The sequence below is a fragment of the Pogona vitticeps genome, chromosome 8 (genome assembly GCF_051106095.1).
Source record: "Pogona vitticeps strain Pit_001003342236 chromosome 8, PviZW2.1, whole genome shotgun sequence".
Taxonomy (NCBI): Eukaryota; Metazoa; Chordata; class Lepidosauria; order Squamata; family Agamidae; genus Pogona; species Pogona vitticeps.
The window spans coordinates 4,331,971-4,452,291 of record NC_135790.1 but is presented as its reverse complement, the minus strand read 5'-3'; the positions used below and the strand labels follow the sequence as shown (position 1 = coordinate 4,452,291).

At 42.3% G+C, this 120,321-nt stretch overlaps 2 protein-coding genes across 10 annotated transcripts; one reads left to right on the top strand and one right to left on the bottom strand.

The window, feature by feature from the left end:
• Positions 1-219: 219 nt before the first annotated feature.
• Positions 220-73,508, bottom strand: NSD3 (nuclear receptor binding SET domain protein 3). 4 transcript variants are annotated; one of them, XM_072978918.2, is made up of 24 exons: positions 73,371-73,508; positions 57,053-57,774; positions 52,943-53,014; positions 51,453-51,609; positions 50,003-50,154; positions 48,746-49,258; positions 41,367-41,490; positions 38,027-38,127; positions 35,550-35,595; positions 34,056-34,186; positions 32,978-33,106; positions 31,653-31,779; positions 30,710-30,907; positions 27,826-27,999; positions 20,616-20,765; positions 16,843-16,999; positions 14,842-15,044; positions 14,030-14,142; positions 13,322-13,591; positions 11,741-11,857; positions 9,633-9,774; positions 7,493-7,599; positions 6,728-6,932; positions 220-4,856 (listed from the first exon to the last, which is right to left on the bottom strand). In XM_072978918.2, exons 2-24 carry the CDS (start codon positions 57,728-57,730, stop codon positions 4,615-4,617), a joined length of 4,308 nt encoding a protein of 1,435 aa, XP_072835019.1. In that variant the 5' UTR covers positions 57,731-57,774; positions 73,371-73,508; the 3' UTR covers positions 220-4,614. The 4 variants fall into 4 exon arrangements, with proteins under 4 accessions (XP_072835019.1, XP_078235785.1, XP_078235784.1 ...); XM_078379659.1 differs by having other exon boundaries at positions 20,616-20,639; XM_078379658.1 differs by lacking the exon at positions 73,371-73,508 and adding an exon at positions 69,591-70,195.
• A 415-nt stretch (positions 73,509-73,923) lies between these two features.
• LETM2 (leucine zipper and EF-hand containing transmembrane protein 2) lies at positions 73,924-98,895 on the top strand. 6 transcript variants are annotated; one of them, XM_072978920.2, is made up of 11 exons: positions 73,924-73,947; positions 85,240-85,315; positions 86,077-86,524; positions 89,885-90,028; positions 90,612-90,749; positions 92,285-92,488; positions 94,016-94,135; positions 95,368-95,478; positions 96,178-96,255; positions 96,535-96,609; positions 98,477-98,895. In XM_072978920.2, exons 2-11 carry the CDS (start codon positions 85,269-85,271, stop codon positions 98,525-98,527), a joined length of 1,416 nt encoding a protein of 471 aa, XP_072835021.2. In that variant the 5' UTR covers positions 73,924-73,947; positions 85,240-85,268; the 3' UTR covers positions 98,528-98,895. The 6 variants fall into 6 exon arrangements, with proteins under 6 accessions (XP_072835021.2, XP_020635949.3, XP_020635945.3 ...); XM_020780290.3 differs by lacking the exon at positions 73,924-73,947 and adding an exon at positions 82,361-82,500; XM_020780286.3 differs by lacking the exon at positions 73,924-73,947 and adding an exon at positions 82,515-82,631.
• Positions 98,896-120,321: the final 21,426 nt, after the last annotated feature.

Here is a 120,321-nt window from a genome sequence, read left to right as displayed (position 1 = left end):
ACCTGTATATGTCAGAGGAGTCCAAGCGCAAAGACAAGTGATGCACCCACTCCTTGCCTTTTACTTTTTGTTAAAAAGTGTTAAAAGTCTCGTTTCTCACTCTACATTTTATCTGCAGAGATGCACAGCTGCGAACTGCTGAAATGCCATGTTATCAAGTGTGTGCGTGTCCCAAATGCATTGGGAAAAATATCAGATAGTACATAAAAAACACTTAAAAAAAAAAACATTTGCTATTAGTGTGCAAGAGGCCAGAGATTCAAGTCTCTGATTTTTTAAAAATTAAACAGCCTGGAGTCATGCCCATTCTGGAAACAAATGGGTGAAAAAGCAGTGCAAGATGGCAATTTAAGTGGCCAGATTCGCCCAACGAACAAAAAGATAAAAATTATCGCTCTTACTCCATTCCCTAAAACATGATCCAAGACATGTTAATTATTATTACGAGTAATGCTGCTGTTCCTACACCAGAACTGTTTCTTGATTGTCCACTGCTTGTGTGTGCTGTGAACACCATAATGTTTGATGGGGAAGTTACAGATCTAGAAATATGTAACTCAAACACAGACGGACAAACCCATATGTGTTTCCACAGACACACATTCTCTTATACAGGACAATATTCATCATGATATGACCTGGCTGACATCCAGGGAGCATAGCTGCAGCATCACGACTTTTATTATACTCTCTGAAGAGAAATGCACATGATTTCAGTTTGCACAGTACCTTTTCATGCGCTTGCAGAAAAGCAGTATTGCTTATGGAAGTGCATCTTTGCCATTGAAACTACAGTGGGAGAAGCCACCCTGAATTCTGGTGAATGGAAAGACGAAAAAATGCAGCCTCAAGACTTCCGTACTCTACAGATAACAACCCTGGGCGGAAAACATTTTCTGTTCTTATATCTTAATGGCTAAGGTAAGAAGAACAAAGAAGTGCATGATTCTAGTACGGAAATCAGCAAATATTCCACTTTTCAGGTAACACGCATACTCCATCCATGGAGTAAAGCAAGCCTTAACCAGTTCTACATAGAGCTCAGACCAGCATTTAGGCATCCAGGCTACCACAGCATCCACGTCTACTCAGATGTAAGTCCCACTGACTACATGTTTCACTTTAAAATAATTGCCTTCAGGCTCAACATAATTCATTCCCAATTAAAGAGGGCACAGATTTGCAGCCACAGGGAAAGATATTCCTATTGTAAATACATTCAGGATTGGAAGCATGATGTTCTTGAGAACTGTACTAGCTGCTTGAAGACAATCTGATGGATTAATCTTACATGTAGTTAGAAATAAGTGGGAGAGGCGAAGGGGGGCATTTTCCAGGTAAAGCTGCAACACCAACAGGCATGAAGGGTGGGTTGTCTTTCAGGAATGTCTTACAAGAAGGCCAGTCTTAGGACATAATGCTCTTCAGTCAACTAAACCCCACCTCCAGTAAGGAGTGTTCTTTCAATCACTCATTTTAAAAGAAACAAGTTCATGATAAATAGTTAGAATTGGGAGCAAGGGGATAGAGAAAAACTAAGAATAATAGATACCAGTCTTGATCACAGTAAGAAACTCTTTACTCCATGATTAGTATTTCTGTAACACTATTAAAATGTTATATGTAGCAGCAGCTTTTCTTTTTTTTCTAACAACAACAACAAAAAGATCTACTGGCTTTCCAGTAGCAATTTTTGAAATAATAAAAAAAAAAAAACAAGTGCTGGACATTAAAATTAAGAATAATGAATTAAAGTGTAAAAACACTCACGATCAGTCCATCTAAGATCTGAAACATTTCTACCTAATGGATATTCTTCTTGTAAAGAATATTTTCTTCTCTTCTTAGCACATTTCTGTAAGGGTGACATTGTAGTGGAGTGCCTATGAATATATTCTTACAAAACTGCTCTTAAAGTGACTTGCAAGCCACAAGAATGGTGCTAGGTACAACTCCAGTATTGGCTCAGGGTGATGATGACAGCTAGATAGCTCGGGGGTTGAGGTCCCTGGCTGCAGAGCCAGCGGCTGGGAGTTCAATTCCCCACTGGGCCTCCTTGACAGAAGCTGGACTCAATGATCGATAGGGTCCTTTCCAGTTCTGAGATTATTACACGCTTCTCAACTACATGAAAAGCCTGGAGTTGAAAGCTGTGTGTGATAGCTGAGATGTGCAGGCAAAGGTGGGGAGGGACGGAGGCAGGGGGAGGAAGATGCAAGTGAAGAGCTAAAATTGGGTGGCATATGAGATCGTCCCCACCTTGGATGCTATAATGCCTGTAGCCTGTCTACAGCCATTTAGGTGCTGCATTTCAACCCCTTCCTGTAATTTTATTGGCATCTTTTGCTGACCCCAGTGAAAAGACTGGCTCTCAGAAGGCACTGTCAGGAAAATGACCTGTGCATTCCCATCATTGCCAAGTGACAGAAGAGGATGGAGAAGACAGCATGGCAGAGTGTGTTTATGTGCCGTCCTTGCCCCATTCCACGCCCACCAGCTTTACAAAGAGGGCAAGAACAGTTCTATAAACGCTGTGGTGAAAATACTAGGCTTTTAGACTGGGGCAAAATCCTCTCCCCTCTGCTATTCTGCCACTACTACCATTTTTAAAAGGAAGAGAAGGAGATAGAAGGAATAAGGAAATATTGCCAGAAAATACATTCAGAAACTAAACTCTTAACTTTTAATACACATTTTTAAAATGTAGTGTTTATTTTTCCTTTAGTGTAATGAATGATTGGCATCTTCCTGTTGTGCCCTGCTATCATTCAACTGGCCCACAAAAGACTTCAGGAACATGCATCGTGATCACAAGGTATTCTGTGGGCTAAAAAGAAAAACGAGAGAGAGAGACTACAAGCTGACCCAGAAGCTAAAAAGATTTCTCATGTGCTTGAAAGAAATGTAGTGTGTTAAAATTATTTTTAAGCCTGTACAAAAGAAGTAAACAGAAGCTGTATTTTGTTTTCCCTTAGATTACAGGCATTTTAAAAGCAAGATAAAATACCTACTCAAAAAAACCTGATTGAGGAACACAAGAAACCTGCCAACTGTCCATTTTCTGAAGATAAATGCTGTCACAGGAATTCATTATTTTGACACTGCAAGGAAAAGGAAGTTTAGAGAACCCCTCCAGGAGAAAATAATACGTTAAAATAGTTATTTCAGTGCTGTACTGTCACTCTGTAAAGAACAACGAACAAACACAAGGGTTTCTGGACCACCTAGACACATTATGCTTTTCTAGACTGACTGATCTTCCTCCGTGGAGAGACTTCATTTGACCAATCACCTACCGAAACAGTTACAAAGCCCCAGAAAGAAGATCCAAATCGTACAGCATCTTCAACTCTCTAGTTCTTATTTATTTATTTATTAGATTTGTATCCCGCCCATCTAGACGACGTCTACTCTGGAAAACCCAAGGGGCCAGATTACAACTCCTGATGCACTTGATCCACAGAAGAAAGAGCACATGGGACTCAAGATGAGGGGCAGAGTAAAAGTGGAGAAGGTAACAAAGCGCTGACTTTGATCCCCAGGGGGTGGCAAATACTTGCAATGGGCAAGAAAAGCAGATTTCCCACTTCTTTGCCCCAAAATTCATTAACAGTAGAAAAGTGACATATGCATAATTAAACGGTGTGCTGAGCAAAACATATGATATTCCCCAGGCTGCTTACAGCTTTTCACACTAAAAATGGCAGATTATTATGGACACAGCCCATCATAAGCATCTCCTGCCCAAGCTTTTTCGAAACAAAGGTGGGATTTCAAACACCATATGTAAGTTCTTGCCCTCTGTATGGTGCTTTTTTTTTTGGAAGTTGTTCCAAGCGTCATGTCAAACCGAACACACTTTAAAAACAACTGGATTCCTTGTCGTTCACTGCGGGAGAACCTCTGGTATCATGATCAAGATTCACTCTCTGGAAAGTTAACTGACATACAGCATCTTCTCGTCTCAAAATTTTCTTCCATGGTGAACTTACTGGAATGAAGTCGTCTCACTGTCAGCTGCCACAATAAGCTTGTTATTCATTTCTTCCACAGATTTCTCTGAAAGGCGACTGGTATGAAGAGTAGCTTTTCTTAACAGTTCTAAACCTAGACAAGGATTTTTTGGGGGGCAGGGGGGCGGAAATACAGATACATACAGCGATAGATACCAGGGCGGTGTTGCTACTCCTTTTAGACACATTGACTGCAATAGGACCAGAAAAAAAATCCTCTAAAGTCCATTAAAAATTAAATAAATAAATATTTTGTTATGTTTGGTTTCTACACTCAAAGAACGTACTTAAAACATGATGTCTTTTTTCCCCCTCTCCCCCCTCGACGTCAGATAGATTTTCCTCTTCAAACAGCAACCACAGAAAGTTGCCGAGACACTTTCTTCCTGTTCTCCGAGAACCTAAGAAGACACCCGAGGGCCAACGGAGGCTGGCGCGCCGTGCCCGTACCAGCCGCCTCGAGATCTAGATGGTCCCGGTTTGAGTTCCACGGAGGCAGTTCCAAAGACAAAGGTCCCATGGCACTTGATCCAAATTCACAATGATTTGCCGCTCAAAGAGTTTGTTTTTTTTTTGTTTTGGCTGGGAAGGGAAGATGAGTTCACTCTTTCGACTCCTCCTCGGGGTTCTGCTGCTCCAGTCGGCGTTTGATCTTGCACCAGTACTCGGGCGCCACGGGGGCTTTGGGGTTGTGTTCAGAGCAGCAAGGGCGCCCTTCCAAGGCGGAGGCTACGAGGGCTCCTTTTTCATGATCCTTGCAGTACGAATGAGGGCAGAACTCGCAGAAGGATGTCGCTGGGCTGCCACAGATGTCACACTGGTGCCACGGACATTCCCATTTCCCTGAAGAGACAGAAAAGATCCATTACTTTAGGGTGTCCAGAGCGTCAAGAGGAGGAGGATCTGGAACTTGGAAGATCCACACAGAATGACACAACTGCACGGAGCCATGCTAAACATCTCATCAAACAACAAGGAATCCTGCCACTGGGCTGCTGAGGCACCCTTAGTCATTGGCCATGGTGGGCTTGTGCCCCACACTCCTCACACTTGAGGTATTCTGACTCCATTGATCCTTTTCTCCTTGGCATAAAGACATGGTTGGCTACTAGTCCAAACCAGGAAATGATGGTTTTGCCCTTCAAAACCAGGATTTCAAACTACAGTTTGAAGCTACTTTAAGATTCTGGTTCAGAAATCAAGAGTGAAGCAAAGTTTGATGGTTTAAAGGCAAGGGAAAGCAACCTAGACTCCCACTTAATGGCTTGTTGTTATGAATCTGGATATACTAAACAGGACATAAATTATCTGAATCATGCTGTAAAGGGAGGAAGGAGATGGGAAAACAGATAGGGCGATGGTTCTTTCTCATACAGTCCAACGACAGCGCTGGCCCTAATCTTAATCTCCTGATATGACTAAACTCAAGAACTGTCTTAAATGTATCTCTAGCACATGCAGAGAAAGTAAGACACAATGAATTGTACTCCTAAGTTCTCAGAAAAGGTGAACTGAAACAATTGGGTCTGGTGATGATCTTTACTCCATGTTTGATGAGAATGGCCAAAACGAGCAAAGATCCTCACCAGAAAAAAACCCAAAAAACCCCAAATAGTTATCTAAGGTCCTGTCATAAACTCAGATTTCACAGATTATGGTAGGAGAATAGGAGGCAATTTGTTTGGGTGAATAAATGGAACCCACCCCCTCCCCTTCCTTAGTTCATTCCAAAACCAAATCAAGCTGCAGAGTTGGTGCACTGTAATGTTTAAAGGACTGGACAGGGAGAGCTGGCTTCTAGTTAATCGTGACACTCACAGGGTGGCCTTGTGCCGCTCTCTTTCATCCTGACTCGCCTCATAGGACTGCTATGAGGAGAAAGTGATTGCATGCGGGAGGGAAGCAATGCACAGCACCTTGAGCTCACTGGAAGAAAGACGGGACATAAAAGTTAACTAACAAATAAATATTAGTGAAGTGCGAGCTGGTATGAGGATACTGGAAGGCAAAGAAAAAGAGGGGACCAAATATTCTTTCTATCCTGTCTGAAATGGGAGTTGGAATAATGTGACTGCGAGAATGGAGCTGAAGAGATAAATAAGCTAACTTCAGTCTGGGCCCCAAAATAAGAGCATCATTAGATAGCCCCGGCAATGTGACTCAGGCATTAACTCAAAACAGTTGCTAAGCAGAAGAAACATACGGGAATTGTGTGGGAATTATGCTCATCATGTCATTAATTTCAAGAAAAACAATGTTTTTCAAGTGGAGGTGAGTCACACATTTCATGGCAAACTCGACTCAAAGATTTCAGGCTGTGTGAAAGGTTTCACAGACATCCCCTCACCCACTCACCACGTACGATGTTTGTGCAGTTCTAACAACATGGTTATATCCTTCGGTGCTATGCGACACCTCCCCAAATGCACAATGCCAGGCGCTGCTGTCCTCAAACAGGGTCAAGTTTGGACATCATAGCTAGAGCTTTTAGCATGAAACTAGAGGTCTGGGGAGGAACATGTGGCGCCCAGCGCGAAGTCACTGCCTCCTGCCATTAGTAGAAGCACTTTGTTCTGGTTTGTAAAGTACCATCCCCTTTAGAAAAATTGCATGGCGAAGGCTGTTCTATGGCCGGCGAATACAGAGACAAAGTTGCCCCACCACGGTTCAGCCTGCCAAGAACACAGTGCAAAGGAGCGTCGTCAGGCACCTACCGAAGGGTGGCTGGGTCAAGTTAAGGCAGAGGAGGTGGTACGCTTTGGGACAGTCTTTTTTGTCACACATGACCAGTTCACCCCCGTCCCCACACTGGAAGCAGTTGTCCTCATGCATTTGCTTCTGCTCTGTTTTTATCTTCCGTTTCTTCTGCTTCAATTTTGCGTTTCTGGCCTTCTCTTCATTTGCCGTCGCACACGCCGTCTGGCCGTGGGAAGGAGAAGTCACAGCAAGACAAGGTTAGAGAGATTCGACTCAGGAAAAGGAAAGACAATACCCACTGCAGCCCTTCTGCTGTTTCTAAGACAGGAGCAGGGAAAATGTGGCTCCCCCAACATTGTTGGGCTCCAGTTTCCATCGTTCCTCATCACTAGCCAGGCTGACTAGGTCTGATGGAAACGGTAGTCCAACAAAGTCTCAAAGGCCACCTCTTTCTACCTGTTCGAAAGGTTGAAGCACTTCCTTCCTTTGTATCAGAGCACTGCACAATTTAAAATTACTGATGTGTATGAAACAGGGGAAGGACAGGCATCTGAAAATGCAGGTATCGTAATGTAACAAAGGGAAAGACGTAATAGCAAATGACTCAGACAAACCTCTATGTTTGGCCCTATAGAAATATGTGGGAAAGTTAGAAGATGAAAGAAGGTGAGATGGCCCTGTTTTTCCCAACCAGTAAACCCAAGGACTATTTAGTCAGGTGCAACATCATATTTATTTACTGATTTTTGCCCCCAAACGCTTTCTCATCTGGAACAACTAACCTTTGGCCGCACTCCGAGAAACCCACTGCAGTTATCTGCTCCACAGTGGCATTCTGTCCTCCCGTTTCCCAGGCAGTCCAAATTGTAGTTAAACGTTAACTCCATCCCTAGAAATCCAAGAGAAATCGTTTACACATCAGATGCTTGGGAAATAACACTGGCATGTTTGGTTCTTTTACTTGGAAAATGTAGGTGGTGCCAACTTAGGTAAAAACTTAAAACAGGCTTGTCTGTTAGGTTCTTTTTAACTGCACAAACACATAGACATGGACAGAAAAAAATTGGCTGGCTGTATTTTTTTTAAAAATTCAACTCTCAGATCCAATGTTATTCTCGGGAAACTGTATCTAATAAAAATAAAAAGAGAAAGGGGGCCCCCAGGAAGGGAGAAGGGTACGGTGTCAGACTTTCTATCTGCAGCCAAACCTGTCTCAATCCACAAACTCTCTCCTTTCATACAGGTCTGCAAACATCCCCAAATGTTTTTACAGAGACTGCATTATCAGCACACGTGCTCAAAGGTTGTGAGGGCAATTAGTTCTTCTGATCACAAAGTGTTTACAAATATGACTGCCTCCATCAAGATCAGGACTCTTCATCAAAAGACATGCAAATGTCATTCTTTTTCTTCTTTTTTAAAGAACTGTGCGCCCATTATTAATTGCAAGGAAAAAAGCAAGCCACGATGAGCGCCTATTGCGTATGCATGTTATTAAGGGAAAAAAAAGAATAATGGTTTTCGAAATGCTAAAACTACTACAATTTTCCTACTCCCGCTGTAGGGAAAGCTTAGCCAGTGAGTGTCAATTAGCTCCCTCTGGAGGAACTGCGTGGTTTTGGATCCACAGCTGCCTCCTCCCTGCCTGTGTTCAACTATTATCATCGGTGGAGAACGGGAGGGTCTCCTCAACTGTTTCCAACTCTCAGGTGAGATAGCAGCCTCTGCCACAATATCCCGCCATCATGTTTTCCCAACCTACTTCATCCATCAACACAGGAAGCCAGGATTGCTCTGCCTGTGGGAAGCTTCTGGCCAAGGCCGTTAGCTGCATTCCTGTTTCAGTGAGTGCAAACACTCCTGGCAGAGAAGCAGCAGCAACCAGCGGGTGAGGTGACCCCTCATTCTGCCTTTCTGGTTAGAGTTAGCCAGTTAGATCAAAGGGTTTCTCCGGCCAACGATTAAGTAACTAGTATCCTACCTGAATTCTCACAAGGGTTCTATGTAATTGGTTCTATGTAATCGTGCTAAATTAACAAAAAGAGTTCTCAAGGCGTTGCCTCAGGCTCCGCTAGCTGGACCTCTTCCTACTTTCTCTGAGGCTAATTGCCTTCCTATTGTTCTGTGATCACCCACATCATTAACCTTTCTTTGTTCCGTGATCACCTACATCTGTAAATCTCATAATTAGAGATGCACACCTATAACATTACCCCAGGGATAAACAACATTCCTTGTCTTTAAATGTGCATATGTACAACACAGTAGGCGCTTACTTAAAAGAACAAGCTCTGCAATTAAGCTCTACCAGCAAAATATACATGTACAGTGGTACCCCGCTAGACGACCTAGCAAAACGATGAATCCATATGACGATGAGGTTTTGTGATCGCTATAGCGATTCGTAGAACAGTGTTTCCAATGGGCGATTTTCGCTGAACGATGTTTAGGTCTGTGCCTCGGAAACCGTTTCTCGCAAGATGACGATTTTGGCACTGATCGGCGCTTCGCAAAACAGGTGTTTTCCGGACCGATGCTTCGCAGGACAGCCATTCTAACAGCTAATCAGCACTTCACAAAGTGGCTTCCCTATGGGCGATCTTTGCAAAACGACAATGATTTTTCCCCATTGGAACACATTAAACAGGTTTCAATGCATTCCAATGGGGAAACGGTTTTCGCAAGACGATGTTTTCACAAGACAGCCATTTCTATAGAATGGATTATCATTGTCATGCGGGGCACCATTGTAGCCTTAAAGACAGAGGGGCAATGCAATTATTCATGCCATTGAGAAAGAATCCAGAAGTTTATTTTAACATTACAGGCAACACAATACATGAAAAAAAAAGTTCAAAGGGGTAGGACAGCAAGGAATGCTAATAATACATGCAAAGTATAAAAAGAGAAGGGAGATTTTACCTGCAGGAATATCACACAAAGCAAAGAGCCCAACTCTGACATCGCCGTTCACTGTCCACTTCTGAGTTTCACAGTTGGGGTTACAGCTATGGTTCATGAATCGAGAGTAATTCCCCTTTGGGCCAGCATCTATTATACGGTCCTTCAATAAAATCAAAGCGTACAGAATCAATAACATATTAAATGTCTGTGTGTGAAAATAGAGTCTTGTGTTGCAACAGTTCCATCAGATATCAAGAACCCATATTTTCAGAGAGGTATCTATCTTAGGTCTGTTTCAGCCAAAGACAAAATGAACAAAAAAGTATCAAAGCACACTCAGAAACATTATTGCAAGTCTAATAACTTTATTTCAGTGTTGTGGATTAGACTGAAACAAGTTTGCTAGTCTGAAAGGTGCCATGATACTTTCAATTTTGTTTCCATTTTCTTTCAAGTTTAAACAAATCCATTTCACTTGGTTAGTTACCTGCCAAGACAACCTGGAAACAAGAGTTTAGGCAAAAATCAACTAATGGTGACTCTCTTGCCCAGGAAACTGACAGAAAACAAAGCCTTCTCTTTCTTTCAGGGGAGAAATGGCTTCCCAGCCTTGAGCCTCCAGATGTTTTTCGACTAAAACTCCCAGAAGCCTTCACTACTAACCATGCTGGCTAGGATTTCTGGGAGCTGAAGTCCAAGAACAACTGGGTTACCCCAAGGTTAGGGAACCACTGGCATATGGGCTAAAAGCACACGCCTCAAAGTTCCTCAAACAATTCTTCATCTCACTTCAGGTCAGAACCAGAACGGATCAGGATCACAAACAACCTTTTGTCATATCTTCCTATTTTATCTTGCAACAGAACATGAGGTTATCAAGCTATACCTTTTCCCCACTTTCCCATCCATGGCAGCCAAAATACTGTAGAGCAGTGGCAGGGAAAGACACAATGTGGTACATCTTCCCTGAATGACCGCCATCAGCAGCAATCATCAACAGTGGGATTGTATCCTAAAGGAAGACCTACAGCTGAGCACAGGCTTTACAAGGGTACTCTCAACAAAAAAGATCAGGGGGCAAGTTATGGAAAGGATACCTGCTAAGACTGGACAGTGGAGAGAAGAGCATCCATTTTCAACATTTGCAGACCAGTCTCCCCGAACGTATGTTAGGGACCCTCTTATAGCAATGCTGCAATTCATATCTCTGCAACCCAGTACCAAACTGAAGACCAGCCAATACTATGACAGAAGGAAAACAACCTGGCCACCAGCAGCTTCCAGTCACTGTTAGTCCCAAACTCAGCCACAAAATCCTTAAGAGTCTCAGCTTTAATTCCCACCACCCCTGCTGCATTTAGGGGATACTGCCTTGTCTTAGCAAGTAGCCATATGGATTCCAGAGATAACGTACTTATTGCACTGGAAAGGTCTGACACATATGAACCATCATGCCATATATTAGGAAAGAAAGGCACCTAAAAGAAAGGTGCGGAGAGGCTGTTCCCTATCAGTTGGATGGAACACCAAGATATAGAAGAAAATCCTGTTTTAGAACACCCATCCCATCTCCAGCTAGCAGCAACCAAGGAGTAAATGCATGGACGTTACTCGTTCAAGTTGATTTGGGACAACAGTGCACAAAAGGAATCCCTTTGTTTCTTCAAGCTGTGACTCTCTCTCTCTCTCTCTCTCTCACACACACACACACAAAGGGGATGAGGGAGAAAGCAATTCATTTTGCATTTTAATGTGACATCACCTAACTTTGCATGCTTGAACCACTGAACATACCAACACAAGAATTTTGCAGAGGAATTCCCCAATTTTTTTTTAAATGTTTTGCAATATGCATAGATGGGCAAACAGTATGCCTTGTAACACAGAAGCAGTATCTGCAGTAACGAACATAATCTGACAAACATATGTGCAGACATTTATATATTAGGAGAAATGCACATTAAAATGTGTACAGAAGTTCATGTTTTTGAAAAAAACAAACAAATCTAAGACTGGAAAAATTCTCAAAGCTAGGGAGAAACTGGAATGAGAAATTGCCGAGAAATACGAATGGACAGATCTTTCATGCACACATATGTGCATGCATAGGAGAGTGCTTCTTTTACCTTTGTAACAGTTAACATATAAAAATTAGTCACGCTGTTCTCATGAGCACGCTTGATTCGCAACCTGCATTCTTCCTCATCTATTAATTCACCAACGTATTCGTTTACAAATTCACCCTGAAAGAAATCAAAAGGGAAGTACAATTATATGTGATGACGTTACTATAAGGCCAGAAGCATCAAAGGTCAAGTCCTTGTCTTAAGACTGCCACTGTAGTGCGGCAGAAAGGAAGTCTGGTGTGAATCTGGGAGTCAAATTCTGATCTCTGCAGTGAGCTGAGCTATGGAGCTTTGGTAAGCGAATGGCAGCAGGTCACCTGAGAAGATAGCAGTATCCTTTCTGATCCAATGTGCACAAACAAACAGAAACGGTTGTGCAAGTTAACAGTGTCTCTGCATGAATCAGAAAGCAACTCTGCTATCTATGAAGTCCCATTGCACAAAGCGGCACCACAGAAATCTCTGGAGTGGCAAAAAAGCATGCACCAGCACAGTGGTTGGTTGGTTAGTTGGCTGGTTGTTTGTCTGTTTATTTATTTGCAATAAAATAATTGTTTCCAACATAATATTTATGGCCTTTTGGTTCCCCAATGCTAAGTGAATCTGGACATAACCCAAAAGAAAACAATGCTTTCTTCTTAACTTCCCACTGGATTGTGTCTCTCTACTGGTACTTCTTACTGTCATTTTTCTACATTACACATGTCAGGAGAAAGCTGCTGAACTATGTGAAAACTTTCTAGGCCTATTTTGCTTACTGTTAAAATTTTAGAACCAGCAGCCATCTCTTATAGCCAAAACAGATTTTCAAAATGTCTTCTAGTCATCTAGATCAGTGACTCCCAATCTTGGGTCCTCAGATGTTCTTAGACTAAAACTCCCAGAAGTCTTCATTAACAGCTGTGTTGGCTGAGGCTTCTAGGATCTGCAGTCCAAGAACACCTGGGTTACCAAGGTTGGGAATCACTGATCTAGATTCTTATGAACTTGGCATACATTACTTGACACTGTTTCATCTCACATCATTGATATTTCAGCATTGATTTTCAGTGTAAACATAAAATACAGTGGTGCCCTGCACAGCGACGATAATCCATTCCGTAAAAATTGGTGCTATCCGGATTCGTCGCTATGCAAAAAGAAAAAGCCCAAAGGAATGCATTAAAACCCGTTTAATGCGTTCCTATGGGCAAAAAACTCACCGTTATGTGAAAATCCTCCATACGGCCGCCATTTTCGCTGCCCGGTATGCGAGGAATGGGCGTGAAAACACAGTGGGCGGCCATTTTTTCCTGGCGGCATTAAGGAGCAGTGATCTGCCACTGAGACTCCTGTGATTTCCCTAATGCAAGCATAGATCAGCAACAACTTCTGGCCGATATTTATCCTATATTAATTATACATTATAAAACTACACATTACAGAACTTTGGACACATTGCCTGCATTGCAGAACAGGAAGTGCACAGGACATAGAAACAGGCTGTGCTCGCAGGAACTAAATGTTCACCTGCATCTCAAGGCTTATTTTGTCCATGCAAGCTAACACCAAGAGTTCGCCAGCATACATTCGAAACAGTACCTTTTTAATGTTCCGTTTTGTCCTGAGGCCCCAGCCACGGCGGTCTGTTTTAATGATTTCTGCTTCCGGATAGAGTCTTTTCGTGAAGCACTGATTCTGACACCGTTCTCCTGCAGGACATACTTGAGGATGGCACTCGTACTGCAACATGCGATTTAGACACTCTGACTCCAGACCGCAAGGGTTTTCGTCCGTTGGCTTACAGTTACACCGTGGGATTTCGGACAAGTCTGCCACTTGAATCTGAACCTTCCCTACTACTTTGTTGGCCTGTGGATCAGAGAGGAGAAAACAAACAAACAAACCACTCAGATAAAATCAGGATTTCTAATTGCATGGGCATACATGCACAGCACAGATCCACATATAGCCGGACATTGCTTGCTTCCTCAAGTGATAAATGGAACCTAAGCAGTTTTACGTAGGAAAGCGCTATGGCCTGTGCAAGTATGAATCTGGAAAGTGGAGGCAGATTACCCAGCTCACATGACCTTCTTTATTTTTAAAGTGGTGTGAACAGACTTTCAGACAGACCTTTATTGACACATCAAGGAAATAATCTAGCTTCCCTGTCAGGTTATTCTAATTCATCATTACTACTGGGCTTGCTCACATGGTAATGGAGAAATGGCATGTTTCCATTATAGAAAAACATCTACGTACGTACTTAGTTCATGCCATATGAAAGAACAAAGGGAATGAACTCACTTTTATGTGTTTGTAGGGAGGCGGCTTTCTTGAATTTCTCTCAATCTCAAGTGCTTCTTTGCTTTCTCTTTGTGCTTTCAGTTCCTGGAACCTTTTTGCAGCTTCTTCAAGTGCTATGGGTAGGCGGGAGGAAGCCCAAAAGGGAGAAAGGAGTTAATGTTGGCAGCTGATGAAGCAGGAAACCTGAGAATCAGCTAACACTGGTACTTTGAAACAAAATGATTTTTAACAAATACACAGTTCTTTGGAATGTTACTGAAATAAAACCAATGATAGCTGCTTTACCTACTGAATTTTTAAAAAGTATTACTTTATTAATTTGATCTAAGACTGTAACAAGTGAAAACTAGTTTTAAAGGGTAAAACTACTTCTGATTGTTGCTTTTCTATATGAATCATACATCAAAGAGGTACGAGAGATAAAATGAGATGCTGCCAACCACCCACATATTTTCCACGGGACTTTTGTACTTAAAATCGTTTCAAAAGGTTAATATGCTGGCAGATACACAGAAGCAAACTTTTAAGAATCAAATAGTTTTAAAACCTAAAAGGTTAAATGCTGCTGTACTATAATATAACATTTTCTCGTTTAATAAATGTTCTGCTGGCTTGCTACTTAGGAAACTCTTTCAAAACAGGTGCTGCCAATAGTTAAGCATGGAAAATGGAAATGTTTTTACTGGTTTTCAGTGGAAATGGAATTTCACACAAGACCCAAAGTGCTATTTCTATGCAATCAACTGGTGATGGAGACACAAAAACATGAAGCTTTTCGTCATGAAACCACTAGAAATTGTGCTCAATTTTACCTTTCTTGAAGGTCTTGTTAATATTAGTTTGCCCCTCAGCAAAGCTTTTGTCTCCTTCAACATAAGGGAATACTCTGCCCTGATGAACCCAATAGTAGTCATGTGAACCAAAGAAAAACACAGGGAAGTCCCCGATATCATGTTTGAGGCCCTGTATGTTGAGAGGAACAGACCTGGGGTTGCAGATCTCAGCTGGCCACCACCTAGAGAGAATGGGGAGAAAGGAATGAGAGGAGAATGTAAGACAGAGAACTCTGAAGTAAAGGCACGGAAGCTCTCAGCTATCAAAGCATCTCCATGCGTCTACATTTCCCTGCTGCAGGACTCTTTCAGTACAGGCAATGTCCTCAGTATGTGCTTTAAACAAACTGTACGTCAACAAACATCTTATCACTCAGAGCTAACCACCAGGTTCTAGTATTGAAACGCTCCCTTAATTTTGATAGGTTTGTGCAGGTCTCAAATGGCACAACCTAAAAGAAATAAAATATCCCCACAAAAATAAACAGAAGCCTTGCAAATAAATCAACAGAGGTGAGCAGCTTTCCCGAGGTTTTAGTAAGAATTTGGCCCATTTATATTTGCACCAACTGTGGCACTTCCATGGCCTTGGAATCAAAACAGGATGGACGCTATAGGAATTAAAAGACATGGAGAACTTTATTACGTAAACACACACAAAAAATGCAAGATCCCACCACTTTTTCTTTTCTTCGTGATGGATCATGAATTAAATGATGGTTTGGAACATTTTGCCATCATCAAATTGTAGAGAACATGTACCTCTTTTTCCTTTCTGGCTCAGTCTGAGAAAGCTATGGAGATTTTGAGAACGATAAGGGCCTGGATATGGAATAACAAGTTACGAAACAGGCAAAAGTCTTCTTCAGGAGAACTGAAGAAGAATCAAGAGGAATCAAGTTTTCAGTTTGGGAGATCCTCCTAGATTGCAGGCGACAGGTTGAAAGTATCTTTGCCAAGCAGAAGCTGGTGTATGAAGTGTACTGATTTATGGAGAAGTCTGGCCAATTGATTATATCACAAATGAATTATTGCTCTTTGCACTAAATGGGGGTTGTCCTTGAAGACGGTTCAACAATCTGTCTTGGCACAGAATACAGTAGTGGCTGCTAGACGGAACCAATTGTACAGGCAAACAGTGGCTGTAATCCTGTTGCTTGGCTATGCAAAAGGCGTAACATTCAGTTGTTCCTAGCTAGCAATTAATGAGTCCCTGCTAGGATTCTTGAGTGTGTAGGAAGCCAATCAGTATGTGCTCCTCTGAAAATCCCAGCAGTGATTTGTTAATTGCCAGATAGAATCTACCGAATGCTGTGCCTTTTTTTGCCTTCCATATGCATAAGAGAGTAACAGGATGTCAGCCACTGTCTCCTTTCTGTCAACTTCATTAGCTTAAGGTCAATTTCCAAGGTAATTCCAAATCGTGAATGGTTTGAGACCAAGGTATCTAAAGGGCCATCTTTTCCCCATATGAATCTATCCAACTTTTGGTCAGCTAGAAAAGCCTTCACATACCCTACAAAAATGTGAAGTTAGGATGAAAGGGAAAGTGAGTTCATATTCTTAGCTAACCATGGAGCCATCTCATGGAGGAATGCCTAATCTTCCCCATTTTCTATGTGCATTACCTATCTTCTGGGGTTATTTTTAAGATAAAATGGGAGAGATTCCCTTTCTATGCTTCACTGAGCATCTTTAAAGAAGGGAGTAAGAGAAATATTATTTAAAAATAAATCTGCAAAAGATTTTGTTTATTATTTTCTGTAAAGTATGGCTTGCATTCTAAATAATGGTCCACCAATGGAGTAGTGCAGTTCTGAAAAATCACCTCCTTCCTCCTATGGAAGCTTGTGGTGATCAGAAAGAGCTTTTCAATTTCTGTAAGAGCACTAAGGGTACAAATCCTCAACAACAACAACAACAACAACAACATACACAGGTACCATTGCCAACACTAATTTTTCATTGGCTTTGACTTGCCTGTAATTCCCAAGCTTGACCCAAACAATCTGTTTGTATCGCAGCTTCTTGCCAGCTTTACAGTCATTGCAGTTCCAGGAGCCATTTGGCATCTCTATGTTAAGACACTCCGGATGGAAGGAGGCAGGGCATGATTCACAGCATAACAGTTTCCCACCTTTAAATAAACAACATTGCTCACTTTATCGTTAAAGGCATCGGGTAGAATGTACGCTTCTTCATCTCCCATTTCTTTACAAAAAAAACCCCACAACCCTCTCAAAATACTTGGTATTTATCATCTCAGACAATCCAAATAACCACATTTTTAAAAGGATCCAGCCAAAGTTACAATGCTGGATTAAAACGTATGTTTTCTTTGTGCAAGACTCAATACAAAATTTCTAAGCCAAGTCATTCTGCAAACTGATTTTAAGTTTTTGGATCCAAAAGGCAATTTGGTAAATTGAATTAACTTTGCAAAAAAAATTATTTTTTTTCAAAGACAAAAGTGCTGTCGGAGCTTCCTTCTCTCAGACAGTCTTGACAGCTGCTAATATTTCAGCCCAATGACTGAAGGCCATGAAATCTGTTTTAAACCTGCATTGGCGTGACTGGATCCCTCAGCAATCAGTTAGTGCATAAAAGCAGCCTATAGGTTGATCAATTATTTTTCTGTTTCTAGAATAATACAATAGAAAAGGAGGTTCCAAAATTCCGCTAATTCTTCCCAAGGTTTCTTGCACTAGGTGGACTCAGCAGATGCAACCTTCCCAATCTCTTAAACACAGAGCAGACTACGGTAAATTGAGCTGTTCCCCTACCCACAGAAAGCATTTCAATCCTTTCCCTTCCATGTAGAGCAAATCACACTGTAGTGTTACGTCTCCACCACTGGCAGTAAAATGGTAAGCTTCAAGCCAAAATGTGCTATCAGACTTAAGAGATGAGGAGCATTACATCTGCATCGGGCACCTAAGAAAGGGATCTCACAGCTGATAAGCATGAGAATATTTGGGCAGGGGAGTTCTTGGTTGATTTTCTCTCAGATACCATATTTTTCGCTCCATAAGACGCACCTTTCCATAAGACGCACCAATTTTTTAGGAGAAGAAAACAGGAAAATATAATATGTTTTCTTCGCTCCATAAGACGCACAGACTTTCCACCCCCCCTGTTTTGTGGGCAAAAAGTGCGTCTTATGGTGCGAAAAATACGGTATGTCTAGTGCGGACAGCAAGTGCCTTAGCTGTGCTGGATGTAAAATTGTAGGCCATTTAACACCATCAAAAATCCCTCAAAATTTAAACAAGATCAAGGTTTTTTTAAAATACATATCCTAGAAATTTGATTTTTTTTTAAAAAAGGCTGTCAGAAAATCTTGTCCACCTATAGACTTCCAAAACTGTAACTACACTGATTGTAATGGGGCTTGAAAAGATTGGCTTAAATAACAACAAAACCATGACTATATTTCCTCTGCTGTGGAATGTTATAATGCCTCTAGGTTTAGATTCCCTTACCATTTTTTAAATCCCACCATGAATTCTTAAAGAACAAGCGTCACTTCAGAGGAAATACAGCCAGAGTCATTGCAGCGATGCCCAAACACAGTAAAATGCCAAAAGATGTGAAAACCAAAGCAAAAAGAAACAGAACCACAGAAAATTTTCAGTGCTAAGCAAAGCAACTTGGCTCTTGTAATGCATTAGTAAGATCTGCCAAAGCTAAGCAGAAAAGAGGGCTCAAAATAATTCTGGTTATTTCAAATCTCCTAGTAGTAGAGACTCGTCTAAATACATCAAGAGAGTAAATAATCTGCTTTAGGTAGATCAGTAGGGGTATCTTCTGCACATACTTTGAGACCTCAGAAGAGATTACAGTGATGCCTCGCAAGACGAATGCCTCGTGCAACGAAAACCTCACAAGACGAAAGTGTTTTGCGATTTTTTTTGTGACTCGCAAGACAAATGTTTCTATGGCTGTGCTTCGCAAGATAAATTTTTTCCCCAGGGCATTCCTATGGGAAATGCATTGAAATGCGTTTCCTATGGGAAAATTCGCAGGATGAAAATTTCACAATACGACATGACTCGCGGAACGAATTATTTTCGTCTTGCGATGCATCACTGTATATATTTAGTTTCTAAATTCCACAGACAACAAAGCCCAGTTTGGACAAGGTTCCAGATGTGTGCAGCCCACACACAGTTGGGGGACCAGGTCCGTTAAGTCTCACTATATATGCCATGTATATACAAGATCTACATGCATCAGATGGCAGTGAAGACAAACACAATCAGAGAGTAGGATGGGTTGGGTCCCATTGCTCACAGGTGCTATGCAGAGAGACACTAGAAATCTATCTGAACAGTTCCAAAGTGGGTGTTATTTTCTTGCTATCAGTTAAACCCAAAGACTGTTACTGTGGGTTTTCCAGCTGGCACAGTTATTGTCTCTGGCGGGTTTTAAGAACAAGGCAAGAGGGTTTTTCTGAATTTGCAGAGATTTACATTTATAACAAGCAACAGTTAACGCCACACAAACAGACGTGCCCCCAGAAGCGGCAGCTCCTGGGTTTTAATCTAATGGAGCTGGGTGACCAGATATTTTGAAAACTTTCCTTCTGAGCTACAGCTGTTCCTCGGTACCTGGATGACTAAATTTGCTCCCCTTAGATGCAGTTCCTTGGGGTACCCTTGTAAAGAGCATGGTTCAATGGAGTGGTGAGGGGCAGTTCAAAGGCATGGAGAAATACAATCAGCCATGTGGAACATGCCCATTCATGAAAACACATGTGGGGTTGTAAACGGTTGGGAAAAGACTGCTGGAGATTCACCAGTTCACCAGTCCTAAACCATCTGTCTGACTGTGGAACTATCAACATAGCACTGAAGTTCTGAAAGGCTTTATTCAATCCAATGGAGACTGAATAAGCAAAAGAACGCTGGCCTTCTTTCTATGGAGAAAGGCAGCTAAGAAAGGTGAAAGCTTCTGGACAGCCATTAGACTGACTGGAAGGCCACCGTTTGGCATTCCCAGTTTTTTTTTAAAAAAAGGTCCTTGCAATCATATAAATCATGGCACGTGCATGGTTAACATACTGGGGCAGATCCAGAGAATCCAACTCTGGCCACAAAGCAGGAGAACTGACTATATGAACCAGTCCGGAAGGGATATTCAACACTTTCAGTGTGGCTAACAGATATTATGGGCTGGCTGAATAGCTTAGTGAATTAAATATCTGTCTGCAGAGCTAGATGTTGGGTGTTCAATTCCTCCACTGGGCCTCCCAGGAGAAAGAGCCAGCCTGTGTTGCCTTGGGCAAGATACACAGTCCCGGGGTGTCCCCAGAAGAAGGGAATGGTACACAACGTCTGTATATTCTATACCTAGAAAACCCTGGAAAGGCTTACTATATGTCAGAATGGACTTGACAGAACAGAATTATTATTTATAGATATCATATACTGTGCATGCAACGCAGGCAACACAACGATACAGCAGACTGGTTAATTCTACCATGTAATTTAGGAAAGCCTATTGAATTGACTATTAGAGTACAACACAACACTCAAATGGAATTTAGTAATTATTTTAAGCCCTTTTATATAAAAAATTGCCAACATAAATACACACTCACAATAAGAAATGAGTGAAATTTACCAAGCGCAAAAAGAAGATGCTAAGTGAGCATAAAGAACTTGATTTTTTTTAAAAAAGCAAACAAAAAGAAAGGAAAGCAGAAAAAGTGTAAAGAAAATTAAAAAAGAGAAAGAAGCTATTTTGGTTACCTTTCTCACATTTCTTTTTGGAAGCTGACGAAGAAGGAGGAATCATAGGTAATTTCATCAACTCAGCACGATTTGATTCATTCAGTAGGTAGTGGGATTTATTGGCATAAGAACTGAACAAGGGGTCTGAATGATCCTGCACTATCAGCCCTATACGAAACAAACAGAAAGAAATGAGTTGCAATGAAACTACCCATGATTCCATAAGGAGAAAAATAAAATAAAACCAAACTAAAACACCTAGTATGCATATTTTTACTTATATTTTTAAGTATAAAAAGAAAAGCTGATGCGATGAAGAAAAAGAAAAAGTGAGAGGAAAAAAGGTTTCTATGTCTACTGAGAGGTGTTATGTGGAACAAGATGACATCCATGCCTAAGTGTAGGAGAGTAGATACAAGAGTAGCTTGAAAGCTTGGTTTCACCTGCACTCTAAATCTGCAGCCTTGACAAAAGGACCTGTGATTCTTTCCCTACAAACTTTCTTTTCTAGCAGCTAGCTGGTTGTAAAACCAGCCATCTATGTCTTAGCAACACAGTCTTGAAGCAACAGTACCCTAATATGTTAATATCCTCGAGAGAAATCTCAACCTGGTAAGATTGCTGGACTCTGTTGAAATCTCACTCAAAAGGACAATCAACAATATTCGACTAAGACGGTGCCATTTTTATTCGAACAGGTCCACTCCCATTCACCTCTAGATAGAATGATGATGGCTGGCTGGTTTATCAGGGTGATATCATGAAAAATACAACCAGCAGAAATAGGGTGGGAAATTATATTTTCTTGCCAGGTTGACTATTCTGTGAAATAAGATAACATGGGAAGACAGGTTTCTTGTATTCAATTTTTACTCATCTCCAGGAATTGAGAGAAAGGGCCCTCAAGTACAAAAGGGCTGTAAAGCATTAAAGTGACATTTATTTACTTATTTACCTACTTACTTATCCCGCCTATCTAGTGCCCAAGCACTACTCTGGATGTCTAACAGCAATTAAAAATGCAATTACCCAGCCCACAAAGCCATAAATAATGAGAACCAGATCAAAACAGTAACCCAAAATATAGAATAAATCTAGAGGCAATGGCTAATCAAGATCAATATCCAATTCATGGATCCATGAACAGATCAAAGGGGTACACTATTTCTGAAGGTCTCTTCCAACAATATGGTTTATACCTGTTTCCTGAAGGCCAGAAGGGAGGGAGCTTGGTGTATATCCACAGGTAACACTTTCCATAGCTTTGCAGCCACCACAGAGAAGACCCAGTTCCTAGTGGTAGTTTTACGGGCCTCTCCAGGGGTGACCAGCCACAAACAAGACATTTGGCTGGACCGGGTGGCCCATCTTGGAGAGAGATGCTCCGTCAAAGTAATGGAGTCCCAAACCATTAAGGGCTTTATAGGTTAATGCCAGCACTCTAAAGTTGGCATGAAAGCAAACAGAATTCTGGCTACTATGTAGAATAAGGATGCCAGAGAGAGTGATGGTTTAGTTTTATAAAAGGAAGGTTTTCATTACTTTCTGTATAAGGGCTGTGAATATTCTAAATATTGAATAGGAAAAGGGCAGCCTGTATAAAGTTTACTGTGAACTAACTGCTTGGCCCTTCTATCCTTCAATCAGGGCTTCTTGCTTCTACTCCCTCCCTGAAACTCTCCAAATTTAAAATTCACTAGCCGGGATCGATCGATCGATCGATCGATCGATCTATCTATCTATCTATCTATCTATCTATCTATCTATCTATCTATCTATCTATCTATCTATCTATCTATCTATCTATCTATCTATCTATCTATCTATCTATCTATCTATCTATCTATCTATCTATCTATCTATCTATCTATCTATCTATCTATCTATCTATCTATCTATCTTTCTTTCTTTCTATCTATCTTTCTTTCTTTCTTTCTTACTTACTTATTTTACTCACTCACTCACTCACTCACTCACTCACTCACTCACTCACTCATTCCATTTATACCCCGCCTATCTGGTCATTTTGACCACTCTAGGCGGCTTACAACACAAAAGAAATCTCTTATTGAATCTCAATACAAAAAAAGAGAGACTCTTATTGAGTCTTCTTATGCAATGGGGTACAATCTAAGTGATTTGATATTTTCACCACTTGGGCAAAGAGGAATCTAGCGCTTCTCTGTATACGTGTAATTTGGTAATTTTTAAAGATTATTACAATTCATATACAAGCAAGATGATGCCGTTTTATTAGGGCCATCCAGGCTTTATACCCTTCCTGAGATCAACAGGATTTTCTTGGGCTTATAGTTTCATCTCAATAATGAAAGTTTACATAAAATTCGTTTATGTAACAAATACTTGTATTCTGTATATACAGAATATTACACAGTTTATATATTATACAGTGTATACAAATGTTAATTGTAAGAACCTGAATTACATACTGGGACCCAGTATTAAGACTTTAAGGAATTAGACCTGGCAGATGAATTACCCAGAGAAAGAACAGAAAATCCATTCTAAATGTTGAAAAACGATGCAGTCTTATTTTTTGCTCCTTCCTCACAAAAATACAATATTTAACTGTGGCATGGGGGCAATACAGAAAAGTCATCACTGTGATCATTAAGTTCACTTGAGTGTATTTATGTATGTAAGCAATAATTATGTAAATAAGTGTGTGTATGCACACGCATAAGCATGTAAGAGAGTGAAAGGATGGGGAAATCTGAAAGACAGTTTTATTTTAATCACTCCATAATGGGCTTTTGCAAAGCATGCTTGCTGGACCAATCTTTTAAGATATGGGTCTCAAAGTTAGAAGCCATTCCAAGTGTTTTTGAAAGCACGGAGCTAACAATAAGAACATCTGACTTCAAATCAGTGAGACGTAATAAGAGATCATATTATTATGCTTTGCAGAACATGAACTTCACAATGAGAGTCAAGCAGTCCTCTCTGTTCATCATATTTAAAACAGAGTTGCATCTGATACTCTCACACATGGCTAGATGGCTTTCTATGATATATCTACTCAACTCTTTCCCAGTGAATGGCCTTGAGGACACCTTCAAGTCAGCTGAAACAAGCATGGCCATGAGCCACAATGGCTACATATTCCTTCAGGCTGAAGGACATGAACAGAAGGCTGCCACTGTGCCCACATCTGGCTTGTGGGCTTCCCATCTGGTTGGCTGCTCTGTTCTCAGAACGCTGTGCCTGATGGGCCTTTGGGCTTCCTTCATATGATGAAGGGGATTGCAATTCATGAAAGCCCTACGCAAAGGCTTTTGTGGATGTAATGGATATAATTTAGGCAGTATGCATTGAAACCTAGTTTCATATACAAAACAGAAGTTAGTAAGGGAAATGGATTGTGAAATCCAAACTACTGGATCCACAAGAAGAGGCATCATCCTACACCTTCTTAAGGAACAACTTTCCATTGCGGACTTACTAGAGTCGAATTACAGAAACTTTTCAGGACCAATGTACAACCTTATTTCTACTGGACTTGGGGACTTATGGTTAAAGTAAAAAAGGGCTAGGAATTTTTCTGTGAATCTGGTAACATTTAATTTTGCCTGGGGAGAAGGATGGCAAAGTTTGGCTTTGCTGCCTGGGGTATTTAAGCCTTTGAAGATGGGCTAGTCACAGAGCTATCAACATTAATATATGAAAACAGTGTATTTTAATTTTAATAGCGGGTTCGTTAAAAAGAAATGGTTTAAATTGTAAAAAGAAGACTTCAACCGAAAAGAAAGTATATTCCGTTTGTACCACAAACTGTAGTAACTAGCTGTAGTAAAATATGTCAATTTTTTTCTAGTAAAGAATTCCTAGGGAAAAATCACATTCCCTCTTCTTTTATTTTCCTTTCAAGTCTTCCATTTATTGTTACAATATGACTGCCCTTACATCTAACAGTAGGCACAAGTCTCTGAAAACCAATGGGCATCATCACTGTGGTTTCTGAAGATCATGGTTCAACAACACCGAGTGAATGAGTGAGAGAAAAATGTACCAGCATAAGCAACCACTGTCATTTTCAAAGATAACTTACATAAAGTTCTTGACAAAGACAGTTGCCAAGGAAGAGTTGTTATCTGAGTTAGACAAGCAACTAGGCACAAGGGTCCAATGCAGATTCAAGCATTAAAGGAATTAAGAACATTTGTCATGGTATGACTCCTAAAAGATACAGACATCTGTCTATATGAGGGATCTACCACCGACAGAGCAAAACTCCTCCAGCTGGTTTTTCTGTAACTCTACCCGACAACTCAACATAAGTTATCACAGATCTCCATCTACACAAGCAGATTTCAAACAGGGAGAATTCTATAAGCTCTGTTCTTCCTGCACATATAATAATGCCACAGAGTCAATTTTACCCAACCTGACAACTGTACATTTTTAGTGAAAACTCCCATGTCATTGTCTCTGGAAGAAAAGTTTTTGCAGGCTAGCCACTCCACACTGTTGTAAAAATGTTTTGAAGCTGCTTACCTTGAGCTGTGACACAGCTCTGTGGCTTCTTCCTGCATTAAAGTGAAGTGTGCCAAGCTATGAATCAAACTGCTACCTAAAATTGTGAGCCTGCATTTGGAGGGCTGTCACGCAACAGTGTTTATAACTGAAGGCCACTCTTTCTGACATTAAAAAAATTAAAGGTTTTAAGATTTTAACTGTACAGCTACACACACATTCTGCTTCTCTTAGAAGGCAGACTTTGTGAAAATTCACCTAATCCAAGACCGCACTGTTAAGCTTAATTGGTCTGCAGCCAATTACATTTTTGCACTAGTGCAAAATATTTCTTCATGCCTATATAAATCAGGGCACCTTACTTTCAATTAATTCTCCTGCACACTCCACAAATGTGCTGCTGACTGTTGGGGAGGGGTCCTCTAGGATAGTATGGCACAGCTCAAAGAGGGAGTAGAAGTGGGGGAGAATTGGAAAAAATAAAAACAAAACTGGATGCAGATGCTTCTAGGTGCATAACCTTTTTCTCCTAGCACAAAGTCACCCCAACTACAAGAAATAGTTTTGATTCTAATGTAATTAACCCGCAACTGTATAACCACAACCAAATTGAGCCACTTTCTCTATGAAGCCATCCTCCCTTTTTTTCCAGTGTGTGTGTGGGGGGACACAATTAAAAAATAAATCCTCTGAAGATTAAAAGAACTGAAACAGAAATATGTTAGATTTTGAAATACTATCATCAACCAGGGAAGAGACTCAAGGCAGCTCACACACAGTTCAAAACAAAGAGGCGTTTAACTGCTGGATGGCTCGGTGGGTTAGAGCTCTGACTGCAGAGCCAGATTTTGGGAGTTCGATTCCCCACCTGGGCATCCTTAACAGGGGTTGTACTTGATGATCCAGAGGGTCCCTTCCAGCTCGGCTGTTCTAAAATTCTAACCTAACCATTTAAGAGCTCTTGGTTGTGTACATTAGCTATCTTTAAATGATAAAAATTCAAACTTAAAAACTGGGGGGTGGGTGGGGGGAGAGCAGGTTGAACTTCTAATATGATAATGAAGTCAAAACGTTAAGTGGGAGGGAAAAGCAGCAAGAAGTGACTTAGGCTCTTAGTGCTAAAGTACACTGAAGCACTCTATACCCAGATGTCTATTTCACAGAGGCTTTAAAAGACATGGCAAACATTGATTTTTTTGATCTCCAACTTCTAGCATGTCGGCTGAGGTGCTATGGTAAATGTAGTTCAAAAAGGAACATTTCACATCTTTCAGTTTGAGACGGTCTGAAAGCACTTGAAAGGAATTGAGCCCTCCCTATGCCAAGATTTCCTTCACTGCTGAACCGTGCTGGAAATATATTGGCTTTCACACTGTTCCAAGTGCCCCTGCTTGAACGCAGCACTCGTAATACATGCTGTTTTTCTTCTGAGCCTTTAGAGGCCATTCTTTCAAAAAAAAAAACAAAAACCTTAAAGCAACAAGAACATGCCCTTAGTTTACCTCAATGACGTGTGACAGCTACACGTCCTCTCATGTATATAATATACCCCAAGATGGAAAAAAAAGGGGGGGGGATTAAATCTCTTTTCTCTTTCTCTTTAATCTAGAACACAAGTCACCAAACCTAGGTCCTCAACTGTTATGTTGGCTGAGAAATCCCAGAATCTCTAACTACTAGCCAGGCTGGTTAAAGCTTTTGGAAGCTGAAGTACACCAATATCTGTGAACCCCATTTGCTAGCCACTGATCTAAAACCTACCCATCTGCCTTTACACTCAATGATACTCAAAAGTAATATTACTGGGCCAGCTTTTACTGATGAAGCTTTCAGGAGCCAGAAAGAAGGATAAAAAAAAAATCCTGCGGTATATAAATCCATCTGGCACTACATTGCATTTATTCTTCCCTTTCAGCAGGGCAAAAACAGCTACCATGAAATAGCTTTAACATCAACACTTTACACTGGTAGCAGAACCACTGCCTGTGTCCACCAAATACAAACCAGGGACCCCAACGCCCAGCTGTTTCCACTCCTTAGCCCTGACTTCCATAAATGCTTATGGGATATCTGACTCGACCCTGCCGGTAAGCTAGATTGCACTACACAAAATCTGCATCCACACATCTGCTGTCTATGGCTAATATTCCTAAATTTATGCTGACTAAGATGAATTAACTGCCATGAACATAGTCTTCTTATTTAAACTAGCAAAATTTGAAGGTGAGGCAGAGGATACAATACTGATAAAAACTGACAAACTGAAATCTCTCTTCATGTATGTCTAATGTAAGAGGCAATTTCTCAAAATAGTTGTACATTATTTCAAACATAAACTATTAGTTGAGACTATGACAAGAAAAAAGATTGATGATAAACAAACCCACCCATCTAACTGACTGTACCCTTCTGGTTTTCATTTACATGGACTGGACAAATTCAAGGTTTGCTGAGAATGACTGAGAAAACCCCATATGTTGCCAACAGGCACTTAATAATCTGGGGTCTTAAGGATGGGCAGTGATAGATAAAGGGTAATGAGGAAACCCAGAAAATGGGACTCACTGTAGAGGTATAATCTCAAATTGTTAAGGAGGAAGCTTAATTCTCCAAGTGAATGGGGTGTGATTTGTGGTGGGTGGGTGGGTGGTTGGGGGGACAGTTTGGATTTTAAACAAAACCAAGGACTGAATACCAACAATATAAACACAGGAATACAAGAAACAGGGCTCACCTCTTGCACAAACGAAACAAAAGCCTACATTTACAGCTGATGAAGAGTGATTGCTCCTTTTGGAATGGTTACTACAGATGAGAATGTGGGATGACACAAACAAACTTCCCGCAGCAATACAGCCATCTCCCGCGTGATAGGCAATGGGGCATCTCAAACATCTCACCATGCGACCTGTTTCAATATAAAATGCACCATGTGACAGTCCATTTAGAGCACGGTTTCGATTTAGTTCAATAAATCCAGAAAAAGAACACTGCAGCTTTCCCCAAAAGCAATTTGGCTTCAGCGTCCTGAGCAGTACCATTCCTTCCCATCTCACACACATGCTGGGGATCATTCTAATGGCCACAGGGAAAGGCCCTGTCCATGCTGGAACTATTCCAGAGCACTGCAGAAGAGATCTAGAACAGGGTTCAGGTCTAGGTGCCCGCTGCTTAAGAAAGAACCTTGATCTCCTTAAAGAGAGAAGGTGAACAAGTCATACTTGCAGCCCTCATATCTTGAACAGTATGTGGGCAACCATAGAATAAGTGAGTTAAAAGGGGGCTATAAGGCCATCAAGTCCAACCCCCTGCTCAATGCAGGAAGTCAGATCAATACAGATCTGACAGAGGGTGGCCCAATTTTCTCTTGAAGGCTTCCAGCGCTGGAGGGCTCACCAATGCCTGCTGAATCTCAGGGGGCAAGAATTAGTCTGCAGTCCTGTGTCTCTCTTTTCCCATCCCTGTGACTAGTAAACCACAATCGGTTAAGAATTGTTTGTTTGTTTCATAAGGGGAAACTGATAAATTATACGTGTTTGTTTCAATTGCTTAATCTGTAAGATTCAGACTGGCTGTGTGTGTCAGAATATATATATAGCATCCCCAGAAGAAATGAATAGTAAACCGTATTTCTGAGTACTCTAAATTTAGAACACCTGAAAAGGGTCACCACGTCAGAACTGACTTAATGGCACAAAATTATTCCTAAAGGTATAGAATATGCACAGCAATGACCACAGGGCCTTTGCATTCTATTTTAGTTAGTTATTAATTTATGGTGGCCATTCTAAAACTAACCTATTGCCAAAGAACGGGCTCTTAAAGTGGAAGGCATGTTTCCAAAAAGACAGGCAGTTCCTTTTTGCTTATGTTGCGATGGGATCAAGGAAGAAGCTGTGGCCTGGCTTTTAAGATGCCTGATGCTAGTTAACGGAACTGGAAGCAAGGAAGTGTCTGCACCATTTTTGACAAAATATATCTTCCTCCTGTAGATGGAAATGAAATGTCTCTGCTCTTCTTTGCAGGTTGCCCACTGCCACCTCTGCAGGGAGGCAGAGTGGGATCAGAGGACCCATTCGCCTTTTCTTGGCCTTAACTTAATCCCAGCAAGGTTCAAAACTGTGGGCTGCTTCCTTTCCACTGAACAATAACCTTGCTTGGCCGAAGTTCTTAATGCCTGAGCCTCTTTCTCATCTCTGAGAATTCTAGCTACAGAGTCATATCCTCTACAGGAGTCCGTGCCCCCCCCCCAGATGTTGCTAGACTACAACTACATCACTGACCACTGGCCATGCCAACATGGACCGGCAGAAACTGGAGCTGAACCCTATCTGAAGGACCATCTCTTTCTTTCTCCTTTTCAACAACTGCTGTCCAAAACCAGCTCAGAATTCTCTCTGAACATTTCTAAACTCAGGGCTGCAACTATCCATACTTTTAAATGAAAGCTGGTAATTTCTGCTTCTACAGAGTGCACCAATTGTTTTTAAACACACAAGAGACACATGGCCAAGCAAAATATGACACTGCTTGGGGCTGCACATGTCTTCTTTCCCCCTTTATACAACGCAGCATCTGCTCTCGCTGAAAGCTCTTTGGGGTAGCTGAAAATAAAGTGAAAACACTCAGCTTAAGTTGCTTTACATGGCTTCTTCTGCGCAAGTCTCTAAGGACAGATGCAGCTTACTCTCCTTGGAATAATCAGGAACGGTATTCAACTCTTTCTGTGAACAGGCTTGACCATGAATTTTGCAGACATACTGAGAACCTGAGATTAGCGGAGCTTGCGCGGACCAATATAAAGACAGGCATTTTTCTCCTGTATAAAAGAATGGCACTATTCTGTAGCAACTTTCTGTTCTAACTGCTGTGGTCCAACCAAAGCAATTCAGAATAGTTTCAAACATACATTTATTGCACAATGGTCTGTATTTTCCCTGTTCCTTTCTCCCACCTTCCATGTTACGTTGCACTGCCATGATTTAAGAACCAGCTCAAAGCAGCCTGTTCATCTAAAAAGGAGTGCACCTACACTACACAAGTTCTACATAACTTCCACTACCATATATCAAGATATGGAATCCTAGAAGAGGTCATTTTGTGAGATACTCCAAATTCCCTGCTAGAGATCTTGCAGTCTGTAGTCCAGAAATGTGTGCTACAAGGCTGTAGCAGGCAGCTCCTAGGACTCCATGGGGCTGAGCCGCAGCAGTTACAGTGGTATCAAAGAGCTTTAATTCTGTATTGTAGATGTCTTGTAGCTGTCAGCTCACTGTCAGATTCTTTCAAGGCATTCCCTCCTCACAAGGCACCTTCTATTTCAGATCCCTAGTGACAACAGGCTGTTCCCAAGGTGCTGAGAAAATACAATATGTCCTTCAGGCTAATGTATCGACCATGGGGGAGCCTCATAGCTGGGTCCCTGCTTCGGCATTATTAGGGGTGCTTTGGTGTGGTCCTCTTTAACTACAGCTGGGAAGAGCCCTCCTGGCAGAGTCCCCCCGGACTCTCACGCCCTGTTTCCCGACTACAACAAGCTATCATTTCGCCATCAAGCATTTTGAACATCTCAGTGTGGGCTGTTTTAAAGTTCCAGACAACCTCTTCTCCAAACGTACCTTTGCTGGCTTTGTGAATATCCTTATCTACAGAGCAGGCGGTGCAGCTGTGTTGGGGGCAACGGAATCCTCGGGACTCAAAGACAGCCGTGGGGAACTTCCGGACACAGGCTTCGTGGTAAAATTTTCCACAGGCGCTGACCGAGCAGCGTTTCACATCTTTGCCCGGTAGCTTGCAGGAAAAGCACGTGTGCTGCCCTATTAAAAAGAAAAGGAAAGAAACACAGAAAAAGGTGAGCTTGAACTTCAAAGCCCCGCTGCAGAACAAAGGGAGGTGGGCAGGTAGCAGTTGTTCCAGGTCACTGCAGAGATGCTCAGGAAGCGCTGACAAGAGGAGAAACCCACTGTGTATTCCTGCCAGCTTCTGGAGGCGGAGGAAACTGACGGGCCATCAATGCCATTTTTTGCAAACTATTCAGCATGAAGGAAAAGGTAGGACTCAGAGGGGAAATGAGAACTCGGCAAGGTAAAGCTATAACAGAATCGGCCTGAACCATCATGTCACCTCTAGGCTGGGAAATGGAACATTTTAATGCACTTCGAGAGACAAGTGACAGAGAGAAGGGCATGGGGAAAGATGCCAATGCAGTAGGACCACCCTATCCCAAGGACCAGCATCCGCTGATTCACTTATCCGCTGCTTGAAAATACTAAATAACACCCCCATCCTAAAGTACGTATTCATATGCATTTCCAGGGGGTATTTACTAGAACCAGCCACTAGAGGGAGCCAGAAATGTAATGTATCGCATTTGATACTTCCCAGTTTTCTGGCATTCATGGGGAGCGGCCCGGGAACCGATCGCCGGCAGATCCTGCGGGCCTAATGTACTGTACATTGCTTGGTGAAGCCTTCAAGATAGGAAGACCAAGGTGATGAAGTTGCAAGCACGATCTTCCTGCAATCCAACCCTCTGAATTTCCGATAATTTGACTCATTTACCATTTTTGCACTCCAGGCAGATGAACTTCCCTTCGGGCTGTGAGCTCAGCCCTAAGCATTCTATATGGAAGACTCTGTAGCACTCGCCTTCGCAGGAAACCAGGGAGTCACCAGAGCTTTCGCAAATCTTAAAAAAGAAAATAAGGAACTTGAGAGAAGGAAGCAACTGCCGGAGAGATTTTACAGGTCAAGAATCAAAAGTCAACAGTTGGTCATTCTTCCTGATACATTTAAGGCAGAGAACAAGACCACAATCTTAGGGATTTTTAAAAAAATATAATTTGATTCACCTTTAGGATGGAGCACCAGAATACTTTCTTCTATACCATCTTAGAAAACTAATCTTTGATGGGATGTAATGATAGGTAAAGGTAAAGGTAAAGGTTCCCCTTGACAATTTTTGTCCAGTTGTGTCCGACTCTAGGGGGCGGCACTCATCCCGCTCTTCAAGCCATAGAGCCAGCGTTTGTCCGAAGACAATCTTTCCGTGGTCACATGGCCAGTGTGATTTAGACACGGAACGCTGTTACCTTCCCACCGAGATGGTCCCTATTTATCTACTTGCATTTGCATGCTTTCGAACCGCTAGGTTGGCAGGAGCTGGGACAAGTGATGGGCGCTCACTCCGTCACGTGGATTCGATCTTACGACTGCTTGGTCTTCTGACCCTGCAGCACAGGCTTCTGCGGTTTAGCCCACAGCGCCACCACGTCCCACCACGTCCCATAGTAGTAATGATACTACTACAATAATCCTACTCTCTCATGATGGAAGGATTCATGATGAAGTATTTTGATCCATGAAAGGTCACACTGAAACAAATTTGTTAGCCTCTAAAGTGCCACAGTATTTTGTCCTTCTTTTTTTCTCTTTAATTTTTTCAACATGCTGAAATACTTGGGTCACTCTGATATGCAATTGTACAATGCTTATTAATAAAACACTTATTAAGAGAGTGTGCAACTTTATATAACACACCCATCCCACGTTGCTTTGATTTTGGAATAGGAAAAAGGACCAAGAAAGTCTGTTCAAAACCATCCGGCGGGCTGTTTCAACAGGCCAACCATTCATTCATGACTCACAGAGTGTAAATCTTCCAAAAAAATGTTGACTAGCTTATTACCTCCTAACTATCAGGGGCAAACATCCATCTCTGATATACCATCTAATCTCTTTCTGCCTTACCAATTGTGACTACCAAATCATCTTCACAGCTACAGTGCTTTGATTTTCTGCAACAGCCTACTTAGATCTGGGCTTTGATCCTTGACCCACACTCCGACGGATCTGCATATTGGATATATTTAGCAGATTCCATTCACCTGACAAACAGTGTCCCTCTTACTTATCCCAGAACCTCTTCTTGATAAACTTGAGTCCACAGACTGTACATCAGAAGCGTCAGCGTCTGCTGCAGCAGAAGGGCTGTCCGACTGTTTCCCAAAGCTACCCTAAAAGAGAAAATCCGTAACCAATTTTCATATTGCTAGCTTTTAAAAAGGTCAACTACAAGCAAATATCAATACAAACACCACTGACCAGGAAAGAAACCCATGATTATACAAGGCCTATTGAATTTTCCAAGAAACCTTCTAGTTTTCATTTCAAGAAAATAAGTTCTGCTCTTTGCAGGTGTTCTTTAAAAACCACCTTTGTGCAAAAAGAGAAAAGGTCTCATAGTACACTGTGCAAAAGGGCATCAAGGAGACAGTCTGTGCTTAGAAAAGCAGATCTGCAAGCAAGGTGACTCAAAGGCGATTTAAAAAGTTGAATTCTACAACATATACATTATGCAAATATGCTAGCTGAATTCCTACTGCTTAGCACAGTAAGTCAAACTACTGAATCGGGAGATTTGGTCACTGGACTCCTTCTCAAGTCCCTTTGATTCAAATTGGTCTACTCTAGTTGTGGTTTACTAGGCTAAAGGAAGTCACAACTAGAGTCGGCCTACTTGAATCAAAGAAACTTAATAGAGGAGACGACTCATCAAATCCCCACTGATTCAATCTGCCTACTCTAGTGCGATTTACTACACTAAGTAACAAGACTTCAGCCATTCTGCAAAGTTTATTTTGTTGGCTGGGGAAGAGGGGGTGGGACAAATATTTAGACTAGGCTAGACCAGATGAGAAGAGGACAAAATAGATCACATGCTAAGGCACCGGGCTTTAGAAATGCAGAAAACTGAGATTCTTAGGAAACCGAAATTCTGCAAGAAGATGTTTTCGTATATTTTTTTTACAAGCCTTACTCTTGCTTTCAATCAATGTTCTACCTCCATTTTTCTTATTTTCCAAATACTGGAAAATCTTTGTTATTCAACAGTAATCATGTGACACTACCATTAGTTACGTGACCGCTTAAAACCTGCAGCCCATTAAAAAAAGGTTAGCTTACCTGTAGATCATTAAGTCCCCTTGAATCAGAATCAGAGGTATCTCTGTATGCTGAGCTAGTGAGGTCCACATCTGTCGATGCACGGCTTCTTTTCTTTAGGGGCTTACAAGAATCTGAAATCTCACTGGCACCTTTCAATACAACAACCTTGCATTAATCCTAGTGGTCTCTCAAGAATATTTATCACTGAAGGAAAGATGAAGGTGGAGGGGAGAGGCGTATATGCGGGAACTGGCAAAACTTCAGGCTCCGTTAAAAGCAAATCAACAATCCTGAACAAGCTGCTTCTCCCCGACCATTGCTTAGCCTCTAGAGAGGTGACCTATGGCATTTATTTCACCCACCATACCCCGCTTTCCAGAATGATAACTCTGCATGGCTGCTTACCATATTAGCCTCGAAAGGCAACTACGAAACAATTAAAAGGGAACGTTATGTTATACACTGGCAAAAATGTTTTCTGTAGGGTGTGTAAATACAGCAAGAGATGAAGCTTGGAAGTTTTGAGGGGCTTTTGTTTTTTTGTTTTTGTTTGTTTTAAATGTATGGGTCCTCATATACAAAGGGCATATCCAGAAGCATTGAGTACCAAGCATGCACATAATCAAGGACACGTGCATTTTAACATCCTTCTGTACACACACCCGAATTGCAAATTATTACAGCAGCTTGAAGAAGACCAAGGACATACTCTGCTTCAATGACTAGATGTCCGGCAGGGATAAAGGTCTCTTCCCTGCCTTTTCCAGCCCAGAGCGTAACCTGGACAGAGGACTGAGACAGAGGCTAGATTGTGAAGGGCTACTTTAAGTGTCCTTAAAGCAAGCAGAATTTCTGACGACCAAATAAGCAAGGCCACCACCTGACCTCCGAACTAAGATCTCCACAGCAGACAACCAATCGCTGAAGCCAGTCCGTAATTTCTAAAGCAGTCTGACAGGCTGTATAGAAGTTGAGTGTCTGGAAAACATTAGCTCCAAACCTTCCAAGGCACAGAGAAGCAGGGGCATCTTTCCTATCAAAAGCTAAACCCCACACAAGAAACACTCTGGCACATTTCATGAACTGCTGCTGCTGCTGGAGACTAAATGGGTTGCCCTGGTGTTTTTCCCCGGGAATACTGGAAAAGAACCTGAAATGTTTGCTGTTTAAGTCCATGTGTGTAGGAATCCTTGTTCATTCCTATTTAATTTGACTTTTTCAGTTGGCGAATAGTAGGGAAACAGGCCAGCTAGCAAATGCTTTTGTCTTTGCCGTTTGCAGGAGACTCAACAGCTTAAGACTGAAATAAAATCTTTGGATCCTAGTCCAATCTTCCCAGCAACCACACAAGCCAATAATGCAGTAGCATGATGAGAAAGAAAAGACGACGAGATGAAGGATGGTGGTGGAGGCAGAATCCTACATTGATACACATGCAGTTGCCAGATGCGAGGCTGGGAAGTCTAACAGGGACTGGCTTCATACACATTTTACACGATACAAAAGGCATACCTTTCTGCAATCCAGTCTTCACTGCTGTCTGTGGGACAGTTTCTACCTGTTTGGACAGGAAAATAAGTAGTTAATAGAGGAATTTCCTGTTCCCTAATACAAAAGAGGAAATGAAATTTCAACGCAAGCAATTAACATAGAGGGAACTCATGGTCTCAGCCTGCTCCTCCACCCCCCACCCCAGCTAAATGATTCGTTTCCACCGCTATAGACTTGATTGAGGCTGTCTTGCCTGAACCAGGTGACAAGGCAGGTCTGCGTTTACTTCGTGTCATTCCCTTTGCATATTAAGTGACGGGATGGCTTTATCTTTGGTCCAGGAAGCAGGCGAGAGATTTTAGCAGCTACGCCCTGGGCTACAGAGCAACCTCACAAATAGCTAAGGAAAAGAAAAGAGAGGGAGGACACTCAAGTTCCACGTGACACTTAACTTACTGCCCCCGTTTTTTAAAAGGCACTTCCACCCAGCAAGCGCTTGAGCTTCGGAGGCCATGGACGGTTCCTCTGTATAGAGTGCTGCAAGAGCAGGAGGGGTGCGGAGGGAGAGAATGTGCGTTGCAGGCCTCTATACAGCGGGAAACTCAACCGTTGGTGCAGTGCTCGGATAGACAAGCTGGTGACCTTGCGAAAGCACTTCGTGGCCCTCGTGATCAGTGGCTCGGATCCTACTTTGGAAGGCGGCTTCCTGTCAGAGTACACCCAAGTTGTGAATTTTGACAGTTGCAAGCAGCTCCTTTCTAAGATCTTTCCTTTTAAGCTAAAAACCGTAATTTGAAAAAAAAATTATATATATTTAAATATTTATATATTTATAAAAAGAAAATTCTCCACAGTGTGGTTACATAGGTATGTAAGAAACACGTCTCGTAGATATTTATTAAGGATTATTCTATAATTTTTTAAAAATATTTTATTTCATTATACAATGGATAAAAACATACAATAGAAGGATTTGAAGAGGTTACAATTGGTAATACAAATATAAAATCTAGACAATCACTTGTATTTTGCTACCACTCACTGCAACAGAATTAACATTGTCTCTCTCATTTGTAATTAAAATTCCAGTTATAATTTTAAAACCAAAAGGATGCAGAATCAATTTGGAAATTCACTGAAACAAAGCTTGACTGTGGGAAACAAACATGGCTGCAGAACGCTAAAATATCAGTGTGCCTTTCTGAACATACAACATACGCAAGCTTATGCATTACAGTGCATCTCTGACCATTAAGCTTTCCTGCCATGTGCTGTTCCTGAAGAAACTTAAGTACAATATACTATGTTTTCAAAATTAGCCTACATAGTATAAAGCAAGCAAGACTACTTGGGAAACGGTGACACGTGTCTCTTTGAACCATGATTAATTGAAAGTATATAGATGACTACAAATGTATCTTGAGAAGGGGAAATTTCAACAATGCCTAAAAGTTTAAAAAATATAGATAACTCTCTGTGTGTGCTACTTTCAAATATTCAATACTTAATCTTAGAAAAAAATGTTGTGCTGATGTCTATTCCTTTAACACCATCCTTCTGGAACCCAAACACATAAAGTATTGAGCAGGGGCAGCAGAGCAAAAGCTAAACATTATTTTACCAGGACAAATACTTCAGCGGAAGAGTGATGAGCATACTTTCAGCTTCCTAACAAGACATCCCGGGCAGCACACTCAAGGTTTATGAGAAGTGTCAACTCCGTTTCGAAGGAACTTAACTCTTCCAGCACAACTTGGCTCTTGAAATAACCATGCTAGGGAATGTTTATTACACAGTGTTTAGGTTTCAAAATGAATCCCTTTTACGTGTATGAAATCCACAGAATGCATGGATGGCACCACTAGGCAGCCTGCCCATTCTTCTTCACTTGCAACTGGGCCCTTCAAAAAAAAGCAACGTCTGCTTTTCTAAGATGCATGTTCAAAAGCCCCCCCCCCCCCTTGTTCATGTTGGTTCTACTCTTCCTGCTTATGGTTAACACAAAAGGCTTACTGCCTTTAAAAAGTTCGAGCTTATGAGTCAATTACGAAGAGCAACCAACGAATTCCACCTCTCTCTGTGTTGAAGAAAACAAAAAGCAAAACTAAACCTCAGTTACAAACCAGCAACTAAACCAAAGATAAGACAAGAAGGATGCCAATAGCATGTCTGGAGAAAACACTAAAACATAAAAAAAACCACTCTGCTCGTAACAGAAACAGCAAAAAGAAAAAAAAATTGGCTTCATGAGGAGGGTCATGTGTAACTGTGTTCCCGTTTATCCAAATAAGACGGATGCTGTAACGTGATCCTAGTGAACAACAAAGTTTACTGAGGGGAGGCAGATCTTGGGAGGATAATCCAAAAGCAAACCCAACGAGAAAAATGGAGGGGTGGGCGGGCAGGGAAAAATTAAAATAAAAGAAGAGGCATCAATATAAAAGCCACAACAAATATGAATACAGCATATTTTAACTCTCTACATGGAGGAAGCCAACCTGCTCCTTTTTGATCTTCTTCTTTGGCACAACTTCAGTGGATTTCTCAGACTCCGAGCGTGTTCGTATTGATCTTCTCTGTTGCTTCTTTTCTGCAGAACCTGAGGGAAGAGAACGGTTTCCATTACAGGGGTCCTTCTCTCTCTTACCCCTCAATGAGGAACAATGCTCAAGAGCAAAGTCCTTATTTCTTCAAACTGTTTGAGTGCACAGATTTTAACCCGCCAGCTGGTTTTCTGCCTGCAGGCAATACAGCTCAGCGCTTCAGGGGAAAGTTCCAAGTTCAGGAAAAGACTAGCTTTAATATGAAGATAAAGGGGAAGGCTAAAATTCAAACTATTAAGTAGGGATGGTTATTCATGTTCAAAAATCCACTTTTAAATCCATTACAAACTGACTTAAATGCCTTAAGTTACAAACTCCACCAAGAATGTAAACATGTTCCCAGATTTATTTCCATAGTGTGTCTTTAGTTTCAGGAGCATCTTATTTTCACAAAATGGATCAAAAATGGTGAGCACTCCACAGACATTTAGAGATACTGAGGCAAACAAAGCCTACTGTAGAATGATTCTACGTCAACCTGGACACCTGCCACAAAGCGAAAAAAGAAAGATTCCCAAGTGGCTTATTGTCACTGTTTAATTTCCAAAATGAAGTAACCTAGGAGTAGTTCCCAATCTTTCATATCTTACCCTAACAAGGAATCAAAGTCTCACGACAACACAAAACTCCACTTTTTTTTAAATGAACAACACTTATATCTTCACAGGCATTTGTTGTTATGTTTATAATTTATATGGTAAATTTGGTGGGGCAGGCTTGAGTGCGGAGGTGGATTAACAAATGCTTGAGCATTCTATTTATTCATCACACATCATTAATCTCGTTTGCTCTGGAGGCAAGAGAAACACTGGCTCTACAGAGGAAGTGACATGTACCTCTTAAGACCAGCCCACAACCCGTCTTTCTGTCAAAACTTGGTTGAACCGTACTGCCAATGAGCCACTGCATGGATGGAAGTGGTGTAGGCAAACAACACCGAGAAGGCTCCGCTTTGACCACCTCTCCAGCCCATAGTCGATAAGAGAGATCAAGTCAAGGGGATCGTAAGGGGGAACAAAACATCTTGGAAAAGAGCCACAGTGAATTACTGTGCAGCAGAAGAATATTTGCACACCTGCATTGTTCCCACTGACTTCAGTGAAAGTGCTGGGTCAACTCTGGTGTAAATGATTAAGACTCATTCTATCTTTCAGTATCTGTTTGTCAACTACCAGGCTAAATATCAGATGTACTTTCATCAACAAATGCTTAGGATGTGACATTAAAGATATAACCACATTTGAGTCTGAGTCGGAAGAGATTTGAGAGGGTTCTTCCATTTGTGAAAAGGTCAGCCTGTGTTTCGTTCTTCAGTCAGTCCATTGTTACAATACGGCCTATTCCCTCCTGGGTGTGCATTCAGAAACACTGAGAGTTCTCAAAGGCCAGTAGCAGCAAAATCTTAAGTTTGGCATGCATGCAGGCAAAAATTCTGTCCTCAATAAGTAACAGTTTAAAAAGCTCTCTGGAGGAGATCTCTATCCAAGAATTAGACCATACAGAGGCTGATGATCCACTATAAACAGAAGTGGATCAGCAGCTTCTGCACGGTCTTATTCCTTACGACTATTTCCAGAGCTTTCCAAATATTAAGCTACACAAAAGCTTGAAGCATTTCTAAAAATGAGAACATCTGCTCAACTTCGATTCCTGGGTCAGGATAAAGGTGGAAACATGAAACCTAACCAGCATCCTCTCTTCTAATATGATTCCACCCTCCACTCACAAATGGCATTTCAAAGCAAACACACAAAACAAGAAGATACAAATTATGCCCATTAAACTTGGAAAGAAATAAATCTGAATGAAGAAAATTGCTTTGATGTACGGTTTCACAATTATCCCTCCAAATGGTGGTGGTGGTGGGGAAACTAAAGGAGATTTCTAAAAACATATAGCTACACTGAACATTTTCAATATCCAAAATATTAATATCCTGTGACATCTGAGAAGCTGAAGAAAGGAAATTCGGTGGTATCAGAATGATACAAAAGAAAGCTGGCTATTGAGCTATAAATGGATTGTTGAACCTCAGTTCAGATCTTCATGGAATAAAGCTGCTCAGAGGTGGCTGAGATCATTTAATATCTTGTAGACCTAATATGTCATGAGAAAGCAACAGCACTTTGTTCTGCCTTATATATACCATATTTTTCGCACCATAAGACGCACTTTCCCCCCACAAAACAGGGGGGTGGGAAGTCTGTGCGTCTTATGGAGCGAAGAAAACAGATTATATTTTCCTGCTTTCTTCTCCTAAAAATTTGGTGCGTCTTATGGAAAGGTGCATCTTATGGAGCGAAAAATACGGTATATTAGCAGATTTACCATGAAACGGTCAAAAGAAGAATTCCTCAGACAGACCTACCTTGCACAACAGACATAACAGACTGGTTATGGCTTAAGCTGTGAGAGGCTTTGCTGTTTCTAATGCCATGCAATTAGCATAGGGCCACCCTTATGAAACCCGCTACCTCACATGGTTCTTGGGGAAAAGAAAGGAAAGCGAATGGGAACTCAAAACAGAGAAACAACACCTGTTGGAAGTCTCCTGAAGGTGTGATTGTCCAGTTTTGAGATGAAAATAATAATAATATTTTTTTCCCAGTGGGAGGAAACTCTGATGGTTGCTGTTATCTGTACCTGGGGATCTTTCTTGGGTGGCATGCATGGGATGAGCTGCCAAAGTCCCATCCCTGACAGATATAAATAGAATTTGAAAAGCTGCATTCCATCAATATAAGAATCTGTAGCAGTACAACTTCAAAGTGCTGCAGAGCAAGGGCCAGGGAGTACAGCATCTCCATATTTTTCCCCCAGTGAAATGCTGTCCTTCTTTCTTTCTTTATATCAGAACACTGCACAATTTAAAATTACGGACATACATAAAATATAGATGAAATTAAAACAAATTGAAATGTTAGGATCATGATCCTATTTTTGTCTAGAAGTGGGCTGGTACCTCAATAGTATTATCTTGGCCATTGGCTAGATCTTCTTTCTTGCACATGTCATGGGGCATAAATTGCATGCACATAAATACTGCATTGCTGGAATTTCTCCACAGTTCCAGAAAATTTGTCCTATAACCAAGTAGCCCATTTGACTTATTACTCCGAGAAGCATGGCCCTGTCTCACAAAATTGGCCACATTTGTGTAACATAGTGTACTTCCAAATATCACATCTGGTACCTTTTATCTGGACTGAACTCAGGAGTTGCAAACTTTACCTACTTGCCAACCCAGATGTTTCAGGAGAAGGTGACCTTTGTGAAGAGGCCCTCTCGTTTCGCTGATTTGAGACAGAAATGATTTTGTCATGCCCCTTGATGATTATTTCTGGTTTGTTTCCCAAACCCTGTTATGAGTTTAAAAAAAAGGGGGGGGGAAAGAAGATTAGATTAGGTTGTGCTACCATTTCAATGAAAACAGCACTTCAAGATACTTTTAGAGAGTTCATTTATCAGCTGAACAGATATTCGGCACTTCTCAGCCCTGCCTCTTTCAGGTACTGCCTCTGAGTGAGCACGCCCATCTGTACCCAGAAGCCTTCACCATGAGCTGTGCTGGCCAGGGTTTCTGGCCATTGCAGTCCAAGAACATCTGGGGACCCAAGTCTGAGAACCACTGATCTAGACCAGCTGTTCTCAACCTTGGGTAACCCATGTGTTCTTGGACTGCAATAACCAGAAGCCTTCACCACCCGTGGTACTGGCCAGGGTTTCTGGGAGTTGCAGTCCAAGAACATCTGGGGACCCAAGTCTGAGATCCACTGATCTTGACCAGCTGTTCTCAACCTTGGGTCACCCAAGTGTTCTTAGACTGCAACTCCCAGAAACCCTGGCCAGTACAGCTGGTGGTGAAGGCTTCTGGTCATTGCAATCCAAGAACACATGGGTGACCCAAGGTTGGGAACCAGTCTTCTAGAAGAATGGCAGGTGCAGGGAGGATGGGAGAAACAAATGTCAAAAAATGTTTCAATCCCCATACAGCAGCCAGCATGGATGTGTGTGCTAAGTCCACAGGCTAATTCATCATGGCCATGGAAGCCTGCACTGGTTACAAGAAGCTACTGACCTGCATACCATCAATGTTGAAAATACTACCTGCCAGGTATCTTTAGGGAGCCTGTCTCAACTCGCTTTAAGCAAGAAGGCTAAGCTGCTTGTCAGCATCTTGGGAGTACGAGTATGAAAGAAAGAGAAGGAAGGAGCAGAAACTAGGATGGGAAAAAGAAAAGGCGTGGAAAGAGAAGGGAGGAAAAGAAGAGAGTAAATTTTCAAGAAAGATAGAAAGCGGGGGGGATAATTTCTAAAATAAAAATGGACTTTTAAGTTTTAAATCGGATTTTTCATTTAAATTGGATTCTGTTTGATAAGAGGCTTTTGAGGAAAACTCTACCTAAAGACAGTTTTCTATTTAAGGTATGTTATAGCTGAAAGGTTTTCCGTGGTGAAATAAGGATTAATTTTTAATCATGCAGTATGAGACTGTATACGAAATGAAAAGTTTAAAATATTTTGTAAATGAATTCTATTAATTAATTCATAACGGCAAGTATGTATGCTCTCCCAGAGGTTTCTGGAAAATTATTACAGGTGACTTTTCTGTCTTTAAGAAACCATCACAGATGCTTGGTTTTGCAATTCAATTAAATAAAACAATTTAAATGGTTACTGTTAATGGTTATTTTTCTCCTTCCAACTAAGTACAGCAGAAAAATTGTTCAAATATGAACAATTAACCTATTAAACGGGAGACAGTTCACCAACAATTATTTTATAATCACCTGTTTCAAATGTTAAACAACCAATCATCAATTTTCTGATGTATCTGTAAAAAAGTTATTATTCTGAAAATAAAAAAAATTATGTCTTGTAAATATGAAGGTTTTAAGAATCGGCAAGTGTGAATCTTTATATAAAAAACCATGGTTCAAACAGAGTTTTACTAACTGGTGATTTAAATCAAACCCACCCAACTGAAAGTATGGATGGCTAGGAAGAATTGAGATTGAGAAGAGGGAGTGGCCAAGATGCCACATAATATTCCATATCCAGCATCTTCCAAACTGAGATTTCTTTTCTCTTGCCCATTCCCTGCAGTGATCTGTGGTGCCAGAAGGACAGGTTACCTACCTACAACTCTGTTTCTTTAAGTCCTCTGTGGCAGTTGCACATCTGGCATATTCTGCACCTGCGCAGCATGTCCCGGAACTTTCCAGAACAAATTAAAGGGGTTGTGGCAGGAGCCCCACCCAACGCACCCATTGCACATGCTCTCTACGCTCCCTGTAGTCCCTTAGTCCTGAATCCATAAGATTCATTAACAATTGGACATCCATGAGTGTGGAAATAGGGTTGTGTGAGTGCTACAGATGACCACTTGAAGAAACACAGTTCCAGGTAGGTCACCTGTCCTTCTTCCTCATGGTCTCCGTGGACTCACACATATGGAAGACTAGTAAGTTTACCTGGGAGGAGCGACGGATGTGGCTGGAGCACTGAAAAGAGAACAGCTAGGCCAAAACTTGTGTCCTGATGTGTTGTACCTTCTACCTTATAGTGAGTCACAAATGAAGATGGTTGCAACCACATGGCAACTCAGCATGTCAGGAAGAGGCAGAGGCACTGTAGACGTTGGGGCTGCTCTAGTGGGCTGTGCTCTGATAGTTCTAAGGACGAATAAATGGGCATGCTGGTAACAGGGTTGTATTGTGAAAGAGACTTGTTTTGACATTCTCTGCAGTCCTACCAGGTCTTTCTTGTGAGAGTCATAGCAAACCATGAGACCACTGGGTACGTTGAAATGGCACAGCACAACAAGGCAAAGGGCGGATGCTCTGCAGACATCAAACATAGACAGGGATCATTCTAACAGGGTGCATTATTGGGGGAGAAAGATGGTAATAAAATAACTTGCAAAATATGAAAAGATGAGACCACCTTGGCAGGAAGGTCACGCCCAGCCTTAGTTTGACCTTGTCTTTCTGGAACACAAGGTATGGAGAGGCTACTCTGAGGGCACACAGCTCACTACTGTCCTGAGACATTGATGTTACTGCCGGAACTGCAATGTCTGGTGGTGATGAAAGAAGTAGTGGAGGTCTAGGATGGGGTGTAAAATGCCATCTTTATCTGGCACAGTGAAATATCTTGAGTAGAAGCCCTTTGTTAGTTGGTGGAGGTCTATGCGCTTTATGGCAACTCTGCACAGGAGGGTGAAGCTCTTTACTTGAAGCGCAGTTGAAGGTCATGCTTGTCTAACTTGTCGGGGTTATGGTATGGAATTTTACTGAATAGCTGTGTTCTATGACAGTAATGACCAAGGAATCCTGTGGTGGTTGTGTGCCAGTGCTGGAGAAAGTTGGCCTCCATTCAGGTGTTCATGAATCCAGGAATGAGAGGTGTCAAGGATGTGTATCTTTGTATCTTCCTTATGTGTAGGACTGGCACGTGGAGAATTGTGAAGACTGTCTGGAGCAGCAGTTCTTAACCTTTGTTACTCGGATGTTTTTGAACTGCAACTCCCAGAAACCCCAGCCAGCACAGTTGGTGGTGAAGGCTTCTGGGAGTTGCAGTCCAAAACTCCTGAGTAACCCAAGGTTAAGAACCAGTGGTCTGGAGGATCTGAAATGCGTGTGTGTTAGTGGTCTAATACAGCCATTCTCAGTGGGAGACATATGGCCCCCTGGGGGGTGCTGGCACATTTGAAGGGGGCCACAGATTCATCTATTTGTGTTGTATCCTTGTCTGCACACAGCCAAAGGCTTTCCTTGTTTGACGGGGGGCGGCCTGGAACCTGAGAAAGCAGTGGTCAAAATAAATAAATAAATAGATAGATAAATAAATAAGGTTGAGTATTGCTGGTCCAATATACTGCTTCTTGAATTGGGTGGATGTGGAGGTCTAGGAACTGAGGCTGAGATATTTTGCCCTGGTGCAAAGTTTATCATCACGTCCAAGTTTTGTTTTTGTTGAACAAATCGTGTTTGTCAAAAGTGAAACTTTCAACAATAAACTTCACATCTGGGAGGAGTCCAGATGAAAGCAGCTAGCCAAGGCTTCCAAGAGCTATTACACTAGCTAGTGTTTTTTGACCAAGGAGTTAGCTGAGTGGGGGCTTCAGGTTTAAATAATGCACGTCATTTTGGTGGGTGACTCTCCTGCAGAGGAATTGCTGATATGCTCTCTTACATACAGTGTAGATGCCAATGCAGAGTTACAACATCACAGATAAGTGGAACCTCTTGCCAACAGCACTGAGCTTTCATCCCTTTTTATTTACCCATGGAGTGTGGTCTGTTACAGGATCTACCTCGCATCACATCCACTATTATGGAGTTTGTGTAAGGTGTTTGAATAGGAAATGTGAGTCTTTCCTTGTACGCTGCCTAGATGATATATCTTTCTGGATGTGGATGGAAATGACAATGCAATCTCCCATGATTGTCTAATTAGGTATAGTACTGAAGGCAACACTGGTGTAGTTGTTTGGGTTTATACCCTTCTGAATACAGAATCTGTGACTGGATCATCTGGTTTTTGAATACTGAGCTTAAGGGCAGAAGCCATTCTGATAAGCTGGTCAGTGAAAGAATGAACATCCTCAGTAGGAGAGGATAGGCGTATATCAGCACTGCGAGCATCTGGTGATGCTAACTCCACTGGTTCAGAGGAAGATGATGAGTTGGATTCATCACTGGAATGCGATTGAAGTAGTAGCAGTTTCCATTGCTCCAACTGTGATACAGGTAGTACAAGGTAGCCGAAACCAGGAACTAGGTCACTAACCGACTAGGGTCCCAATCCTGATCCAACTACACTTGGTCCCAAGTATCTTCACAGTAATAAGGAGAGTAGGCATGCTCATCTTTCCCTGGAGAAGTCCTGTCCCATCCATGAGAGGGGGACTGGTACTAACATCTGTGATAGCAGGGGGATTGGTGAACTTCTTGGTACAGTGGTCTTGACAGTGAGCTGGGGGAGTAAAAGGGCAATAGAGAATACCCCTGGAATGGGATTCTACAGTCTTGTTGAGGTAAGGCCACTTGATAGGTCATCTTGCGAGGACAGGTCAGCCATTTCCCCTTCAAATATCAAGGCTTGTTGTGTTGGTTGGTAGGTCAGTATCGTGAGAGCCTGATCAGAGATGGATCTCATGAAGGAATCAGTGGCATCAATATGTCAGGTCTGACATCAGGGGACACTAAAGAAAAGGGTCTCCTTTTGTCTCTTCTCTTTTTTTTATTGTATTCCTCTTCACCCTAAAGATCTCTTGGGTCCTTGTTTTGGCTTAGTCTCACTGTGCTGTATCAGAGGACGAAAAACTGAAGGCTGTAATGGCTTCAAAACCAATCCTGTTGGAACTGAGGGAAGTGATGCTATCTGAGCCTCTAATGGTTTCATTGGTCTTGTCCTTCACTGTTGGAGTGGATGGTTGTGCATGTGTTTTGGTAATTGCCATTGATTTTAAAGGCTGCCGGTTGGCCATGGTCTTGGAAAAGAAGAGGGACGTTTCCCAACGGAGTGCCTTGCAACAAGCATCACAGTATTTCTGTCCTTGGGGAGTAAACATAAGGCAATGCATACATGTTTGTGCACGATGATCCTCCCCAAGGCAAAGGAAGCATTTGAGTGTCTGTCAGTGGCCTGCAGTGGGTACATTTTTTAAACGAGGTGGAAGGTGCCATGTGACATTCAATGGGGAAAAAAACTAGCTTTTTTTAAAGGGAAGCAACAAGGGAGAAGAAGAGGAAACAAGGGAGTTACATAGAAGGGTACACAAACTGTGATCAAGACGTTAAGCTGAAGAACTTCTGAAATGTGCTGAAGGACATCAGGGAGCATCAAGAGCATGCATGATAGGTGGAGTGGATGGACCCCCCACCAAAACTTATTAATTAGCTTTGGAAGGTTCTGGAACATGCTGAGAAGGTACAGCATACCCCATATGTGTGAGTCCACAGAGACCAGGAAGTAGTATTTTAGTTTGGTCAGTTATATAGCACTTTTTCGTGTAGTGGGGAACATCATGAGGAGCTGGACTGCTTAATCTGGCAGAGACTCTAGAATCCACTAGAACTATACCACTGGACTGTGATCAGTGCATCCATAGACTGGGAAGCTGAGGAGGAGACAGAAGTATGCCCTTGCTGTTTCCACTTCACATTTCTACACGCTGTAAACGTATCTATGTATTTGTCAGAGACCACTGCATGTATGAACGTGGGATACCTTATCGGAAAGGATGTGCACATACTAGTGTGAAACAGTGGGGAGCAATAAGTATGTGTGTGGTAGAATCTGTGTGTGTCTGCTGCTTCTGGGTGCCCACTTGTATATGCACTTTATTCACACACAGTCCAAGTTTTTCTTCTTCACAACACAACAGAAATAAAAATACAAAACAAAAAATAAGAAAGAATTTAAGCCAGGCACAAAAGACCAAAACTGTCCAGCATCCTATATGCTTGTTAGAATGATTTGAGTACAGTTAAGCAGCAGGAATACTAGAGAGCCCTGGTGTATACAGAGAAATTGCATGGATGAAGAAAATCTGTCAGCTACTATCTGCAACCTGCAGTGGTATAGTCCAGACAAAGTTTTATGTTCTCACATGCCATGTTTCAAAGATAGACCAATTAAGGACTACTTGCCAGATCTGACAAGTGGGCATGTAGCCCACTATGATTTCTAGCAAAAGCCAATCAGGAACACCCTGCTCCTTTTCAAACAGAGGCAAGAAAGAGTCAGAAATGAGCGAAGACCTGTGCAAGTTTGTGGACCCTCAGTAGTTACTTAGAAAGTGAAGACACTTGTTAACCCAATAAAGTGATAGACATAGTTTGGTTTAAGATTGTGATTCAGCAGAAAATGAATGGTACTGTTACTTGATGACTTAAAGGATGGGAGGAAGGACAAAATGTGATCCTTTGGTGAGGCTGAATTCGAATTCCCAGCTTTTCTTGCCACCTCCTATGCTACCTTAGGGCTGATGGGAGCTGCAATTCAAGAATTAGAAGACTGCACTTTCCTACAGTTGCATTAAAGAAACTACTCTCAATTACCCTGGCCCTGCAAATTACTCTTTAACAAAACTAGAAAGGATAGCATTGCAAGATACTTGCCTGCCAAACAATCAGACTGCTTTCTGCCGCCGCCAATGTTTGACAGGTACTTTTAGCAGTTTCAAACACTTGAACATTTGTATGAGAGATGATGCTGATACATTTTAATCAATATGCAAAACAGGCTCTGGGGAGACGAGCCGCTAATTCTTCAGGATGCTATTCACAATCTCAGACAGTTACCACCCAGGACTTCTGAGTTCACATGACCTAAAAGTCATTTTGGAGAGTACAGGACTTTTTCAGACAATGTGAGAACAAAAGGGTCTGAAAAAAAATATTTTACACATCTTGCAAAAAAAGAAAAAAAACGCATTCTAAAACAGGCTGAACATACAGAATCACAACCCAAATTCTATACATGCATGATTGGAAAATGGTCTCACTGAACTCAGTGGGACTTACTTCTGAGCAGACAGGCTTAGCAAATCTCTTAATTCACTCTGCACGTACTGCTCTCTTATAGAAACTTATGTGTCTTTACCTTGGTAGAGTAAACAAACTGATCAATGAACTTTCCATTCCCGGCAGCATTCTGGAGCGCAAAAACTTGTTCAATTTTAACAACTGGAGACATATTACACTTCTGAAGGTCAAAGGTCCCCTGGTGCAAAGTTATTGATGCTGGTAAGGATTTTCTGGCTGCCGCCGTCTTCCATGGTATTTTCACAGGAGGCGGTTCTTCCTCCACAGTCGACTGCCTCCTCTGACTGTGCCTCCGCACCTCGGTATTGGATGGAGAGGATGCTGCCAAAACCTCACTGGCCTGTTCCGGCTGGCGGTTTGGTGATGGTTTAGATCGCCGAGTCTTTTTAGGCTCTGCCTTTGGCACAGGAGTCCTCTTGGCCTTGGACAAAGTCTCCTCAGGCTCCTTGTCTACATAGATGAAGGTGTATTGTTCTATCCTCTCTTCCCGAGACATTTTCAATGCTTTCTCGGCATGGGCAATGCCAATATCCCATTGGGCACGTTCTCTCTGCGGCCTCGGTTTGCGAATCTTAGGGATAAGCAAATAAATAGAAGGTTTGTTGCAGCTGCTTATTTCCATGTATAAAGTATGCCCACTCAATAAAAGCATTTGGCCACAATTACCCTTTTAAAGCATGCCTCTGTTCTGAACATATCAAATCAGTACAGGTCCTGAACCTCTCAGGGCTGACAGAACAGCAAGAAAGTTGTTGAGAAAACACAGAAAACATTAAAAGGAAGGATCAGCAAAAATCCAGAAGCCAACATGCACTGATGTTATGACATACAGGCTCTCTCACCAGTTGGCCCATGTCATCCTGATCCTCAAATCTCTGTTGTGCCTCATCTTACACTTACCAACAATCCCAGGTCCTTGAACAATTGCACTGTGTCTTTGGATATCATCTAGGGTTGGAGACTCCAGAACAGGATAATTAAAACCCCTGCAATCAATGCTATTGCTACTGAATTGTGCCTACACATGATGCAAGCACCTTCAGCAAGTCCAATAACATCAAGGGATCCTCACCAAATTATTTTAGGTGATACGTGGATTGTGCATGCATATTGCTTTGTTATTTCTAAATAGCTATACAGAAAAAAAAACTCCACGTATCAATACAATTAAGGGTAAATTAAACAAATGATGTTATGTAGATCATCCCAACAGGACATCAAAGCAAACTAATCAATGTAACCACTCTTGATGTTTAAACACTTACTTTCTCACCCCACGGCTAACGTGTATGGTATCATTTCCGATGGTACATACCTTCTGTTTTTCAGAGTGATTAGCTTGCTTAGCAGCCTCTGCCACCAACTGATCATATTGTTTGCGTCCTTTGTACTCTCGAACCCGCTTTTCATGTACCCATGCCCTCTCAGGCTGGTTGCTAAAGAACTGAACGTGGTATTCGCGTGCTCCTGGAATTAAAATAAATCATCCCATTAAGAAATTCATTCAATGTGAACCTCTTCCACTCTCTTGAATACACACCCAAACTATTTTCTACTTCAGCAATGAAATTCAAAATTTACCATTTTATTTTTTTTTAACTGGTGGTGCAATGCAGTGTCATGCCCTATGAAAACATGGATCTAGCCATGTGCACCCTGTTGGAAAATGGAACAGGCCATCTTGAAGTAGTGTCTGCCAATATGAGAAGGGGTAGAACCAGGACTGCAACATACTGTGGTACACTCTGCTGGACTTGTCTGATGCTTCCCTTCAGTCTCATAAAACTCCTGATATATCACTCTGCTTCTATTTTACCTAAAAAGCTGAGTTACATCTGCGAGGTTCAAGGTCAAACACTAACTATATGAAGGCTTCCAAATCATTGCAATGGGATGGTTGCAGATTTGCCCTCTGAGATTCAAGGGAAGCAAACATGATCACTTTTGCTGGGTCAAACTATATATAAACTTAAATTGCAAACTGATAGCATTCGATCACACTTTCAGTTATCTAAGCAGTGGCCAGAGAAAGGACTGAGCAAGCTTAGAAGCATAGCCAATTGGATAACAATGGTTAGCTCTACAGCCTCTCTTCCCTTCTATAACAAGATTCTAACAAAAATCACCTTTCCAAAGCTTTTCAAGGAAAAATTACATGGAGACCAACAGGCATTCCACAGTAATTTTTGGAAGACTGCTAAAGAATAAAACCAGCAATGAGTCTTTGAAAAGTACACCTTATGAAGCGGGCAAAAGTTCACAAAAGTTTGTATCACAAATAACTGATTAGACCTTTTGGTGTCAAAAGGTTATTTGATGCTTCTATTGGGAAAAAAAAACCCCAAAAAAACAAACAAAAAACCTCAACACAGTATGGAACATCTTTAGCAGGCACTATCTCTTCACATCATCTCTTCCAGGTCCAACTGGATATAATATTGACTCACCTTATGGAGTTGTAGCAAGAAAAGTAAAAACATGACAGCTTTTCTGGTGCAGTAGGAGAAAATCTGCAATACACCAAATACTGCAATATGTTTTAAGTTTGGCAGCCTCCACCCTGCAGGCCACATTTGACCCAACAGACTGAGTCATTTGGCCCACAGAGACACCTCCCTCTAGGGACACCAAGTGAACTAAGATCATGAGTCAGTGGCTTCCCAAATGGGAAAGAAAAGAAGAGAGGGAAAACGGTTCACAGCACAGCATGTCCTCAAAGAGTAGTCAGAATCTAGAAACCCCACTCAGCGGTTTGATTTCCATACCTCTTGTGTTAATTTTGGTATGAACCTCTAGCTGCGGGTCACTTGAAACCATGCAGGGCCACCAAGGGTAAGTCCCCACTTTGGACCAGACGAGATCTCCAACTTCGAACTTGCTTTCACTTGCAACTTGTGTTGGAAGAGGAGATTCCTCTTGGGCCTGTACAAGAATAATGAGACAATATGACTCGTAAATCCAGAATGAAAGTTACCCACCAGACCCTCCACACAAACCCTGCAAGCAAATACCGGCATCTTTTCAGCCCTCTTGTATTTATTTTCTGGATGTGTGGGCAGAAAAAAAAGGCATGCTACATAAAACTCAATGGAGCTTCTTTCAACCTCTTTTCTGGTACTACTGTGTTTAATCAAACAGCGAGATAATATCAGTTAAAATCTTTCATAAAGTCACTTTTAAAAGGCACTCCAATTTATGGGTCAATATTTTTTTTAAAAGATGATGTTAAGCATCATTTATTTCTGAAAGAGAACCATTCTTCCCTCTAAAAGTAGAAAGTTATGATTGAAGCTTTAATACTGCCATCAACATTCACTCGAAATAGACACACTGATGCACCTTTCTTGTACCTAGTTTTTGTTGGAGGTACCTGGGTGTGACTCTGCTAACACTGAAGAAGATGCTTGTCTTTGTACGGAGAGTCGATAGAGAAGGACTCTCTCAGGTGTCCTAGACTAACCTCCACCTGCTCTGACCTACGCTGATCTTCATCCTTGGCTGATACTCCTAGGGTTGCTGAGGTCACTTTCTTCCTTCTTGACTGTCTTTAGGAGAGAACAGAAGAGACAACTTGCCTTTGTTTTCAATAGCTAAGGTTTCTCTGCATCTTCACCGGAGTTATCCAGAATTAAGATCCAACACATTTTTTTTAAAACAACAACAAAAAAACACACAGCTCTCTTTTTTTTCTTACAACACGAACTCTGCGATTTATGTTATTTGTTTGTTTGACTGATTGATTTTTATACCGCCCACCTGACCAATGGCCACTCCGGGCGGTTCACAGACAAACCAATTTCTTTTCTAAGAGTGAAGTGTCCTTTGCTAACCATTCCAATATTCACAGGTTGAATTCACAAGTTAATTTAGTTGTTGCTTGGTGCTGCTTGCTCTGCAAACAGTTTCTACGAGGGAAGAGAATATTGAAGCTTCTCTGCACACATAACAATATGGGGGCTGCATAAGCCTTGCAAACGGCTGACATCATAATGTCTCACTGCATTCTACACTGTTCTGGATGCCTTTGACAACACTGAGAATCTGCTCAGAAGCTATTTCACGCTCGCACCAAGTAAACCTGCAGGACAGGAAAATCTTAGGCTCCTACAACCTCTCATTGTCCACGAATACCTCAAAACTTTTTCCCAATAAAGTTTAATAGTCTAGTGGTCTAACTGCTCGTTTTGAAGCAAGCCAGTTTCAACAACATGACATTTTTTGGAGACGGACCTTCAGAGTATTGATATATACTAACCGGGGTTTCATCCAATACTACTGGCTCTTCCCTTGGTTTTTCAGACAGTATGCTAAGCCTCTCATTGGGTTTCTGTGAAAGAAATAATAAGGGAACAGTAAAAAAAAGGAACAAAAGAGAACATGAAGAAACAGAGAAGAAACAAATCAGAAGAGACTGAGTATTGGATCACACAGCCAACATTGCTGTCTCAGTCTCTTTTAGAGCTCTGCTAGAATTCAGTTTGAGTCACTACATGCGTAACTGCTCAACAAGTTCACATTTACAGTACAGACATCAAAGAGCTACAGAAGGGGAGAGCAAAGGTCATTGAAAAAGGCAAGTTATAGTTTTGAGTGGTTATATGCTTACATTCACACACACCCAACATTCTTTACAAGAAATACTTCCATGCAGATTGATGTGTTATTTTGCCGGTAATATGAAACAACATAGGAGGTATTAGTGGTGTGCAGGTGAGAAGTATGATTTTAAATTCAAACTTTCCCATGACAGTTATCTTCCAAACTAAATCTTGCTGACTTCACTTAGCTTTAAATCTCCTTAGTCATCCGAATTATACAGTTCACTACAAATCGAGTTTAGTATAGCTACACATTTTCCAGCTTCCTTGGGATTAAGCAAATACAACAGATTGGATGTAAACTTCTCCACCCTTCACCCCATTAAAACCAATCTGCAAGTTATTCATGGCTAGCTTAAACCCCACTGATTTTGACCGTAAGCATGGTGGAGTCTAAACCAAGCCAATTACATGAGCCAGGGAAGCATTCCTTCAGGTAGACTGTAGTCATTGTGCATCATTATGTTTTCATTTGCAGCCAGGCTGGTCAGCTAGCCAGGAATGAGAGTAGAGATGAGAATTTTGTTATGATATTGCCACAAGTTCTCTTTCAGCCTTCACCTCTATTTGACAACAATGCAGATACCAGGGAAGAGATGAAGCACCTCAACGTCACAGACCCAGTTCAGTTCCACTTGCCAACCTTTCCAAACTCTGAGGCATCAAAATAAGATTCCTCCTTCTGGCACTATGTTCTTCTGGGTAGCTGTGCACTGAGACAATGCTTCAAGATACTCAATGAGCCCTGCTTGGAGCGAGATGAGTCACAGTTTACCTGGCTCCATGAAGTGTTAGCCAAGTCTGATTTGTTTTTCCCACACAGGGAAAGAGAGAGGGTGGGGCTCACCTTGAAAGGCCGGGTTATGGCCTGCCTCTTCCTTGCCTTCCCCAACCCTCTGCAGAGAAAGGCAAGGAGGAATGAAGGCATCTTGACAAAGGCAACAAATAGAACATAAATGTATACGCTGTGAGTAAGTAAAGAGACAATTAAGGCTAATTCAATTTAATGATACTGGAGAAGGAAAAGTATATTGCAAGCTTTTCAAAGCACATGTTTCATGCTGGATTTCTCCCATTGGAATGCTTCACAAGCTCACTTCCAAAAGGTTGTTTAATCTCATCCGTTAGGCCAGGACAGACAGTTTGCTGAAGGAACATAGTGCATACATAAACTTTTCTTCTCGCTGTTTAAAGAATCCTGCTAAGGTCAACTCAACACTGCCACCTGCCAATTTTTTTTAAAGAAGTAAAATGAGCAGAGGTATCAACAATAACAAGAGAACTGCTACTGTTATGTGCTGTGAAGGTGCTTCCCAATTATGGTGAACCTACTAGAAGTTTTAGAGTACATAAGATGGATTCAGGGTAAGATGGATTCATCACTGCCATATTCCAGAGAGCTTCCATGGCCAAGCGAGATTGGCCCTAATCCAACATTATCCCCTACACCTATTGGCTCCCAGTGATAGTTGGATTAATTGCTCAAATTCTACATAAAACAAACCAAAACCATCACTGTTAGCAGTTCTATGATTGAGGTGTAGTTTGCCTAAGGCGAGCCTATGAATGCATGGTTGGAAGGATCTGAAAAACTGGGACCTGCCAGCATTTACCAATTATCAGCCAATGCCTAATAACTTTTTAATGGATTGAATATTCCAGAGCTAGTGTTTGAGATGGTATGAAAGTGGGTTGTCCATTTAAAAAAGCAGGGAGCTAATTATCAAAAGACCCAAAGTAGCTCAAATCCAGGTACTGTATCCCATTTCTAGCTCTTTAACTGCTTACCAAGAATAAAGCAAAGAATTGCAAGGCACATTTGCAGAGGACCAGTGGAATGCTTCCAGTTCTACATGCAAATACTGAACAGAAGCATGTGGGAGTACAAAACAGAACCTGGATGGCTACGCAAGGAAATCACTGTGAAATACACTATGACTCATCATGGTCCACTGGACTGCACTCTTAACAGCAATGATGGGGAAAAAAACCAAGATCCATTTTAAGCAAACTACACAAAGTAATCAAGTTGTCAACACTGCATCTTAACAACTGCAGTGTACTTTATGCAGGGCTATTCCTGAAGAGCTTTCCTGGAGCTCCTGTTTTGCTCAAAATGAGGCAGCTGAGTAGCAAACTCATGCATAAAACTGTGATCATGTTGCTTTGATATCAAAAGACCTGTACTTTTTACCAACTGCTTCCTGAGCGCAATTTAAGATGCTGATTTTAATGTTTAAAGCCCTAAATGACTTTGGACCTGATTGTCTAAGGGACTGGCAATTTTACTGTGATCCTACCAAGATGTTAAGGTCTTCATAATATTACTTGTCGAGAGCCATTTGACAGTTTTATGCTAAAGGATTTTCTCCTGTGCAGTGGAAGGTGCAACCACTATCCACATTGCTGCTTTCAGGAAGGGTGTGAAGACACAACTTTCCAAACAAGCCTTTCACACCGAGATATGTGCTTCAGAAATGCAATGCTGACAAGAGTACAAGGATAACTCCACAAAATAAGTAAAGTATCTAGGATTTCAATCCCATGCACATTTATCAGGAAATAAGTCCCAAGAATGCAATGAAACTCTGGGTAAACATGCATCATATGCCGCATAAATTTATTTGGCTCTCTACAAAATATCTCTTTCCTTTACGTTGCCTCTTGATCTTACACAGGATCTGTTTTCATTCATCCCAGAGTGCACGATGCATAAGAATGGATTAAAGTTACAGGAAGCCAGATTTTTCTTGAATGTCAGGAAAAGATTCCTGTTTGAGCAGTACAACAACGGAACCAGTTACCTGGGGAAGTGGTGAGCACTCTCACACTGGAGGCATTCAACAGAAAATTAGATAACCATCTGTCCAATATACTTTGATTTGGATTCCTACACTGAACAAGTGGTTAGGCTTGATGGCCTTTTAGGGCCCTTCCAATTTCATTATTCTATGATTACTTTAATAATTATACTCACTGACTGCTGCACAGAAGTCAGAAATTCATATTACATGTGGCTACTCTATGCCACAAGAATATGGTTATGTATATACAGTACATTATATTTTCACAATATGCAGTGAAGCTTTGATTCATGTACTTATCATGATAACCAAGCACCACATGTTGGCTTGTCTCTCTCCTGACAAGCCAGAAAACCCAGTTTATTGTCAGTTCCCTCAAAATCCTAGCTTACTGCGACATGTTAGGACTGTCAGGGACCTTTACTCCAACTTTAAAGTGTTTTTTAAAAGAACAGAAAGATTGTGTCTTATCTCTCATCTCACCTATGGTATAAAATGATTCGCAAGAGAATGCTCCCAACTCTATTATGCTGAAGACTCAGTTTTTGGATGTCTGGTTGTTAGTAGAAAGGATCTTTTACCACTCCTCTACAGATTCCAAACTTTCTTGTCAAGAGAAAACATGACAGCTATCAATTCACTTAGCCGCAATTAACATCACTGAAAGCTACATTTGTCTCACCAACAGTACAATTTAACTCTGGCAGAACCTCAAGATTCTGACAGATCCCTTGTGATAAGCTACACACTTTACTATTAAAGCAAAATCTGGATTTCTTTGGCAATCCATGAAGATAATATTTTATTTAAAACAACAGATTCATATTAGTAGGTTCTTAATTGCTATGTCTGATTACTTTGGCAATCTGTTAGCAGGCAAACAAAGGAAAAACAAAATGAATATGAAAGTTGCCTTGTGAGATCAGTAAAAAAAAAAAAGGCTGAAATTATTGCTTCACTTACGTTTTCCTCTTCCGGCTCTAGTTTTGGGATTTTATGTGACTTGCGCTCTTCTGAATGGGAAGAGTCATGTTTACTACTCTTTTTCCTCTTCTCTTTTCTTCCTTCATGTTTTGACTTAGCATATTCGCTCGCTTGTACTTCATTTAAAAGGTCCCCACACAGAGAGGATTCAAACAATTCCCTGCCGTTCTGGATAGTTTTGGTTATTTTTAATTTGATTTCTGGTGAGCCAGTCTTCTTTGGAATCACCGTCTGAGATACTGAAGGAGGTGGAGGCTGTGGGGGAGATGGTTTCTCCAGAAGGTCATGGGGCCTTAGGTTAGAGTTCTCCATTTGATAATACTCAGGTGGGCTAAAGTTTCTGACTGTGCCAAAGCCATTGGCTGAGCCATTGGGATACTGACTATAGGACTGGTATTTGGCTTGGGGCTCATACATGCTGATTGGTGGAAATCCATTAATGAGGGGTGGAAGGTCCTCTGTGGTGGGTGTAGGATACTGAAAACCTTGCTGCAAGGCAAGGGCTGCTTCATACGGTGTCTGTCTACCATCTTCAGTGATGTCACTGCTGGCATCAAAAGCATCCTCTTGGCGGTTGTTAGCCGAGTCAATGAGTTGAGGTGGTTGCTGAATTGTGTTTCCCATGATCCCTTGCATGAAAGAGAAGGAGAAATCCATTGTTCTGCTCCAGCATCCTTAGCTTTCCCTTTTTCTCATAGGGCCTAAAAAACAAGAGTGGGGAAAGGTGAAACAATTTGTCAAAGTTGTTTGGTTAAACCAAGGCAAACACTTAGAATTGGCTTGAAAAGAATTTTGCTCTCCACTAATGAAAATGACCTTGGGCAGCCTTAACAGAGTTATTGTAGCATGTTGTTTTGTCCCATCAAGCTGGAACTGATTTCCAGTGACTGGGAATAGAGCTTTCAAAGTAAGTGAGGTACTTGAGGAGTGGTTTTACCAGTTCCACACCCACAGTGAGCTTCCATGGCTGAATGGGGATTCAAACCCTGTTCTCCAGAGTTTTACCGTGTTTTCCCCAAAATAAGACAGGGTCTTATATTAATTTTTCCTCCAAAAACCCCATTAGGGCTTATTTCAGGGGATGTTTTATTTTTTCATGCACAACCATCTACATTGATTCAAATACAGTCATGTCATGTCATTTTCTTCTGGTTGCTGCACAATGGTGGAGGGCATTTTTGGGGTACGGTTTATATTATGAGTATCCTGAAAATCATACTAGGGCTTATTTTCAGGTTAGGTCTTATTTTCGGGGAAACAGGGTAGTTTGTCACTATCTAGTACACAATACTGGGTATTCCACTGTGGCATATGTTTTAACATATTACAACCCACTTCACAATTCACAAATGAAGTACTATCTTCAACTACCATATTATATGTATCATATACTCTCTCACACTTCAGAACAGAGATGGGGGAAAAATAAACAGAAGACAATGAAATGCAAGAATATACCCTGACATTCCTAGGAGTATTACACAGCACCCCGCTTGCATTTTGGCCATGCTGTTTACATCTTTTTTTTCCTCTGTTCCTTCATGCAAATACACACAGTCCCACAATAAATGTGCTGGGGCATCACAAAACTATAGTGGCAATAGAGCCTCCCTATGAACCTTTGCTGGTACTGTACTGGGTCAAGGCACCTATTGATATGAGCTATCCAGCCATGAATTGTCTCCAGGCAGCTTTGACTGTCATCCCTTGAGATTTCTCTGTGTAAGAATATATCAAAAATGCTTTGCAGCTCAGGCAAGAGAAACTAGGTTAGTATGTACAGCTTATATTTTGCTCCCAAAACCAAGACTTCAGCATAGAGATCTGAGCGATCTCTTGCAAATCATTCAACACAATTACAGAGATGGAAGATTAAAACATAGCCCTTTCATCTTTGCATAAACAATGGAGTTGTATTAACTAGCTACTCTCGATGCAGGGGGAAGGCAGACGTCCTCTGACTGTTACTTGTACCCTATGTCCAACTGTGCCCAGGGAGACATAATATAACCAGTTTCATCCCTTTCTGTGCTTACTGGTGGGAGAAGAATATTTCCCTATCCATGACAACCTATATTATATGAATGTTGCTTTCTCTTTCTGGGAGATTAAGTTCTAATCAGGTGATCACGTCCGAAACAGTGAAGACACTGGAGTTAAGTGTACGGTTCACTCATGACCCCTCCCTGAAAAGAAACCCCCACCTGAGCATGAGTGTGTGTGTATCATGTCAAAAGACCACTAAAGGAAATTAATATTCAATATTCTCTCTGGGAGTATGAAGAGGAACATGTCATGCCCCTTTGGTGAAGACTGCAAAATTAGAGGGGTACAGAAATGTCTCTTTCTAAATAAATTGTTCCTTGTATCCAGTGGAATCCCTGTGGCATATATGGTCTTCTGTATCTCCAACCAGTCTCCAGTGCATCATAGATATTAAATCAAGCAATTAAATAACTTTTATTATTATTACAGTGTTGATTCCCAGCCAGGAAACAAAAAGCCATACAAAAAACATGGAGCCCCTGGCTCCAAATAAAAATATGTATATGTCAAATACACACATTCTATCCACTATTCCAAAGCTTACTTCCTAACTGGAATTTTAATCTAACACACTGCAGTGCCAAAATCATTCTATATTCAGTACATATTCCTAAGAATGCCTAACTATAAATGCCTGAAAGACTCTCCTGCAAATGCAATTCAACTCTCTGTCCACATGATACATAATAAGCTGCATGTTCAATCAGCTACATCTCTGACTGAAACACGTCCGCTTTAAAATCTCTTGTGTTTTATCAACGCTATTTCATCTGGTGATAAAGTGCAAAAGATTTTAAAACAGACATATTTCTAAAGTAATATTAAGAATCACACTGGTTAGTTTTTAGGGGAAAAATGATGTTGAGAATGAAAGCCTTTCTATCATTCAGCACATCAGTATAAAATATTTTACCTACTAATAAGAAAGACACTTGGGTCATAGGGCATTGAACAAATACTTCAAATAAGCTAAATAAATTTCGAAGCACTTGATACTTGAGACAGACTTCTGGTTAGAAGATAAGTTTGAAGAAGTGCATACTTCTCTAGTCGTTGTGTGTCCTGGCCATGTTTTAGACTTATGTTTTGGAGTGGGAGTTTGAAAATTCAATGTTATTGAAAATAACTTCAATTTTGTGTTCAGATCCTGATTAAAAGAAAACCTATCAGAACAGACACCTCTTAGAGCCCAATTTCTTCGATTTTAAGCCCCCAAGAATTCCTTTATACACAATTAACACTGCAGATGAAACAGAAGAGGGAAAGACTGCCTCCTCCATTTGCAGGCCTGTTCTATTACCAGAGTGAAAAGGTGATTGAGGAGGAAAATGAACCACAGCACTCAAGTAAGCAGAAGCCACAGCTGCTGACAGCTTGCTTTTCCTCTGGAAAAGCAGCCAGAGCAGAGCAGCAAATGAGGGGGAGTTGCAAGGCTACTGGTCTGACATTCCTGCTCAGGGAACAAAGAAAAGAGGGAGGGAATTTCTGATTGCAAATCTTATCCTGTCTGTGCTCCCGGAGAGCCATCCCCTGTTCAAAGACAACTGTTTCCCAGGATATTCCAGTGGCAAAGGACATGGAAAAACTACATTTTTAAGCCACACAATGCAACAGGAAACTATTTTTCTTGTACTCTCAAAAACCTGAATAGGAATCCAGATTCATTCAACTAAGAAACAATACTGGGCAAAGTGCTACATTACTAAAGTATCTACTAACTAAATCAAATCAGGCCACATTCTCTCTTCCCTTTATTTCTGCTGGTTGAGAAGTGAAACTAGTTCCAAGCCCAATGACATAAAAAATCAGGGCCTCCATGATTAGTGAGAAATGTCCAAGGATAAAGACACGATCTACTGCGCTTTAAGTTAATCACAAGGTACTGTGTAACTGCTAGTAAACAATCTAGATGTGTCACGCTATTGCACATGTACTCAGATGATGAAAGGTACCAATGCTTCCACAAGGCACAGGACTATTTTATGACTCTAAGGCTGGAAGCCTGTTGGTAGAACTGCACAGATCTTGAACTATAACGTTTCCAATCCCCTTCCCACTGTTCAGGTTGTGAGGCACTCTAGAGATCCCTTTTGACTTGGAGAAGCCTTTAGGAGCCTTGGAACAGGGGTGGAGCAAACTTTAATTTCCAAAAATCCCCAGCAGTTGAATCGGCTTTGATAATTCTCAGTTATTAAAGGCTGCTTCTCCCCTCCCCACATTCTGAGGCTCCCAAAGGAATTGGGGGGGGGGGGAGGAGAGAGAGATAGTAAATTCAAAATTAAATATCAATGTCCGTGGCTGATGTCATCACAGCCTATATGCCTCCAGAGTTACACCACAGGATTTCAGGATTTCTATAGGATAGATTTGATTTCAATCAAATTGATTTAAATCACTATTTAAATTTTAAAAATAGGATTTTTTTTTTTGACAATTCAAATAAAAATGGATTTTTTAAAAAAAAGTAAATAATGCTTTAAATCAATCTGATTTTTTTTAAAAAAACACTGATTTTTTAAACCTGATTTAAAAAAAAATATAAGTAGAAAACATTCTCAATTCTTTCACAAAGGAAGAAAAGAAACAAACATCTATTGAAATCAAAGTACTTCCTGATACAATGTATGGCTTCAAGAGGTTTTTTTAAAAAAAGACAGAAAAATCTTGTGGCAACTTTCAGACTAATCAGTTTCATCTGGCATGACCTTTTATGGGCATAGCCCACTCCTTGAGAGGCATAGAATACCATACTCAAACCACAGGTTTAAAGGCATACTGGTTGTGATTATGGAACTAGAACAGTATTAAAGGAATAAGAAAACAACTGTTATTAATACTGGCTTTAAAAAAGGAGTTAGTGGTTAGATGAGAAATCGAGTATTTATTGCACATTACCTTTTTTCCATCTCTTACATTCAGTCATGCTTTCTTTCGTTCTACCTAGGACACAACTGTGATTATTTATTTATTTAAAATATTTTCACCCTGTCTTTCTCCTTTAGAAAGGACCCAAGGCGGCTTACATCATTGAAAGGCAGTATTTAAAAAGCTAAAAATGCTACATACACAAACATTAAAATGTTTAAATATAATAGAAATAAATACCATACTAAAAATATGGACATTGATGACCATTCAGCGCAACTGTGAATAACATTCCTTCCCTAAAATCAAAAAGAAAAAGCTTTTAATAATTATCAGTGAATTATACAGCCTGGGAAAGCTGTAGAGAGATGCTGCCACCATAGATATCTTCTCCAGGCTCAACACGAAGAACCGGCAACTGAAAACTTCCACAAGCTTTTGGATTGCAACTACAGTGGTGCTTCGCTTAACGACGATAATCCGTTCCAGGAAAATCGTTGTTAAGCCAAAACATTGCAAAACGAAATTAAAAACTCCATTGAAATGTACTGAAACCCGTTCAACGCGTTCCAATGGGGTAAAAACTCACCGTCCAGCGAAGATTCTCCATACAGTGGCCATTTTCGCTGCCTGTATAGCGAGGAATCCGTCCCTAAACACAGTGGGGAGCCATTTTAAGCACCCGGTGGCCATTTTGAAACCACCGATCAGCTGTTAAAAAACATTGTTTTGCGAAGAATCGGTTCCCGAAGCAGGGAACCGATCATCGCAAAACGAAAAAACCCTATTTAGATCATTGTTTCGAAAAAGATAATCGTACAGCAAATTTGTTGTAATGCGGGGCAATCGTTAAGCAAGGCACCACTGTACCCTTATCTCTTACCACTGGCTGGGCTATAAGTGTCTGGGATATGTTGTTGCAAATATCTAGAGAGTATCAGGTTTTTTTCCAATCTTCCTCATAGGAATTCTGCAAAATCAAGCCAATGAGTTTTAATTTGAGCCATTAAAGCAACTACATTTCAACCACGGCATGGCAGTTCTGCAGGATCTTTTTTATTATTAAGAAAAGCTTTTTATTACTAAGAAATTTCGGCAAAGTGGAATACAGAAGTTTCATTTTGGCTTTTTAAGGTTAAAAAAACCCCCACAAAATGAGAGTACACTTCTGCTTTAGCTGGTTGGATAAACACTCCCACAAGAGAACAGTGCAGGCAGTTTTGTTAATATATGAGAGCATTTTAAAAATGGCATCACCAAAAGTATAGTCATTGGGGAAACCTTGAGTAATCTGGCTCTTTCCCCAGGATTTCCTGTAGCTTTCATAACACAGGCCCCAAAGCTGCTCTGCATATACGGCAAGTTTTGATGTCTCAGAGGAAGAAGGAACTCAAGAGCATCCAATTAGAACTTGCTAGTAAGGGAGACAGGCCTCAAAATACTATAAAATGATATTTATTGCTTTAAAAGCCTGATGTGTTCCAGCCTGTCAATATCTTAAGGCCTTCTTCAAGGGGATTAGTTAAAACAGTTTGCAGAAATTTCTGTCAGGAGAGGTGTCAAGACACCAATAAATTGGTTTTGAGACACCTAATACTATTTTCTGTAGGCTTGTTCTCTCTAATCCCCCTGACAAGCCAACATATATCACCCTCTTGAGATGTACCCCTCCTATACACAAGTCATTATTTCTCAACATTTCACCAATGGCCAGTGTGGCTGCAACACTTATGACACCAGAGCCAATGGTATGTGATAAAGCCACTGGATTGCATGCTCCAATGTGTCTTAAAAAGACCTACCACTCACACATGTAACCCATACTTAAAAGTAGTAGTTCAGAAGTCAGATCTAATCTAGAAAGTGCCCAAACCACCACAGAGAAAGTTTGTGTTCACATTCCTAGTAAGAGGCTGGTTTAAAAGCCATTACAGTATGACAGAAAAGTAAAGACAAGCCAACCACTGCATATGGGCAATGCATTTCAAGTTTAATTCATGTATTATACCATAGAAGAAATAAAGCCACTATTAGACAGCTGCAGCAGAGACTATTATCTTAAGTACAGATGTAAGATGCTATTGGTATATTTGGAGAGCACCTTCAAAGTAACCTTGCAAATATTTTTCTTTCTAAACACACAGGCACAGGATAAGAAGGGCCAACTAATCATGTGCTTTTAATCTGGTCTCCTCGGGAGACTAGTTTTGAACACTGCATCACGCCCTACGCGGCCTAAGAAATTAAACCCGAAGCACAGCAATGCAGGTGAAGGAGCCGGGCTATTCAGATAAGGTTCCTCTTTCTCTCAATGGCTGAAATCCTATTGCTTAGCATAGTAAGTCACAATTATTGTAGGCCCATCGCATCAACAGAACGTGCAGAGGAGTAGACTCTCCAAATCCCCACAGAGTCAATGGGCCATTCTAGTTGCAACGTTCCATGCTAAGCGGCAGTATTTCAGCTGCTGAGTTCTTTACAACAGAGTCAGGAAGCCTAGATACTGGCTGAAAAATTGATTCCTGGCCCAGACGCTGAAATAATCAATAACAGCTCTAGGTTTAGCAAGCACCATGACCCTTGATCTTCTCGTGTGTAAATGAATGGCTGCTACCCATTTATACAGAGAAGAATTAAGTACTGCCCTAAGCCAACCTTTGCCCACCATTCACCCCAATGCTTACAGACAGAAAATTCTGTGGCATGCAATGTATCTATCTGTGTGAAATACACAGCTTCTCATCACTGTCTCTCACACATACATGGCAATGTCAAGCATTTTGCTAGTTAAGCAGCACACACGCGCGCACATACACTATTAACACACCCTTTCTAGGACCCTGCAAAATGTGACTAAGTGCCATGCATGCAGCAGACCTGGCCTAGCCCTTTGAAACTGAAAAGGGTAAAGCATGAAAAGAAATAAAACACCTTCATAATTTCATAATTACAAGTTCATTTCTGCATTGGTTATATTCTTTAAAAGCACAATGAATACCTTCTTTACCTTCAGACATTCCCAGTAAGCACGGGAAGGTTGTGAATGGAATGGGTGGGGCTGCAGTGTGCATCTCCGTTTCCCTTCATGGACAAAATGTGACTTAACAGTTCAACAGGGCTTGAGTCATCCAATGAATGGGCTAGCCAACGAAACTAGTAGATGGAGTTAGGGCTACAGTACATACAGTATCTCCAGTCCTGTCCATTGTTACCATCACCACAGATGTGCAAAGGGCCAAAGGGAAGCTACTGCTCTGTAAGCACTTTCTAGTTGCAAGCTTGTCTGCTCTGAAATCCAGTTGGGATCTCAGAGCAGACAAGTTACCATTAATGCTGATCCATACTTTGGTGCTACATTACAGAGAGGAGCCTGGTGTTTGGTCAGCTATTTTCTCCTTTACCACAAAACAACTTTTGCCACCTTATCTGAAGAAAGAACCTTCAACTTACATTTGCCCTCCAAATGAGGTTTGTAAATTGGGGCTTGCAGAAATAATTTATTCTACCATGTTTCCCCGAAAATAACAGGGTCTTATATTAATTTTTGCTCTTTAAAAAAAAAGCATTTTCAGGGGATTTTTCATTTTTTTATGTATAACAATCTATGTTTATTCAAATACAGTCATGTCATCTTCTGGTTGCTACACAGTGGTGGAGAGCACTTAACGAGGGCTTCTTTTTGGGGTAGGGCTTATATTACGAGCATCCTGAAAAATCATATTATTTTCAGGCTTATTTTCAGATTAGGTCTTATTTTCAGGGAAACAGGGTAACAGCACAAAACTAGGGTCTGAAATACAGTGTGAACCAACCTACCCTGTGCTTATCTCAGTTTGCTGTTAAAAGAAAGTAACCAAAAATCCTAAGATGTCGTATTTTTTCCTGACTTATCAAGAGAATGATTAAATACAGTACAAGCAACTACCACTGTAAAGCTGAGCTATCTCTATCACTTACAGAAGCTGTCTGAAGATAAAAAGGGGGTCAGAACAAGGCTAGACAACACTGCTCCTCCAGAAATGGTTGGGACAATAATTCCCAGGACTCCGCTCCCTCCAGCTATGGTAGCTATGGTGGCTAAATCTGCTAGATGTTGCAATCCGAAGAAAGGAACTCTGGCTATTTAGTAAATTTATGAAAGAGGCAAAATTTGAACTTTAGACTTCCTGAAAATCAACTCAATGTCTTAGACATTTTGCAACAATAGCTTACTACTATTATTTTTTAAAGGTTGGGTGCTGCAAGAAATGTGCAAGTCCAACATAAATGCTATTTCGGATCCTCCATGTGTATGATTCTCTGTACCATTTGAATCTACTTTGATTTGTGCTCAACATGGTCATTACAAAAATATTACGTCAGTTAGTTGGCCACAGTTTTATCTTAAAAGATTTCAACTGGTAGGTCAAGAAACACCGCCTGGACATCCTGACTTAAGATGGGTTGTGACAGTCATACAATATCCATCCACTGCTCTGATATCCTTGGTGAGCAGAGAAGTGATTCATAAAGGCTTCTAAGAAGTAGTGAATCATTTATTTAAAGTATTTATGAATCACTATTCTCCTCATCAGGGCCCAAAAGAATGCCTTATGAAATCACAATATAGGTAGAGAAAAGAAAGAAAACTTCGAGCACAAACTAAAATAGTTTTTAAAAGCAAGCTATGACAATAAATATGGGTTTGACCACATACCAAAAGTCCAGTGAGGTCAGATTCATCCTGACTCCCTTGGGAGGGAGTTCGATAACCTGGCTGTTCCTATCTCCATAACAATGAATTGTTGTTGTTTTTAAAGTTAGAAGTGGTTCTTACAAGCTTGTTTGGGTTAAAGATCAGAAAGGCTGAAGACTACTGATGTAAAGTAATAACTGTTTCAACCTGAGCTCCTAGCAGATACTTGAGAAACTGCTTTGCAACTATGCAGAACAAGGAAGATTATACGGATTGAGATACGGATTATTTAGCATGATTCACTCAGTATATAAAAAATGCAACAAAGAGTTTTTTCTTCCCCAGTAATTAATTTCCCCCTCCTCCAGATCTACAATTTTTGTATACAGGCTGGAATTCAGCAGCAAAGTTCTCTTTCCTAAACAGCAATGTCCGCAAGCTGATCTACAGCTCAGTGGTTCCCAACCTTGGATCCCCAGACGTTCTTGGACTACAATTTCGAGAAATCCTGGCCAGCACCGGTGGTGAAGGCTTGTGGGAGTTTTGGTTCAAGAACATCTGGGGAGTCAAGGTTGGGAACCATTTCTGTAGCTCTTTGTCCTCCAGTCCCATGTTCAACTGGCTTCTCTCTCTCACTTCTCACATGATAAGGACTAAATGTAAACAAACAAACAAAAGGTTATGCGGGGGACTTTCTGCAAAGAAGGAATTCAAATCTGGAGTGGATTTCTTTGGGAGAGCAAAAAAACTACTGTATCTTCAAATATTAAATCTTGGCTTTGAAAACATTTGTGCTGTTTTTGGGATTGTCAGGGAAAGGAGAAAAACTGCAGGGGGAAAAATCCACAGGGGGTTTTGGCTTTTTGGGAAGAAGCCACCTATAGTACACTATTAACACATCTCCAGGGAGGAAGAATGGGCTGTCAGCTGCATGGAAAAGGAAAGTCATGTATTAAAGAAACATGTTGCTGTAATCTTGCTGAGTAAAAGAAACTTTTGGTTACAAATCTGCCTAAATTTATAGAGCAATCCACAGAGCCCTTATACCACAGGGAGCACCTTTTCCCCATGTGTTTCTCACCTTCCTTTGAGATCAGCAGATATAGGTGTCCTTCTCCATTTACTGATCAACAAGGACATGCAATAGAGTTTTTTCCTCTCTCTGAATTTCTTGCCTGCAACCTCTTACTGTAGTTTCCACTAGAAGGTGAAAGCATTTATATTAAAAGGGCTTTCCTGGGAATTGGACAATTGCTATTATGACTATTCTACTGTTTGTAACTTTTTTTACAATCTATTTTAACTAGATCACGTTAGCAATTATTTATCATTTCATTTTACACATCACTTTACATGTACCCTAACAGAACAGGAACTAATAAATTATTTGTAAACAACACCACAGAGCAACAACCATGGGAGGAATGAACTTTATGAAGTGATTCAATAGTAAGCACACTTAAGTGCCTCTGAAATCAGTGTTCAGAGAAGTAGTCATCGTATGTAACATTAAAGACACCCTATTCCAGAACAGGTGTGGCTTAGATAAGGTCATCAACTATATTTCCATACACACAACTCTACACTTTTCTCTCAGACACAAAGTCTTTCACTCTGCAAAACCCTTCCAAGGATCAATTCTTGTCGCAAAAAATAAAATTGTACAATTTCTATGTAATGCAATGCTTTCAGTGCACTAACTGGCTTTCAAAATACAGTAAAAGAAGCCAGTTTGCAAACTCAGTTCTGGTATTTTAAAGCTGAGGCCATTTAAGAAATATTTTGGCTGAAATCCTGTTGTACAGGTCCGTGTGCACAACAATAATGATGTCAGCAGCAGGAGCAGCAAACAGCTGCTGATTAAATGCAAACTGCTGTAACTGAAAACAATTTCAAGGTGCACACAACTCATATACAGTTCAACTGTGTTGGACCCCAACATCATGGACCCCAACATCACCAAAGTGAATCAGAAGCAATTAGCCACTGATGGTGATTGTATTGCCAACATGCATGTAGAGCTGCGCAACAGGATTTCCACTGTTGTCTTCCTCAGCTGTTGTTTCTCATTCAAAAGAATTGACATAACATGCATTTAAATTCTATGACAATTTAGATTATGCTTATCTTGAACAGCAAAGCCGTTCATCAGATTAGCTGTCAGATAATATGCCATGAGTCATTTCTAACTTTACATACAAGGAACCACTCAAATCAAGAAGGAATCCTTAAAGTGAAAAATTATAATTCCTTGAAAGCATTTTCTTACAAGGTCTGCTGCCCCAGCACTATTTGTATGTTCTTTAGGAATCTGTTATTTCCAATAAAGCCACACATTACCACTTTAAGCAGCTCTAGAACACCTTGTGTCATCCATTGATCGTCTTTTACTATGACCCACTTAAAGAAAAATAGTAACCAAAAAGAATGTCACTACCGCTTACAGCCATTACTTAATGTAAGACAGAACATGGTCAAGTGTGAAGTGTTAATGAAATACCATTGCATTTCTTTATAAAGGTACACCCTTTTAATAATAAACCATATTTTGCACCAGCCAAGGCTATTTGTTTTAAATAGATCAGAAAACAAAACTGGAAAAAAAAACAACCAAAAGCCAGAACCACCGAGAAGCTTATAAACAGGTGCATTAAAATGAAATTAAACTGCCATATCATGATAGGTTGATTTTAGAACAGAATGACACAGGATTTATCAAGACAGAGTATCCAAAAACATACAAGGATTGCGGCTTATTTCTTATTTACAAAACATCCACATTAAGCCTCAGTCACATCAGTAAAATTATGAGTAACATACTGAAAATATTAAACATATAGTCAGAATATGAAGACTGTCTCCACTGCAGACAAAAAAATGAAATTATATCTAACTAAAAATTAGTATCAAACATCGTACAAATATACGTACTTCCCACTAATACGATATCTGAGCAGTAATTTGATTCACATCTGTTTTCTGCTGTATATGAAATTCAAAGCACAGCATCTGAAAAATTCAGTGACAATATGTTGGAACACTTGGCTATTTGTATGAGAAAATGGAAAGAAAAACCACTACAAAAACCTAGGGGGAAATCCTTCCATGTATTAAATTTAAAACACAAGTCGCAAATAAGTTTCAGATAGCTGTGCACAAACAAGTGTGCCTTTTGTCAACAGCCTTGGACATGCAAATTTGTTTACTTGAAGAAAACTGTAGGAAATGGTTGCAGCTCCTTCTGCCATTTATAACAGAGGCAGCCCCTCCACCTATTTCTGCTTAATTCTTCATGAAAATGGAGAGGAAAATGTTTCTGTATAATCCGGCTGCAGATTTGTATTGAAAAGGGTTAATTTCTGCACCGCAGTCCCCTAGCAGTTCTGGCTGCAGAAAGGAAAAAGAGGGAGGGAAAGACGTCGCTTTCCCAGCTTCCTTATGACAAATTTCAGAATAGTACGATGGTAGGAAAGAGGAAAAAGGAGCTCGAGGAAGAACCAAAGCACCATTTGTTAACTGAAAACAGGGCTGCTTTCTTGGGGGCGGGAGGGGGGGGTGCTGGGAAAGAGATTTACACTGCAGTATCTGGCAGCAAAACATGGCTGCCTCTGCCCCTTTAAATCCAAATGGCCCTCCTCTTTCGCCTCCATCATATTAAACTATTATCTGGTCTCTCCATAATTATCCTTCACCCCTTAAAAAAAAAAGAAAGAGGGGGAGCGAGAGAGAGGCCTTCTCCATATGGAACCAAATAAGAGCTTTTAGAATTCTGAGTTCAAGGTCTAACAGGATATGCATGCAATTCATATATGAAGACACACATACAAAAGGCTATTTATTACCAGTCCAGGATGAGACTTGCCCAACTCCAGGATCAACACTGACACTCTGAGCCCTTCCACCCAAAATGCCAAGCAACAGCAATTTCAGGTGGTACTACACAACCCATTTAAAATCCAGCGTCCAAATCCTTACATTTAATCCATTCAGTTCTACTTTAAGGCCCTCCCTTCAGACTCTCACAACAGGTTTCTTCTTATGACTGCACTGGTTGTCACACACAGGCTACAGAGACACACCACTTTTGCCTATACATCCTTTCCTGTCATTTATTCTACTCCGCCTAAACATTCACACATAAATTCTGTTGACATCCTTTAAACCACCAATACGGAAGAATCAAATACTTCAGACCACCCAGAACGACCAAACATCTGTGCTTCCATCACCCACAGATCCCAAGCATCTGACCAAAACCTTCTTATACACTAAAAGCATTCCTTCACATCTCCGCAGCTAGTCACCCCCCTCCCAGATCACAAATCCTATTTTGCTTCAACACCCCCCCACCCACCCCCAATCTCAACACTCACATCCTCACAGACCTTCACACTCCCTGGTGCTCAATGCCCATTGCTTCTCTCATTGTTTCCCTTCCCTTTCATTTGGTTCTGATTTCTATGCTGCCTCTTTCCCTGCTGTTGTGCCCGCACCTCTTTGATGTCTGTGTCGGCCATCCGTCATCATTCCCTACCACACTCACTGATCTTGTTGGAATGGTCAGAATCTTGGATGGGGACTTCCAAGATCCGAGTTCTCTTCTCTACTGAGCCAGGAAACCTGCTAGGCAAGCCTAGGAAAGTAACACTTTCTCAGCCTAAACCACCTCACAGGGCTCCTGTGAAGTAAGGAAGAGTTCATCATCATCATAGAACTGCAAAGCTGCAAGGGACCCTATGGATCATAGAGTTCAGTTCTTGTCGAGGAAGCACAGTGCGGAATCGAACTCCCAATCTCTGCTGCCAGATACCTAAACCACTGAGCTATCTAGCAGTTCCTGTTGTGCCACCTTCAGCTCAATGGAGAAAAGAAAGGATAGAAATACAACTAAAAATTAAATATTATTGATAGGAACTAATTAACTGTAATGTGACTGTCAGCATTTGGTCTTTGAACATATACTTTGCTCTCCTACCTTTACATCCCATTTTTGCTGATATAACTGAAAAACATCTAAGCAGGCGTATTATTATAAATATAACAGTCTGCTCCCCAGAGCCCTAACCACTGCCCAGAACACATCTGTTGTCACATGATGACCCCCCAAAATCTATCTTCCTCAAACTGGCATTCTTCAAACTTGTTAAAGTAGAGACCTCATCATATACAACTGGAATGGCCAGGGGCTGTGTCAGTTGAGGATGCCGAGAGTCATTTCAGCACAAGGAAAACGAGCTAGGGCTTTGAAGAATCAATTCTCTCTACACTTCTACCTGACTGGCTCAAGACTGAGGTCCTGTCTTCAAATATCGCCTTTGCCATGAACTCAGCAGGCGGCTTTCTTCAAGCAATTCTGAGGATGGCTTCTGCAATATTAGAATAACATCAACAGATCATACTGATGATCTACTGTCATATTTGTAACTTACACATTCGAAGAGCTCAAAATACAACATATGAATGTCTTCCAATTTAAGCCTCACCTCAGCATATCCTTCATAGCAGGTTAAGCTGAGAAAAAGTATGACGGGTCCAAGGTCACACAGGAGCTTAGTGACTGAGTGGGAATCTAAATGCATGTCTCCTAGCACTCTCACTATGACACTGTATCAACTCAAAATAACCAAGGACTCCTTATTTGCAAGTACAGTACTGAGATATGCCAAAGCACCACAAATACTACTACAGCATGTTTGTAAATAACCACCAGTGCTTCTCCTCAGCAAGAATGATTTCTTTCCCAAGGACCAGAAAAGGAAACTCTGCTTTCCTAATTCTTTTTTTTTAATTTCCACATGACTCCTTACATGTGTCTGGGGGGAAATGGAGAAACAGGGACAACACATCAGTGTAGGAACAAGAGAAGCCCTTGTGCACAATACTCTATCAAACACATTTCAACAATATCACATTTTTCTCCAAAGGCTTACTACTAGGTGGATCAAGTCGTATCTGACTTTTGGCGACCTGTTTACTTTTTGGAAGGGTTTAGGGTGACAACCCGAATGAGGTTTTCAATACACATGAAATAACTACTGGGTGTGTGTGTGTGTTCTATCATTGCCACGTCCTCTTCCCGCCAGGTATCTGTGGTCCAGCAGCATTTGAACCCAGGTCTCCTAAGTCCTAGCCTCATATTTCATCTGCAACACCCAGTGGCTCTCATATAGCTCAGTGGTTTCGTTCTCTGGCTGCGGAGCCAAAGGTTGGGGGTTTGGTTCCCCACTGGGCCTCCACGGGGTCCCTTTCCAGGTCTGTAATTCTATGATGATGATGATGATGATGATGATGATGATGATATCTATGGCAGAGAGCTCTTTGCCACTGTAAGACGCCATGGGGGCCAACTTGGTAGCACTTCTAGCAATGGTTCTGAACACCCACCCGGCCACTCGGTGACACCTCTACGGCCACCCCTGAGGGTCAGAAATGGGCCCCATGGCTGCCTGCAGGAAAACGATGGAGCCGAAAAGATCGGCACAGAACTTGCCCCATTGCTTGGAGCTTGTTCTGGTTAGGATGTTTCTGGTTATTTCCTGCCACAAAAGGATCCATCCACGCCAGGGACTAGTCGCTTTGGCAGGCTGGCTGTCCAGGCTGGCCCAGCGAGGCCCCGCCCCTCCGCCGAAGCCCCGCCCTCCCTCTCTCCCTCCCTCCCTCCCCCCCGCCCTCCCTCTCCCGGGCTCCCCAACCCCCACCTTTTTACCTCACCTTCAGTCTGTTCCATTCTAACGCGCCCCGCCGCCTCCGACCGACCCCAGCAGAGACACCACACGCGGCGAAGGAGCCCCGCCAGGCCGGCCCGGGCCAGGCCAGGCTCGGCAGAAGGGGCGGGCCAGGCCCCGCGCTAGGCCGCGCTCGATCCCCGGCCTCAATTGCGGCGGCGTGCCCGCTCCTCCTCGTCCTCCTCCCGCCGCCGCCGCCGCCCCCGGACGCCGCTTCCACCACGGCCGCCGTCCCAAGCGGGCGGCCTCCGGTGCCGCAAGGCCGCGCTGTAACCGCCGAGGGCGAGGCGGGCGGGCGGCGAGTCGCGGGAGAAAGAGAGGGGGCGCTGGCGGCTCTCCTGGCCGAGTCCCCGGCTCGGCTCGGCTCGGCTCGTTCCCGCGGCCTCCGCCTCCGCCTCCGCCGTCGCCTCACGCGCACAAAGCTCCCCCACACAGGCCGCGCCGGGAAAAGCGGCCCTCATTGGCGGGCGCGGCCGCGGCGCCGAGCACCGGGGCATGCTGGGAGTCGTAGTCCCCCCAGCCGCCTGCTCTCTCCTGTGGACCAGCCAGCCGCTGAAGGCTTGGTAACGTTGGCGAGCGGGTTAGACGGGCTGTGGAAGGGGGGAAGGAGGGTCTGGGGCTTGGTTTTCCTTCCCCCTCTTCCATACCTATTTATTAAAGAGAGAGAGAGAGAATGAGAGAGAGAGAGAGAGAGAGAGAAAGGGGTAGCTACTCTGGCCAATTTGCAAAATCCCTGTTTAGAGCAATACCTATTATTATTATTATTATTATTATTATTATTATTATTATTATTATTATTATTATTATTATTATTATTATTATTATTAATTAGCAGCAGCAGCAGCAGTAGTAGTAATAGTAATAGTATTAGTATTAGTATTATTATTAGTAGTATTAGTAATAGTAATATTATTAATATGTTTGTTTAAAAAGCACCAGGCACAGTCAATCAAAATCATAAAATCATTGACTGGTACTATATAGCAGATACAATTTTTAACCAAAAACCTAAGTATCTGTTAAGTATTGGTGCAATACTAGATATGCTGTCCCTAATAATTACTGTTTTTTGTAGCTCTGATGGTGTTATTTCTGAAATCTGCAACTGCTTATAGTACTGTGTGAAACTTCTGGATATGTTTATGATGATACTATTTTGTTATTATTTTTGCAGTTATTATTTTGTAGACATTTTTTATGAATTATGCAGTTGGCTTTTGGAATTTTTTTTTTAATTGTTAGGGCTGGCTGTATCACACCACCGGCTGATCTATCGTCCTGGGGGGCAAAAAAAAAATAGCAGAACAGAACAGACTAATGCAAAAAGAAACTCCTATTTGTCCCCAGGGGAAATCTAATTTTTCATTTACATTTTGGTTTGAATTCTTGGTTGCTTACAGGATGCACAGAGGCTGGGCCTTCTTTATTCAAGTAATGCAGCTAACAGGCAAACTGTTATAGACTTGAGAGTGGAAACTAATAGTTCTTGTTGGCTTGAATTGTTTGCTTTTTAAAACTACCTCTTTGAAAGAGAGGCGATGTTGACAATAAACAGTGATGGAATAAATAATATTTTTTTACTTAAATGGCAACCTCGGATGTTCGTTATGTATGTAAGAGACTTCAGGACTGACGCCCCTCAGCACTTGAATAACAAATCGCTCTGAGGAGTGCAGCAGCTCCAGCTGCAATCCTGTGCCCATTTTACTCCAAGGGAGATCCACTGGAAGCAGACTTTGGAGCAAATATGCAAGCCTGGTCTCTCTCTGTGTGTGAACATTTCTGTGCTCTGGCATTCCTTTGAATGTAAGAATGTATTGGTAATTAGGTTGAAGTAGAGTAGAATAGAACCAATGTAGCGTCAGGGGTAGAGCGTTGGACTAGGATGCAGAAGACTTAGGTTCAAATTCCTGCTCAACTCGGAAAGCTCACTGGGATGGTGGAGGCACTGGTACATCCACTCCTTACATATCTCACATACCTTGGAAACCCTGCTTGGGTTGCCAAGTGTTGAAATCGACTTGATGGCACATGAGATAACCCAAGAGTAGAATAAAGTGGAACGACTGCATCCCAGGACTTGGGGACAAGGAAGCATATTGATGCATTGGCGTACCCTTTAAGCTATTGCACAGAGGGGCCGATAGAATTTTGGTGGGTGAAATGGGTCAGCCTATCAATGGAGTGGCTCAAGAAGAGTTTGTGCTCCAGCAGTTCCGATCAGCTTGGTGGCGCATGGGCGGGCAGTCTCTGTTACTGAGGAAGAGGTAATTGGAGGGCTATATCTGGGGTCAGACCAGAGGAAGTTCTTCCGGGCAAATAGGCTTGAAACGAAACAAAAGAATTTGGAGGAGAAGAGGAGGCAAAAGATTTAACAGTTTTCACTTTTAAAATATTGGTTTGCAGTGTGCATAATCAAGTTTATTGCAATCCGCCTGGTGCTGTGGATTTAAAAAAAGGCTTACATTTCGAAAAGTAACATTTTAAATGTGTTTTAAGCCCCACTGATTTCAGAGGGTTGCAACCTAAATCAGTATTGTTGGCGGCGAGCAGAGCTGTCATAAGTAATGCTGATCACATACCTCTTTGAAATAGTATAGAAACAAATGGCTGAACACATGAATCAGATCTTTTCCTCCTTGCGATGTGAGCTGACATTAGAAATACATGCCTCTGATAGGATACAGACAAGATAGCAAGTCAGGATTCAGATTTCTCATTTGTAGCACATCAATCTACATCATTTCAATTAAACGTGTACACACACAGGGCTGATATGTGGAAAATGCCTTTAATTATGAACAAACTGCATTTAATTACCAATGCATTGTGCAAAGACGGGGAAACAGGGAGATTCTGGAGGATTGATTAGAGCTTCTGTCTCAGGTTCTGATTTTAGATACTGGGTTTTGGCAGTCCTAGCAAGAGATTACAATACATACAATAGTTTCTAATATAATATTGGATGGAAAATACACAGGAAATCATTAGCAATTCAATCTGCTTTTGCTCACATGCAAAGTGTCTGAAGTAAATACACTTGGGAATTAAATCTCTTGCCTGGGCACTATGAAGGGGGGGGGACCTTGAAATTTATTTGCAAGCAGCAACAATGGTGGCTAAAATAAATAGCAGTGTGGATTAGGATACGTATGAAAGCAGCAATGCTTCTTTACAAGCATTATCAACTAATGAAACATGATAAAGTAGCGGAGAAAGAAGACAGCTCTGTGGAAGATTTATACAACGGAGGCTGGGTCTTCAAATTTCTATCTTATGCAATGTAGTCTCCGGCACAACCAAATAAACAGAGTGCTTGTATTATCTGAAGGTATCCATCGTGGTGTAGTGGATAAAGTGATGGACAAAGACTCTGGAAATCAGGGTTTAAATCCGTACTCAGCCATAGAAAGTCTCTGGGGGAATGCATGTGGTAAAAACACCCTTAAAATATCCCACTTACCTTGAAAGCTATAAGGGTTGCTATAAGTTGTTTCCAACTTGACGGCACACAACTAATTTGTTTTATCTGAGTTCTTGAAGAATTGGATGATCGCAAGACTCATTGAATTAAAATATAGAAACCCATCAAAAATAAAAAGGAGCTATAAAAGACTTTCTTCAGTTATCCTTTTTTAGAGACCTTCTCCCATTTATTGATATTATTGAAACATAATATGTAAGCTGGACGGGTTAAAAACACATGGTTTGACACAGACACCTTAAAGACTAACTGCTGTACTTCAATGTAAGCTTTCGTGGAATAAACCCACTTCTTCAGACATGAGGGAAAAGACAGACACTACACAGTAAGCATTTATCCAAGGCTCCAAGATAAAAGGATAGTGGTATTTGGTTTCATTTCACACCTAGTCATGGTTTAAGACTGCTGTTTGGTATTCAGTTCTTTTGAGGCTTGGTCCTGTAAACAGCAACAATGATGAAAGGAATCAAAAGGAAAAAGAACATGCGGTGATGTAGAGAATGACAGACTTTACCTTTGAGCCTTGTTCTGAAAGGGTAGGTCTGCTTCGCTGGGAAAGAAAATAATAGTATACAACACAATATCACATTGGGTAATGGCTTAAGAAACCTTGGCTAATATTTAATCTGTTGAGATGTGTGTTTATGAAATGACACATTAAATGGCTTGGGATTTCTCAACCTTCCTGTATCCTCTTTATTCACACCTCCTTGGGAGTGAGTCCCATTAAGTTTTCAGAGAAGTCTCAGACTTACTCCCAAGGAGGTATGAATAGAGTCCTGAAGTGGAGAAGCAGATCCGTGCTAGACTGATCTACATGATTTCATTTACTTCTGCCAATAGGCAACAGAAGATGGAATGAAGTTAAGACAGACCTTTGCAGCACAAACACAAGAGTGTATTGTGGTACCTAAGAAATTGTCAAATTTAATTTGGCATTACATACCATTTTTCTCAGCAGGATGCTTTTCCAACGGCAGTTTCCTTTTGCGTATTTCTAAGATACACTAGGCTTAGTTCCTTCTTAGCATTTAAAAGAGGAGACCCTGGAACATTAATAAAAAACCCCGTTATAATTGTAATGCCTGTGGTACAAAACGTACTCTCCTCCAGTTCACCTTATTATCACCATCATACTCATGACAGCGCACACAGTAGCAGTAGCAATGGCCAGCACGTGACTCACGAGATAATTTATTTATTATCATTGATTTATTTAAAATATTTTTATCCCACCTTTCTCCTTAAAAAGACCCAAGGTGGCTTACATCATTAAAAAAACCTAGTATTTAAAACTAAAAACCATAAGAACATAAATATTAAAAAAGAATTAAATGAGTATTATATTAAAATGGTAACTGTGATCAATATTAATACACTTTTAAAACAACAGAGCACACAGTCCATTTAAAATCCCTCTCAGATTACCAGACATTAAGGAAAAGTCTGCCTTAAGAGAAAGGTCTTTGCTTGCCTGCAGGAGGACAGCAAAGATGGGGCCAGTCTGGTCTCCAGAGGCAGGGAGTTCCAGGGTCTAGGAGCAGCCACAGAGAAGTCCCTCTCCCATGTCCCAACCAAGCACACCTGTGAGGGTGGCAGAATGGAGAGAACGGCCTCTCCCGATGATCATATCACCCGAGCAGTCTCATAATGGGAGATATAGTCTTTGAGGTAGATCAGACCCAGGCTATTTAGGGCTTTATAGGTTAAAATCAGCACTTTGAATTGTGCCTAGAAATGGATCAGCAGCAAGTGGAGTTGCTGTAACAGGGAGTTATATACAGTATTCCCTGTAACCAGCCCCAGTTAACAATTTTGGACCCTGTGAAGTTTCCGAACACTTTCCAGTGGCAGCCCCATGTAGAGTGTGTTACAGACGAGATATAACTAGGACATGTGTCACCGTGGCCAGATTGAATCTCTGGAGAAATGGGTGCAGCTGGTGCTCCAGTTTTAACTATCCAAAGGAACTCCAGGCCACTGCTGAAACCTGGGCATCCAGGCTCAGAGATTAATCCAGAAACACTCCCCAAGCTGCGGACCTGTGTTTTCAGAGGGAGTGTAACCCCATCCTCAACCCTGAGTGCTCACTGGAAGGACAGATCCTGAATCTGAGGCTCCAGTACTTTGTCCATCTCATGAGAAGAGAAGACTCCCTGGAAAATACCTTGATGTTAGTAAAGTGTGACGGCAAGAGGAGAAGGGGACGACAGAGGATGAGATGGTTGGACTGTGTCATCGAAGCTACCAGTATGAACTTGACACAACTCCGGGAGGCAGTGGAAGACAGGAGGGCCTGGCGTGCTCTGGTCCATGGGGTCACGAAGAGTCGGACACGACTAAACGAGACGAGGTAACCCCATCCAGCCCAGGCTACATCCCTATTCCTTGATCTGGTTTTTGACTGACAAGGAGCACCTCTGTCTTTTCTGGGTAACATTTTAGCTCATTCACCCTTATCCAGTCCATGACTGACACTGATTTAGAACCGAAACAGCTTCCTTGGATTTCGATGAAATGGAGAGATAGAGTTGGGTGTCATCCGCAGACTGGTGACAGTGAACTCCAAAACTCTGGACCACCTTTCCCAGCGGTTTCATGTCGATGTTAAATAGCATAGGGGACAAAACAGAACCCTGAGGGACCCCACAGGCCAATAGACAGGGGGTCCAACAGGAGTCCCCCAGCACCACCCTCTTGAGTTCTCCCTTCCAGGAAGGACTGGAGCCACTGTAAAACAGGGCCTCCAGGCCCCATCCCAGAGAGATGGCCCAGAGGGATACCAGGGTTAATGGTCTCAAAAGCTGCCGAGTGGTCCAGTAGAACCAACAGGGACACACTCCCCTTGTCCAGATCCCAGCGTAGGTCGCCCATCAAGGCGACCCAAGCGGTCTCTGTCCCATCACCATGACGATCACTCATTAAATGAGGACAGACACCCACATAACAATCAAAATATCTAAAAGGCTTCACTGCAAAAGAGGTGCAGTTATCCTACATCAAGTTGCACTTACAGTGTTAAGCCTTTGTTATTAGAGTCAAAGTCAAGCAGCAAAACGTTACCCTTATGTTTTCAGCAATCTCTGCCCAGTGTCAACCAAAAAAAGATTCTAGGTAGGGAATACTCTTTCTGTTCCATGAACGTCACTTATTGTTCTTGGAAAGTATGCAAAAAAAAAAAAAAAAAAAAAGGATTACAAAAGCCCCACTACTTCCAATTGCTTCCTTTTTGTCCTGACGGTTCAGGTGCTGTGAAGTGTGGGAAACCTCATGGATCAGGAACCATGGCGTCGCACATTCTTGATAAAATTCACTCTGTTTCATGCAGTTTAAACTGCTCAGGTGCTTCATAAAACACATCTAGAAGGCATCTGGGTTTAGAATGAGCCACATCAGTTTTGCTATTAGCGTCTTCTCTTTACGACTGATTTGTTAAATGCTTTATAACCCATTCATTAAAACTCTACATTTTTTCCCCAAACAGAAACCTAGCAAACTACAAACATTCAGAGCTCAAAACAGAATTTGACAGGTCATTAAAAAAAACCAAACCAACACAACCCTATATGATTACCATATTTTTCACACTATAAGACACACTTTTTTTCCACAAAACAGGGGGATGGAAAGTCTGTGTGTCTTATGGAGCAAAGAAAACATTATTTTTTCCTGTTTTCTTCTCCTAAAAATTTGGAGTGTCTTATGGAGAGGTGCATCTTATGGAGCGAAAAATACAGTACATGTATTGTCATTCTGCAGACCCTATTAATAATAATCTGGTGCTGTCAAGTCAATTCTGACTGATGGTGACTCTTTTCAGGATTTCCAGGTAGAGGAAACTCAGAAGTCGTTTGCCATTCCCATCTTCAAGGGATGCTCTGGGACTGTACAGCTTACCCAAGGCCACACAGACTGCTTCTAGCTAGCCTGGACATCATATTAAATGGAAGTATATTCTGCAAAATACTGACTGGAAAAAATCATAGAAGGAATGTATAGATATAAGTCAATGAAATTACATTTAATGTTTATGTAAGGTAAATATGTATACTTTTTAACCACAGCATTTGAACGGAGAAGCAAAACTTTAATACTACATGAGTATTAGTCTCTTAGAAATAGACTGAACAACTAGAAAGATAAAATATACCTGACCCCTTTGCCAGTATTTGAATGATGTTTCAGAAGGTTTCAATGAAATCTGATTGATATCGTTCAAATACAGTACAGTTATCTCCTGATTGTTCTACAGTAAGAAGCAAAAGCCACAAAAGTCAAAAAGCTATTGAATGCAAAGTATACAGTTTAGAACAACAGCATAATATGCAATAATACCATTATCCTTCCAGCATTGCTACCTCATGAGCAACACCCAGGATCTTATATTGGAAGCCCGATTTATGCTTTTATGGGGTGGATATTTGGTGAGATGTCCAAAACCATACTAAGTTCAACTCTTAGCTGTAACATGGAGAACGAAATCCTTCACACATCTGTTATAAAGGCACTTCCTCACTGCTACAGCTTTTCTCTTAACATACGAGGAAATGGAATTTGCAAGGCTGTTTTTAAAATGTTTAACACAAACTATGTTTAACACAGAGCCCTTTTTCACATGAAATAGGGGAAAAAAGCATAAAATTGTTTTGGATACTACCATTTTCCAGGAGGAACACACGAGACTCGCTTAAATTCAGTCTTCTATCTATACTGTACAACTATGAAAGGGCTAATTTCAAAAGTTCTGCCTGGTGTTAAATATTTTGCAGCAAAAACAACAGCACGGCCTCACACCTGACAGGTTTATTACAGATTTGCTGTATTTTTAAGCAGCATGCTTTATTATAGCGCCAGATTTTGAGGGCACACACAGTCCCTGAAGGCAGAACAGGAGCAAGAGATACATTATGCAGTATATATAGTGGGTTGAGATGCATGCAGTGAACAGGGGACGGTTTTAAATACAGCATGTTTTCAAAAGCTCTTTCCAGCATCTCGCCAGAGATTTGTGACAGGATGCAACGTCTCATCGCCCTACCAAGTGCGAGGATGATTCCTTGCAATTGCCACTGCTTAATATTTCTGCACTTAAGTTCTGTGTATCCAGGAAAGCTCAGGCTATAATAAATGTCAGAATTTTCAAGTGTGCCGCAAATTTCTGTGGCATGACAGGAGCAAGACGAAGAGTGTGCCTTTTTTGCACCAAGTCTCCTTGACAGCAATATTACTGTTACTTCCTGTTTTTCAAGTGTTTTTTCTGGATTCAGAAAAAGAGCTAAAAGAACACGAAGTTGCCGGGTCGCATCTCAGTCTACCTTAACTCTTTGGCCCGCATACAAGCCGCGCTAGAACTGCGAACGGTATCCTTTGGCTCCGCTTCCTAAGCCCCGCCCCCTGCCTTACACCCGGCTCCTATTGGCTGCGGCCCCAACAGCTCCTCCTTCCCACGCGAGGAAGGAAATAGAGAGTCTGAGGGGTTGGTGGTAGAGCAGCTCTTTTCCTCCTCCCCTGTTTCCTGGTGGCGCAGGGCCTGATGGGAACATCCGGAGCTTCAGGAAGAGACGGAAGGGGGCCCGTTGTGTTTGGGTGGGTGGGGGAGGGGAAGGGAGAGGGCCGCATCCCTGGGAACAAGGTGAGCGAAAACCACCTGGCTTTTTAAAAAGAAACTTATTGTTTTTCTCTTTTAGGTGTAAATAGCCACTTATATCTATAGAATGCAGACGTTTGTGTCGGCTAGATCTGTATAAAGGTACATCTGCACGGGTAAATAGATGCGTGTATGCAGGTTCACACGTGCACTGGTGGCGTTATGTCTGTTTCTCTCTCGCAGGGGAGCCTTCTGTGAGGTGGTTTCCGGCTTAGGACTCTGGCCTTTCAGGGGAGGGGCTGTCTGGAGTGCTAGCAAGCCAGGAGGTCGAGGGAGCTTCCCCTGTGCCAGGGGAGACGGATCGTGTGTGTGTGGAGGGGCTGATGGGTTTGCATGTCCTGCCAAGCTTCCCCTGTGCCAAGGGAGATGGATTCTGTCTCTCTGTGTGTGTGTGTGTGTGTATGTATCTATGGAATACAGACGTTTGTGTCGGCTAGATCTGTATAAAGGTACATCTGCAGGGGTAAATAGATCCGTGTATTCAGGTTCACACGTGCATTGGTGGCGTTATGTCTGCTTCTCTCTTGCAGGGGAGCCTTCTGTGAGGGGGTTTCCAGCTTAGGACTCTGGCCTTTCAGGGGAGGGGCTGCCTGGAGTGCTAGTGTTAACCCCGAAAATCGAGGCAATTCTCCGGCAGAGGGAGCTTCCCCTGTGCCAAGGGAGACTGATCATGTGTGCGCGGGTGTTTGAATGTATGTATGTATGTATGTGTGGGGCTGATGGGTTTGCGTGTCCTGCCACTTGGCCTTGGGCAGGCTACACGGCCTCAGAAGGAGGGACTGGTAAGCCGCTTCAGAGTACTTTGTACCTACCTAGAACACCTTGGCTGGATTTCCATGAGTCAGAATCGGCTCGGCGACTGAGACTTATTATTAGGCAGCCCTTGGGGGTTCTGAGGACCAGATAAAAGATTGCAGGGATCTGGTGGTGAGTCTGTATGCTGAGGTTCTGTTTGTTCCTAGACAGCAGGGCTAATGGTTAAAAGAGGTTGCGCCTATTCCTTTTAAACATTTTTTTTCTTTTGTTTTGGGACACAACCCCTCCTGAGCTTCCCCAGTCTTCCCTGCTCGGCATCCCTTAAAACCCTGTCAATCAAAGCCTCATCTGAAAGCTTGGGATAGCAGATGATTTGGGGTACAGACCATTAGCTGGTAGGCAAAGCAGCTGGTGATGTGAGAGTCTCGTTCCTAATAAGAAAATGAGCATTTGGTAATTCAACATAATTATATCACTTTCAAGTGTTCAGAGTACTTTATTTGAGCTTTATATTTGTGATTCTTATTAAAAAGGACTGTTATCTCTTCCCATAAAATATGTCACATTTGTCTCTGTTGAATTTGACTTCTGTAAACTTCCAGTTATGAAGCCTCAAAAAAAGGGCTGTGTTTGTGTGTAATTTTCTGTGCCTTTGCTAATGTTTAATTGTTTTCAAAGCTCAGTTCTTTTGCTATCTACTTAACTTATTGGGATTTTATTTCTTGTGGAAGAATATTGTTTTTGGTTTACACCACTGTATGGGCTGTTTGTTTATGTTGAGTTTCTTTTTAGATTCTAAAGGTATCTTCTGCTTGAGTCAGCAAGTCGGCTAAAATCATCATATGTTAGAGAAGTATTCTGCGGTAGGGTCGTACAAGCCTATTCTATGTAATTAGGCTTTTTCTATGTTGGAAACACACTTCTTTTTTTTTAACATGTGTTGTGAACCATCCAGACAAATTTGTGTTAATGAGTGTTACATAAAGAAAGTAAATAATAACTTAAGTAGCTTCACTGATGCAAAGCCTCTAGATTAGCTGGGCTTTAAAAAGAAGGTTATAAACATCCACAGAGGTTAGTTCATTTAACAGACATTAGTATGCATTCGAGGTTAACAGGGTCCATGACCGAATTTGAATCCCTCTGTCAGACAACGGTATTTACAGTTATCTGACTTGGTATAAAGCTGCTTCCTGTATAGATGTAACAGGTGAAGAGTGTCACCTTTGTGTCCTGCTTGTGAACCTCTCTAGGCATCTGGATGACTACTGGATAACATTATCATAGGTTGGATGTAGCAAGGTGGTCCTTAGAGAAGTGTTCAGTTCATGCATAGAAGGTCCTCCCACTCCTTGGTTACTGAATGTGATGGGGAAAAACGTCTGTTTGCAGAAATTTTCTCTGTCACAAGGAGTATCAAGAACACAGCTTCTGAGAATTATTGTGATTCCTGCTTCAGCAACATGAGCAGAAGGGCAAAGATCCTAGGATGCTTTCTTCTTCTTTTTTTTTAAACTTTCACTAATATTTTCCAGAAATCTTATACTCTTAGAATGGCAGAGCTGGAAGGGACCCTAGCAGTCATTGAGTCCAGCTTCTGTCAAGGAGGCCTAGTGGGGACTTGAACTCCCAGCCTCTGGCTATGCAGCCGGAGACCTAAGCCACTGAACTATCCACCAGGTCTGATGTTTAACATGCTAACCCGTTGTGGTGTCTGTACCTATTTTGTGACATTCCACTTACATTGTTTGTTGCTCTATTGCAGTGGTCCTCAACCTTGGGCCTCCAGATGTTCTTGGACTTCAACTCCCAGAAATCCTAGCCAGCAGAGGTGGTGGTGAAGGCTTCTGGGAGTTGTAGTCCAAGGAAATCTGGAGGCCCAAGGTTGAGGAACACTGCTCTATTGGCTTAGGTAAATCACTGTTATAGAACAGCAGTAGTCAACTGAACATTTTTCTTTGCGCTCAGCCATAGACCAAACCAGACTCCAAGAGACCATGGCCTTTTACAGCTGCAACATATTCCTTGCGGTAGCTCGGTCCAGGTAAGAAATCAATCTTAAATTTATTTCTGTGGATTATAAAATAGGGGTGGCTCAGTTGTTCAAAGGTATGAAAAGTGCCTTGTTGTTACATGTCTGGGTTATCAGAAGAAACTGCTTTTGAAAAACTAACTGGAATTTATTTTAAAAGTCTTGACATTTCAAGGTCAAGGCCCATGACCCTCACGCTGATTCACTTATCTGTGGTCTGAAAATATTAAAAGAAAAATATTTATATATTTATTAAATTTCTATCCCACCCTTTTAGACAAAGTCTACTCTGGGCGGGTTTCATTAAACATTGTAAGCTAAAACAGTTAAAAACAATTCAAAACAATAGTGATTAGTAATGCTTAGTAATGCTCAAGATGGGAAAACAGAAAATTATAATAAAAATAAAGTCAAGTATTGACAGGAGGGAAGGCCTGCCTAAAGAGCCATGCTTTTAATGAATTTCTAAAGGTGAAACTAGCACAACTGGCCGCTAGAATAAGCCAGAGACCATGCTATGTATTATTGTTGTTTAGCCATTAAGTCGTGTCCCACTCTTCATGACCCCATGAACCAGAGCACGCCAGGCCCTGTGTAGCATTCACTATTCAGGCTATGTATAGCATTCACTATTAAAATAGCATTTACTATAATCTGTGTTTTTCGGCATATTCCGGGGTCTGACTTTGAGCTCATCCCCCCACAGATACGGCGGTGGGGGGGAGACTACTGTATTTTATTCTGTGAATGACAAAGTTGGTTTTCTCTTCCAGGGGACCTCATCTGCTTGTACACTCCAGCTTCTCTCCATTTTCTCCGTCGGCTGCCTTTGTTCAGCTGGTGGATTCACATGTTAGCCGGGCACACCTGAAGGACTCTGAGGGCCAGCCGCTGTTTGGTTGCACGCATCCAGGCGCTGCGTCGCCTCACTTGCTGAGCAAGCCGACGCGAATGCTCCACTCCTCTGCTTCTTGGCACCAAGAGCTTCAGGACAAGCCTCCACCCAATGAAAGTACTGCCAAAACGGAGGGTGAGGGGACCAAGGGTCGAGGGGACCAGGCGATGGAGGTTGCCAGGAGGTCATTACGCCAGAGGGTTGTCGAGGAACTGAAGCACTACTATAATGGATTTCACTTGCTTTGGATAGACACGCAAGTTGCTGCTAGGATGGTGTGGAGGCTGTTACACGGGCAAATCCTCACTCGCAGGGAGAGACGACGGGTGAGCACTCTCTTTCCTTGTACGAGCGCTGGCACAGTAACGAGTGTCACTGAGTGGATTTTTGCTGGCAGTGGTTCCTTCCGACTGGACGGAGCAAACAACCTCTCCTTTGGGCCCCTGTGACGCCAGAAGGCCCCCACCCTCCTAAGCCCTGGGTGGCTGGTTGGTTGGTTGGTTGGTTGGTCGGTCAGCCTGCCTAATAAAGGTACAGGCAGGACTTGTGCTATGGTTGGTTGATGTGCTCTTTCCAAGTTCTTCTTCCCTAGACCAATAAGGGCACGGCATTTGCTTTGGTGGTTCAAACGGTGCTGCCCAGGACCTGTTGCCCCTTGGGAATCCAGCTACCCTGGGCGTGACTATGTTCCCATCTTCCCTCTGTTTCTAGAAAGCGATGGCCCTTGTGCAAGCTACGGGTTCCCCGCTCTGCCAGTGGCAACCTAACTTTTCGGCCAGACACGCCTGATGGATATTAATCTTATTGCTGTCTTAGAACTGCAGGGCTGGAAGGGATCATCGAGTTCAGCCCCTGTCAAGAAGGCACAGTGGAGGCATCGATCTCCCGACCGCTGGCTCTGCAGCCAGAACCCTAAGCCACTGAGTTATCCAGCAGCTTGTTATAGAAAACATGGGCTTCTGGTCCATTTGGACTTTCAAACAGTGAACAAAACAGGTTGATGCTAGGGATGGGGAAGGCACTGAGGAAGCAGAGCTGCAACTCCGAGAATATCCTCTTTTTCTATCTGCCCTCCCAAGCCCCTTAGCCAAGTGACTGTGGGCAGAGCTATGGTGCTGTTGTCTTGCCTAGCAGATGGAGCAGGATTTGCTCTTAAAAGGGAAAGCGTGGAAGAGGCCTTGCTGCCCGTTTCTATTTCAATGTGAAATCCCCAATTTCTGTCCAACACATGCATGTTGTTGTCCTCTGTGTGTCTGTGTGTGTGTGTGTGGGGGGGGGGAATGTGACATTCTTTGCACATCTTGAAAGAGAACAATAAAATTATGTAAGATTATACGGTGAGGGTATTCTCAGATGCCACGTTGAAATGGTCTGTTTTGTTGCATGTGTGTGTGGTCCAAAGCCCCTAGGCTTAATATATTCGCAAAGGCTTTCACGGCCGGGATCTGATGGTTGTTGTGGGGTTTTCGGGCTCTGTGGCCGTGTTCTGAAGGTTGTTCTTCCTGACATTTTGCCAGTCTCTGTGGCTGGCATCTTCAGAGGACAGCAAGAACTAGAATTTCTTCTAGAATTTCATCACCCATCTACAGAAAAAGACAAAAGCCTATCTCATAGCCATAAATACTCCACTCCCAAGCCAACTACACCAGAGCACAGAGTGCTGTCCTCTGAAGAGGCCGGCCACAGAGGCTGGCGAAACGTCAGGAAGAACAACCTTCAGAACACGGCCAAAGAGCCCAAAAAAACCTATAACAACCCCTAGGTTTACGTGGTTCCCCCTTTCCTTCAGCAATGTTGGTGAGAAGGAAACAGGAGGATTGTTTTTGCTTCCATATTTTAAGCTAGCTCTTGCTACTTGTTATGTTTGTATTGGAGAAGAGGGGCGGGAGGAGGCAGTTCCAAAGTTTCGGCGGACAAGATTAACAGAGCTTAGTTTATGTAACGTGGCTATGTTGGTCAATGACCATAATAAAGACTGAATGAATGTAATGTGGTGTTGTGCTGGGCCTGGAAATCGTTGCTTGTCCTTTATGCTGGACTGGTAAGGCACTAATTTTCATAACTCTCTTTGATATGATCAAGCCTAATTGCTGTTGATATTGTGATTGTTCTCACTATTCCTGTTTTATTTTTATTTTTTTTAACTTTCCACAACAAATACAAGAATACAAAATACTAATACAATCTAAAACATCATGCACCCCCATATCCACAGGACCCTTTGGAGCAATACTTTTATTACGAACCTCATTTCCAAAATTGTATTGATTGTTGCGTAGAGGCTTTCCCCTTTCCTTTCACTAATACAAATTCAATAAATCTACCCCAAATAGCATAAAAATATTTAAACTTATTTCCCCTCTTTTCATCTTAAGTTCAGTAGTCAATTTATCATTTAACACAATGTCCCATACCTCGTTATACCAATTTTCTAATTTAATATCATTTTTATCTTTCCAGAATCTAGCTATTAATATTCTAGCACTTGTCATAAAATTAGAAATCAATTCCTTTGAGCAATAATCAAATTGTATCTTATAAAAAATTGACAGCAAAGCAATTTTAGAATTAAGTTCGATATCTTTTCCAAATATACCACATATTTCCAAAAAAAATCAGTTTCCAAAATTTCTGAATCAATTTACACTCCCACCACATATGATAATACAAGCCAATTTCTTCATCACATTTCCAACAGGCCTTAGAATAGTCTGAATTTATTATGTTCAATTTCACCAGAGTCATGTACCACCTTAAACTAATTTAATTTTTTCCCTTTATTCTTACTGACATTAATCTTAAAACTCTCATCTTCCAAATTTTTATCCAATCCTCTGTTTTAATTTCTGTCTTTAAATCATGTTCCCAAATTGATTTCAAACCACCTATTTCAGTCTCTTTTTCCTCTTGTTCCAAAATTAGGTTATATATTCTACTTACTACTCTATTCCTCAAAGCATCTTTCTGCATGTCTTCATGTGATGATAGAAATTGTTCATACTTAGTACATTCTCTACATTTGCCATTAATCTTCAACCATTCATTTGTCCAGCTATCTAACTAGATATAATTATACCATGATAGTTTATTAGTTTGAAGTTTAATTATAATCTGATCCTTCAAAAGGATGTAAGGTGGCTTACATCACTAAAGGAGTATTGAAAAGCTAAAACGGTAAGTATACATGTATTTAAAAAGAAATAAAAGATGTACTATATTCAAATGGTAATTAAGATCAGTATTAAAACACGTTTAAAACAACAGAACACAACAGTCCATTTTCGGGTCTGTGGCCGTATCATAAAACTTAACCTAACAGTCCATTTAAAACCCTTCTCAGGACACCAGTTATAAAGGAACAGCCTGCCTGAAGAGAAAGGTCTTTGTCTACTTGCAGGAGGACAGCCAGGATGGGGCCAGCCTGGCCTCCAGTGGGAGGGAGTTCCAACGTCTGGGAGTAGCCACAGAGAAGGCCCTTTCCTGTGTTCTCCCAGCAAAGGCACCTTTGAAGGTGATGGGAGAGAAAGGACTCCCCTGATGATCTTAATACCTGGGCAGGCTCATGGAGGGAGATGCAGTTTTTGAAGTCGCTTGGATAGTTAGCCTTCAGAGCAACCCTTTTCTGCCAATTTCAGTGGTTTTAAGGACCATGCCATGTTTTCAATTTATGCATCTTACCTCTGCAGCTGATGAGGACATCTGCTGATCTCTTCCGGCTTGTCCCGTTTTTGATCTTCATCATTGTGCCATTCATGGAGTTCCTGTTACCTGTATTTCTGAAACTGTTTCCTGAGATGTTGCCCTCCACTTTTGAAACGGAATCTAAAAAGGTGAGTGTTTAAAACACCTTCAGATCTTGCTGCACTCACGGCTCTTCCCCTTCAGCTTTGGACACAAGTGTTACCGTTGGTCTCCCCAGTGGGAAGGGGGAGGCTGATCCAGGATGATGGTAGTGGCCAGAGGTTGTAAAATCAAGTGGGGCTGCCCTTGAAGGTAGTTTGCGAGCGACGGCAAGTGCAAAATGCACTTGGCTTCAGGAAAAAAGTAAAGACCTGGCTCTTAACTCAGGCTTTTCATGCTCCTTCCCATGTTTAATTCAATGTAATAATAATAATAAAGTCTCTAATTTTTGATGAGCTGCATTTTTATGGCTGATGGTTGGTCTGTTGCCATCATGAATCTTGTTATAAATTTAATTCAGGTTGGGGCTTGTCTGCTTTTTTGTTTAATGTTTTGGTGGTTGTTTATTATTGAATTTTGGTATGTGTTGTGGATGTTTTTATTGTAAACTGCCACTAGATGGGCAAGGTAAAAATTGAATTAAATAGATACTGTACACACATACCGTACATACAGGCTGTATGTTCTAAAGCATGCAGTAATTTCTCACTTTTACCGTTACCTGTATTAAAGGAAGAAAAACAAAGGAAGAAACTGAGTGCGAAGCTGGAATTAGCCAAATTCTTGCAGGAGACGATTGCAGAGATGGCCAGAAGAAACAAAGCCACTACAGGGGAAGCGACTCAGCAGTTCTCTTCCTATGTTGAAAAGGTACAGACATCTTAGTAATGAGTGAAACTGTAGTTTGTGTTTGTGGACATACAGAGGAGGGACAGGATCTGTTCTTGATCATCTCAGAGTGCAGGATGCATAATAATATCAGGACAAACCACTTAACTGCTAGAGCAGTACACCAACGGAGCCCATGACCTTAGGAGGTGGTGAGTGCTCCAACGCTGGAGGCCTTCAAGAGAAAATTGGGCCACCCTCTGGTTTGATTTGAATTCCTGTCTTAAGCAGGAGGGTGGACTTGATGGCCTTCTTAGACCCCTTCCAACTCCATTATTCTATGAGTACTCTGTTAAAGGTTAAATCCAATTGTATTCTTAGCTAAAGTTGACCAGTGAGATTTGCGTAACAGATTACATTTTTTAAATAGATTTTTTTTCTAGTTGGGACTAACTAGACAGAAGAAATAATTAATTTCTATTTTATTAACTGCAGCAAGATGAATAATGGCAAACAATGGGAAAGTAAAATATGATTTTCAGGTACAGTGGTGCCTCGCAAGACGAGCGCCCCGTTTAACAATGAAATCGTATTATGATGAACTTTTAGCGATTGCAAAAGTGATCGCTTTACGATGGTTTCAATGGGGGAATTTCGGTTCCCTTCTTTGGGAACCGATTCTTGCAAAACGACGATTTTTGGCCAGCTGATCAGCGGTTTCAAAATGGCCACCGGGTAAAAAAATGGCTCCCCGCTCTTTTCTGGGACGGATTCCTCGCTGCACGGGCAGCGAAAATGGCCACGCTATGGAGGATCTTCGCTGGACGGTGAGTTTCAAGCCCATAGGAACGCATTAATCGGGTTTTAATGCGTTTCTATGGGCTTTTTTATTTCGCATCCCAACGTTTTCGTTCTACTGCGATTTCACTGGAATGAATTAACGTCGTAATGCAAGGCACCACTGTATCTGATTGGTATGATGAAATTTGGAATATAGCTATTAATGATAAACTAACAGGTGATACTAAAATTTTTAAAAAAGTACTGTAAATTAGAATATTTTCAAGGACCTATGAGGAAACTCTATGAACTTTGTTATAATAAAAGTGAAAGGATATTGACCTTCATAAGAAATATTGCAATTTTGGAGGGAATAAGGGTCTCCAGAATATTTATTGGAAAACTGAAAGTATCCATACTGATCAAGATGAAAGAGCTGTGTTATGTTTTAGGTAAAGAAATCAGATTAACCCTAATTATTATGACAAAGTGTTGTTGTTTATTTGTTAATTGTTACTGGGCTTTTTAAAAGTTATGTATTGTTTTAGTTGCTTGATTTTTTTGTGTGTGTATTTGTGTAAACACGTGTGTGTGTGTGTAAATAAAACAAGAGAGCAAATGTTTCAAATGCTATTAAAAGCTCAGCAGAATGAAAGAGATGTCAGTGTGTCCATCATAGCGCAGTTGGGTGCCCAGCGACCTTGCCTAAGGGGCAGGGGGATTCATAACTGCTCTGGGATGGAGGTGGGGGAAGACAGGTGTGTTCCTGCTGCCACGAGGTCTCCTGATTTGTGCAGGTTCGGCACAGCGGCCAGAGCCCGAGCATCCAAGATATTATGCAGTTTTCCAAGCTCTTTGAAGATGAGCTTACGCTGGAACACTTGGAACGGCCACAGCTGGTCATTCTCTGCAAGTTGCTGGAACTGCAACCCATTGGCACCAATAACCTTCTCCGCTTCCAGCTTCTGATGAAGCTCCGGTCTATCAAAGCAGACGACGAGGTGAGAAAGAGCTCCTCGCTGTCACCCCTCCCCATGGTTGCAGGGACGGACGTGGTTAAATCTCCCTCTGCCCCCCCCCGACCACCTTCATCCGTCCTTCCTCTCTGCCATTTATTCCATCTGTCTTAAGAATCAGGAATGGTGTTTGAGGTTGACTGGCTTGTGTTTCACAGCCCCATCCATGAAGGTGAAGAGAAAGCCATGCCTCTGAACTTCCAAGGCCCTATGACTATGGATCTCTGTTGATCTGCACTCGAGGAGGACAGCTTGTGATCTGCCATAAGTAGTCGGACCACAGCATGTATCAGCCCCAGCCAGCATAGCGAAGGGGTATATGTCTCAGTTAAGAGAAAAAGAGGTGGGGGTAAAAATGCAAAGACACTCAAAAAATAATGTACAGGAGGTATTTTTGAAAGCATGCATTACCCAGATAAAAGTAAAGCAAAGCAAAGTGTGACGCTTATATACTTAAAGCACACTCTGGGTGGTTTACAATTTAATTATGCAGGCTACACATGGCCCCTGCAGGAGGTGGGTACTCAGTTTACTGACTTCAGAAGGATGGAAGGTTGAGTGATCAAACTCAGGGTGTGAGCAAAGTCTTGACTGCAGTACTTCTGTTTAACCGCTGCACCACAAGGCCCTTTCATAACAATGGAATAGTTAAATGCCATAGAATTTGCTTGGGTATAGCTTAATGTGACATACAGCATGCACAGCATGTAATATGGCCAAGACTCTACCCTGCTATAGCATAGGTGGTCTAGTGTGCCTTCTGAGGCCCCTGAATTGGGAAGGTAGCTGCCACCTCCTTTCAGCAGCAGGGGAAACAGCTGAACCGAAGGAAGAGCTCACAGAGTCAATCCACCGAACACAGGCTTATGGTGGAATTAGATCAGCTCAGTCACGGCATTAAGAGGCATCTCACGCAGAGAGGTTGAAAGTGAGGCAAGGATTATAAAAAGGGAAGGAGTCAGATTTTGAGAAGAGAGGTTTCTACAGTATGAAAATTTAGTTTGAGTTATTCATGTGCTCCCAGCCTAGTTACTCGGAGAGGGTTGTGCTTCACCAAGACTGATCCGGTAGGTGGTAGGCTAGATCAGGCAAATGGGTTTGCTAATGTGCCCAGCCTCAATGTCTGTGACAGTTCAAGACGTACATAAGCTTTTGCCAATCTTCTGGGTGTGCACCCCTGAAATTTGGCAGACTCAAAGAAAGGGTTCTTAATGAAATTGCTACCTTTTCACTAAGCATCAGCCTTTTAACCAATTGTTTTCACATGCACATTGTTTAAATGTCTGTATGGTTGACTTTGAATGAGCCCATCATAAAATTAAGCTCCGTTTATAATTTAAAACTACAGCTCGGAAGTATCATGTTCAAATTGCCTTTTCCTTTAAGAAATTGAGTCTGGCCGTCCACGTTTTCTGAAGGGGCTGTTCATCGCTTTCTTTTGAAGGATACCCTTTGCCCAGAGGGATGCGGGATGCATTTCTAAAAGAACGCTCACCTCTTCGCTTTTTGCAGATGATTGCCAGGGAAGGGGTCAATGGCTTGAGCGTTTCTGAGCTGCAAGGCGCCTGCCGAACAAGAGGAATGAGGTCCTTGGGCCTTACAGAGGACCAGCTCAAGGACCAGCTCAACCAGGCAAGTACGAGACCCTAGCTAAGGAGAAACAGTATGGGATGTAAACCCGTCTGCATCCATGTTCTTTGGGAGCAGCCGAACTCATAGACAGGGCAACTGCCTCGCTGGCTGTGCACGCCTCCTCTAAACTCAGAAGCAGCACGAGAGGGGATCCCACATGATAGGAAGTGAAAATGGGAGGGAACTAATCTCTTCGAGACCAGCTTGTGAAGTTTTCTTGGAAGCATCAAGTTGGCTGCAGGGAGACTGAAGAGCAGAATGACTGGATAGCTCAGTGGTTTAGATGTCTGGCTGCAGAGCCGGAGGCTGGGAGTTTGATTCCGCCCTGACAGGGGCTGGACCCGATGATCTCTTGGTTCCCTTTCCACCTCTGCAGTTCTAAGAAGAGGATGAGGATCTAGCAAAGTGCTTACTCTCTTAGATGAGGATCAGGGACACATATATCCTTCCATTTGGATTGCAACTGCTAGTATCCCTGGTCATTAGCTATTCTGTCTGGGGCTGGTGGGAGCTTCTGGGTAGCAATGCTCTGGGGGCCTCCTGCTGCCCATTCGGGCTCTACAGGCTGAATCCCAACTGGGGTAACCTTTATTTCTGTTTCAAAATGGTTTGGGGTTTTTTTTATATCTAAGCAATTGGAAAGAATAGAAGCCGTCTGCATAGGATTAGGGAGAGAATAAAAGAAAGGAATTTGGGGATAGAGTGACCCTATCCAAGTTAGTTCTGGACCCAGCCGTGGTGGGGTTGGTCCTGTCGACCATCAGCTTAGCTGTTCCCATCCAGCAGGATCCCTTCACGGTAATGCCAGTGATCTGTGAGCTAATGGGAAGTCAGAGGAGCCGAAATAGCAATAAATAAGTGCTTTGCTTAAATCTCTGCACGCCAGCACCTCCCAGTGGGCTTTGGATAGTCCCACTGCCCTGTCTGTTGGGAGCAACCAGAGAGTGAGTGGCTGTGGGCAGATCTTCCCGGTTTGCCACTTGAAGAACTTGGGCAGGATTTTTCAGGTCAGGTGGTAGAAGCAAGAACGGGGCAGGTAGTCAAGCCAAGATCCAGCCCCGGGCCGCTGTCCAAACAGTCATGTGAACGAGGAGGCTTGCTTGTCTCAGGGAGAAGGTGGCCAAAGTTCCAGCACCCTACAGAGACTGTGGACTTGGGAAATTGTCTTGTTCTATGGAGTGGTGTAAATCTGAGTTTTCACAACCTGCCCCCTCTTTTCATCTCTTTCCCAGTGGCTCGATCTGCATCTAAAGGAAAATGTTCCTCCTTCCCTGTTGTTGCTTTCTCGTGCCTTATATTTGACCGAAGTGAAGCCCAAACCAATTCCTGTGACTCCGGCCGAGGTGAGTGCAGCAGTTCCTTGAAAACAAACGCAGCGTCTCCTGGTTTCCCTGGTGAGCAATGAAGCTGGGAGTTTGCCAGTTATCATGGAGCGATTCCTAAAAGAGCAGCAGGATTACTGTTGAGAGAGGGAAGGGTGTGTGTGTGTGTCTGTGTCTCTTTCTGCTTATAAGGCAGCCTTTCCCCTTCACATGTTTGGGATTACAAATCCCATAAGCAGTAGCCAATTCCACTGTGTGTGTTTATTGCAACATCTAGCAAGCATATACAGGGTTGCAATTTTAATTGTGAGTGTGGGAAAAAGCAGGATTTGGGAATTTGCTAACTCTGTCTCTTCCCCCCTCCCCCCCCCCAAATCTAAAATCATAGCCTTGAACAAGTTAGCTGCGATGTTGGTTCAGGATTGCTAAGGATGCTTCCAGTGGCCTCCATCAGTAATGCCTCCTTAGTGTCCTTGCAGTTTTGCCACTTCTTCTGTGGCTGTTCCCAGCAACTACGAAGCCTTGTCCACGGGTCTTTCTTCCTGCCAGCGTCTTTAAGTGCACAAGCGATGCCCGCTCCTGCTTATGTGATCACATAACCATACAGGGATGCTGCAAAGCCACGTCAACATCGCTGGAAACCTTAAATTTTCCCCTAGATGACCGGAATTGGATGTAGTCGTGCTTAATAGTGACGGCGTGACGTTTTCCTTTCTTTAGCCTCTGAAGACGGAGGAAATAGACGATGAAGATCATGAGACGCTTTTGGATCCTGCTCCCATGGTGCAGGAAAGAAAGGTGAGAAGTGGTATTTAGGCGGGAGAGCACCCTCTTCAGGATAATCGTGCATGGATTTGGTGCACATCATGAGTGCCCGTTCCACAAAGGTGGAATGAGCTTCTCTCGCCTGTGAAGAGGGACCTCCTGGTAGAGACCTCAAGGCATGAGATGCTTCCTGTCTTGCAGAGCAGGTCTCCTGGGAACCAAATTATTTGGGTTCAGCTGTAGTTCTCCTCCTGAATCTTGGATAGGAGTCTAGACATTTGGTTTATTTCTGTTTTTCTTAATTGTTTGAAGAATGAAGAATTTATATTGCAGCCAACAGAGAAATTACCTGTTCCCGGAGTATCAGTCAAGCCTCCTGAAGGAGAGGTGAGTTTTAATTCTAGTAAATACTGCAACGTAAGCCCACTGATCACTCCATTCCCTATTTTAGGATATTACTGGTGGTCTGAAAAAGCAAAATGGGCTTTCATAACGTCAGCATCTTGTAACAGGTTTGTGGCACAGTCCTGTCTACTTTTACATAGCCTTTACTTCTCCAGGTAACCCGTATTTGGAGGAAATAAATTATGTTGTGTTTAGTGGGCTCTGCCCTAGGTAAGAGGAGGCTGTATGTTTTGGGGGAGATCAAAAGAATAGAGGATACCTCTTGTGTTTACTTGGGATAGAAGTTAAGGAACAAGAAGGGTACTATATCATTCTGCCCACATTTACCATGAAGGCAGAAGAAACGGTTGTCTTGCTTTGGGGCATATCACTTCAGCCATTTTTTCCCCTTTGAAACACAACTTTTTGTCTTTTGGAAATTAGAATAAAATTGCAACAAAGGACTGCTGGTGGTTTAGGTCTCTGGCTGTGGAGCCAGATGTTGGGAGTTCGATTCCCCACAGTGCCTCCTTAATAGGGGTGGGACATGATGATCCATAAGGTCCCTTTCAGCTCTTCAGTTCTAAGATGATGTTGATGAAACAAAGTCACATATTCTAAGGATGCTGGCTTGTATTCCTAAAAAACATCCTCCTGCTCAGGGAACAGCATCACTAAAGGTAGCTTAATGAGTTCCAGAAGATAGGCATAGAATGGCCAGTACAGTGGCACCAGGGCTGTAGCCTGGCTCCGAACACAGGGTGATGACCCCCTGTCTCATGCCCCCCCCCCCACAACTGCCACCTTGCACTGGGTATGTGCCTGGGGTGTAAAGGAGTAAGAAGATGGCCAGAACTGTCAGGTGATGGAAAAGAAGTATTATTAACGAATAATAGAGGAGAAGCATGTGTCTAAATGCCGCTAAAACCAGAGCACTCCCCCCCCATCACCAGAAGACAAGTGTGCATTTTCAGTCACCAGAGACTGACCCATTATAAAATCAGCAGAGCAGAGTTTTATGGCTGGCCCCATCTTTGCTCTCCTCCTGCAAGCAAGCAAAGACTGTTCTTTTCAGGCAAGATTTCCCCGAGTGACTGGCTGAGTGGGATTTTGAAATGGATCCTTATTAGAGATGGGGGTATTCGTATCCAAATATCCCTGCACAGGTGGTGATAACGAGGGTCCAGCCCCATGGGGTTGGGCGGTCCACTCACTGACCCCCTGCGGATGAAGACGGCGCGATTCTACCAATGGCTCTGCAGCGCGCAATCTGCTCACCACTCTAGGCAGGAGGACAAGTCCTTGCCGCAAGGTCGAAGCGTGGCGAGTGGATCGTGTGCTGCGGTGCCATTGGTAGAATCGCGCCATCCATGGTGGATCGGTGAGAGGGCTGTGAATGCCACCTGTGCAGGAATATTCAAATACAAATACCTCCATCTCTAATCTTTATGCTTTACTGTTTTGACTGTGTTTTTAGGATCACTTTTGTTTGTGATTTCTCAGACGGGTATTTGTTTGAACCTTTTCAGTATTCGTATACTTACTGTTTTCAGCTTTAAGTACTGTATTGTCTTTTAATAATGTAAGCTGCTTCTGGTCTTCTTTTAAGGAGCAAGGCAGGAATTTTTTTTAAAAAATAAACAGATCAATGGCTACATTTCAAAGGTGCTGCAGCACAAGAGGGATATAAAGCATCGAGTTACATGCAGTTCTCCATGGACACACTGACTTAGAAACAAGGGCCACTGGAATCACATGAGGCTTGGTTCTGTGTGCGATGTGTCTATTTCGGGGATGGGACCGTCCGCTTCATTGTTTCAGAAATGTATGTCGGTTTCTTTGGCTACTTGTATTTTTTTCTCTCTTCTAGACAAAGATGGAAGCTTCTCAGAGCAACAAAGCTAGCGCTAATGGAGTCTAGCTATTTCCATCAACAAGGACCTGGGCGCTTGAGGAATGTCTCTGCCCCTGATATGAAATTGCCGAGACTACAGCCCATTCTTGTAGACCAGCTCCTTTTCCACGCACAGTTTCCTGTCCCCTCTCTCTCTCTTCCCTTTTTGATCTGCTCTTGGTGATATTGTTCGCATCTCACCCAGGCCAAAAAAAAAAGAAGAAGCACTTTTGATATAGTGGAACCTCTTTATCTATTCTATCCTGAGTAAATTAACTTATTTTTGTAGATATGTATATAATCTTACAAACTGGAAAAGCTGTAACTTAAGCGACATGGTCGGATGCGAAGATTTGTATTTCTTAAAATTTTAGTAAAGCAGTGAATTGTTATTACTTCCGCTTTTTAACATATTTTTTTTTACAAAATCAGCTTGGGTGCAACACACTTTTCTGAGAACAGTATAGAATGTTGTGCTTGTCAGTCCATAAGGTGATGGTGTGGGTGTTTAATTGGCTTACAGTCTGATCCTAGATATATTACTTTGGAAGTAAATTCTGAATGACTGGTTTTTGGAGAAGGGTGTATTCAGTGTGGCACAATATCAGAGGAAAAATCAATCAGCAGTTAAAGTAGTATCTTTGATTCCCATTTAGTACATAAGGAGGATGGAACCCAATACAAGTTTCATTGCATTTCCTGCGGTAGTACGTACAGATCCTTATTATTCTCTCCTGACTGTTAAATTTTGTTAAAAGACAGTCCTACTCCAGTGATTTTCATTTGTGCGCTCCACAAAAGGCCAGCACCATGGCAGTGCACAGCAGTGGGGTCGAAACTGCTTTATAGTTTAATCCATCTGAAGTACAGATTCAACTAGAAATAACCGGACAAGCCCGTAGCCATTAGTTGCAACTCTGTTACCTACTTTTGTTGAGTTTTGAAAGTTGAATTTAACTTAGAGGGCTGTAAGGAAGCATTAAGAGTTTAGAAGTTCTTTACTGCTTGGGACTGTAGGATCGTTATCCTCTTATTTGGTCTGCCCAGCCTAAAGAGTGAACTAAAGCTACTAGACTCTGATTCAGCATATTTTTGCTTGCATAACTGTAGCTAAGTAATGCATAGCGTAAGGCTTGCACCTAGAGTAAAAGACACTGTCTCTCTTTTGGAGGGTAGTTAGTCATAACTTTGCTTTGTCTCTAGAAGGATGCCACCCTGGTAGATGGGAGAAAAGAATTACGGGACAAAAACACTTATCTTGTCTATTTTGAGGCTGTATCTTTTCATCCTTGTGTTTGGCTCTTTTAAAACTTACTGTAACATTTAAATCGTATTTGTTGTCCTAGGCATATGGGGCCAGTCTTGTAAATCAGACTAACCCAGTAACACATCCAATTGGCCAAGGAGACTCCAAGCTCTCATTTTGCAAAACTCGAGGTCCTGTGATAAAAGGACCATTTCCTTTGCTTAGAAACACATCTGTTTGGTGTGTTACAAATGTTAAAAATTTGTACATCACACCTGGGAAACTGGCTGAAGGGCTCTGTCTGGGCTGGACCCATCCAATTAACAGCCATGATGTGCCACTGTGTCTCCTGATTGTGTTATGTGCACCAAGGTGAGCTTTTTGGGTTAGGCACATCATGTGGCAAGCTCAGCTTGTTCCCACTTAAAAACACCTTCACACAGGCAGCTGTAAACAGAGTTTGTTCTGTATACCTTGTTGAAGCTGCCCTTAAAAAAAAAAGTCAGATCCCCCATTTGTGCCCACCTAATGCCTGGCACTCATCATTGATCACACCCTGCATGTACAAATGAGCCGTGGTGGCCCTCCAGGTGTTGCTGGACTGCAGCCACACAGGGCTGATGGGAGTTGTAGTCCAGTCACATCTGGAGGATATCCAGTTGCCTACCCCTATCTCCAGTCATTCATGGCTGCAAAACACTTTTTTTTTTACACTAGAAACTGAAAAGAGATGGCTTTTTTCAAGCCTTTCTCAGAAGCTTATGATCATTCCCGGGAAAGGGACAGGAAGGAAGGACAGCTTGGTGAAACAGTGTTTGATGTCTGTGTTAGAAGCAAATTCTCCGTAGAATTAACATCGATCACGCCTGTCTGGGCAGTCCCTAATTGCTGCAGAAATATCCACGCTTAACAGACTCTGCTTGGAAAACACTTGTCTGACAATAACAGTCATGTCAGGTATTGATCTGCCGAGGGGCCACGTTCGGCTCTGCAAGCAGGCGCAAAGATTAGTTCATGAGCAGCTGGGAGCACTGCACAACTGGTGAGCAGGGCTACCTTGATGGTGTATGCAGAAGGCAAGCTTTGTGAGATCAGACAAGGCCCATCTCCTGCTGCTGCCGCCGTCGGCCCACCCGTGCCCCTTGGAAGCCCATAAGCAGGAGATGATGGCACCAGGTTCCCTCTCCTTGTTTGGGCTGCCCAGCAACTGATCCACAGCCGCTGATGGTGGAAGAAATTTAGACCTTTGAAAATAAGGATAGCCCCATTCTTCCTGAATGTGTTCACTCCTCTGTTTAGTGGGTCCTAGATCAAATCGAGCCTGAACTCTTACGTAGCTCTGGAGGCAAAAAAGGATGAAACTTGAGAATGTTCTGCTTTCGGCCCATCTATGCTGGCACCAAGTAGCGATTCTCTAGCTGAAGGATGAGGAATCAACCAGAACATAAAACTGGAGGACCAAAGATAAGCTCAAGTTGTTTCTTGAGCTAAAGAGGACATAAGTCTTTTTTTGCCTCCCCCAAATATATGGTCAGCACGAGAGAGAGAGAGAGAGAGAGAGAGAGAGAGAGATCTAACTCCAGAAGAGTGTAAAACTTTTTTTTAGTCTTATAAAATGTTAGTTGAAGTTCTCAAATGTTTCAGTCAGTACTCAGTGACTTGTCTGTCTTGTTTCACCCAAAATGTCAGCTGTCTTATCTTGGGGGTCTGCCAGGAGGATAGTAGGAACAGGGGAAAAGGAGGAACTTTACAACTAGCCTATGAAAAGCTTACGGAGAAGTGCTTGGGTTCATACTACAAGACCACTTATCCTACTTTCAGGAGGGCGGGTGTGTGACTCTTAACAACGGTTCTGAAAACTCAGCATCCCAAGCGCACCGCTTCTATGTCCCAAGACCGAGGCGTGTGCTGCTAGCTGGGAACAATTAGAGAAGAGGCTGCGAGAGAGAAAAGGCCACGAACGGAACATCAACCCTCTGTTTTCCATCATCCTTAGCGATGGCATGCAGTTAATTCCTGCAGGGAGCAAGAAAAGCTGCTTCTGCAGTTACTTGCCCTTTTTTCTCGCCAGGGAGCAGCACAGCACAGAGTTTCTCCAAAGAGCCACAGCTGAGAACTGTGGAGGAGGAAGGGAGGGGAAAAAAGGAGAGATTTTCTTTCTCCCCTATAAGAACTGGGCATGAGAGGGGAGTCAGGGAAACCCGTCCCATTCTGAGTTAGATACCTGGGGCAAGAGAGAAATTATGGACGGGCAACCTGATCATGCTTATGTCCTTCACTTTGAGGATGAAACATCTATTTCTCCTTTGGGTCTTAACCTATTTTGTTTACTTATATCCATCCATCCATCCATCCAGTTCGTATCCCACTCCCGTTAGTGTTGGGGCATTACTCTGGGTGGGTTACAACACATGTAAATAGAAAACAAAAATAAAGATAGAAACATTAAAAGCAGCAACAGTAACCTAAAAAAAAAAACAGTTGGCACCAACTAATCATATAAACCCAGAGTGGACGGCAGAAAATAAAAGGTAGGGGGAGAAGAGGAAGGGAGGAAAGGGAAGGTGATCAGCTGGGGTCAGTGTGGGAAGCCTCCCTGAAAAGCAATGTTCTTAATGGCTTCCTGAAAGTCCACAGGGAGGGGGCTAGGTGGAGCTCCTCCAGAAGCTGCTTCCATAAATTGGGAGCCACCATGAAGAAGGCCCTGCCTCTTGTAGAGCAGAGGTCCCCAACCCCTGGTCCGTGGCCCAGTGCCGGTCCGTGGCCTGAGCCTGACCAGGCCGCGGAGACAGACCTCACCCCCACTCTCTCCACACACAGCCTGTTTGCGCCTGCGCACGTGGGCCTGCGCCCACATGATCTTCTGGGTTGGGCAGAGGACATTTTAACCTTATGCGCCACTTAAGACGGTCAGCCTCTCCTGCCTCCAAATCTTCTCCATCCTTATATTCAAAGAACTATCACCCCGGGCTCCTGATATCTGTCAGCATCAATGGTCATAAAGGTAGGAGGAGCCCTAGAAATCATCTTGTCCAACCCATTCAGGCAGCCAGTCATTAAGAGAAAGCTTGTCTGAAGAGCCTGCTTGCAGAAGGACAGCAAAGACGGGGCCAGCCTGTCTTCCAGTGGAAGGGAGTTCCAGAGACTGGGAGCAGCCACGGAGAAAGCCCGTTTCCCATGTCCCCACCAAACATATCTATGTAACTCCAGTACAGTATTAGCTTTCTCAGGTCCCATGTTGAGCAAGGGGGCGAGGATCTGCCATGCAGGAGAGAGCATGTTTGAGGTCTCATTGCTTGTCCAAGAAGCATTTCAGCAGTACTTCTGGAGTGGAAGGATTAGCCGACAGGCCCCCTCCCAGTTAATATTCAGAAGGAACTGATTTCCACACTGACCCTATGTGATTTACACCTCTAGTCCTGCTGCTTTATTCAGAATTCGTTGGTGGTGCCTTTGGTTTTCCTTCACTTACTGTTTTAAATTCTTAGTATGAGTATTTTATAAATATGTGTTATTTGCTAGTGTTGTAAACCTACCTAGAATAGCGCATTGCATCAAAAGGATGGCATATGTCAGACGGACAGACAGACAGACAAATAGCCCTGGCACAAAACAAGCATAGAGGGAAACACCAAATGCAAGCAGCATGCGTTAAAAGAAAAAGCATCTTGTGGAGCCATCGTAGCCATTGTTAACTACCAGCACACAAACCATTACAGAGAAATATCCAGTCTCAATAGTTTTGCCCACTCCGGTTGGGGTGAGGCGGGGCGGAGCATGCTAAGGAATTCAAATCTGCAAAACAAGCCAATAATTAGTGGGCGGCATAATGAAATGTTTTTCTGACCCAGCAAAACTTCAAAAGGTTCTGCCTGCTCTGTGTCGGCAGCTGTGAGCCAAAGCATCAAAGCTTGGACTGCGGAGCTGCCTCACTCCAGACGGGTCCCAGCCAAATAGAAATGAACAAGATGCCCCAACTTCCAGCTCCTTGCAAGCTTATGTGCATTTTCAGCTGATACCAGAGAACAATCCAGCAAAGGAATTCACTTTTGAATGCTCTCCCTGCAGGAAATTTCCCTGCAGGTAGAAAACTAGCAAGTCAAGGGCAAAGATTCTGTCTTGTTTTCTACTCAGGAGGTGATCTATTTCTATATAGATTGATCATCTTGAGCCAACAGTGTGATATGACTGCAAAAAAGGCAAATGCAATTTTAGGATGCATTAAGAGAAGTGTAGTTCCCAAATCCAGTGAGATACTACTAGTTCCCCTCTATTCAGCATCGGCTAGGCCTCCTCTAGAGTCCTGTGTCCAGTTCTGGACTCTACACTTTTAAAGAGGATGCCGACAAACTGAACCAAGTTTGAAGGAGGTTAACAAGGAAGATTAGGGAGCTGGAAACCAAGCCTTAGGAGGAAAGACTGAAGGAACTGGAATGTTTAGCCTTAAGAAAAGAAGACTGCAGGGAGATAGGAGAGCACTTTTCAAATCTTTGAAAGGCTGTCCTACAGAGGAGAAGCAGGATGTGTTCTCAATCATCCCAGAGTGCAGGACATGTCACAATGGGCTCAAGCTACAGGAAGCCAGATTTAGACTGAATATCAGGAAAACCTCCTAACCGTTAGAGCAGTATGATGATGGAACCAAAGACCTCGGGAAGTGGTGAATGCTGCTGAAGGCATTCCAGAGAAAATTGGGCAACTGTCTATCAGACTTGCTTTGATTTGGATTCTTGCACTGAATAGGGGATTGGACTCCATGGCCTTATAGGCCACTCCAGTTCCATTTTCCTATAATTCTCTGATTCCATCATCTTCCCACCTTCCAATAGGCAATCTAGCTGGATACAGAACACTAAAGAAACAGTGGTATTCTCATCTCCTAAATGTTCAAATTGAACAAGGTGGCTTTCAGACCAAGTGGGTAGGAGTGGAACGTCATCTTTGATAGATGTTCTTTGCCCCAGGGCAAAAAAGTGAAAAATATTGCTTCGGCTTGGCCGTGAAAATGCCAGCTGGTTTGCTCTGCTGTCTAAAGGAACATTTTAATGCTTTCTCAGTTAAACTCCTACGTATGCCAGGATTTATAGCTTGCTTTTATTTTTTTTGCATTCCCACCGAAGGGAGATGATTGTTTTTTTGCCGCTTGCAGCCTTTTTGTTTTCTAAGGAAATTCTTGCTAATTGCAGAGCCACCAGACACCCATCTGTAGAGATTTACCTCATCTCTCTGCCCATAAACGACCCTGCGAAACACATCCCGGTTTCCAGTGTGTGGGTCGAAATCCTGCTGGCAGCTCCCTCCTCGTTTCCTCTTCCACTCTCTATTTTGCTGCTTTTGCAGTCAGATCTGAACATTCCCAGCCCACAGAGACCATATTCAGTCGCTCTTTGTTGACGTTGGAACGGCAGAGTTTTGCTTTTGTCTGCTCACTAATTTTTTCCACACGGCGTACAAGCCCAAGAATTGCCAAGGGCAGGTTGGAATACTGATTGTGTGACCTCACAAACTTTCTTAATGTGCCTTTCCTAAGCCAGGCTTTTGAACTCTGCCATTCAGACTCCCGGAACCAAATCGAAGGGTTCAACGAAAGGAGAGCCACCCAATGAATCGCCGAGGGCTGAGTGAACACAGGTACAAAAGCTGGATTCAAGATGTCTTCTCTAGTTGGGGTGTCAGCTGGATGGAGGCTCAGGTAGGATGGACATCTTAAAAGTTGACATGTATACAGATGTGTGTTGGTTGGCCAATGAGGACACCACCAGTCCAGTGTGAATTTTAGGATTTCTCTTGTGCCAGTGTGGTGGTTTGTTGTTACCATGTGCCTTCAAGTCAAGAGCAACCCCAACAGGCCTTTCAAGGGGTGGTTTTACCAGTTCTACACAGCCAGTGAGTTCCCATGGCTGAGTGAGGATTTGAACCCAGACCTCCTAGGTCCCTAGTCCATTCCTCTGTCCGCTACGCCACACCGGCTACTCTACTGCCATCTCTCAGCAATAAATAACACTCAGTTTCCTGATTGTTAATAAAACGAGAACAAACTGTGTAGAACAATTAATCCAGTTTCAACCCCCTGAAATGTTTCTGTCTTACAGTGAGCAAGAGGAAAAAAACCCTGCTTTTCTAGAGAAAAGAGAGGAAAGGGAGCTGCCCAAAGCTTTCTAAGGAGAATGAAGAAAAGGTCTTCTTTGAAATGATGTCTCCTGGAAGCCTTTATCCAGCATAAGAGCTATAGTCCAAAAAAGTAACTTTTCCTAGCTTTGTTTCTAAGTATTTCCCTCCTCCTCGTCTCCTCTTGCTCATGGGCCTGTCTTCTGCTTTGAGGACAGAGTGACTACCTACACATCACCCATCATCATCATCATCATCATCATCATCATCATCATCATCATCATCATCATCATCATCATCATCATCATCATCACCACTTTGGGAACAATATCAAGAAATTTCACACAGTTTTATAAGCACTGGCAGGTTTCAGAAATGACACCATCAGAGTTACAAAAGATGGCAATATTAGGAACAGCATACATACTGTGCCGATATTTAACTGCTACATATATAGGTTTTAGGTTACAGTTTGTATCTGTTATATAATAGCAGTCAATGACTGTGTTTGGCATTTTCCAACAACAACAACAACAATAACAGCAACAACAACAACAACAATAATAATGGGACACAGATTTGCTTAAAACTTCTCTATTCACCTCTAGAATTGCACATTTAAATTGGAGTTGACATTTAAATATTGTAATTTAAAAAGAGACACAATTCTGTTGCTTATAGCCTGGTAAATCACAGTAGAGGAGAATCTTGATGGGCTCTCATACAGTATGTCAAACTCCAGACCTGCTGTGCTTCGTTACATTAAATTAATTAATGGTCAGTAACAGAAAGGTTACCCAAATTTAAAGATGAAGCATTTCTAGAACACTTCCAAGAACACAGTTGGAAAAGCGCAGTGCTATTGGAAAAAAAAATTAAATTACACTTAAGCAATTAAAAACTCAAAAAGCAGTACCACACGTTTCTGTGTGCTGTGTTTTTAAAGATAATGACTCTGGATCTGGTTTTTCCTTTATGACTTGATGTGGCTGTGATTAAGCCTTCCCACCCTGTATCTGCACCCCACCAAAACGTGGGTTCCTGAAGCAACCACTCAAAATGTTTAGAAAAGAGCATCTCAGGTTCACTTCAGAGGCCAAAGCAGACAGGCCCTTGAATGCTTGTCTAGAAATCCGGCGCTCTTCCATTATCCTGTATTAAAGGGGATAAGATGTTCTCTTAAGATACATTTAAATGCTCTCCAAGATAGCCACTTCCAAGGGAACTTTATCCCCGCGCAGGAAATTAAGGATATTATCTGAGTAATTTTCTGCTCTGTTTTCTTCAAGAAAAACCAAGAAAAACGTCACGACAGTTTGAAACTTAAATCCCAGTGCTTTTGGTATACTTAAAATGTTATAGATTTATGTCTGAATAAGACCACTCTTGTTCACCAGAGACACAAAACCCAAGCCATGGGCATCTTTGAGCTGATAGCAAAACAGCTATCTCTTGTGTGCCAAGCTCTGCTATAAGAATAAACTGGAATACGTTAAAACTGGTGGCCCCCCCAGTGGAGCCATACTACAGCTCCCACTGTCTTGTGTTGCCCATTGGTTGAAGGTTACTACAAATCCCATAATCCAATTCAGAAGTGCCTATGCAAACCTAACAGTCACCCCCATACAGGTGTCCTAGTCTGTATACCTCTTAGCTTTGCCAACCTTGAGGGCCACCAAAGGAAAAAAAAATAACAGCTAGTTGATTAGTCATCAGCTTGAAAACTCAATAGTTTAGGAACTACAGAACCAAAGGCTGGGAGTTCAATTCCCCACTTGTGCCTCCTGGGAGAAGAGCCATCCTGGGTAGCCTTGGGCCAGCTGGACAGTCTCAGGGTGCCCCCAGTGGAAGGGAAGGGAAAATCAATTCTGTAGAGAAAGGGCAGCCATAAGTCAGAAGTTCGTATGGAATTATTATTATTTCAACCAATTGTTTAAAGTTGCAGTTTTTCATAACTTAAACAGAGGTGCCTTTTTAAACACCGAAGGAAGGACGGGTTAACTTGAATATATGTCTTCTCGAAGGCTTTAATATATTGATTTAACTTTAACTTAAATATACTTACTAAATTTTAAGTGAATATCTGTACTTAAAGATGGAAAGGCTTCCAGTGTTATACTTTTTAACGTCCTTGTTGTAGAAGAGCATCAGAATGGAATCAGCCTTTGAAAACTTAGTCCTGTAGCACCTTTAAAACTACACAGTTTCTATTTGATGGAAAAACTAAAAACTAGCTGGTCGTAAAGGTGCTACAAGATTCCTGGCTTCTTTGTAGCTGCCACAGACTCACTCCCTACCATCTTTCAACAAACACATCACCTTATCTGAAGATTGAACTATAGTTCCATTTAACCCATCATTGGAGAAGAGAATTCTTTTGTTTCAGCCTTAGCTGCTGGAAGCACCTGATTGTCAGAGCAGGAACTTTACTCACCCTCTGTAGCCCGCAATTTAGCTTGCTTTGTTTTGTGATTGGTCTTTGAGAGCAAAGCTCAGCTTTGGCTCTGTTGACAAGCTATAGGTTGACCTCAGTCTTACCTCCTATGGCTTCCTCCAGTGGTTTCTTCCTAAACCATTCTCTAGACCAGTGGCCCCCAACCTTGGGCCTCCAGATGTTCTTGGACTACAGCTCCCAGAAGGCTTTGCCACCACCTCTGCTGGCCAGGATTTCTGGGAGCTGAAGTCCAAGAACATCTGGAGGCCCAAGGTTGGGGACCACTGCTCTAGACAGTTAAGGAAAGGAAAGCACTTACATCTCTTTTTTTGCAATCTAATTAAAAATAACCACTTACCCTGATCTGCTAGCTTACATCCAAGCTCCCCTACAAGGTCTCAGCAATTATGTCTGGGGTTTTTTAAGCAGGGGGAGAGGCCCATGCTTGAATATTAGCATTAATGCAGGCTCTCTTCCTACATGGCTGCATTAAGGTACAGTATTTCCTTCAAGACATGTTAATATAGAAATATCTTGCGTGTGTAGGAGGCAGTCTGTTATTATTCTGCTCTGTATATCAATATATTTTACAGTGATTGTGTGGCCATAACATACAGTAGTCTTAAGTACATTAAGGAATCCATTTCGCAATGGGGTCTAACACATCCTCTTAACATCAAACATGCATCTTAAAGAAGAGACACTTTCATTTTAGACCTAGTGGGCCTCCATGCTTTCTATTTTTAAAAAATGTACATTTTGTTAATATTTTAAACAATTCCGTCATTTCATAAAAAGCGAACCAGCGTCTTCCATTTCTCACTTGCTCGTTCCAATATGTAATAAGTGTTGCTCATTTTACTTGAAACTCTCAAATATATATTTGCATCCTCTGATAATATGGGAATTTAGTGAACTGGAAAGGGTCCCGGATATGGTTAAACCAGGGAGATTTTTTTTCCCAAGTTTGGGAAGGGTTTGAGAGAGCTGCATTCCCGTAGCTGATGGGGCTGGGGGGGGGGCACAAAAGGCAAGCCAGATGCAATTCTTACCCTGTTGGGTATTTCGTGCCCAACGGCACCAAGTGCCAATCAATCCTGGGAATGATGGATCGAGAGTAAACCTCGGTGCACCACTATCAGAGGCTGCTGACCCCAGCTCGGTTACTTGTGCTTTAAATCACTGGTTCTTAATCTTGGGTTACTCAGGAGTTTTGGACTGCAACTCCCAGAAGCCTTCACCACCAGCTGTGCTGGCTGGGGTTTCTGGGAGTTGCAGTTCAAAAACATCCAAGTAACAAAGGTTAAGAACCACTGCTTTAAATGATTGGCAATCCCCAGTCCAAGATAGCAGCCAGAGAGGTTGAACAGATGGCAAACTCAATACATTGCCCTCTGTTCAAACATCAATCCAAATGGAGACTGCAGGCAAGAAACCAGAAGGAGACTTGAGACTCGGAAGGGTGGCAAGGAAGGCTTTAGAAAAGACCATCAAGGGTAAAGAATTGCTATACTGTTTAATTCCTAATTCTGTGGGCATAACCATGCAAGAGAGGGGGGGGGATAACCATTGCAGCAGGCCCTGTGAGTATCTGTGAGCGATCGCTTCCAAGCGTCCCCGTGGATGCCAAAAAAAAAAAAAAAAAAAAAGGGGAAGAATGGGACGCTATCCATTGCATGGTCTCTGGCTTCCTCTAGTGGTCAGTTCTCTTAAATACACCCTGGAAATATATATAAATATGTATTTCTGGGCTTTTTAGTTCAATATTTTCTAAATGAGTCTGTGGATATTGATCTCTCGGATGGGTTGAGGGGGAATCCTCCTGTACTTTAATTCAGATCCGTATGTTGGTTTTTCATCAAATTTTTCATTCCCCGCCCCCCAGCCCCTTCAGGCACTCCAGTGCCCAGCCTGAAGAAGTGTCCTGTTAGCCTGAAAAGCCTGCCTGTTTTTAATGTCTCAGCTGTCTGGACAAGAGATTACACATTCTTGGTCTCGTTTTTCCCAGTGTCTCTTTCAAAGAAAGCATCTCTATAGCTTTCCAGTCCCGATCAAATTGTCGTGTTAGGAGTCTGGGCGTATTTCTGGTGGGTGGTGATGAGGCTGGGACATTATTAATGTCAACCACTGGTTGTTTTCCCCTAACCACATGCAAAACTATTTTGTACAGAGACGATGTCCAGAAGGTTCCAGGCTTTGCTGGCTAACAAAGCTGGGATATCGTCTGCTTACTCATTTTTAAAGCTGGCCATGAAATGACGAATGCACGTGGGCACTGACATAAATCTTGAGAAGGGACATCCAGAACCATGAGCTCACAGCTTGGAAACATTACTTTCTTGGACTACCATTCCCAGGGTTCCCTGAGCCAGCTGAGGATTCTGGGAACTGTAGTGCAGAAAACTATACTTCCCAGTTCTGCATTAGCTGCCTCTTTACTGCAGCCGAGCAGTTTTTGATACAGGGATTCCTACCAAAAGAAAAAAATATATATGCCAGGATTGTACACAGAGATATGTTTTTGTTCTCCTGTCAGAGAACAGCAGGAGAGGGATGATGATGGACAGGCCTGTCTGATTGCCAGGTCACTCTTCATGTCGTAATGGCTGACAGGCCTCCTGTTGCCTGCCCCTGACTAGCAGAGGGTCTGTCATCATGTTTGTCTCCGGCTGTGTGAGCAAAACCCTGTCAGCCGGACTGACAGGACCAGCTCTGCCCAGGATGATCTCCCCAAATTATGAAGCACTCGAAAACGTTTGCATGAATAATTATTGGGGTTTTGAAGGATTTCTTGCAGGGTATGGCCACCCATGTCCCCTTTCCCAACCACCACTGTCTGCACTCTTGTGCCTTTTTTAAAAGGAGGAAGAAATTCAACAGGCTAAGTTCTTTCTATCACCATGACAAAAAGATACATCCGTTGGATTTATGGAAGTTGCAGAACTATAGATCCTGAACCAACTTGAAAGTGTTCTACCACAGTTTGTCCACAGCGGGAGAGAAGCCAGAAGCCGCTGTACCACCCACGGAGGATTTTGAGAAGCGCTGGCAAATCTGTGGTCTTGTGCCACGAGACACCATTTTAGTGCCCCCAGCTCAAATATGAACGTGAAGTTAACATCTCTGTACCACCTGTGGTCCTCCATGAAATAAATGATAGGGATGCATGTCAAGCATTGAAGAAGACACAACACTGGAAAGCCCCCAGAGTGTAGATGGGATCCCTAACTTCTGATGAAAAAAAAATTAACTTCATCCCATTCACCCTTGCCCAATTATATCCCTTTGGGACCCGTGATCTTGTTCCAGAATTCTTCAGACAGAAAATAACCTATTTCCTTTATGACGTCTGGTAATTGTTCCAGTCCTAAACATTACCAACCTATAATCTCTCTATACACAGTTTAAACTGTTTACATCAGTTATTTCTCATAACAATTAACATTTTATTGAATGCAGCCATGTTCTAAGAGACAAACAGAGCAGCCTCATTAAGAAAACCTACAGTGGTACCAAACTGCTCACTATTGATGCCTTCATATTGATGCTCTAAGGAATCCCAGAAATTTATCAGATGTGTATATATTCATTACCACAAGGAACTTGATTCTGTGCCTCTCTCATGGCTTCCTGAAATTTTGAGGACCTACAAAACTGATAACAGAATTCTTACTTTACTATCTAAAATCATGACAAATTTAAGGTACCTCCTCTCTGATAATCCCTTCATTACAAGAGGTATTTTTCACAGTGATCTTTACATCTTTTGTGGTTCTGCCTAGCATTAATTCCTCTGTCTAGAAAGCACAGCAATGTTGTTGGAGGCTACAAACCTACTTACCAAATAAATGGCTTTGATGTTTCATATTAAATGTATATGGATGATATTAAGTTGCTTGCAAATGCTCTTGAAAAATTGAGCAGTCTCTTAAACATCATTGAGTCTTACAATACAGATATCAAAATGAACTTTGTTGTTGATAAATGTACTATTATCTGAATGAAAAGAGGCAGATTTTTGGTAACCATAAGCTCACTAATGGAGAGTTTATTCAAGGGGCAGAAAACCTATAAATATCTAAGCATTCACAAAAAATTCAGTATAAACCACCAAGAGTTTAAGTTCTTATTCAGGAACAAGTACTTTGACAGAGTGAAGGCAATACTCTAAACAGAACTGGATGCAAAAGGAAAAAATTACTGCTATCAGTACCTGAGCACTCACATTGTTAATATATTCTTTTGCAATTGTGGACTATATGTATAGTGATTGTGATGACTTATATAGAAAAGCTGTGAGTCCTCCTGTCAAAACAGTGGTGCCGCCATCCACAAAGCACAGGCAAGTGTGGGCTTAATGACTTCAACAATCTTTATATAGGCTGAATGGTCAAACTTTGATAATGCTTCCATGAAAGTCCAGTTTCACTTCATCAGATAGTAGTATAAGATGATAAAGGACTAATAGTGTTACAGCTTGCAAGTGAGAACAGCTGTATTTCATGATAGCCAAGAGCAGAAATGGGGAACATTTATTTTGAATGTAACTCCCAGAATCCCATGCCAACATAGTGGCCATGCTGGCTGAGAGAATCTGGGAATCTTGGTCAAAATACAGTAAGACCCCCATATCCACAGGACCGGTATCTGCTGATTCACTTATCCAGAATCTGAAAATATTGAAATGTGTATAATGTTCACTATTAAAATAGCATTTGCCATAATCTGGATTTTTCAGCATCCGCAGGTGAGAGGGTTTGGAAGCAAACATACAAATTCAACTTCTGGCCAAGAGGTTGCAGCCATGTGATAGTTGTAAACAATTCGTTAACCTTCTACAGAAGAAATCATGCCCAGTGTAAGCTGGAGAATTTACCAAACTTGGTTGACAGACACGTTGAATAGACAAGGGCCAAAGCAGGCACTTGAGAGCATTCATATAGATATACTGTAGATATATGTTTTGTACTCTCTTCTGTAGCCAGACCTATTACTGGTCTTTGGCATGTTGATCTGTTTACGCCCAAGAGGGCTCCAACCAACTTCTCTTCCCAACTCTCTGTAGCTAATGTGGAAAAGCAAAATGGCTCAGCTTGATGTGGACCACAAGCTCTCTCTCTCTCAGTAAGTGCCTCAAGACTTGTGAATAATTTAGCATCCAGCAATACACCCGGATATTTCCCATCGGTGCTCTTGGGAACTTGGGTCTTCTTCTTGAGTGGCATTACTTGTAGTCCTCTTGATGGATCTGTTCCTGGCCTGTGGTTTCCACATCATGCGGTATGTATCTTTGCTCAGACAAGGGCTGGGAGGAGAGGGGGAAGCTGTCTCCATCAAGAGTCCTAAGAAGACTCTGCTCTTCCTATTCTACCTCCGGGTGGCCGCTTCTAGAGTCAAAGCGACACCCAAATTCTGGTGGGTTCAGTTCCATGTTTAATGAGTCTCTGGCCAGCCCACCTGACGACAGGAGAGGACCATGGCCGGACACCAACAGAACCATTAAAATGCCCCACGAGGCTCCGGAGGGAAGCCATGTACTGGGTGTAGTGGGGGAAATGAAACAGCAGCTTCCTAGTGCTGGTTTTAAAAGCGCCCCCCATCTGTAATGAGTCTTACAGATACAAATCTTTACAGATACAAATCCTCCACCAAGGTGCCCTGCTGTTTTGTAAGCCAGTGGTTCCCAACCTTGGGTCCCCAGATGTTCTTGGACTAAAACTCCCAGAAGCCTTTAACATTAGCTGGGCTGCCCCAGGTTTCTGGGAGTTGCAGTCCAAGCACTTCTGGGGGCCACTGGTCTAACCTGATGAGGCTGAGAAACATAGTGACTGTTCTTCACATCCCTTCCATTGTGGGATTGGTGTACTGCCAGTTTCCTAAGCATGTTTTCTCCTGGTAGAGGGAAAGATCTGATCATAGCTTTGAAAAACGAAACAGTAAAAAGGTCACACAGCCCTTGGCAACTCACTGGCCACCAGCACCCTGATTCTTGTCCTCATAGCCCCCAAACATTGACAAGTTAACATGTAGTAAATACAAATGCAGGAGGAGGTGAGGCCTTTCTTGTACCATTAAAGAAATCAAGTAGACAGCTAGCTTTCGAGGATAATTTATCTTCATCAGACTGTGCACCACGATGAATGAATGGCTGGATAGCTCAGTGGTTTAGGCATCGGGTGGGAGTTCGAATTCCCCGGTGGGCCTCCATGATGGGGGATGGACTTGATGATCCATAGACTCCCCTTCCAGCTTGGCCGTTCTAAGATAAAACCCCAACATTTTTTTCGGGGGTGGGTGGGAAGAGACTTTATTTTTAGCGATGTACTTCATTTCTTTATGGGTCCAATAAAGGTATCACCTACACCTACATTGTTGTTGGGTTTTTTTTTGGGGGGGGATGACCACACAGCCTTTTTTCCAATGTGTTTCTGAACAATGTGGTAAGCGACGCAACGGAGCTCACATTGCAAGCGAGAATGGTATTTGTAGGGTGTTACTTTCAAGAAGAAGAATAGCAATGGCAACGGCAGCAAGGAGAGGAAATTAAAAAGGGGGGTTATGTGCCCTTGCCCCCTCCTCATTTGGAGGGAAATGTGAAACACCATTGAAAAAACATCTGAACAGCGTACCCAAAGTCCTGGTATCAGCATCTCAGCTGCCCTATATTAGGGTCCTGTTGTATTTGAATGAAAACTGTGCTCCTACTTTAAGTATTGTTTACCAGAATAGGGTCGGTTTTCCCTCCCTAGGGCTTTCCATGACACATTGAGATGGAGGGGGGTCAGGCTGATAAGAAAGCCATTTGGCACCTTCCATTGACAGGTTGATTCTTCCCCACGGAATCTATTTTGCATCCTAGAGTAGCACAGGGGACGCCAGTTGGAGAATTAGCATATTTAACAGCCCCCCCCCCGGACGACTGGGGTCAAAGAAGCAGGAGCGCACATGGTACTGGGGGGCCCACCATGAGGCTGACAGAGATCTTGTCTCCTGACAGGCGATTCTCCGGAGAACAAAGATTTGCATACCATTCCCTCCTCAGAGCTCATTCCAGTTCGGAGCCTTGTGAGCCAGGCTTGTCAGAGGGAACAATTGTCAAATGTAATCAAGAGTCTTTGGGAAAGGTCTGAGAGAAGTGGCTGGGGGGCGGGGGTCACTTCAGGACTCTCCCTAGACATTCTGTTGCCCGAGACAAAGATGGCACCCCACCCCCTTTTAGTGGACGACCTTGGTGGGCGAATTTTCTTTAACACTGTTTGATGGGAAAGGCTATCAGAGCGAGGCTGAGTGGCATAGCGCTATTGCCTTCAACGTCTTGATGCCACCTCCCATAATCTACCACCTGAGATGGACCACGTCGCTCTTATAAGAACAGAGCTGGCTTTGTCTCATTTTTATTAAGTTATCCATACTGTATTACACATGTCATCATCCGTGTGCATGCTGTCCTGCATTCTGCTTTCAACGGTGGCCAGACAAACATGTTATCCATCAGTAAGTTAACCCCCAGCCCCAATTCATCCTCAGTGCTTCTGTTTTTTTCATGGCGCAGCTACAGAAACCTGCTTGTTAGTCAATCTAGACCACACTTCTTATCCTATTGTGGTCTTGTTTAAATTTCATTGTAGCTATTTTCCTTCACATTGTGTTGTATTTTCTCACATTTTGCTTCCAGGCTGATCAGCACACGGACTGCTCACCTCCCTTTGAATAACACCAAGCACCAGAAACTGTCCAGTTTTTCTTTGCAGTGTGGAAAACATTTCCTCACAGAATGTCATGGATGTTATCCCAAGATACAGCTTCCATTCATAAAATGATGGAACATTCTGTGATGTGGACCATCTCCATAGGCATATGCAGGCTAATACCTCCATATGTTCCCCCCCACACCGTGTGGGACAGTGAGGGGGAGAAACAAACATTATCTTAAGTTACAAGGCAGAACCAACCTACATTAATTGAAGTCCAACAGGGCAAGGATGCATGGCTTGAAAAACCATTCATGGACAGCACTCCAGTTACCTTCTGGAGGAGAATGTTGATAAGCGACAATCAGACCTGTGGCTTATATTAGGCCATCTTCAGGCTGAAACAGAAGGACTCATAAATGCAATCCAAGAACAAACAGTTTGCACTAGATACAATTGGAACATGATTATGAAGCAAGTTGTAAATGATCTACGTGCAGCCCATCATGAAGCTAAAGAAACAATCATGTCATAAGCAAAGCATCAACAGATTATAGACGCAGGTAAAATTAAGGGGCAAAGATAACCTGATGAAGATTTCAAGTCCAGTTCTTGGAACAGTGGTGCAATCAGCACGTGGACACCCTAGAGGGCATTTCCAAAGTGCTAGTTGGGATACAAGAGAAAAAGAAGAAGCTGAAAAGAATTGAAATTGTTTGGGATTTCATTTGTCTTGGTTCAAACATCAATCCAAATGGAGACTGCAGGCAAGAAACCAGACCTGAGACTTGGAAGGGTGGCAAGGAAGGATTTAGAAAAGACCATCAAGGGTAAGGATGTGTCGCTAGACACCAAGGCCAACATCATTCATGCTCTTGTATTCTTGATCACCCTGTATGGGTGTGAAAGATGGACAGTAAAGAAAGCCAAAAAGGGAGAAAAATGATTTTGTTTGAAATCCAAATATTTGTGGATCCCCTGGACGGTCAGAAAGACAAACAAGTCGATCAAACTAAGCCTGAACTATATACAGTATTTGGAGGCAAAAATGTTAAAACAGAGGCTGTCCTACTTTGGGCTCATCCTGAGAAGATAGGATTCTCTGGAGAAAGACCATCATGCTGGGGAAAGAGAAGGAAGGCAGCAGGAAAAGAGGAAGACCCAATGCAAGATCTGACTTTCTAAAAGAAGCCACAGGCTGGAGTTTGCAGAAGCTAAGCTGTTGAGGGCAGGACGTGCTGGAGATCAGTCATTCATAGACTGTTCGGAATGGCCTGTGTCCTGTTTTGAAGCTGGCCTTGATGGTCAAGGAGTCAGAATGCTGGAGTGATTTGATTTGGCTTTGAAGGCTCCCGTTGGGTGGCTGTACGAGGAGCAGCTTGTTGTAGCCAAGAAGGGAGCGAAGGGCTGCAGAAGGAGAAGGCCCATCTGTGCATCGGCAGCAAATACAAAACATCACCGACCAAGAAACCACAGACGAGGAGGAAAACGAAGCATGACTGGTGCTGCCAGCTGAGGCCATCTCTGAGTTCAGCGAGCCAGTTCCGTGCCCGAGGGGCTGAAAAGACAAAAGCCGACCGCCCTGGGAGGTATTTGCTTTCTGGTCCAGCAGAGAAGCAGTTAAAGTTCCACGCTCAATTGGTCACATTTCAGGAAGTAACAAGAGCCCATCTGTCCTTGGGATGAAGTTATTTCATGAGAGAAAAGCAACACACACAGCGCTGCCAGAACATCTGGCCTCTCATAGCCCATGGCTAATTTCCTGCATTTTCTGAAACAACCAAGGGGTCAAATCCTGCCTGATGGAAGCAACGGAGGAGACCCAGGTCTCTTGGCTGAGCTTGAACAGGGGCCCATGTCTTGCGTTCCCCACATCCCCCTAAGAGCAACACAGGCGGTGGGGTTGGCCCTGAAGGACATTGACGTGGAAGTTGAGGAGGACAGGCAGTCCTGCAAAACATATTGCCGTGACAGGGGAGGTCTTTGAAAGAGAACAAACAGGAAGCGTCTGTAAGAACACAGCCTCGAAGACCATTGTTGCTATGGCTTCCGAGACCTACTCTGTGAACAACTGAACTCTGGACCTAGGCTAAGAGATGCATTGTGGAGATTAAGTCCAGCCAAACGCTTCCAGATTTTAAAAGTACGGATATTTAAGATGTGCATCAGAATCAAGTAAATGAAGCCCAACCTTCAGGTATATGTAAAAAAAAAGAGAGAAAACTGTCTACTATTTAGGTTTTTATAACCCTCCTTCGTTGGACATCTTGTTTGAATTACCTGCTGATGCTATACTGTCTTGGACAGTGTTTGGTGCCACGGGACCCCTCCAAGATAATGCGCCCCATGTTTGTTTGGATTTAAGATCTACTGCTCTGTTGAGCTATAATGCTAAACTATGGTTTGGCATTGCATGCATGAGTTTTGGGGTTATAGATTCCCCTTTTCCTTCACTGGCATGCGTTTGAATTCTTATTTCAACTGAGGATGATGTATGCTGGTAGTTGAAAATATCTGAAAGGCACCAGAATGGAGGAGGCTGGTTTAAAGGAACAAACCAGGATGGATTACCCAAGTTTGCATGTGACTTGCTTCCCAAAACCTAGTTAAGACTAATCACAGTTTATCCTGCTCTGGATACAGCAATTAACTGGTTAATTTATGATGGAAATGAAGGCTTCTGAATTCTCCCTTGTGACCACACCAGATATCACATAAAGCCAACCCACTGCTTTACTGAATGAGGTAACAGTGTTCACACAGAGCCAACTCCTTGTTTCTCTGAACTGTGATTTGCTTCTAAGAAGATATGTGGAGAACTGCAGGTTGGAAAATATGAGGCAACATTCAAAGATCTGGGAACAATTCTATCATCATCGTCGTCATCGTCGTTGTCATCGTCGTCATCATCATCATCATCATCATCATCATCATCATCATCATCATCATGTGCCATCAAGTCAATTCCGACTTAAGGCAACCCCCTTTTCAGGGTTTTCTAGGTAGAGAATACTCAGAAGTGCTTCACCCTTCCTTTCCTCTAGGGGGCGCCCTGGGGCTGTGCAGCTGGCCCAAGGCTACCCAGGCTGGCTGTTTTTCCTGGAGGCACAAGGGGGGAATCAAACTCCCAACCTCTGGCTCCGCAGCCAGATATCGAAACCACCGAGTTATCCAGCCTAGCTGGGAACAATTCTACCCATCCCATAATATGGTTCAAATTCAAACAATTTTGTGGCAGTGCTGGGAGTGATTTTGAAGCCCTTCAGCGTGTCATGACCATTTTTCGGAAGGTGAATTTTTCAAATTGGAAATGCCAAGGGTAAGATAGAAAATAATGTTGCTGTCGGTATTGACCAGTGATTGACTGAACACCTTACGAGGATATATAATAAAAAATAAACAAACAAACAAGACGCTGATCTCCGAGACCCCCGATAAATATGGAAGGACAACTGGACAATCAAAGCCCCAGCCTGGAATTCAGTGTCTCCAGTGGCAGCTTAACAAGTAGACCCTTGTGTATTTAAAGATGTTCAACTCCAAAGGACAAAAACTCATTGGTTCTGGGCTGTAAATAAACAATGGAAAATCGCCTTTAGTGTGTATGATTTATTCTCATTTCCGCCCATGTTCTGGGGAGTGGGGGGAGAGGCACACAACTTATGTCAGGAGAGTTCTAGGACTTTTGGTGAAAACAATTGCCCTCCCCCCACCCAAAGAAAATAAATTACAAGACTTCCAAACGTTTTAATTTTTAAAAAAACCACAATAATCTCACTTTGTACAAAGGCAGGACATGCTTTCGAGTCTGACTGGCATGCCTCTGGCCTCTGCAGGGTAACAGGAAGGGAAAATAGGTTTCTTAGACCACTTTTCATGGAGACCTCTCTCAAGAGGAGGCAGGAGGAGAGGGCCAAGGGCCGGGCCCAGGACTCTGATCTGGAGCCAACCATTGCATGGATTCTGTACACACAGGGAATGTGTGGCGAGTGCTGGTGAAGGAGTGTAATGCAGTGGAGAAAGAGGAGGGCCCTTTTTCTGCCTCCTGGCTTCCATTGTATAGACAGGCCATGAAGTGAAAGATGGTTGCAGGAGGGCGTTTCAGGGAAGGTTCCAAAAAAGGGATTTAAGAGGCAAGAAGGTTTTTTAAAAATAAAATAAATCAGGAGAGGGAGAAGTGAAAAAAAAGACAATTGGAAAAAACAAGGAGAAACGCTGACTCCATTTGGTTGTTGTTTCCGATGAGGTGTGGCACGGGGCAAGCAGAATCCTTGTGATAAAAGACAGATCTTTTCTCATCTTGTATTCCTCCAGTGAAGGACAGGAAGGACACACCGGCCCT

Bases quoted from the DNA above. Each gene is read 5' to 3' on its own strand.
- NSD3 (XM_072978918.2), bottom strand. From the start codon at position 57,730: ATGGATTTCTCCTTCTCTTTCATGCAAGGGATCATGGGAAACACAATT. The intron at 30,908-31,652 runs GTAAATGAGTCA...TCTTTTTAATAG, and splicing joins CTGCCTGGAGTGCAAAAATG to GGCAGCACACGTGCTTTTCC. The intron at 15,045-16,842 runs GCAAGTCAAAGC...CATTCTCTCTAG, and splicing joins GTCAAGCTTGGGAATTACAG to GTGGTGGCCAGCTGAGATCT.
- LETM2 (XM_078379660.1), top strand. From the start codon at position 82,925: ATGGAATACAGACGTTTGTGTCGGCTAGATCTGTATAAAG. The intron at 82,965-85,239 runs GTACATCTGCAG...CTTTGCGCTCAG, and splicing joins TCGGCTAGATCTGTATAAAG to CCATAGACCAAACCAGACTC. The intron at 90,029-90,611 runs GTGAGTGTTTAA...CCTGTATTAAAG, and splicing joins TTGAAACGGAATCTAAAAAG to GAAGAAAAACAAAGGAAGAA.